The 144179-nt window shown below is 39.1% G+C and overlaps 3 protein-coding genes across 5 annotated transcripts; 1 reads left to right on the top strand and 2 right to left on the bottom strand.

The window, feature by feature from the left end:
* The first annotated feature begins 3188 nt into the window (after positions 1-3188).
* Positions 3189-10795, top strand: GATD1 (glutamine amidotransferase class 1 domain containing 1). 3 transcript variants are annotated; one of them, XM_070957388.1, is made up of 8 exons: positions 3189-3355; positions 4769-4845; positions 5430-5535; positions 6423-6530; positions 6826-6920; positions 7773-7866; positions 9593-9704; positions 10305-10795. In XM_070957388.1, the coding sequence occupies exons 1-8, from the start codon at positions 3298-3300 to the stop codon at positions 10324-10326; spliced, it is 672 nt and encodes a 223-aa protein (XP_070813489.1). In that variant the 5' UTR covers positions 3189-3297; the 3' UTR covers positions 10327-10795. The 3 variants fall into 3 exon arrangements, with proteins under 3 accessions (XP_070813489.1, XP_070813488.1, XP_070813487.1); XM_070957387.1 differs by having other exon boundaries at positions 3215-3355; positions 9948-10795; XM_070957386.1 differs by having other exon boundaries at positions 3215-3355; positions 9945-10795.
* Positions 10796-14330: 3535 nt separating this feature from the next.
* TALDO1 (transaldolase 1) lies at positions 14331-26210 on the bottom strand. The gene is made up of 8 exons (XM_070957385.1): positions 25931-26210; positions 20679-20802; positions 19844-19951; positions 18773-18904; positions 17317-17492; positions 16968-17165; positions 15508-15653; positions 14331-14677 (listed from the first exon to the last, which is right to left on the bottom strand). Exons 1-8 carry the CDS (start codon positions 26025-26027, stop codon positions 14645-14647), a joined length of 1014 nt encoding a protein of 337 aa, XP_070813486.1. The 5' UTR covers positions 26028-26210; the 3' UTR covers positions 14331-14644.
* Positions 26211-31170: 4960 nt separating this feature from the next.
* EPS8L2 (EPS8 signaling adaptor L2) lies at positions 31171-137629 on the bottom strand. Its single transcript, XM_070932698.1, has 21 exons — positions 137371-137629; positions 96604-96667; positions 94673-94728; positions 75562-75626; positions 71246-71407; positions 69094-69243; positions 67516-67595; positions 64895-65031; positions 61297-61376; positions 60793-60919; positions 56592-56680; positions 53950-54024; positions 51218-51366; positions 49992-50118; positions 48327-48436; positions 46652-46763; positions 45331-45447; positions 44296-44431; positions 42707-42890; positions 39907-40039; positions 31171-35584 (listed from the first exon to the last, which is right to left on the bottom strand). The coding sequence occupies exons 2-21, from the start codon at positions 96645-96647 to the stop codon at positions 35513-35515; spliced, it is 2205 nt and encodes a 734-aa protein (XP_070788799.1). The 5' UTR covers positions 96648-96667; positions 137371-137629; the 3' UTR covers positions 31171-35512.
* Between the last annotated feature and the right edge of the window lie 6550 nt (positions 137630-144179).

Below are 144179 nucleotides of genomic sequence, written 5' to 3'. Positions count from 1 at the left end.
GCTATATAAAGATCCATGGAGCTCCTATCTTCTATTGTTTTATTAAATGTAGTTTCAGTTACTTTGTGTGATGTTATCCACCTCGAAGATAAACATTGCACTTCATTCTTTCATTGATTAGATTTTAAAACTTCTAGTTTTAGACAATATTTTTTACCATTTGATTTTTTTTTTTTTTAATTTGATTTATATGCCGCCCTTCTCCGGAGACTCAGGGCGGCTTACAGTGCGTTAAGCAATAGCCTTCATACTTTTGTATATTTATACAAAGTCAGCTTATTGCCCCCACAAACTGGGTCCTCATTTAACCTACCTTAGAAAGGATGGAAGGCTGAGTCAACCTTGAGCCTTGGAGAGATTCGAACCAGCAGTAAATTGCAGGCAGCTGTGTTAATAACAGGGTGCTTTAAACCACTGTAGTACCAAGGCTCTTATAACATACTACAATAAATATCAATTTTTCTGGACTGTAAGAGGTTTCTTCACCAATCCAGATTACAACTCATGTCTCATGCTGGAGGATGAGATTTTAAAAAGTCCTCTTTCCAGAATATTTTAGGAATGTGATTATATTGGCCCTTATACATAAAGTACCAAATTTCAGCCAAGGCAGTTGGCTGACAGGTATGGACTGACAAATGGCATTTATTTGCCCAAGTCAAGGGGCAGAACATCCAAAGCACTTGAGATGAAAAATACCACAAGTGTGTGCCTCTCTGGGAATACAACAGAATTTAAATCAATCAATAAATGCTGCCCCTAATAATTATACCCAGATCAGTTCCCGTTATGAGTGGGATGGCGCTGTGATAAAAGCCACTTACAATACAGTTTTCAAAGACTTTCTGCTGATGAAAGACTAGAATGGAGGTACAATTCCTGTTCTTTAATCCAGTTTCAGAAAAAAATCATCAAAACCTGTTCTTAATACATAAATCTTTAAAGTGAATAAATGGGGATAGCCTCATCTTAAGAGCAGTTGTAGAAACAAAGTACAAAGCAGCCCGGACTCAAAAAATTAAAAGAGGTAATTGTTCAACTTGCTAGCGGGTGATAACTGAACCAGATTTGTTTTGATCTTGTAGAGAAATCAGATTGCATTGAATTCCATGGTTGCAATGTAGACTTTTTGATCCACAGAATAGATGGCTTCAATGGTGTGGTTAGCGTCATGGGCGAGGCTCTGAACCTAAGAGTCTAAAGCTGAAGAAACTGTTCCAGATGAACCTATGGAATATCAGCTTCTGGAAGGACAAAGCCAGAGATCTGAGCTGATCAATCACAAACCTGAGCAGCTGGATCTATCTGAGGAAGATGACCTAAGGCCTCCCAGTCCCTGCACCTGGATCATCTAGAAAGAATACTGGAACAGAGGAAATCTATTAGATTACTTGCCAGTAAACATTCTAATAAGAGACAGTTCATGTCCTTGAAATTGGCTAAAAAAAGGCATAATAAAAATATAACAGCAGCAGCAGCAGCAAAATACCACGCCAACCAAATGGCCTCATGAGGATATTAGGCCAGCCAAATTAATGTGTGGTGCCAAGCAGGCTATTATAGAGACATTTTATCTCCTTCAAGAAAAGAAAAAAAACATCCATGATAAAGTACCATTTTCTCATATCATCCTCTTATCAAATCAAAGACCCAATGGCGCCAACTAGTATTCTTCTACTTTATTTTTTTCTTAAATTATTGTAAAGTAATATGAATGATTAGGAATGGGGTTGCCTTTCAGCTCATACTTAAATATGGCATAGTAGTTTCAGGATTTTATAGAATTTTCCATTAGAGCAGAATATTCATAGTACAGAAAGATAGTGCGTGTTTTTTTCCACACAAAGAATAAATTGTGACTATATCATTATAGTTTGAATAATAAATAAATAAAAATAAATGATTTACATACCTGATCCAAGAAAACCAGAGATGCCCTTTGCAATCTCTGCCCCTTCAAGATTCTAATCTGGATAGGGCGAATGTTTTATGAACCCAAGGCTGTTACAGCTTTAATCTACAGAGATTAGAGAGTCTACTTTATATTCTGTCTTCATCTCCCAGATTCAGGTGTGCCACACCTGTCCTTTATACAGCCCGGAGCATTCCAGGAATTCCGTACATTATCAATAACATATAATTTGAGAGACTGAGATTGCCCTAGGAAAGTTGCTACAAGACTCAAATCCATTTCTTCTGCTATAAAATAACCCTTACTGTTATGGAGAGAGGAAAAGGTGTTTATTTTTTTATTTCCAAGAAACAAGAGGAGCAAGCAGCAAATGCTGAATGGAAAATAGTGGCATTCCTAGCAATGCAGAAAACGCTAAAAATTTAATGTTAAATTTTCAATGTCGATTCCCCAGTAAAAAATAAATAAACACCATTTTTTTAAAGTTATCGTTCAAAAAGAGGGCTCTGAAAATATCTACAGACCCCTCACATCCTGGACATAAATTGTTTCAACTTCTACCCTCAAAACGATGCTATAGGGCACTGCACACCAAAACAACTAGACACAAGAACAGTTTTTTCCCCATAATGCCATCACTCTGCTAAATAACTAATCCCCACAACACTGTCAAATTATATACTAAGACTGTATTACTATTATTCTTCTCATCCTTCCTAGTACCTATCTCTTCCCACTTATGGCTATATCCATGTTAGTTGTATCTTTACAATTTATATAGTTTTGTTTATTAGTTTTGTTTTGATTGCTTATTAGTAACCTATGACTATCACTAGCCATAGTGTTGTGTTGTATCTTACAATTTTTGATTAATGTATTTTATTTTTCTTTTATGTACACTGGGAGCATATGTACCAAGACAAATTCCTTGTGTGTCCAATCACCCTTGGCCAATAAAGAATTCTATTCTATTCTATTCTATTCTATTCTATTCTATTCTATTCTATTCTATTCTATTCTATTCTATTCTATTCTATTCTATTCTATTCTATTCTAATTAAGTGAGCTTTGGGGAAGGAAAAAAACAATAACACAACAGTAACAATGTGTGCATTTTATTTTAGAGGCTTTCTGGCTACAAGGCTTCAAGGCTGGCATCAGATTAGAAAAAGGGGGCCAAACCCAGCCCGCCAGAGAAAGCAGCCGCGGAAGGCGATCCGCCCCTCTCTTCCACCGGGTCCCCCTCTCAAGGGCGCTTGCGCAAGGTGAAAGCTGGGCGGGCTGGTGGGCGGAAAGCGCGGCGAGGTTCTTCCTTCCCAGCCGCGAAGCCCAGGAGGGGAGCCGCCCGCTTCCCTTTTCTCCGGGAAGCTCCCGCCGCCGCCAGCATGTCGGAGAGGCTCAGCAAGCCGACGTGCCTCATTGTGGCCAGCGCCGCTGCTGCAGGTGAGGCCTGTGGCTCTGGCCGTCCCCGCCCTCCTCTTCGGCTCTTCCGGGTGAAGATGGCTAATCTGAGCAATGAACGGAAAGGCGAAGCGGGGAGGGGTGTTGAGAGAATCGCCCCTGAAAAGGCGTATATTGTCAGGGGCAACAGCCCCTTTCCCGGTGGGGGGTGGCTCTTCCGACCTTTAATACTCCGCTATGCGCATGGCTGGTTCCCACGCAGCCGGACGTAGGAGATTGGAGAAGGCTATTCCCTGCAACTTGATCGATACAGTAATTGCAGGAGGAGTTTATCTGGCTGGGTCGGAGTGATGGGTCCTTATAAACTGCTTCAAGTGGAGTTCAGGTTCTCTTTTTACATGGGCTGATCCGTCTAATATCCCTGACAGCAGGCGCAGAAGTTATATGCAGCTCTTTTCTCCTGTCCTGGACCACATGTCTAATGTAGCCTTCAGCCCTGAGATTTCTTGGTGGTCTCCCATCCACATATCAACCTGGCCTTTTCTTTCTCTTTTTTTTAATCAGCCAACGTCAAGTCGGGCTGCATCTAGTTAAGTGTTTATTGCATTTTATGTGTGCATAATCATCATTCGATAGTTGCCCTACTGTAATTTCTATGTAGTATTAACATATTCTTACGGTCTCATAAACACCTTGGGTTTCAGCTCCCATAAGCCCCAGATAGGGTTTCTGTTTTCTGCCTGCAAGAAGATAGAAATTATAGTTCTGTTGGGCTGTTCATTGAGGCTTAGTAGTGCTCTTGGTTGAATCTTCTATTTTACATTATTTTTAAAATATACTACCCTTTAGCAATAGCAGTAGGACTTATATACCAGTTTACAGTGCTTTACAGCCCTCTCTAAGTGGTTTACAGAGTCAGCATATTGCCTCCAACAATCTGGGTCCTCATTTTACCCACCTCGGAAGGATGGAAGGCTGCGTCAACCTTGAGCCTGGTGGGATTTGAACTGCCAAATTGCAGGCAGCCAGCAGTCAGCAGAAGTAGCCTGCAGTACTGCACTCTAACCATTGCGCCAGGAGCTTACCTAGCAGCCTTGAAAGATAAAAGGTAGTCTAAAATATAAATGTCCCTATGATACTCCAACAGTTTCATCTCTTCACCACATTGCCTTTATATATATGTACATATATAAGACCAACATGAAAATTATTAAGTCTTTTTGTTTTTTTACTTTGAGGAATGTGAAGGCTATCAAGTTTGCATGTTTAGTAAGAATAATCAATAAGGCTCCCATATTTGTGTTACAAAAAGCCAGATGACTTTTTCAGTATGTCTCTGCTGCTATCTAGGTCACATCCAGATTTTATTCCCCTAGATATGCAGCCATACCAATGTTTTTTTTTCCATATAGAAGCTCCCACTACACATATAATATGTTTATATCTGTCCACCAGGTGTATCAGCTGACTCCTTCTTCCACTCTTTTACATTGGCAAGCTCTGCTTTTAATCTACAAGTTGCTACCCCAGGGGTAAGTAAATGTAAGTGTTCCATATTAGTTTTATTAAGTAGGTGATGAAATAGCTTCTTCCCCAAGCAAGATGGTTAAAAAAAGAGGAAGGAAATAGCTGTTACAGGAAATGATGGCCTTCAGTAATGGGTTTAGAATGGAATGTAATCTGAAGTTGCAGTGTTCCAAACTAGGCACCTACAGGTAACGTTGACCTGCTATTAGTGAAGTAGTGGAAACTAAATTTTATCCACCATTATTTTTTTATATTTATTTTTCTCTTTTGTTTCCATATGCAATTTCCTAGATCTCAAAATGCAGGCATCGGTAAATGCATTGTTTTATTAAAAAGCAACTAAATCCAGCTAAGCTCTTTAAGAAGAGTGCACAAGTTGTAAATGTACAATATTTTTGGAGGTCTTTGTGTGTATTGGCCAGTATTTCCATTTTGGATCATGAAAAATGATGTCTTCATTTAGTACCAATAACAGTTTTTTTACTTCATGGAAACAGGCTATGTTTTCCCCCAAAATATTTTTTGTTTCACTAAATGTTTATCTCAAAGGCTTATATGTATATGCATTAATTGGGCTTTACTGTTTTAGGGGAAGCCAATTGATTTTGTTGGGGTTAATGAAGCAAACATGCGTTGGATCCAGGATTTCCGTATGAAATCCTACGCAAATCCAGCCAAATTGGAATCAACTGATGGTGAGATATTTTTTTGACTTGTGATTTGTTTATCTCCCTTTGTTACCTACACATTAATAGTCTTTTCAATATCTGGATACATTTCTATCACATATTGCATTTTAAAATAAAGATTATTTAAATTGATAATCGAGTTGCTTTGAAGATATTATTGTTCCATTTGTATTTTTAGGAGGAAAAGATAAAGTTTGCTCTCAAAGCTTTGATTGTTTTTATAGTTCAGACCCAATAAAAGCCATGGTTTTGTTTTTCCCCTTGTCATAATTTAGGAGTTTCTTTTCACCTTTATCTAACCAAACTTACTTAATGGTTTCTTTAAATTATTATAATTGAGAGCAATTTATAATCAAACTAGTTTCAAATTCTGTTTTGTTTTCAAAACAGGTAAGTACAGATTCAAGACATTAGGCAGTAGTGATGTTGGGATGGGTATAATTATTATATTTTTAAAGGATGACTAATATTTGAGCACTGTTCCCTTTGCTTGTTTCCTCCCTGCCTTTCTCACAGATAGCTACATTTATCCCACAGGGCACTGAGCTTTTAGGGGCAAATTAGTTTGTTCTGATAGCAGAAAAGTTGGGCAGATTGAATATACCCCTGGGATACATTGATCTTGTCCTGGACTTGAACATTGTTTGGGAATACTGAATAGGTTGCAGAAATTATTAGCAGACAAACTTTTTATTTTAGTTAAATTTAATTTAAAAATGGATTTATAATTTTTTATGCAATGGGACCTTCATATATTGCTATTGAAAGTTAGTTGAGCAAATAAAGCAGCAGGAAATGCTTTAGGAGAGCACTGTCCACTAGTCTTTTAAGTCATCGCTGCCTCTCTGGTTTTGAATAATAGAACTCAGGCTTTACCTGTGTTTCCTACCTAGGTGCAAGATACCATGCTTTGTTGATCCCTGACTGTCCTGGTGCTTTGACAGATCTAGCAAACAGTGGCTACCTGGCTAGAATATTGCAGCATTTCAGTTCGGAGAACAGTAGGTAAACTTCCTTGGTGTTTTACGTGCTATTGTGTACATCGAGACATCATAGATCAGAAAGCGTGTTGCAAAAAGTGGTGATTAATGTATAAGATACACATACCATATTACCTTAATATTTCTTCTACTTTGACTCTAATCCTTAAAAAGATTTTGGACAGTATATCAGATACACAATGTGCTCAATAATTGTTAGGAATGCATGAACATTGCATTTATACAGCATGTATAAAGACCCATTTCAAAATTCATAAAACTGAAGATTTTATATAAAGGTTTATTTTTTTAATAGAGCCTATTTGTGCTGTTGGAAATGGAGTTGCTGCCTTATGTTGTGCCACGAATGAAGACAAATCCTGGGTGTTTCAAGAATACAGCTTAACTGGGGTAGGTATTGTATGCTGAAGGAACAGTGCATTTTTCACGCTAGATAGCTCTCTTGAAGTTTCAGTAGAAACCTATGTGATATAAAGTTAAGTCTCTTTGAATGAAACTTTATTTCCTATAATTTCACAGACTTACCTATATAGTATCTGTGTTTCTATTATTATTGGTTAATCTTTAGTGAGATTCACAGCCTTTGAGGCTGGTTAATAGCTCAGCAGCTCGAGTCCTAACCAAGGACCTAGGAACTGTTGTTGTTGTTGTTGTTGTTATTTGCTTTTCAATGTCCTGGTTTAACCTACAACAATGGTCTCCCATCTGGTCTAATCCTGCTACATTTTTGGAAATGGATCAAGATTGCCCAGGTACTGCTAAAAATCCAGGCAGTATGATGTAGTTTTTCAAATGTGGCTGAATTTCTCATATTACAGCCACAGATCTTCCTTAGGATTTATGTTTTTATTTTGCTGAAGCACAACTTCTTTACTTGCATTTAATTTTATGACCAGAAAAAGAGTATATTTGCTTTTTAAAAAACCTTTGAAATCTAGTTTTATATCCAAGAGATTCTCAAAGTACTTTAGTAAGCTCAAGATAATCACATGCAGAGAGTATAAATACAGTTATAGCTACAATGAAACTGAGTTAGTAATCGTTAGAGGAATCATTTGCAACGGTAATGCATTTAATTCTGTATTTCATATAAAGTGATCCTACTGTATTCTCGATTAGGAACTGCTTTGCTGAATTATGTGAAGTTCTACTTAGTTCTATAACCAAAACATAAATCTTCCTGCATAGGTTTCACTATAATACAATATAAAAATATTACTTTTATTGTTGTGTTTCTTCCAGCCTTCTGTCTATGAACTTGTAAGACTTCCTAGTTTTGCCAGCTTACCCATTATTGTTGAAGACTTTTCAAAAGATTCTGGAGCTACTTTTAGTGGTATGCCATTTTAATATTTTCTGTTGACATAGATTTTTATTAATACTTGTTAAAATCAGTATGTATTTAGAATTACTAAATTATTTTCTGAACACATTAAAGTAGAAAGTATGGTGTGGTAATAATTTATAGGAATTTAAAATATGGATGAATAGGATTTCTTTTTACATACCTTGTGATCTTAAGAATAAAGTACAGTGAGACAATTGTGGTTTTCTCAAGTCTGTAGAAACTATTTTGACCTGGTTGCCCGCTTGATTAATAGCATCAAATTTGCAGCACCATGCTCATAGCAATGAATAGTTACACCAGTCTCTCCACCTTACAATTAAAAAGCTTTAATGAATAGAATAGAATTCTTTATTGGCCAAGTGTGATTGGACACACAAGGAATTTGTCTTACACTCTCAGTGTACATAAAAGAAAAGATACATTTGTCAAGAATCATAAGGTACAAGACTTAATGATAGTCGTAGGGAAACAGTCAATATAAATCTTAAGGATACCAGCAACAAGGTTACAGTCATACAGACATAAGTGGGAGGAGATGGGTGATAGGAACGATGAGAAGATTAATAGTAATGCAGACTTAGCAACTAGTTTGACAGTGTTGAGAGAATTATTTGTTTAGCAGAGTGATGGCATTCGGGGGAAAAACTGTTCTTGTGTCTAGTTGTTCTGGTGTGCAGTGCTCTATAGCATCGTTTTGAGGATAGGAGTTGAAACAGTTTATGTCCAGGATGTGAGGGGTCTGTAAATATTTTCACAGTCCTCTTTTTGACTTGTGCATTATACAGGTCCTCAATGGAAGGCAGGTTGGTAGTAATTGTTTTTTCTGCAGTTCAGTAAAAAGCTTTATTTAAGAGATGCATTTTTACTAAATTAGGAAACTAACTTCTAGTTTAATGGGACCCACTACTTTAATGGGACCCACTTTAAACAGTGCTGTTGCTGATTAATAGCAGAGTGTTGCAATGTAATAATTTCAGAATAAAGATCACACTAGCATCAACTGGGGGCCGCTTGCTTTCCTGATGCTGGAATGTAATAGAATGGCAATGTGTTGTAGAATGGTAATCTGCAGTAAGAATTGCATAGCTACTCTTAAACTAGGCATTAGTCTTACAGTCTCCTCTCTATCAGAGGTAACGTATGGCTTCATGCCTCATTGCAGAGCCCTGTCCTGGAACAGATCTGTACTTCATTTTTTTTATTAGCCTAAAGATTATCAGGGGTGATACTCTATTCTATCAAATAGTGTGTGAGGTACAAACCACACTAAATAAAGTGGAGAGTTTCATGCACATTTTAAGCATGAAATCCTGGTTTAGATAATACTGTATATGAAATGAACTGCAACATGTGATGGTCATTCACCTTTTCCTTCTTTACTTGCAAGAAGAGATGATATCTAACCAGGAAATTGACTTTTCCTCCTTTTTCATTATATTGAGAAAGCACAAGACTTACCTTGGCACAACCTTATCCCTCTTAACCTTCTAAAGGCCTTTTAGAAGGCTGTTAAACATAAATACCTACATCTTACCAATGCAGGATTCAATTATGAATTTCACACAAAGAAATTCATTTCTTTCTTGCAAAGAAAGAAAAGTAAGCATTTCTTATTAATGTTTTAAAAATAGGTAACATTTTTCTTAGGTTTTTGAAAAATGATATATTGTTACAAGTGTAAATTAAGATGTGAATATATATATTTCCACCACAGCCAGCAAGGTAGATGCAGTTCATGTCGTGCTTGACAGACACCTTATCACTGGACAAAATGAAAATTCTACTGTTGCAGCTGTGCAAAATCTTATTTTTCTCTGCAATGGCAGGTAAGAAAAGGCAGATATCATTACTAGTAAAATACAGAATTTTTGCTTTTGTAAATGCAACTCTGCATTACTGTAACCAGCTTTAGTAATTTGTGCCAGCATTCTCCACCCCCACCCTGAAATTAGTCAATTTGAGGTTGTTGCTAGAATAAGAGATAGTATTCTCAAGCACTTTATTCCTTAAATGTATCATATGGAAATATCTCTATAGTAATTAACTCAATGTAATGGTTCTTTTAGCAGAAAATGACGGAAACATCCCTGTGACTGAGCAGAATAAATGAACATGGAAGAGTTAATTTGACTTGTGAACATTGCTAATCTTTCATTTATCAACCAATAGAAAAGAACACAGCTGATTTCTAAAGATGGTATTTTGTAGCTCATGAACAAGCAAATATTAATTCATATAGTAAGGCCTGCCTGTTATCAGATGTACCAGTATTCATAGATATTCATAGTTTGTATGAGTCTAAGAATATTTCTTCCTACCCTCCCACTTTCATAAACTAAGGATAAATTGATTTGAAAGATTTCAGTCACAATTCCATGTTTCTGAACTTCCATCAACTGTAATGTGTTTAAATCTTTTCTTCTTAGGTACATTTCCCATTATGCCTGATCTGGGCAAAACCAGCGTAAGATCTGGGCTGAGTAAGTGATCTCATAAGCCAAGGGTGAATTCTATGTTATCATTTCAGATTGCGAATTAAGTTTCAAGCTGTAGGACTAGATAGTGACTTTTTCTCTCTCATATAGGAATATATAGTATATTGTAAAGGTTACAGTGAAAGTTATTAATGGTATTACTAGTAACAGAAGTTGTGAACTTCAAGAAAAGGAATGATTTAACTGTAAAAATATTTAATTTTAAAATGGGACAGGTTAAATTTATTTCATAAGAGTTGGTTAGTATTTTCCATGTGTTCATTTGTTGTAGCATGATAATAGTGGTTCATTTATTTTGCCTACTATAGAAAGCTTTTGATTGATTAAATTTTACTTCGGGTTTTATTTGCTTAGTGATTAGCCATATTTGTGTATATAATTTTTTCATTTTATTCTTGAAATAAATCATTGTCAATATGAAAGCTTCATACTAAGCTTATTAACTATATCCAAGTTGTAGGTTGTGGATCTTATTTGTTAATCATAGAAATAGTACCCTACTTGCATAGATTATATACAGCATAATTTTGACTCAAGACTGAAGAAGTACTTAGGGTTTTCCTGCAAACTAGAGTTTGTGAATCAAGGTTTAGATTCATATAATAGACTAAATAACATGCTAGGCAACCCCTGTAGTCTAGGCAAATCTATTCCATATCTTATGATTGTATAAACTCAGACAATTTGGTTGGGTAACACAGACACAGTCATAGAGTAGTTTTACTGTAGCACAGGAACCAGAGGAAGAATACATTCCATTAGGTTTTTTTTTAAAAAAGCAGACTACCTTCTCCAGTGCATTTGCATCCAACGCCAAAAGAAAAGCAACTTTTCCAGAATTACAAAACCTAAAAACTTTCATTAGTACTTGAGCTCTGGGTTTTTTTAGATTCCAATACTCCACCAATAAGAAAAGAAGATGTAGCCGAGGTGGACTCCTTTGCTTAACAATTATGTTACTTAGGTAATGAAACATCTGCAAGCAAACAGCCACATTGAGAGTACCAAAGACTCCACTGTATAATAGCCAAGGCTTGCATTCTGTAGAAATTGCTCCATTGTTGTCAAGTAGACAGTTTATGAGGGGAAAAACAAGTTAGAAACAAATTACTGATCTATTATTCCCAGGCTGCTATCAGTAGTAGTACTTTAAAACTGCTACAGAACACCTCTTCTTGCATAAAATAATATTGTCAGTTAATAAAACAGCAGTATAAAAATATATGGGCACAATCTACACTCAGATTATGATGGAAAAATAGAAGTGCTTAATGAAATACATGAATACTTTCTTGATTCGTGCTCTCATTAGATACGGCCACTATACTTGTCCCAAATGTGCTCCCCCCCCCCCAAAAGGCAACTGGACTTTGTTTTTCCATGTAAACATTTCACTTCTCATCTAAGAAGCTGTTTCAGTTGTGACTGAATGGTGGGGAATGAAAGGATTTAGAGTCCTTGCAGTCATTTGGTCGTCATTTTGTCACCACTACCCTATTTCCCCCAAAATAAGACATTCTCTGATAATGAGCCCAATCGGGCTTTTGAGTGCATAGCAATAAGGCCAAGTGGTTATTTCAGGGCTCAAAAAACTATAAGACAGGGTCTTTCGGGGAAACACAGTATATTTTTAAATCAGAACTATGCCAAACTGGGATCTCATCCCCAGTATTGCACTTAGAATTCCTGTACTATATCTGATAGGATTCAATCCAAAGAAATAATGTAGTATTAATGGCCTTTTGAAAAGCACTTTGAAACTCACATTTAAAATTCTACAAAAATGATGTTGAGACTTTAGAAAAGGTTCAGAGAAGAGCACCTAAAATGATCAAAGGCCTGGAGACTAAAACATGTGAACGGCTGCAGGATTTGGGTTTGGTTAGTCTAAAGAAAAGAAGAATTAGGACTGACGTGATAACAGTATTCCAGTATTTGAGGGACTGCCATAAAGAAGAGGGGGTCAAATTATTCTCCAAAGCACCAGAGGGCAGGACAAGAAACTAATTGGTTGGAAACTAATCAAAGAGTTTCTATGCAACCTGGAATTAAGAAGAAACTTCCTAACAGTGAGGACAATTAACCAATGGAATAGCTTGCCTTCAGAAATCATGGACGCTCCGTGACTGGATGTTTTTAAGAAGAGAGTGGACAGTCACTTGTCTGAATTGGTATACTATAGGTTCTCCTGCTTGAGCAGGGGGAATGGACTAGATGACCTACAAGGTCCCTTCCAGCTCATTCTATTAAGACAAAATGGGGGGGAGGGACTGAAGGTGTTCAATGCAGCTGCAACAATGCCTCAGATTCTGAGAAAAGACAGTATTGGTTTAAAGTTTAGGCATGCGGGCAAACATCAGACGTATGACCTAGGCCAGTGATGGCTAACTTTTTTGCCATTGCGTGCCAGGAGAGGGGGGGCGGGGGAGGGTCGCGTGCGCACGTGCCCACGCGCATGCGTGCGCAACCCCCTCCCCCCTCGTTCCTGGCACATGATGGCCTGGTAGGCCCGTTTTTCTTTCTTACCTGGTTCCAGATCCTTTCTATGTATCTGGGAAGGGCAAAAACAGCCTTTCCCACTCCCTTGGAGGCCTTACGGAGGCTGAAAGGGCCCATTTCCCAACTCTCGGTGGGACAGGAAGTGACATTTTTTGCTGTCCCCAGCCTCCAGAACCTCTCTAGGAGTCTCTAGGAGCCTCTCTAGGAGTCTCTAGGAGCCTCTCTAGGAGTCTCTGGAGGCTGGGGACAGTCACTTCCTGTCCCACCGGGAGTGGGGAAATGGGCCCTTTCAGCCGCCGTAGGGCCTCCAAGGGAGTGGGAAAAGCTGTTTTCGCCCTTCCCAGATACACAGAGAGGATCTGGAGCCAGGAAAGAAAGAAAAACGGGCCTTCCCCACCCCGCCCCCAGGCCCTCCAGAGGCAGGAAACAGCCTGTTTCCCTACTTCTGGGGGGCCCAGAAGGCCCGAAAATCAGCTGGCCGGCACGCGCATGCGCCCCAGAGCTGAGCTGGTGTGCCCACTAATATGGCTCCGCATGCCATCTGTGGCACACGTGCCATAGGTTCGCCATCATGGACATAGGCCAAAATATCACTAAGTATTAAAATCCTAGTTGCTCTATCTTGGGGAGAGGGAGCAGTACAGAGGCAACAGCAGCTGGGGAATGAGACTGCATCAGGGGTGAAATCTACTTACCTTCCATACCCATTCAGAAGTGCGCGCTCTACGCACGTCACATGCAATTTTGGACGCTCAGTGCATGCGTAAAGCCTTCTGCACATGCGCAGAGGGTCAAAACAGGTTACTTTCTGGTTAAAACCAGGAAGTAATGACGTCCGGGAGCGTGGGCAGAGCTTCGTGCTGCTGCCGCTACCAGTTTGCCAAACCATGTGCTGCCGCCACTACCTGAACCAGTGCGAACCGGTAGTATTTCACTTCTGGACTGCATTATAATTTAGATTTACCATACTTTTCAGAATACAAGACGTATTCCAGGAGGCCATTCCAACCACCAATCAGCTGCTCATGCTGAATCAGGCTGTGATAACGTGCTGAAACTGACCAGGCTATTTGCTGTAAGGTTGCTAGCCAGGTGAATACCAATGGATGCTGGCAGGCAGAGGCAGAATTTTTTTCTTCCTTGTTTTCCTCCCCCAAAATTAAGGTGTGTCTTTATTCTCCAGAGTGTCTTATACTCTGAAAAATACAGTATATCCCATCTTTTGTTTGTATAATTCAAGCTTGTACATAATCTTTCTTCCTCCTTTTTTCCCACAACAATAACCCTGTGAGACATCATTCATTCTACAAGAACAGTAGGGAAGCTGCTCATAATTCTAAGAATGGAATGTTTATAAAACACACTTGTTCAAATCTTACAGTGATTTTGTTTGTAGAAATAGCATGTATACATCCTTCAAACGGAGGACTTGCCTCAATAGGAGTCAACAAAGCTGTATAAAATGTAGTACGTTTTATTCTTTTGGAATGCACTCATACATCAGAATGTTTTATCATTATTAGTAATAGTAGTACCTTGAAGAAAAAAGCAAGGCAATTGGTCCTTTATGCATCTGCAATATAGTGAAGAATAAAAATATTGGTAATGCAGAATTGTAATATTACAATCCTGATATATAAAAGCACAGCAGACCTGAAGAATCTTTTCTCTGCAAATTCATACAGAAATCTCTGAATACAGAAAATCTTTTCGTATGCAGCATGTAAATCTTTACATCTATAAACCGGTAACATCCATAAAATTTGCCATGTCTACTTTCCATTTGCAGTACCAAACATCCGTTCCTAAAAAAGGAGGAAAAATATATAAAAATAATAGGCACATTAGCTGCAGACATTTTAAGAAACCATTGCTATTTAATGTACAAGAAGAGATTGGCAGATAGGATTTCACCTATTTAAGGCTAATGCAGAACATGCAGTAGAACTGAAAACCAGAAAATAGCTTGCAAGTTATATATAGTTTAGCATATATCAATTTTTATACCTGCATGTTTAAATTTCAAATTAAAAGGTTATAAATAGCAGAGTTATTAATACAGGAAAAGGAGAAACCAATTTCATTTTGATTATTTTCTTTTGAGTCAAGAGAGGAGCATTTAAGATTAAAAAAAACATTCAATGTTGAAAATCCATGTGCTAGCTTTGAATGTTGCATGTGAACATCTACTGGTCCAACCTTAATATAAACGTTTGGAAAAATATCTAATTTATAAACTTCAGCTTTGTTAAGATATTTAAATTTAGGAAGTTTAACTTGTCAAAAATATTTCAGATTTATAAAAGAAAAGCACAGTAGTATAACCTAAGATCTGCCATCCAAGAATTTACAGTGATTTTTAAACTGCATTTAATTCTATGTGGAAAATAAATAAAATCCATAATAATAAATGGGATCAACATCCTAATTACAAAATAATGTACTTATAATTTAAATCTCTTTGCCATTTGTAGTCAGTTGGTTTTATACTTGAACATTAGAATCATGTATGAAAACATGCAACAAAAAATACAAATAAACAGGCTAACATTTAGATTTGCAATGCTTGTGAAATGTACCATGTGAAGGAATTTAGGAAATAATATTTAGTAAGACAAGAAACCCTTAATTTTACCTTTATCATGACTTCCAGTTTAACTGCATCAGCAGCAAACTTTCTGATTCCATCTGACAGTTTCTCCACAGCCATTTGGTCTTCATTATGAAGCCAACGGAATGTCTTTTCATCCAGATGCACCTTCTCCAAGTCAGATGCCTGGGCTGTATTGAAGATGATAGAAGCAACCAATTATGGAAACAGGCAACAGTATACTTTATTGTGATACGAATTGTACAGTTATCACAGGGAATGCTGAATCTCAACATCCTACAGAAACCACTCAGTTAACAAACTAATATAAATATGTAGCAATAGCACTTACTGTATTTTTCGGAGTATAAGACACACCTTTTTCCTTCTAAAAGGGGGTGAAATTTTAGGTGCGTCTTATACACTGAATGTAGCCCCGCCCACCCACTGGCCCCCGCCTCCCCGCAGCTTACCTCCTTGCAAGCAAACAGCAAGAAAAAATAGCTCCTTTCAGCTTCAGCACAGGCTAATTAGCACAAGTTGATTGGATCGCTTCCCGACTCAGCTGATTTGCTCTCAGCTGTTTTGCACAGGGCTCTGCTGCTTGCTGCAAAGAGGTAAATTGCTGGAGCAGATTTTTTTTTCCCTTGTGCTAATCAAGCTATGCTGAAAATGAAAGTAAAGCAGGCTGTTTGCTGCAACGAGCAGAGGCAGAGGAAGATTTCTTTTTCTTTTTAGTTTTTTTAAAAAATAGATGAGGAATAAATATGGCAAAAAGGAAATATAGAAATTGTAAATTTAATTGAAATGACTAAACACTGTTTAAATTTGTGAACCGGCCAAATACTCTGTTCAAAGAAAATACATTGTATGTTTGTATGTGTGTTTATCTAAAAAACCACAACTTTTTATAAAAAAAAACAAAAAAGGTAGGTGCGTCTTATACTCCGAAAAATACGGTAAGACTTATATATCGCTTTACAGCCCTCTCGAAGCGTTTTATAGAGTCAGCATATTGACCCCAACAATCTGGCTCCTCATTTTACTGACCTCAGAAGGACTGGAAGACTGAGTCAACCTTGAGCCTGGTGAGATTTGCAGTCAGCTGGCAGTCAGCAGAAGTAGCCTGCAGTACTGCACTCTAACCACTCTGCCATTGTGGCTCAGTTAACAAAGTAATATGAATATGTAGGTATTGATATTATCCTGTCAGTCCCATAGCAGAAATATTACATATTCCTGAACAGTAAATATATTAAAAAATGCTGATGTATCTCTTTGAGATATTAGTTATTCAAAAAGTGAACTTACCTATTGAGGACTGAAAGGATTAACCGTTACACATATACAGCCCTCTGTAGGTATTTCAGTAAAAGTACATCCTTAACATTGAGAGGATGTGCTAAGAGATCATGATTAAGGTGTTTTAATCTATTTAAACTGTATTGAACAATGTCTGTCTAAGGCTATTGGACCCCAAATGTTTAGTAAGACAGAAAACTTACCATCTTTGACGCTCAGTTTTGGTGTTAGTTTGCTATTATCTTTACTGAGCTCTCCCAGAAGTTTAGGTGAAATGGTGAGAAAGTCACAGCCAGTCAGTGCTTTGATTTGTCCAGTGTTCCGAAAAGAAGCTCCCATTACAATAGTTTTATAGCCAAACTTTTTGTAATAATGGTAGATTTTAGTGACACTCTTTACCCCTAAAAGAGAATATAAGGTAACTATTTAAAGCAATTACTGCAACTTTATTCAGGGGTAAAGAAACCCTCAGAATGGCTTATTTTCAAATACTAAACATTGCAGGTTGATTCAATTGCAAACTTAATGTCTCAGCCACACTTATTCTATTACCTGGGTCCTCTGATGGCTCATAGGTTTTTTTGTCTGTATTTGCAACATACCAATCCAGAATACGCCCAACAAAAGGAGAAATGAGGGTGACCCCTGCTTCTGCACAAGCAACTGCCTGAGCAAAGGAAAAGAGCAGGGTCATATTACAATGAATCCCATGCTGCTCTTCAAGGATCCTGTAAGATAAAACAGAGCAGAATTATTTTTCCCATCAGTATCACTTCTGTTATGTATGCAATTTTATTCAATGCTGTATATACAATTTTATTTTAAACCACGTTACTTTTTTAAAAAAAGAAATGTCTTCTCAGTGAGTCAGGACACTTTGTTTTCTTCGTGGTTAGTGGGATGTGGGCAACAGTATATTAGCTTGCAAAGTGGTCTCTGCGTTATAGAGCGCAGCTTTCACAGAACAGCGGAAGGACAATTGGAATAAAATAGAATTTCAGTTTTCCTTGTGGCATACGGAGTAAAACAGTCCATCTTGGCATGCTAAGCATTAGGAGGGAAGGCTACTTGTGACATGGATGTGACTACTCTTATTAAAAAGTGTTCTGTGAAAGCTTTGACTGGTGAAACGTGATGGGGATCAAAATATATAGTCTCATCTAATGATGATCTCAGCATATGGAAATTGCAACTCAGACTGTAATGTGATCCAGGAAGGGATAAATGAATGTGACACTGCAGGGCAAATTATTAGTCAACATGAATGGATGAGTAGGAATATAAGAGATACATGACAATTGAGTCAGCAACAAATTAGAATGATTGCTTGGTCAGTATCTACTTAGAAAAACATCTAGTTTTGAACACATTGTTTAAGCATACATCTATCCATCTGTTCAAATGGCAAAAGAAGAAATTTAAATCTGAAATGATGATTTATTTGTCAGACATAAGGATAGCTGCTTCTGTACCCACTACCACAGCTCATCACCAGTGCCAAATTGACAGGCCCCTCTATGCCTTGATACAAGGCTAGACTGCAGCTGTCAATTGGCTTGTCACACTATGTTTTTTACTTAGGAAGGTGGGGTGGGGGTTCTGTAGCTTCTGTCTAATATTGGCATGTTGCTGTCCTGTGTCTGGTCATTTCTCTCTTGTTATGTTGGATGAGGAATGGGCTGCATAAAATGATCGGGGGGGGGGGCTTAAGTTTGAGGCTTCTAATGTAGCATGTTGCAAGAAATAAATGTATCTTGAAAGAAATGAAAATGGCTGTGTTTAACAGCATGTTTTTCTGCCCACATTGTTAAATGGAAATGAAAACTGGCTATGTCAGAGGAAACCTAAAAGATGAATGTAATCAGAATGAACTATTTTAAGACGTGTGTATGGTAAAAATAGACGAGATAGGGTCAAGATAGAAATTCCTATGCAAAAAATGACAAGTGGAATATAAAATAGCTACCAAATGAGCCTTATATTGTACTACTGTTCATGGTACACTTACTTGCCAGCTTGGATGCCCTCCCATGTTGATGACAGCTTGATGAGGATACGATCTTTGCTAATTCCTATGTCTTTATAAAGATCTATGAATTGTTTGGCTCTCTTAACCATGCCTTCTTTATCAAAAGACAACCTTTAAAATAAAAAGATATATTTTATGTTTCATTATAATTTGTGTAAACTATACTCAAGTAGGCAAATATGCAAAGATATGGGATGCAACATTCATGTCTGTCTATACCACTGGCACACCTCAGTCCTCTGCTTAAGAAGTCAATGTCATTAGGCGAGAACACAATTAAAATTGGCAGCTTCGCAATATCTATTTATCATGCGCCATTTCTACTACTTCTGCATTGTCTTAAACATTACAATCTATCAAATAAAATAATCTGAATAACGTTAAAAAAAACCACAAATGCTGTTAAGAAAATTAGTATCTTAATAGTAGGACAACAAAGGGCTTATTCAAAGGCCTTTCTAAACAAGGTCTTCAGCTGGAAGCCTTAAGAGAAAACATGAATGGTAAGCTAAACAAAAGACTCCAGTACATAGATGCAAATAAGAGGATGGCCATCTCTCTAATCCATGCAAAAGAGACTAACTGGTTTAACATAACAAAAAATGCTTTGGGCTGGAGTGGTTGGAACCCCTTGTTGGGTGTGTGATTTATTGTGTTGACCAGATCCACTATCTGTTTTTGTTTTTCACTATCTTTTTATCTGAATTGTCTATCTGTTGTTTTGTTTTTATGCTGTGAGCCACTCAGAGTCATACCTCCACTGATAATCTTCACAGGCTCATATGCAACATTATGAGAGCCAATGTGGTATTGGAGTTATGAACTTAGACTAGAAATAGGGAGACCCAGATTCAAGTCCATCTTCAGGCTCAGGTGTTCTGGATCAGATAGTCACCCAAGCCTATCTCACAGTTTTTGTCTTATGGATATAAATAAGATGGGAGATGCGTGCCACTTTGATTTCCTGAAGTACAATCTGGATATAAATCAATCAATCAAACAAACAAACAAATATAAATAATATTTTTGATGAATTCAGAAAATATTCACCTTGCGTCTACTTCTGTGGACACACGGCCAGGTATCCTCTTCAGTATTTCTGCCCCAAACAGTACAAAAAGCTTATCGCAGGCATTTGTAACTTGTTCATTTTCTGACCTAGAATTGTATAATAATCAAAGTAGAAGTTCATGTACTGAGGAACAAATGTGGTGCCAATGTGACATCTACAAAAATAAATGAGTCAAATTGGAACAGTAATATAAATTCTTTGCATGATGTTCTGAACTTTATATTGTCAGTTTAATGCAGTGGTTAAGGTGCCAGACTAGAAAATAGGAGACCGTAAGTTCTAGTCCTGCCTTAAGGCATAAAGCCAGCTAAGGGACATTGAGCCAGTCACCCTCTCAGCCCTAGGAAGGAGGCAATGGCAAACCACTTCTGAAACCTTACCTAGAAAACCATAGGGACTTGTCCAGCCAGTTACTAGGAATCATCACTGACTTAAAAGTGTGCACGTGTACATATACAAATGTTCTGAGCTTTATCAACATTAATCTAAGTCTTTAACTCCTGGGACAAATGTGATTAATGCAAACTCAGAAGAGAACTCTATTTAAACCTCTGACTCATTCCCTAGTGGTGCACTTGAGCCAACTATTCCCTTCTTCCTTCTGTAATGAGAAAAAAACTGGGAGTGGCTGGCAATTTGCAGAAGGGCTTTGACTTCCTCTATTCTGTGGTTATTTAATTTTTTTGATCCCGGTTTAAACCAGTCAGTATCTTATGTGAAGGTGAAAGACAACAGAGAGTGAGGAGGACGCATATTGATAATACCAACTAAGTGTCAAAGCGGCAAAATTAGAACATTGGCAAACTTACTTACCCACCAAGTTTCTTTCCGTATGCAATAGCATCTTCTACCAGTTGCTGATAGGCTGGCATCTGAGCTGCAGCTAGTATCAGGGATGGGTTGGTAGTAGCATCTAGAGGCTTGTACTCTTCGATAGCTGTGGAAAGAAAAGCAGCAAACAAGAATAAAAAGGTTTGGGTGGGGGGCATGTTAGCCTCTCAGCTTGTAAGAATTGTTTTAAGGTTATGCGATAAGATGGAGCAATATAATTAATGTAGTTATTCCAGTGCCAGAAATTATGTTCGCATATAATATAATTTAGAAGAGACAGATATAGTTCTTAATAAAATTAGCAGCTAGGATATATTATTCAAAGACTCATTCAAAGTCATATAGGAGGTTGATAGTAGGAAGGCTGTTCTCCATAACAACTTTCTTGCTATGTCCTATATTGATTAACATAATGATTTTTACCACAGTGCAAACAAATTTCAATATGCTGTACAGATACAATCCACTAAATGAAATCAGTCTGAAAAAGAGCAATATAACAACAGAAAAAAATAACAATCGGGAAAAACATGGCATGTCTTTGGCACCAAAGTGAAAAGGCAAATTCGAGTTAGTGTCAGTGAGAATGTTACTAATGAGACATCCCTAACAAAATGACTCCAGAGGATGGTAGAGGACAGGAAGGCCTGGAGGAACATTATCCATGGGGTCGCGATGGGTCTGACACAACTTCGCAACTAACAACAACAAAATAAAAAGGCACTTCAGTAAAGGGACCTTTTCATAATTGGAAAATATGCAGTCAAACCAAAATCTATAATATTTGAATCTAACTCAGAGCGTAATAATTAAACCAATGAAAATATAGTTTAACAAAAATAGTAGAGATTTAACAAGAAAAGAAAAATCTACAAAAAAACCTAACGGGATGAAATGTATTCCTATGGAGGAAAAGTTCTGAGGCAGAGACTCAGAAACTGTTTCAGAGTTGTTTAAGAATTCTAAAGGTCTTGGCCTGCATGCATTCTCTAATTTGCTTCTTTTTACATGAGGGGACATTTTTAAAATGACATCTGCTGTATATAATATCACTTTGGGAGTTTGCAAGCTTGTTTGATAGGCTGTACTGGAAGCAGTCCATCTGGAATCAATATACAGGTTGACCTCAACTTACAATCATTCGTTGTGTGAAGTTACAATAGCATTGAAAAAAGTGATTTATGACCAGTTTTCATAATTATGGCCATTGTTAGCACCATTGTTGTCACGCTTGGCAACTGGCATGTATTTATGAGAGTTGCACTGTCCTGGGGTCTCATGTTCACCATTTGTAACCTGTCCAGCTGGCTTCCGACAAGCAAAGTCAATGGGGGAAGCCAGATTCGCTTAATGACCAAATGATTCACAACCACTGCAGCGATTCACTTAACAACTATGGCAAGAAAGCTAAAAAAAATGGGGCAAAACTTACTTAACAACAGTCTTGCTTAACAACGAAAATGTTGGATTCAATTGTGGTCATTAAGTCGAGAACTATCTATATATGGTAGTTTTAATTGTTCAGCTATAAGCAGCTAATTACCATAATTTTGAGACACCAAATTAACACTAGTTAATCACCTTTTTAAAAAACTTTTAATACAACTTTTGTTAGTAACCAGTATTCTTCAAAGCATAAAAAGCAACGTAGCTTTGTTTCAAATTTCTGAATAGCGAAAGTCATGGAATAGAATTTAATTAACAGCAAAATGATACCCAGTTATGCGAACTGTTCTTTGTGAACTTCTTCATTTATGCAGATTTAGGAAGTACTAATTACTCCATTCCCTCTTTCAACATTTCAATGTAGACAGTCTTCTGTTAATAAGTCATTGGGACCAGAATTTCTGTTACCAAGTGATGTGGTTATAAAGAACAATGTTACATGACCATATCGTTTAATGATGGCAATCCTGACAGCCCCCATTGCAGTCGTTAAACAAGGACCTCCTTGCAACTTCCTGCCAGCTTCCCATAAGCAAAATCAGTGAGGAAGCTGGCAGAAAGTTGCAAGTCTCAGATGGTTTGCAAGCTGGCCAGCAGGCAGATAAATGGCTGCTGTTGAGTGGAGGAGAACACACGTGTGTGTGAGAGGCCAGTGTAGTGTGACACAAGCAGTGAGGCTTGGGTTGGCTGCTGCTGGATGTGGGAGAATTACCTGAGCAAACTTGTAGTCTTCTTTGGCACCTTTCCCATTGACTTCACTTATGTGAAGCTGGCAAGAAAAGGTCGCAAATGGCGATCATGTGACCACAGAATGCCACAAGGGTTGTGAGCCAGTGCCAAGCACCCAGATAGCAATCACATGACCTCAGAAGTGCTGGGATGACCAGAACCAGAACCAACAAGCCGGGCTGGCCTAATATGAATTTTATAATGGGTGTTAGTTTTTAATCTGTGGGCCAAATTTTTATATATTCAATTTTAAACTGTTTTTAAATTCTGTAAATCTATATGTGTTTTAATATGGCTGTACACCGCCCTGAGTCCTTCGGGAGAAGGGCGGTATAGAAATCCAATAAACATAAACATAAACAACTTCAAGGACCGGTTGTAAGTTCCACTCATTCAGCCATCGTAACTTTGAACTTTCTCTTATAGTAAACAGATGTTTTTAATAACTTGCAGACAAGTGTTACATCTGTATCTACACTCTTAGCACATTTTTGCCTTTGAATAGAAAGCTCTGTGCAGTAAACAGTCAATAGTTGCAGTTCTAACCATATCAAGATCCAGATGTGTTTCACAGTTATCCCACATCCACTTGCAAAAAGCAACTTTTATAAGGAAAAAAAAAGATTTTGATATACTGTGCATATGCATATGACTATTACCTTTTTCATATTCAAAGGCTGACTCAAATAATTTGCAGGGAGATCTACCAAAAGTAGAATTCCTGTCTATGTAGGACAGTGCACATACACTGTAATGTAGAAACAACTATTTCTGAACTGGCATGTCTTAAGTACGCTTTTACATTCCAAAATGCTACATATCAGGCTAGAAAATTGTGCTTTTCATGGTGAAGCTCCCTGTAGGTGCTTTGAACATAGCTATGCTGGTAATCATCTCCAACTACTTAAGGAGGACATACCGTACCAAAGTTCTTTGCAAAGTTACATAAGTGGCATCACAGAAACCCACATAGCCATGTGATATTCTTAAATATATTGTGCAATATTTCCATAGAAAATTTACAAAAGTATTTTTACATCAAATATTTAACACCACCACATATAGAGGGTAATTTCCTGCTCTGCAAGTTTTATTCGAAAGTTGAAAAGATTTTTTTTTCTTGTCAAAATCTGCTAACTCATAGCCCATCAGCAAGATTCCATCACCTGTTAAGCAACAGGAAGAAGAAATGTCTTTCATAAGACCATTTACAAAATAGTTAATATTTCATATTAGGTTAGATTCTCTGAGCAATTTTTACCCTGAGAAATGACTATTATCCATGTATATTATACATTGACAATCTAAGCAATAGATCAAGAAATATTAAATTTTGCAAGCAATACTATTTTATGCAATTATGTAGTGAGTGTAGTGGTAGAATACATAGGAGCTTTGTAAACAGATCAGCTTACTTATAAAAGCCGATTTTCAATAGCATTTAAATAGAAAAGCACATTAAAAGCTGATTTTAATAGCAATTAATAGAAAAACATATAATGATTCTCTTCAGCCATTAAATCCAAGAAGAATTAGGCTAGGATTTGAAAAAATCAATAGGCACATCCTCCAGAAAAATATAAATATCAATTACTTGCAAAACTATGCAGACTAACAGGTAAGAGAGTTAAACTACGAGAGAGTTTAAAAGATTATCTGAAAGATTTTTTTAAAATATACAATGTTTTAACAATTGTCAACTCTTTTTTTTTTTTTAAAGTTGATTTATATGCCGCCCTTACAATACGCTAAGCAATAGCCTTCACTCTTGCCGATAGTTGGGCAGCAATAGCCTTCACTCTTGCCGATAGTTGGGCAGCAGGCACGTTTAATAAATTATCACTTATCCAAACTGTGAGTTACTTCTGCTTTTTGCATAAATAACATCTTCTAAGTGACTTATATCACTCCACAATAGCAGAGGTGGGACGTTTTTAATGCTGCTCCTTGCGGAAAGGAGTTAGTTAATCACACTGTGTTAGAAAGGCTACAGGTTAGTAATAGGTAAACTTTTTCAAAGCCTTGCATTTTAGAAAGAATTGAAGTCAAGTTCCTTAATCCCTAGAACTAAATTGTGGGTGACGACAACAAAATACAGCAATAGCAATGAAGACCTGATATACATGTATTTCCCCGCCAGTAGGCACAGAAGCTAGAGCGATTAATCCATGTTGCTTTCTTGGCAACAAAACAGAAGTGAAATGCCAATTCCTTCTTCTGAATTCTTCCCCCCCCCCAAACATTTTAGCTTAATCTATAGCTATGAGACTTCCTGGCGGTCTCTCCCATTCAAGGTCTGATTTATTTATTTATTTATTTATTTATTGGTTCTATTTATATGCCGCCCTTCTCCAGAGACTCAGGGCGGCTTACAATGCGTTAAGCGGCTTACAATGCGTTCAAGCTGCCTCATAAACAGGGTGCCCTTAAATTGCCCATGAAAACAACATCGGAATCCAATAAAGCCACCTTTTTAAAGTCAACTAGAGCAGGGGTCTCCAACCTTGGCAACTTTTAAGCCTGGAGGACTTCAACTCCCAGAATTCCGAATTCTGGGAGTTCGAGTCCTCCAGGCTTAAAGTTGCCAAGGTTGCAGACCCTTGAACTAGAGCAGGGGTGGGCAAATGTAGCTCTTTTACAACCTGTGGACTTCAACTCCCAGAACTCCTGAGCCAGCTTGGCTGTCTCAGGAATTCTGGGAGTTGAAGTCCACAGGTTGTAAAAGAGCCACATTTGCCCACCCCCGAACTAGAGAAAGCTTCTGAATATTCCAGCACTGCAGAGAGCTTCTAAATGTTTTCCTTCTACTGAGTGGGTAGACTTATTAGGCCTGTTTATGCGAAAACAAGCATTGCACCGGGCTACGAAAAACACGACTTCCTCATCTCTTCCCGCTCTTAACCAGCTTTCCCTGCAGGCGGGAGAGAAGAAGACGGGGAAAGAGCATTTACATCCAAGCCAGCCGGATCGGACTTAATAGGAACCCCAGAGGTCAAAGGGGCTTCCCCCGTTCTATCTATTCCTCCCGGATCCTAAAAAAAGGGATCGTCGCCCCTCACCGTGGAAATCCCCCGTGTCGGCCACCACGGTGGTGTGTTGCTTGAGCTGCTCCAGCGCCGACTCCATCTTCTGCTTTTTCACGGGGGAAACTGACATGGTCGCGCGGGGTTGCGAAGAAATAAGGAGGCGCGGTTGCGGCGCCTGAGACGTTTCCGTAGCCTCGGACGAGAAATCAAGTGGATCGGCACGCGGCTTCCGGGCTTGCGCAGCGCGAAGGTGTGTGTGTGTGCTTGTGTGTGTGTGTCGGCTTCTTCGTCGGAAGGCAGGAGGGCGGGCAGAGGGCGGCGCCTACGTCATCACAGAACCTGTTCCCCGCCTCTCTCTCTCTCTCTTTCTCTCTTCCAAAGAGCGCCGGGGTGCGCTAAGGCGGCCCTGGGCAAAGGGCACAGGCGATTGGTTGTAGCCTTTGGTTTTTCCTGCTCGGCAGCCAATCAGAATTGCTCTGGGTTGAAGGACGAGCAGGCGGTGCCATGGCCTTAACTTAAATCAGAGGTCTTCAAACTTGACAGCTGTAAGACTTGTGGACTTCAACTCCCAGAATTCTCCAGCCAGCATAGCATGGCTGGAGAATTCTGGGGGTTGAGGTCCACAAGTCTTAAAGCTGCGAAGCTTGAAGACCTCTGACTTAAATGAACTAGATCATTGGAAGGGCGGGAGAGGAAGGGCGGTCGGTGTGCCTCGTCCTTGCCTACGTTTGAGAGGCAAGGTGTAATAAGTCAGGTTGATTTGTCGTCCCCGTCCCTTCCCCCTCTCCGCCTGCAATCTTGCCTTGGCCTCCTCCGTTTTACCTAATATGCTTTTTTTAAAAAATGTATTGTTTTATCATAGAAAATAAAATACAAAACAGTAAAACAAACAAAACAGAAACATACTTTTAACCCTAAAAACAACAAAGAAAAAAAATAGTGTACAAAAAAAGAGAGGAAAAAATGGTCAATTAAATTTAACATTTAGCATGTAGGATTCACCCTGACTGGGTGCTGGGGAGAAAACCCCAATAAATTCTCCTCCCATGTATATATATGTTTAGCAAGAAAAAGCAGTCAACAGGTTGAGCTAAACATTACACTAATCTTTAAATCCCTCTGTTAACCATCTGTTATTATATTTAGCACGTAGAAAGTCTACAAACTGACACGAATATGTTTTTTTGAATACTTGGCAGCTTAAAACGGAGGAATTAATCAAGTAAAATATCACTGACCATTTGAAAGAAAGCTTCTGAGAGCCAGTTTGGGCTAGTGGCTGAGGCAACAGGCTAGAAACCAAGAGACGGTGAGTTTTAGTCCAGCCTTGGGCATGAAAGCCGGCTGGGTGAGTTTGGGCCGGTCCCTCACTCTCAGCCTATGATGTCAGGTTCGGGAGCGCAACTCATGTATTAATATTAGGTTGTGCCAGAGAAAGCAGATCATGCATTTGGGGGAAACCCTAAGAAGAAGAAAAAAGTTTCTGCAAGAGATAGTCCCACATGATTTAATTCATTTCATGCATTGTTTAACATATGGATTATATACATTTTTGTTGTTGTTGCAGGATTCAGTCTGAGTCAGTCATAGGGACCAAAGGTTTATTCTTCCAAGCTTCCAAGTTTATGGTGGAGCCCATCCTGAGGGAACTTCCATCTCTCCAGAATATGTGCACTGGCCTGTTATAAACTTGTTTAAACACTGGTTGTGGGTAGCTTTTAGTTGATAATTAGGGTGTTGATAGCTGGCTATTAAGTTGTTGATTGTTGTTCCTTTGTGCTGCCAAGTCCTCAGGTCCTAAATACATGATCAGCACTCCTGTTGACTGATAAGGGGCTAATTCCCAGGCTTCGATCATTTCTCTGGCTATTTTTGTCCCTGCTCAGCAACAATTGTAGTAGCTGCGAAATTGAATGCATGTCCTTTTTCATTGCAATGTGAGGCTACCAATGAGTCCAACAATCCTTGTTAACGGCTCTCTCATGTTCTTGCAATCTGGTGGTTAGCTTCCTCCCTATCTGTCCTATATAGTTACAAGGGCAATCCATGCAGGGAATCCGGTAAATTACATTAGAAGTTTCTCCCACCTCCAAGTTATCTTTGTAGTGCACCAATCCACCAGATTGCAAGAACACGAGAGAGCCGTTAGATGAGGAAACCTGAATTCATTGGTAGCCTCCCACTGCAATGAACAAGGACAAAATTAGTTCTGATTTCTTGTCTAGACTACCTGAAAGGGCTGACATATATGAAGCAATATAATGAATTGTTGACTTTGATTTAATAATGGATGTTTTAGTATTAGTTGTTTGATAAGTAACACAATGTTTTAGATTATTAGACTTTTAATATTCTACATGAAATATTTAATAATTATCTAGTAGTTTAGTAATCTAATTTGAAGAAGTATTTTAGTTAACTCTTGGAATTTTAATATTTGCATTTTTGTTTCATCTTTGTTAATTTGCCCCCTTTTTCCTTGAATATTCTATTTTTTATTGCATAGTTGTGCAAAATTCTGGCCAGTGAACAATAGGGAAGGAATTTAGTTTGCTAAATTGAAAATAGAGTCAGGAGTTTGTAATATCTTTAATATTTGTTGGGGAGCTGCATGGAAGAGAAGGTACATTTACCAAGCTACAGTTAGTGAGAATTTTTCCACAGTCTTTGTGCCAGTCCGGAAACAACTACACACCTGTGATTTTGTTGTTGTTGCTGCTGTTGTTTGGCTGGACTAGTATATTTACAACTCAGCTGCTTTGTGTCTAGAATTACATGAGGGGCAATATTTTCATTTCTTATGTTCAGGCTCTGCAGAACTTAAGAGTGACTGTTTTACTGTGAAGTCCTTGGTGCTCTCTCTGCACTAGCATTGATGGTTGTTGTGGTCCGCCAGCAGCCTCTGAAGCTGCGGAGTCAGACAGTGAGGAGGCTGGGGAGGAATATGGGCTAGTCCTGGAGTCTGAGGATGGCTCGGACGAGGGCTCTGCGTCAGAGGCAGAGATGGGGCCAGGGCCATCTGGGAGTTATGTGCGGACTCCAGAGCCTCCAGAGTCGGACATCAGAGAGGCAGAGTAACAGGGGGAGCCCGTTCCTAGTGTGTGCATGCGCAGAGCTGCCAGAAGGCAAGAACAGTTAAAACAAAAGGGACAATTTGGGAGTAAGGCTTGGAGATGATTGGCCCCTCCCATAAGACATAAAGGAAGAGCAAAGGCATGTGGGCCTTTGCAGGAAGCAACGTTGTGGATGGTGTTGGTTTGTACTTTGAAGCTCTGTTTTTGACTCTGTTTCTGTGTGGTCTTGCCAAGATAATTACCAATTAGGTCTTTGGCAGCGTGTCAAAAAAGATAAAGGTGGGTGTTTACCAGCCTTATCCAAAGGTCTGTGGCAGACTTCTGTTGGACTATTTATAAACTCTTGGTGATTCAGCATGTGCTGTGAAAGAAAGGAATTCATGACTTTAAAATAAAAAAAAAAGGGTTTTGGGACTAATTGTGTGCTTTTTACTATATCAGGAAGCCTAGGTCAGAACAATGGTGATACCTAGTTGGGTAATCAAGTGTCTGCAAACAATCAAGTTCAGAGAGCACCAAGGACTCTACACCTCAAGCCAGAGATGTACACTTTTTTTTTTCATGCAAAGCAGTCATTCAGACTGCAACTGTGTGTATCTTTTTTTTTACTTTAGCTTTCTTGATCTGCAAAAGTGGTAAATGCGAAGATTGGTTGCAAAGTTATTTTTTCATCACAGTCATAACTATGAATGGTTGCTCTATGAGGCAGTTGCTAACTGAGGATTACCTGTGTCTCCTCGTAAATAGGAATGGTTTTTTGGGGGGAGGGGGGAGAAATCAGGGCCAGGCAAATGCACACAGCATCAATTAAAAGTAGAGAAACTGGTGGGGCACGTTGTGCTCTTACATTAGGTGTTCTTTGTGCTCTTATATTAGAAACTGGGAATAAGAACTGATTGGTAGTTGAACACTAATAGGCAGTTGGGAAAAGTATATAATAATCCTAATTAGGTATTTCTTTTATACAATATTCAAAGCCAAAAAGAAAATCTCTAGCTATGGTAAGATACTATGATAAAGTTATGCTACTTCTGCTATGCTAAAACACCCATGCATCAGCTCATACTGTTTGTCTGATTAATTTCTTACATATTGTGGAGTACTCAGTTAAAGAATATCAGGGAAAACAGATCTTTTTTTCCCCTATAGATTGTTTTAATTTTAATTGAAACACATGTAAAAAGAGTAGAAATAAATATATATTTCTGATTTTAAAGTATGATTTAAATTATCTCTGCGAGCTACCTTTAAAATACTTAATGTGAGCCTATTTGTATTTAGCAATATCTCCAGAAAAGCTTTTTGTTTCGCTTTTGTTAAGAACTTTATCTATATAGTTATGTAGAAATAAAATTTACCTCTGCTTTTTATCTGGAAGAGGAATGCCTAACTTGAATATTCAAAATTCAGTTCAGCCCAGCAGACATGTCATTCATTCAGTTTTTTGTTGAAATTGGGCAATGTTCTGCCAACGGGATTATAACAGTCTTGTTCAGGGTATACGGTTGGCCTGAAATAATGGAACAAATTGCAGTTCTCTCTTACTTTGACCAAAATTTCAAACTGGGCAGCTACCTACTTCATATGCAATATAAAGGCCAGAATAGGAATGTGCAAAGTGTTTTGACTTTGTGCCATTCTCAAGTTGAAATGTCCCATTTTGAATTCAAAACAGTTGTTCTGAGTGCAGAGCAGCTGTTTTACATCTACAGTTGACGTTTTTGGCCAGTTCAGCAGTATTTGCAGCCTGACGTCATGTTTCTAACTCAAGACTTAAATGACCAAAACAACCTGTTTGAAATGTGAAAGAAGCGGGGTATTTTTTTTCATATTCAAACTTTTTGCACATTAGTACAGAAAATCATTTGTGAGATTTTAAGTTTGGACTTGGAATAAAAACTAGAGGTAAACTCAAAGTTGAGTGGTGAGAAAGTGTTCAACTTCTTTGTAACTATCAGTATCTACAATTGCGTAGTTTATCTCACGTATGGCATATTTCATGTTGGTGCCCTTCAGATTAAATGACTTTCAGAATTTTCAGCCGATACAGAAAGCATTTTGACATCAGTTCCTACCAATATATGATAATTAATCTTGAATGAAAATAGGGCTGGGTCTTGTCCATATATTAAGCAAATACATGCAGAAGGCTTTCCATATAGAATAACTACAATGTTAAGTTATAAGAGACAGCCCCAGTTTGAACAGTGCTGGTAGATAGTTTTAATATGCAAGAGAGGAACACATATTAAAAATCTCAAATTTCCCATTTTTGGTTGAAATCATGCAAATTGTGCGACAAATGAAGCATAGATACAGTTAAGCAAAGAATTAAAATTTCCATTCATATTTTACATAAGGATAAATTTTAAAATTAATATTAATTTTCAACCAACTTGTCATTTCGTTTCTAGTACATACAGACAATTCAGCAACACTAATGAAAGCATCTTTGGTTAGGCATATCTTCGGACATAAGTATATATATATTCAATTTGATATGCTTCAAATACTTCCAAATAAATCAAGACAGAAACTAGTCTCTCTACAGCAGTTTTCTGGGGCTTGTGATGCAATGAGGATTGTGCTTGTCCATTAATGTGATATAGGAGAGTCTTGCAACTACATCTGCCATAGAGTGTTTGGCGGTCCTCCTCCAATGGCAGAGAGGAAAGTGATTGCTCCAAGTAGGAGGGAATTCAGTCTTCCAAGCTTCCTAGTGGTTACTGCAGAAAAGTCACTGATGGAATTATTTATACTCTAATACCTTCAGATAGAGAAATGTCAAACATGCCAAGACAGGCTGTGGATTTAGATGATCCAAACCTCTTCTGTTCTGACATGTCATTGGAAAATAAGAGCCAGAGAAATGTATTTCACTTCAATTATGAGAAAAGAAGTTTACAGAGTTGTAAAAAGTCAAATGAAAGATGGGATGTCACTTCAGTCCTCCTATCATATACATAGGAGGGGAAAAAGTAGTTTTGTTACTTTGATTTCTTCCTCTCTCCTGGAATTGTTCCTTAATGGTGTTAATCATGTATCTTTAGTGAATTAAAATATACAGCTATTAATGTACATTTAAAAGTCAGAACATAGCCATTTATTTCTTATATTTATTGTTTAATCTTCATATTAGGACTTCTCAATATCTATATTACTTTGTTTGGCTTTACCGTATTATTAATATTCCATATGATAAGCAGATAGTTAATTTTGCCTGCTCTATATTTGGTCTATAAGTGCATCAGCTACTACTTATATATTTGTCAGCTTCACATATATATAATATATATTTTTCTGATTTTAAAGTATGATTTAAATTATCTCTGCGCGCTACCTTTAAAATACTTAACGTGAGCATATTTGTATTTAGCAATATCTCCACAAAGGCTTTTTGTTTCACCTTTGTCAAGAACTTTGTCTACATAGTTATGTACAGATAAACCATTCTGGCTAATGTACAAATAATAGTAGATAGAGGAACATTAAGCAACGAAGTATGCCTTCTTTAAAGGCTTGGTTTCACAAATTTCTCCAGACATGCAGAATAATACACATTTTTTTGGAATGATATATACCAGACACAGTCCATGTTTAACAATTTCTTCAAGATTTATATATTTTCAGATTCAAAATATATGTAAATGAAGATTTAGCAGCTAAAATCTTATATACTGATTTGCAGTTTGAACAGAGTTTGTGTTCACCAACATTGACTACAGCAATTTTCATAAGTCTACAGTCCTACTTCAATTGCATACTTTGATTTTGGGTAAATAGCTTCCCACTAGCAATGTAAGCAGCCAATTACATAATTTAGGCAGAAAAAGAAAAGCATCTGAGAATCATGACTGGTTGTGGATTTTGGCTTATGCCTAATTAAGCAAAGCAAAGCTTTACTTTACAAAAGATAGGAGACATAGTGGCACCTGTACCTTAGTATGATGAACCTACTAAAAACTTAGCCACCAAATGTAAGTTTTCACCCACATGTTCTGGATTTTAATAATTATAAAAGTGTAATTGATGGTCTTTTGAGTGCATAAGGTGCCATGTTCTAATTTCATATTTCACTTTCTTCCTCTCCATATGGCTCATAAACTTAGTTTTTATGAAAGTTTATATTCATTAGAGGATTTCCTGGAATCAAAATAAACTGTTTCATGAACCATACATTGGGAATCCTTCCCCAGATTAAAGCAGATTGCATAATTTGAATGCATTTGGAATGTTGAGAATCCCATCAGATTGAAATTATATGTTGGGTTCTTCTTAGTATTTTGATTAATTATCATTAATTGGGTGATACTGAAGTTTCCTATGAATCAAGAGTGCCCAAATAAAGAGCTAATTTGTCCTATCCCTAAGATAAAAAGGATAAGTAAGAAAAACATCCTAAAGCCATGCCAAACAGTAAAAGTGAATGTATTTGTTTGGCTTTCATTTCAGTCTACCTTTACTTTGAAGATTTTTGCCATATGTTACTGAGAATAGTTATAGCCCTTCGTTCTAAAGCTTGGTCTGAATACAGTTTAGTGATAATGGATTAAAACAAAGAAACCAGGGGTGAAATGCTACTGGTTCGGATCGATTCGGCTAAACCAGTAGCGGTACATGGTTCGGAGAACCGGTAGCGGCGGCAGCGCAAGGCTCTATCTACCCACCCAGGTATCGTTACCTGTTTTTGATGTGATGCGTGTGCAGAGCACACACTTCCAAACTAGTAGGGAACCAGTAAGTAGATTTCACCCCTGAAAGAAATGCACATTCATTTCTAGATTGTATTTCTTTGGATTTCTCCCTTGGAAGAGTATTTGGGAGACTTCTTCAATTTCCCTCTGGAGTGAAGAGATCTACCTTGAATATTCTTTGCCAACCTCTGTAAAAATGTTAAAAAATTGCTAGTTAGCACCTGAAGTCCAACGTTGGGGGTAATGGAAGCAGGGAATATCCTGAAAACATATAGGTAGCCTTTTGGGGGCGCCTGACATGCCCTAAACCCATAATGGCAAACCTATGGCATGCGTGCCCGAAGTGGCATGTCGCCTGGCACGCGCGTCACCTGTTCCTCTTCTGGATTTCTGGCGCACATGCGCGCACAATGATCAGCTGACCTTTTTGTATGCGGCAGTGCCAGAAACTAGAAGAGCTGGTCTTCCATTTTCCTGCATGAGCATGCAGACCGGTGCCGAAAAGGTTTGCCATCACTGCCCTAAATTTAATCTTAATCTACACCAATTTTGCAGATGGTGGAGAACAACTTCCTTCTGTTGGTTTAAAAGAGAATAGGCACAAAAGAAAACGGGAAAAGAAAAAGAAAAGGTCTGGGGGGGAAAAACCAAATGAAATGCTGTTTTCTTTTCTATCTTGCTGCAGTCTGAGGATTCTTCCCATGAGGCTCTGGTTCTAAACACATGAATATATATGTACAGACTTGGACTGTAGAACTCCAGATATCTCCTTATACTAATAAATAAGAAATAGAAGTTTTTATATACCTGGCTATGGGCCAGTTCAATTATGCACTCTTTTATATGCCTTGACATTCCTTTTCATAAGACAATTTGAATACTGTGACTATTTAGATTTGCTGTTGAAATTATCAGGGATGCCTCACATGTTCACTTCAGGATCAGAAGAGAGGTATGTGGGGTCAAGTCTGGGCAAGTGCAAAGCATTCAAGTTGATTCAAGTCTTGGGTGTGTGGTATGTGTGTGTGTATGTGTGTGCAAAGCCTATAGAAAAACATATGCAAAGAAAGGAGAGATGCGTTCTTGCAAGCAAAGAATGCTATCACTTTCAATATGAATGAAGCAGTGAATCATTAAACTGCCATTGGGTGAATCTGACTTACTACAGTGCAAAGTATTTTCCCCAAGACCCTTTTTGATTGTGTGTTAATTTTTTTTAAGCAGCCTGGGGGTGGGGGGGTGGGGGGATAATTCTAGGAAAAAAAGCAGGCCAACTTAAAGATCTTGCCTGCTAATGTTAAGCTTTTATATGTAACAAAGGTGATGCAGAAGATTCCCCACTGCATGCTAGATACAGGTTGCACTGAGTTTTGTACCAAATTAGCAGAAGATTTGGAAGCATGCAGGCTTCAAAGCACATGGATTTGCTGACTAATAACAAAGGGTATTTTCAGCTGGTTCTGGATGCATTGATAGGCCACAGAGAAAACATACTGCGTAGATTGATTGGGTTGTTTTGCTTCAATTCAACCTTTGCTTAGAGCAGAAATCTGGTCATCCTCATGCTCTGAAATCATAGACGTAACATCATGTATAAAATATATAGCAATATAAAAATATAATACTTCATTCAATACTACAGCTTCTTTCCCAATGCATTGTCAAATTAATAAGGGAGTTTAGTGTTCTCTTTGTCAACTGCTGAAGGAACAGTTGGTCTGAATGACAATGTACATTGATAGTCCCAACAGTCTCACTTGAAGAGGTACTCCTTTATATTTTTCCTCTTTTCCCTTTTTTCTGCAAGTAAATATATGTGACTACAAGTTGAAATAAACCAAAATAACTTAAATAGAAGAATCAATTCTCTCTTGGCGTCGCTGCATGATTTCCTCAAGTTCTGATTTCTCTCTATTTTTCTGTTAAGAAAAAAAAGATAATGAATTTTATTTAAAAAAAACCCATTACCTATGTAAGGCAAATCACTTTAGTAATTTAGCATTTTCAAGAGTGAGTTCACTACTATGGTTTCTTCTCTCTGATTTCTCAGAAGCAATTTGAGATGACCTGCAATTGTCTTCTCTTCCAGCAATCTCAAATTTTAAACAAAGAATTATTGTCATGCTCTGACTTGCCAGAGATTCAAAGCTATGTCCTGAGCTGCTGCAGTTCCTGCAGAAAAAACACTCTCCTTACTCCTCTTCCTGCAAAAATGAAATAAACATTGCAGCCAACCACTGCAAAACCTTGATTCAAGGTGAGCGTTTGTCCAGAAGTATACACATATATAATATCCTAGTGGATCCCATTAAAGCGAGCTAAAAAAGGTGCAAGCCACATTATTACTTTAAAGTTAAATCTGCCGTTTTACTATAGAAAAAATCTTTTTTTTTTTTTACTGATTTTACAATACATGACAAAAACATATGAACTATAAGAGATGCACATATAGAAAGTTAACAATTCAGATTTAAAATAGACATAAAATGCAAATATCCTTGGAGAGAAAATAAATTATCAGGCTCACTAGACAATGAAATAGCTAGCAGAAATAACTACTGCAATAAATTTAGCAGCCCATCTGGACAAATTTTGTAATCTATGAGCTAAAATGAGGAAAATAATTTCCCCCTTTGATTAGGCATGTTTGTAGTTAAGAGAGGTGCTTTTAATTCAGCACTATGTCATATAAAAGGGAATTGCAAGGAGATATATGGTATAAAATTGTTTAGAATAGAATAGAATAACAGAGTTGGAAGGGACCTTGGAGGTCTTCTAGTCCAACCCCCTGCCTAGGCAGGATACCCTACACCACTTCAGACAAATGATTATCCAACATCTTCTTAAAAACTTCCAGTGTTGGAGAATTCGTAACTTCTGGAGGCAAGTTGTTCCACTGATTAATTGTTGTGTCAGGAAATTTCTCCTTAGTTCTAAGTTGCTTCTTTCCTTGATTAGTTTCCACCCATTGCTTCCTGTTCTACCCTCAGGTGCTTTGGAGAATAGCTTGATTCTCTCTTCTTTGTGGCAACCCCTGAGATATCGGAACACTGCTATCATGTCTCCCCTAGTCCTTCTCTTCATTAAACTAGACATACCCAGTTCCTGCAACCGTTCTTTATAATTATCCTTGAATCCCCTAATCATCTTTGTTGCTCTTCACTGCACTCTTTCTAGAGTCTCCACATCATTTTTACATCGTGGCGACCAAAACTGAATGCAGTATTCCAAGTCTGGCCTTACCAAGGCATTATAAAGTGGTATTAACACTTCATGTGATCTTGATTCTATCCCTCTGTTCAGTGGTGAAATCTGAACCGGTTTGCTACCAGTTTGCTGGCTGTGCATGCGTGCTGTGCGCCAAGCGTGTGTTGCACACGCACATGTACATCAAACATGCACTGTGTGCGCATGTGCAGTGTGCACCAAATGTGTGCAGCATGCGCATGCGCAGTGTGCACCAAACGCACGCTGCATGCACAAAGCAGGATTTCCTGCTTTCTAGCAAAGCTAAACTGTGTGGCACAGCTGATCCCCCCTCGCTGTTCTACTTACCTTCCCAAGCCTCCTTTTAGTGTGTACTGCGTATGCGCATGTGCAATACACGCCAAAAGGAGGCTTGGGAAGGTAAGTAGAACAGCGAGGGTGGGATCAACTGTGCCGCGAGATTTAGCTTCTCTAGAAAACAGGATTTTCTGCTTGCTAGCAAAGCTAAACCGTATGGCACAGATAAACATCGGAAATACCGGTTCGGAGGAACCAACAGCTTTTTTTAACTACTGGTTCGACCGAACCGTTAACTTTTATCACTACTGGTTCGCCCGAACTGGAGCGAATCGGTAACATTTCACTCCTGCCTTTATTTATGCAGCCTAGAACTGTATTGGCTTTTTTGGCAGCTGCTGCACATTGCTGGCTCATATTTAAATGGTTGTCCACTAGGACTCCAAGATCCCTCTCACAGTTACTTGAACTTGGACAAAGTTGTTTTTGCAGGAAAGTGGCAATTTTAGGCAGCGGTAAGGGATCTTTTGTGGGCCAGGCAATCGTTTTAGTGTAAGAGGACAGAAACTGATACAAGCCTGCATTATACATTGTTGGAAGATTGGTTTAATCCTGTAAATTAAAATGACACTGTTCAGGCTGTTTCAATTCCAACCAAGTGATCTGTCCCCGTACCCACACACACACCCACACAGCCAGTCGAGGGTTAAGGAAACACTTTGGAACGCACCCAGGTCTTATCTCCGACTTGGCAGCGATAGACACACCGTCTGCCAAGGGTCTTTATTTTCACAAACAGACAGATAAGATACGAACGTTCAAGAAAGTCCAAACAGAAATAATATTCCTCCCAGCAGTTCCGGACGAGGCTTTAGTGACTCCAAGGTTTTGCTTTGTTCGTCACAAGGATCCTTTGACCACTACCCTCTATTATATAGTCTCTGGGGTGTGGTCCAGTGACTCAGTTCTAATCCCTAGCACGCCTCCCAAGCTGCTGCAAACGTTTATCACGCCTTCGGAGGCGTGCGTCCAGGAATGATGTTTCATTATCACTTTGACTCGAATCAGCTGTTTCCTCTCCCTCAGCCGGCACTTGAAACAATGCCAGAGGGGAGGGGCCTGGAGAGGGAGGCCTGGCTGACTCCTCTTCCTCATGCTCGGAGCTTTCTTCCTCCGATGGGACAGGCTCAGAGGGCGGGGCCACAACACCAAGATCCAACCAAACAAAGTCAATAAAGAGCTGATAGACTGCAATTCCTGCCTTTCATGTAAACATGCAATTATCCTGAAAAATCAGAAAGACGGGGGTACTATCAAAGAATGTAAATGGGTCTAAAACTTCAACCAATGATTTCATTTGGTCTCCAAAGAAATTACCTCAAATTCCAGTCTCAACAGAGAGTAAGATAAAACAATGAGTTACTTGAAGCAAAGCCCTTAGAAATTTGAATTCGATTATCTTAATAGAGCTGGTACAAAATAGTAACATCCATGCATCATATAACTGAAACTTTTAACGGCACTAAACATGCATATTATCTTTATAATTGGCAAAATGGAGGATGGTATTTGAAAACTTTTGGGGCTGGGGGCAGGTTAACCCTTATTTGTTCCAGATTATCAAGGCTTGGAAGGAGACACTTAGATATCAAAATACTCTCATCTGATTCATGTTAAAGCAATTAATTTCCCAGGAATAGTGGTGTGTAACGATTAATTTGAAGAAAATGACTGTGATTTTAAGCATCTGAGCTGGAAATAATTGGCTTTGCTATTGGACATTGTTAAGATCATAGGATCACAAAGGTCCAGAGCAGCTTTCAAAGTGGCATAGACAAAAGGCCTAAAGTTAAAAAAAAGAGGGGGGGGACCGGAATAAAATGTAGGGATTATTGTTAAATTACTTTTATTAACCCTATAAAAATGCATTTTATTTGGAAGATACATTCAGCTCTTAAATGTTATAAGTTAAATTCTGTTGTAGCTGAAAGTAGATGAATCATAAAGTACCTCAATGATTCTCAACTTTTTATTTACCACAGACCCACTTTAAATATCTTTGGTGGCCATGGACCCCGAAGACTTAACTCAAGTTTTAAATCATAGCATTTCTTCAAGCCTTCTCAGATCCCCTGTGACAACATCGTGAATCCACAAGTTGAGAACTACTGAACTACCTTATTAGCACAACAATAAAGTCTGCTTTAAAGGGGGATGCGGTGGCTCAGTGGCTAAGATGCTGAGATTGTCGATCGAAAGGTCGGCAGTTCAGCGGTTCAAATCCCTAGTGCTGCGTAACGGGGTGAGCTCCCGTTACTTGTCCCAGCTTCTGCCAACCTAGCAGTTCGAAAGCACGTAAAAAATGCAAGTAGAAAAATAGGGACGATCTTTGGTGGGAAGGTAACAGCGTTCCATGTGCCTTTGGCGTTTAGTCATGCCAGCCACATGACCACGGAGACATCTTCGGATAGCACTGGCTCTTCGGCTTTGAAACGGAGATGAGCACCACCCCCTAGAGTCGAGAACGACTAGCACATATGTGCGAGGGGAACTTTTACTTTTAAAGTCTGCTAGTTTATCTGTAATGCTTTAAAGCATCAACATCTTCCCAGGATTTTGAGATTGCCCTCAAAGTATTAACAGTCTTAAAAGATTGTGGACTGAGTTAACAATGTCACTACCCATCCTTTAAATTATGGATGTGATCATCAAAGGGTTGCTATTTTAGGAACCTTACCTCTAGAATAGATCTTTGCACTGTGATTTTGCTAAATACCCGGGCGCCTTCTTCTCCGCATACTTTTTTCAATTCTTCTTTGTTCAAGGAGAAAAGCTGTGCTCCTGTCAGTATGCCAAGATGGTCCACGGTTCTAAAAAAAACATGTTAAGGGAAAAAAAGCATTATTGAAAGATGTACAAGGCCCCAGACATTCAACACTTTTCATAGGCCAAATAGTTTGTCCTAAATTTATGGAAGATTTATAATTAATTCTGTATCCTTGACATCTGTTCCAAAGGTTTCTGAAACCATGCTATGATCTCTTCTCTGAGAAAGGTCTGCATTCAGTCTTCATGAAGTATAAGAAATTTGAAAAGTGGACCAGTTTCTTAAAAATGAACTGAACTAAAGTAAACTAAAACTAAACTATGGTAATACATTTTTTTAAACCTCTTTCAGACCAAGCTGTTTTTGCCTCTTCTCCTGTGCCATTCTGAGCAAATAAAAAGATCCTTTACTGACATACATAAGTAGTGGGCAAACTACTCAAAGTCCTAGTCATCACTGTCATAGTTATGTAAACTGTAATCTAGAAGCCTTGGTAGTACAGTGGTCTAAGGCACCCTGTTATTAAGCTGGTTATTAAGACCAGCTGCCTGCAATTACTGCAGGTTCGAATCTCGCCAAGGCTCAAGGTTGACTCAGCCTTCCATCCTTTCTAAGGTAGGTAAATTGAGGACCCAGTTGTGGGGGCAATAAGCTGACTTTGTATAAAATATACAAAAGGATGAAGGCTATTGCTTAACGCATTGTAAGCCGCCCTGAGTCTCCGGAGAAGGGCGGCATATAAATCAAATTTAAAAAAAAAAAAAAGCAGTTATGGGGATAACAAAACATCCTGATATACAAAGGCAGTGCCTCTCCTTTTTAGCTAGAATAGAACTAAGCATAATAAAACTATCCCTTAGTGATCTGCGGATAGTTTTTACATTATGATTTGCTGGAAATCCTGCACTAATCAGTAGAACATCCAAATGTAAGTAGAGATTATTTTGGCTGTTCTAAATCGAAAGTATATTTATATAATACCCTTCACAGAAGAAAGTTCCCTTGAAACTGAAGAAGATGGTAATGCATGTGTTCAGCAGCAGTAACAGTTTATTTTTAGAAAAAACTTGATTTGCATCTGCAGATGTCTCTCTACAATTATTCCTTAACATCTTTCTGAGGAGGGTAATCTTTAAACACTGATTAATGTATGTATATGTGCTAGTTCCTTTGAGGGTAAGCAATATTATGCAGAGCACAGAAAAGGAGTAAGAACTAGCAAGCACCTCAGAAAAAGTCATGAGATTAAAAAAAAAAAAAAAAAGGAAAGGAAATACAACTAAAATTACACTAACACCCTTCACCCTACCTCTCTTTATCATCCAGTCCTTACAAACCTACTACAGGCTTCCTACACTGCTTTTCGTTTTTTTAAAATTTCTCACCTCTTTCAGGATCACATCAACTTTCTCAGCCTTCCTCTTCCTCTCAATCCAATTACTCTTCCTTCATATACTGTATTGGCATCGTAATTTGAACCTAGATTATACTATCTAGATCAAATCACCATGTACTTACTTCATGCCAGTCATTAATTTTGTATTCCATCCACATTCATTAAATTCCATATAATCTTCAGCCCATCACTTGTTTTAACACACACATTCCATCTCACCACATTCAACTTATTTTTATATTTCTTGTGACATATCCAAACTTCACTGTCATACAAAAAAGCAGAAACACACACTTCGCACAGCTATTGTCACTTTTTTTTCACAAGCATTCTTTTTAATAGGACACATACCACCCATCCATTTCCTCATCTTTGAGAAACATTCAACTATGGTAGCTGCCAAATACAACAATTTCATCTTCAATATGGTAATTTTCAGATCTATATCACTGTTGCATCAAGACACATGTTAAAAGATCTGTGGGTAGCTCTGCGCTGCATTAAGTGCAACTTTTGCCTAGTGTGTACAAATGAAATGTGCTTCCTCTGAATTAGAAACAAAGGCAGCCAAGCTGCTCCATGAGAAGAACAGATCCAAAATCCAGTTCTGCAATATCATTATTAGCACCAACTACTAAGTAAAAGGTCAGATCAGCATGTGTGCAAACTTTTCTATTTTCTGGAGATAACAGGCTAAAAGGGGATAAAGTAGGGAAAGGCTTCATTTCTGTACTGTTTCAATCCAAGTACATTTCTGTGTCACCTGAAGGCAAGATCTTACTGACAGCTGAGATTTATTGGGGACTCAATCAGAGTTTCATCATCCCAGGATGATGCTAAGTGTAATCTTGTACCTTGTGTACCTTGTGGCAAACCATCATGATTTGGGGGATTTTTTCCCCCCTTCTCCTTCCCCACCTCTTGATTTTAAAGAATCTGAGAGGATGCTGGCTCATTGCTATGGCGTTTTACTGACCCTGTTAAAAATGTAGATGATATTTAAATTTTGATCTTTTAAATTCAAAAGTTATCAAAGATTTGAGGGACGTATAGTATGGAATGCAAAGATGTTCTTGTGCATTTTCTCCTGTTCCCTATTCTGCAAGAAACCTAATTGTTAAGAAACCTTTTTTTAAAATCCTGCTATCCCAATCACTTCACATTATCAGAAACAAAAATGAATCTGTTGCCCTATAGATGCATTAGACTTACTGCCATTATCCTTAGCAGTTGTAGGGAAGGGAAGGGAGAATTGCAAGAAATAAAAAAAGAAAAGATCTGGGGAGGCACAGAAACAGGAGAAGAGCCACTTACCCTTTGCTGAATGAATTTGCTTCCAGCCAAACTCTGACTTCCCCAGCATTGGATTCAAAGGTTAAGGGCACGTGAACCTGCTGGGTCTTCTCTACTCTAAAATTCCTTTGAGGTTGCTGGATTTTGATATTTGTGATCTTTTTCAGCAATTCATCATTGACCTCGTCCATATGATGGATCAATTCTAAAAAAAGAAATCAAAGAAAAATTATCCAAGTTCAGAAGAGACATCAGGCCTATCAATCTTTTAAAGCATGTTTTGTTGCAGAAAGTCTCTTCCTCATTTATTTGATTATATTTAAGCTGCATATAAAAGCACGTTTAAAGATGTCTGTTTCCAGGTACAAGTAGTCTTCGATTTACAACCATTCATTTAGTAACTATTTACAGTTACAATGGCACTGAAAAAAGTGACTTATGTTTTTCAGTCTTATGAGCTGCGGTGGCGCAGTGGTTAGAATGCAGTACTGCAGGCTACTTCTGCTAGCTGCTGGCTGCCTGCAATTTGGCAGTTCGAATCTTACCAGGCTCAAGGTTGACTCAGCCTTCCATTCTTCCGATGTCGGTAAAATGAGGACCCAGATTTCTGGGGTCAATATGCTGACTCTCTAAACCGCTTACAGAGGGCAGTAAAGCACTGTGAAGTGGTATATAAGTCTAAGTGCTATTGCTTTTGCTATTTTGACCATTGTAGCATTGCCAGGGTCATTTGATCAAAACTCAGACTCCTGGCAACTTGCATTTATTTATGTCAGTTTCACTGTCCTGGGGGCCCATGATCACCTTTTGCGACTTTCTAGTCAGCAAAGTGAATGGGGAGCCAAATTCATTTAACAACCATGTTACTGCCTTAACAGCTGCAGTGATTCACTTAAGAACTGTGGCACCATAAAATGGTGAAAACTCTCAGTTAGCAACAATGAATTTTGGGCTCAGCTGTGGTCGTAATTTGAGAGCACAGCCCAAAATTTTCTTTCAAAGAGAAGTGTGCTCTTAAGTCTCTTCCATGCAAGTTGCATTTGCCCTGAAGCCTTTAAAATTAATTCTCAACCACTGAATCTAAAATCAGTACATTGAATTGTATTCCACATGCGTTAAATTTGCACACCTACTATTGAGAACATTAAAATACGGGAGACAAACAGATGAACTGCCCTTCTTACCTTGGGGACAAGCAGCTATTGTCAACTTCAAAATGGTTCAGGCCTGTTACAGCCATCTTTCCATTTCTCAAATTGCGGGGGGGAGTCTGGAATGTCAGACCAGACAACAGACCATCCTGTAGGATGGTCATCTCAACAGTTGCTGGCCAGAGACTGAGGGGAGTTGCCAAGGAGATGCTAATCAGTGGAACAAGTTGCCTCCAGAAGTTGTGAATGCTCCAGCACTGGAAGTTTTTAAGGAGAGATTGGACAACCATTTGTCTGAAATGGTATAGGGTTTCCTGCCTAAGCAGGGTTTTGGACTTGAAGACCTCCAAGTCAACTCACTGATCTGAGTTGAAAGATCAGAATATTTTGGCCAGTATTAATAATGTAAATTTCTTTTAAAATATGAAATATATTGGTTCAGATTACATGGGTACTTACGTCCTTTGGCTTCTGAAGAACTGTGGGCTGCCATTTCACTTCCCCATTTGTCGCCAGCATAGCTAGGAGGTAATTTATGGGAAGGACTGGAAGATCCAGATGCTCGTGGACTCAAGTCTCGGTATTTCTGATTACTCTACAAAATGTCCAATGATTGTTTTCAAGTTATTCAATCATATTTCTATTATCTTTCATTCCTTATTGCTTGATAAGAAAGTATAATCATTTAACTGATGTAAATCCTTGGTTTATTGTTTTGTCCAGTTATAAAATTCCAACCATTGATCTGACATTATTAAGAGATAATTTCAACCTTTAGCTGCTTAGGACATCTGCTTTTACTGGCATTTGAGATACTGACATGCTGGAACATTATGATGGACATTAATATATATCTATATAGACAGATATTTCTATGAATAACAGAACAGAGATTTTGATTCTCTATGGAAATGTATTATTAAAGCCGTCCACAGAAATGAATACTTCTTTCAGTATTTGTGAGATGGGTGGCTATATAAATATGATTCATTTATTTAATGAATTAATAGTTTGCATCATTATTACAGAAAACTCATGATTTTTGTGCCCAGGTTGCACCCTAATTCTTTAGAAAAATTTTTATCCTTTTAAACTACTTTTGTAAAAAAATATAGAAGTGATTGTTCATACGTTCACCAGGAATTGAATCTGGCATATGGTTAGAAGTCAATTTAGGGTCAATGAGTATTTTGTCTATTGTACCTCACAGAATTGCTTTGAGGAGAAAGGAGGAAGATACATATCTATGTCATTTCCACTGTTGTTTTAATAAAGAGAATTATTAAAGAGAATTTTAAAGCTCTGTATGTGTGTGTGTGTGTGTGTGTGTGTGTGTGTGTGTGTGTGTGTGTGTGAGACTAAAATATGATTTCCTTATAGTTAAGAAAAATTAATAGCCAGAATCATTTAGGGAAGCATATCTATCAAAGTAACCTATGCGATTTTGTGTTTAATTTAAAGAATTACGATATTAATTTAAGAACTAAATCAGACCTGCTCCATTGCGGCAAAATCCTCCGAAGTCACCAGATCTAAAATATTATATGGAACATAACCAGCCTGTCCACTTCGGTTTTTCAGCTTCCACCATTGTTTGTTATCTTCCAACACCTGTGAATAAAAAAACAATTTATCTGCTAGAAAAGGTTACGTTCTATGATTTGTTTAAACATCTTCCTCTGGAATCTTTACTTTCCAGGTAGTCCTTGATTTAACAACCATTCATTAGTGACTGTTTGAAGTTACAATAGCACTGAAAAAAGTGTTTTAGGACTACGTCCTTACACTTATAGCCATTGTAGGATCCCCAGTCACAAACCTGGCAATCAGCATGCATTTATGATGTTTTCAGCATCATGTGATCATCATTTGTGACCTTCCCAGCTGGCTTCTGACAAACAGAATCAATAGGGAAGGCTGGATTTGCTTAACAACCGTATGATTCACTTAACTGCAGTTACGCACTTAACAATCATAGCAAAAAAAGACTATAAAATCAAGCACAATTCACTTAGCACCCCCTTTACTTACCAATGGAAATTCTGGGTGTAATTCAAAAACTACCTGTATATTCCTTGCACAATTAAACTGATGTCACTCTTTACATTCTTGAGCACATAGTTATTTCTATTCTGTAAATACCCTGGAATGTTTTTCCCCCCCTGAGAATATATTATCACTTTCAAATAATTTACAGAAAAATCTTACTAGTAAATAAGTGAATTTCCATCCTATCTGCTTTTTAATCTTCTTTCCCTAATGTCCAGTGCCCTCCTGCCCATTCAGCTTTAAGAATGACTAGTGAGTTCGAAAGCTTAATAGTGGAATGGGCCAATTTGCCGCGGCCAATTCACCACGGCCAACTCGCTGCAGGACAACTCGCAGCGGGACAATTTAATAATTCTATTTAATTATTTAAAATAAGTAAAAAATATTTTAATTTTTGCCATTCACATTTCATTCTGTCCCTCCCTTTTGCATCCTTTCTTTAATGATTCTATTCCACTATTTCTTTGATATTAGTGTAACTCTTGTCCCACAGTGAGTTCACCATGACAAGTTGGCCGTGATGAGTTGGCCATGGAGAATTGTCATAGACCCTCCCATAGATAAGTGCCTTCTCCATGGGAGAAAGTTAGTGCTGCAGAGTATTAAAGTGCAGATTTCCTTCTCTCTCCCACCTGCCCTGAAAAAAATCTCACATGGAATATTGTGTGTGGTGGATTGAAGGATCCATTCAAAGCTCGTGTGATCATGCCCGCCTCCCACTTCCCTTTTCCAGTTATTTGCAAGGATCTTGGATTCATCCTTTTACCTCCAGAATTTCATCTTTCAGCACTGACAGTTCAGTTGCATTTCGAGCAGTAAAATCATAAAGAATTTTGGCATATCTCTTTGACGGAGCCATACCCTGTGCCTCAAAATTCCTGCAAGAAAGATAATGTAGGGGGAGAGCCAGATTAGTCTATTATGGCAAAAAAACATTGGTAGCATGTTTGTCAATTAACAAATCTCTAGTTAGAATTTAATTCAAATTTTTATCAAAATTGGCTAGTTGAAGACGATTCTAATGCCTTCTGATTTTTTTTTCAAAAAAGATATAATAGCATTATCACAGGCCTCCATGACTAGTCAGAATAACTTATGGCCTAATTTAAAACATGTTAAATGATACACCAGTACATTTTTCCAGTTTTTTTAAGCTCATATGCTACAGTTCCTGAAAAAATTCTGCCTGTAAAAGTAATTAAAACAATAACTCTTCAGAATATAGTTTTAGTTCATATTACAAAATACTTTTCTTAAGGTAAGCAAGCCAGACCTTCAACATCATAACTGCAACCCCAATTCTCCCAAGAGTTGGAATGAAATTTGGCAGCATACAAATATGTGAAATAACAGAGTTAACAATTAGAAGACAGCAGCTGGATTCCCTGTTTGCCTGTTTGTATTACATTGGAATAGAACAAAAGAGAAAATATTAGCTTTGATGGGCTGATGTTTGAAACCAAGGCAGGCAACATCATCTTACCAGGAGAAAAGGTAATCTTTTCCAGAAATGGCTCCCAATAAGAGAAACATAAAGACGCCCAAACAGGAAAAGGAGAATGATATTTAAGTTGGTGTAAACAGAATGAGTCACTGGAAAGAACGGTGGAGACTAGGAGAATGCTTTAATTGGATAAGTGACATTGAAATCTGTTCAAAAATAGTCTGAATTACTCTGAATCACTTGTGAACCCTACTGTGAAGGACGCTGATCATCATATATTCATTTATACTAACAAGATTATTCTTAATATTTTTCTTCATCCACAGAAATGTCCATTTAAATATAGTGCTAATCATTGATATTTAAGCCTATTTAAGATTTTTAAGATCACACATATGTTGGTATTTTTTCTCCTTCCTTCCTTCCTTCCTTCCTTCCTTCCTTCCTTCCTTCCTTATTATCTATCTCTTTCTTTCTATTGTTATTCTTCTTCGGGTTCTTTGCTAGTTTCAAAAACTCTGTAATCCTTTTTGTCTTGTTTTATGTCTTCAGTTAAAAAGATAAAGGAAAAAAAACCACTTGAGGGCAATTATTTCATCCTTCCACAGTTACATAGTTAAGCCCCACAATATGTCCACTAAGGCTGGGGAGTACAATCTGAGGTCCCAGGGTGGCTGCAATCACTCAAAATGTTAGCCACAGACTTCATAGAGTCCCAACCTGATTACCATTGAATGATTTAACATGACAGAAAGAGAAAATATTCAATACACAAAGAGTATGGTAATTACATTAAATTCATTTATATCAAATACTAAATCAAGTTGTGTGTACAGTAGTTTTTGCCCTGGCGTCATCCAATTGCAAGAATGCAGCTCCCAGCTTGGCCTCTCAACCTAAAGTTGTATTATTTCTGAAAAGACAGATCCCAAGAATGTTATGACATCAGCTACTCACATTTTTTCATCCCACAAATGAAACAATGAAAGGAAAATACCTATTTACATGTTGAGTAACATGCTGAGCAAAGGCATCCATCCCTTGCTTTTGGTCCGAAGTCTGGACTGGCTTCAAGTGGCGATTGGGACACCCATTGGATGATGACAGCTTCCAAGGAGAGGAAGAAGAGGAAGAGACCAGAACATTATTAATTTTGTGCACATCCCAAAGGAAGTTCCGCATTTTTATCAATCAAAATCATAATATGAAAGGAGTCCCAAAGGTGCTTTTTCAGGAGGCAATTGGACTTTCTTGTTTTTTCTTTGAAGATGTTTCGCTTCTCATCCAAGAAGCTTCTTCAGCTCTGACTGGATAGTGGGGAATGGAAGGATTTATATTATCCTGTCAGAGCTGAAGAAGCTTCTTGGATGAGAAGCGAAACATCTTCAAAGAAAAAACAAGAAAGTCCAGTTGCCTCCTGAAAAAGCACCTTTGGGACAATCACAACCTGGATGACTGACAATCTCTACAGACGAATATGAAAGGTGGTATTTTCACTAATATCTGTTTCCAAGAGGTCATACACAAGTATATAAGAGTATTTGTAAGAGGGCAAGCCTGCCTGACTGCCAAACTATCATTCCTATTGTATGAATAATCTCATGAAGTGGTATGAAATCCAGTTATAAATTTGCAACTAGCTGGGTCCTCTGAAGTTTCTAACCATGATTTTAGGCTTCAGTATTGACTAAAAAGGGGAGAGGAAGAGGTAGGTTCTAAGAACTACCTATGGACAGACACAAAATGAGGGAGGAAGTTCAGGGGCAACTAAAATCTCCCTCCCTCCCCCATTTCACACATTTTAAAAAATCAGTATCTCCCACTCCCCCCAACTATGTCAAAGATCTGTGTGTCAAAAATTCCCAAGCAGATTGATTTACATCCCGGTTAGTTCAAAGAGGGAGGGGGGAAACTGAAAGAGCTCTTGTTAATTTCATCCTGGTATCTTGCTTTGGCTGCTATGCTCTTGGAACTGTTGCATAGGTCTGCAGAATCAAAACAATGCAAATCAACACTTCCTTTTAAAGTGGTATGTTGAGCAAGGTAACTTGCATTTGGTCATATACAGAAATATCTAAGTGATTATTAAAAAGAGGGTTAGTTATCTTTCCCTTTTATGGGTGGGAAAATAGAATGCTATGTTAGCTCAGCCATTGGGAGGTGAAATGAGGCAAGATTTCCACCAGCAGGAAAACAGAGACTTATAAAGTTTTGAGAATTTCACTGCTGGAAATAAAAAGAGGTGGGTTTTTTTCTGGTTTGTTTGGCGAGTCACAAACAAATCAGCTCAGCTGCTATACACAACAATGACATGAGAACACAAAGATGCAGATTGATTCTGGAACAGTGCAAATAAATCACATGGGCGAGACTAGGAAGTGCTTAGCTAGATTGCTGAAAGTTAGCTAAGTATCAAAAATGTTCAAGATGCCTTGAATGATTAATTCACCTCCCTAATTTTTTTTAAAAAAATAATACAAATTCATAGATTTGTTTATCTACTTTAACAACAGTAGTGTATTTGGCTCACAATTTGAATAAAAAGCTAAATGGAAGGGAGGAGAAAGGAAGGAAAGGAAAGGAAAGGAAAGGAAAGGAAAGGAAAGGAAAGGAAAGGAAAGGAAAGGAAAGGAAAGGAAAGGAAAGGGGATCCACAAAGTACCTCTTCTTGCAAATGGCCAATATCGATTTCCCATGGAGCCCCACGAAAGATTTCCAGGGGTGGCTCCCATCCGTTATGAAACTTTGGAACATATCTTGGGATGTTGGCATCTCTTGGCCATTCGGCTCTTGAAACACATATTAAAAATAAGTTTATTTTCTAGGGAGCAATAACATACACAACCCTTTCCCATTTCAGATTACTAGTTTTCAAAGCTGAGCATCTTTTTGGAAGACCAGCATCCTGATTGCTTAGCTCACATACAAATGCTACTAATGACCTTACAAAGCTAGATACAAAACAACCATTGCTCACAACGTGGATAGCCATCCCACTTCCTGGCTGTGGTCCACAAGTGCTTTTGGGGTCTCTATGGTTTTAAATTGCGCTAGCAAGGAAGAAATGTTAATGTGTGCTTCATTGCTAAAGGCCTCATTTTTTAAATCAGGGAAATTCTTGCCTTCAGTCTACATTATTTCTGTTCAGATAGCATTTTCACCATCTTCAGCCAAGGAAGGCATTGTGATAAAAAAACAAGAATAGAGAAACATATAGACATTCAAATGGAACTGATAAATAAAATGGACAAATATTCCCTAAAGGAGATATACAACTTTTGAACCAGGAAATGGACTTCGATTTTTTTTTTATTACTACATATACAAAAGAACTCTAATAAGGTCTTGTAAGACTCTATTGGAGGGGACAAACGAAAGGATGAATGTTATTTACTGGTTACACAAAAGAAATCTGTTAAAGTTCTGAAAGAATTGCGGCTCCAACATGAATAAAAAACTAGCTCTTTGAAGGGACTAAAAATGAGATTCTTAAAAACTCAGGGAAGGTTTACAAAATTAGCTTATTCAATCAGAGCTAAAAGAGAAAAAATAGTTGTATCTGGTTTCCCTTACTGGACTTTTGCTAACAAAGAACAATTGACAAAGTATTTGGATTTTGATGTTTACTTACAAGATGTGCTATGGCGTGAAGTGAAATTATGTATTTAGAGATAGAGATGAACTATTAAAATTGCCTTTAGTTGCTGGGATGAAGGGTGAAGTTAATCTTTGTTTTCATTTTTTCACACTTATTTTTCTTTTTCTATTTTACTGTTCGTATTTTTAATAGTTTGTATTTGGTGTTGCTTTTATTGTTTTCTATTATAAAATTAGTCTGGAAGAATCCTTCTTTGGGTTCCTCTTCCGCTTTTTGCTTTATTTACATACCTTGACCTTGTCCAAGTCTCTCCTAAGGATTCCCACAATACCATTTCCTTTGGTGTTAGATGCCCTTTCAGAAAATCTGTAGTATCCTTTGAAAGAAGTGGACTGATGACAGACCTTGCAAATTCAGGGCCTCCACTACTGTTAACAATCTGGATTACAAACAAGAAATCACAAATGAGAATTTCCAATAATCTTTTATGGTTAAAGCGTTTGGAAGTATCAATCTTTAGGCCTTTTCAGGTACTTATGACAATTGAGACCAAAATTTCCATTGGTACGTGAGACAATTGTTAAGTGAATTTTGCCCCATTTGATTACCGCAGATGTTAAGTGAATCACTGCAGTTGTTAAATTAGTAACACGGTTGTTAAGTGAATCTGGCTTCCCCATTGACTTTGCTTGTTGGAAGGTTGCAAAAGGGAATCATGTAATTCTGGGAAACTGCAACTGTCATAAATAAATGCCAATGGCCAAGCATTCAAATTTTGATCCTGTGACCATAATGCTGCAGTAGTCATAAGAGTGAAAAACAGTCATAAGACAATTTTTTCAGTAGCACTGTAACTTTGAACGGTCACAAAATAAATGGCTGTAAATCGAGGACTACCTGTATTTAAACTGCTAGATTAGGAAAATATCTGAAATCAAAGCTTAGCCATGGACTTTTACTTCCAGGTTGGTGCCATGCCAAGATATTGTTTTAAATAGCATTTGGGTGATAAATAGGAGTTAATGTACTGTTTACTGGATGCTCACGGCATGTTTACTTTTCTAAAGTCCATATTTGCAGTACAGACACAATTGAGTGCAAAATGCACTACGCTACTCAAGTGAATGGGTTGGTGCCATCTAAATCCTCCAGAGAATGTGTTATGTTAAGAATGTTGCCATTGACGGCAATGGCTGAGATTCAGCTGAGGGAGATGCAGTTTTTAAGTAAAGTTGTAAGTCAATACATAATAAACACATTTCAGGTGCAGTTCCAATTTTACTCAGTTTTATCATTCAAAAGTATGGTCATTTAATTTTCTATACACCTCTATACCAGGCAAGAGCCCAAGATCAAAAGTTTCAATTACGGAATGACTAATGTTAGGCTTATCAATGTTTGAAAAATTAACCGCAAAGAACGTTAAATGCTATTGTTGTTGCATAAGGTTTTGATGAAGCAGGTTCATGTGTGTCTGCAAAGGAGAAGAGTGGGGAGCAAGTATCCAAAGGTGTATTCTGCCATCAAAACTCAAACCCTATTGCTTATATACTTGGGGCACAATTAAAGAAGGCATTGTATTGTCACATGGTCCTATTGTGGAATCATATCTGTGAGAGATTATGGGAAGGCTGGAAAGGGTGCATAAAGAAGGTGCATGAAGAGCCTTGGTACTACAGTGGTTTAAAGCACCCTGTTATTAACACAGCTGCCTGCAATTTACTGCTGGTTCGAATCTCTCCAAGGCTCAAGGTTGACTCAGCCTTCCATCCTTTCTAAGGTAGGTTAAATGAGGACCCAGTTTGTGGGGGCAATAAGCTGACTTTGTATAAAATATACAAAAGTATGAAGGCTATTGCTGAGCACATTGTAAGCCGCCCTGAGTCTCCGGAGAAGGGCGGCATATAAATCAAATTAAAAAAAAAAAAAAAAAAAAGAGATAGAGGGGGAGTCAGTTGATATTTTATCCCATAAATGGCAGCTTACGCTTAGGTGGAGAGAAATCTGAGCCATTCAAAGCCATTTTTCAGCCATTCAAAGGGACACTGCTTTAAAAGAACTCACTATAAAGGAGGCTGGGAAATTCCATGTACTGTATAGTTATCAAGATTTTGTATTTACCCCAGACTACCTTCCTATTACAGGGCTTGACAACCATGTCTTGTTATTTTTTCCATCATTGTAGTTAGTAATGAATGGCTATGAATGGAATGTTTTGCAACAATGCATGTTATACTTTAAGATAGCAACAGCATTTAGACTTAGGACTTAGACTTATATACCACTTCACAGTGCTTACCAGCCCTCTCTAAGCAGTTTACAGAGTCAGCATATTACTCCTAACAATTTGGGTCTTCATTTTACTGACCTCAGAAGAATGAAAGGCTGAATCAACCTTGAACCAGTGAAGATTGAACTGTTGGCAGTCGTCAAGAGTTAGCCTGCAATACTGCATTCTGACCACTGGGCCACCACAATTCTTGTAAGAGTCTTGTATTGTATTGTAAGAGTCCTATTTTTGCTGGAAAAGGCTAATACAGCTACCGTTTAAAAATTGTAAAAATCTCTGTAACGACAGATTTTTCTTTTAAGAAAGAATGTTCTGTTTTCTCTGCCTTTTTATGGTACACAAAATAGTCACGTGCCTCTCCAGAGAAATAAATACACAAATTGACTCATTAGATATGATAGCCTTGCTATTTCCATTCTCAGATATTATGGGGAAACTGAAGTCAATCCTCTCAACTTGTCATGAGCCTTTCAACCTCCTAGGTTACTATTTTGGAATACTGTAAATCAATCCCTAATCTGGAACAGATGAATCTTTAAACAGGCTAGAAAAATGTAATATGTGTCAAAAACATGCCTATTACTGGTTGAGTTACCATTCTCAAACCTACTCCCAAAAACTACATGCAACGGTTAGAATTCAGGGAATCAGAAGTCAACATATCTGGATGCCATTAGATGAGGAATGCTGGATTAAAATTTATTACTGAATAAGGGAGAAAGTAATTTATACCAGTTCCAGTGGTCCAAACAGGAAATGGACTAATTCTGAAGCACTTGGGTTCTGAATATGTTTTTTCAGTTTGACCTGAGAAGAGAAGAAAAACAAGTTAAATCTAAATCTATTTTATATTCAACTATGTTATAAAACTGTTCAAAAATAAATAAATAAAAAATTAAGCAACTCCAAGAAATGGAGAACTCCAAGAAGATATCTACCGTATTTCAACCCAGATGGTGTAAACTATTTCTCTCTAAAGTAACATAAATCATATAGTCAGGTTCTTGTACAAAGCCAAATTAGGTACTGTATTATGACTCTACCTTATTCCCATGATCAAGTAGGCAGTTGGCCTGTTGGCATTAGATCAACTATTACAGGAATTACTAAGATTAACTTGATCCCACTTAATCTAGAAGAGTTCTTTTGAGGTTTCCAAGGAACATACAGTTGTATTGTTAGTCAAACATTGTTTAATTAGCAAGAGCTTGTTTAAATTGTATAATGGGTTTGCTTTACTGCAGCTGCATTGATTGTAGTTCACTGGGCAGCCAAAGCTTCTGCAATGTAGCACCTGAAAGAGCTAAACTGCAAAGGAAACCCTATGAGCTACTTTGTTCATTGGTATTGATATGGGACTTGGACAGATCTATTCGTTATACTGGAAAGAATGTGCTACCTATTTTCATAAGACTCAGTAGATAGATAGAAGCAGTCTGACAACTGCTTGTGTAGCCTTGACACTTCTCCCATTCTGCAAGCAGCAGTCTCGCAACTGCTTGCATAGCTTTGACACGTCTGCTATTCGGCAACAACCAACATAACACTGTAGTAAATCAAGTAATTTACTGTGAGATGGGCGGCCATATACAAGTAGTTCTCGACTTACAACCATTTGTCGAATGACCGTTAGAAGTTACAATAGCACTGAAAAAGGTGACTTATGACCATTTTTCACACTTACAACCATTGCAGCATCCACATAGCCTTGTGATCAAAATTCAGATGCTTGGCAATTAGCAACAATATTTATGAAGGTTGCAGTGTCCCAGGATGATGTGATCACCCGCTGATAAGTAAAGTCAATGGGGAAGCCAGATTCACTTAACAAGCCTGTTACTAATTTAACAACTGTAGAGATTCAGTTAACATCTGTGGCAAGAAAGGTCATGAAATAGGGCAAAACTCATTTAGCAACTGTTTTGTTTAGCAACAGAAATGTTGAGCTCAATTGTGGTTGTAAATCAAGGACTTCCTATACGTTTGATTAATAAACAAATAACACAACATAGTAAAAATCAGATGTTGTATCCATTCATCCATTTGTCTACCTACCCATCTACTTGGGATTATTTCCTCCAAGACTGCAAGACGCTTTACAAGGCACTCCTCCACCCACCTTCTTTTCCCACATAGCATTCTTATCAGGGAGGGCTTGCTAAGAAAGAAGGAATTTCCAGGACTGAAGGTAAATTTGAACCTGCCTTGCCAAGTTCCGTAACAATGCCTGAACCACCATATCCCACTACCTCTTATATGACACACATGGTAAGGTTGCCTTAAGATTTGCACAGGTACTGAACTAGCATATTAACCATGTGATTTGCCATTAGTGCAACATTTGCCAAAAGGGTAATGATCTTGCATACGGCACACGTATTATTCGGTTTTGTACAGTTTCTACTTCTCTAAGTACATTTTTAGTCAAATGCTGTGGAGGGGAAACCTATTCTGTTTTTTTCTCTCTCAAGTACAAGAATATCATACTGTCAGAAGATTCTTAAAAAGAATTGATGTGTTTTTTCCTTCTGTATGACAGTCAAGTGTCTCTACTAAGCAGGATAGTTAAGTACTTTGTCCTCCCTGCTTTGGCTTGATTTTAACAATGAACATGCAGAATGAACAGTTTTCGAACAAGTAGTCAATAGACAGCACTTGGCTGGGGATGATGTGAATTGTAATCCAACACATCTAAGAGCTCAGGGTTTGGCAAGGCTGGGGTAGGGACCTGCTGAGAATAATCAGTTTGAGGATAACCATTTTTGACTTGAGCAAAACTAGGTCTTGCCAAAACCTCAGGTTTTTTTAGAAAGGTTTTAGGGGTCACATTTAAGAATTTGACTGGATGATTGGTGGGAACAAGTTTAAATTTTTCTTTGCAAACAATTGTTGCATTCAAAATTTTTGTTTCTCCCTTTTCATGGACCAATAGAAGCAGAAATGAGACTTCATTATGTGACATGACAAGTTAATCTATCAGTGCAAAAGAGTATTTGTCCTATATGCTGATATTTTGTGACTGGATATTTTGGGGGATCTTCCTTTAATATTGCCTTTGACTGGTTGTCACAGCCTCCAGCTCCCATGTATATATAGTGTCTCTCTGAGGGTAATTCTCAATGCATTTTATGAAATGGATCAAATGACACAAAAACTAACGCTCAACTTTGTGACTTTTTAAAGTGTCAGCTGCAACCTTGTGCTTTATTTTGGCAACTTTGTAAAGTTGTTTACTACTTTCTACTGAGATTCTCAACTCTTTGACTATATAAGCATAATATTTGGTTGATTTCCAATAACAGCATGAAGCAAGCAACTATACCATTATCTATCTAGTTGAGACAACATTATACCCAACGCCCTTTGCTTCTTACCAGGAGATTTAGTGCCAGCTTGATTTTCTGAAAGCAGTCCAGAAACTCGGTTTCATGTGGAGGTCTTGCACGCAGAGTCAGAACTCCCTCTTTAGACCAAAAGATAATAAACACATTTTTTTAAAAAAAATTGACACTCCCGTGCATAAAGAAACATTAATGTGACGTGCTGACCATAATAATCTACATTCCTTGAGGGCACTAAGTGTTTGAAATATCAATCTCGCCCAACTGGATGCCCTTCAGTGCAATGGCTTATAACTTCCATCATTCCACAGCCAGCACAACCAGTGGGGATGGCCACTAGCTCTGCTATCTGTTAATGGCAGGATCTGTAGTCCTATATATTTAGAGTCTCCATTTGAGAAAAGGCTGAAACAGTCTACAAAGAAACAGCCACCTAACCCTATCAAGTATAGTTAAAAGCTATCTCTATAAACACCGATGGTCAAAATAACAGTATATTTTTCCTTCATGTTCTAGGACAGTGGTGGCAAACCTTTTACTCACCGAGTACCAAACAGGTACGCGCTTCATGCGCTTGCGTGCCATCCACGCTAACACGTGGCTTCACCCCATGCGCTGTGTGCACAACTTCACCATCTGTGCATGCACACAGCTTTCATGCACCCCCGTGCGCTGCACATGCAACCACACCATCTGCGCGTGTGTGTGACTTTTGCGAGGCTCTCCTGTGCTCTGCATGTGCAATTGCACCATCTGCGCATGCATGCAGGTTTCACGCGGCTCCCCATGCACTGCGCGCAAAATTGCACCATCTGCGCATGTATGTGGTTTTTGTGTGCGCAATGCAGGCGCATGAAGACCATCTGCCCTTGCACTATGCATAAGTACAAACACACGTGCATGTGCAGGAGAGCTCCAAAGAGCAGCTGGGTCCCCTGAATTGTGCACATGCGCACCAGAGGCCCGAACATCAGCTGGGATGTGCGTGCATGCGCAGCTGCAGGTGAGTTGGGCAACAGCTCGCATGCCTGGAAAGATGGTTCTGCGTGCCATCTCGGGCACACGTGCCAAAGGTTTGCCATCAGGGTTCTAGGCTGATCAGAAACAGAGCTATGTAGGTTGGGAGTTGCTTGGTTCTCAAAGGCCTTATAAGGCAAATTTAAATATTGACCCAATCCCTTGGGACACACTGAGAGATGGGTTTTTCTCATTGGAGACACTGGAGGTTTTTAACTATGCCTTTTATTACATGTCTATGTGCTTTTGATTATTGTTTACTAATTAAAAGAGCATCACTGTTTACTCTACAGGAAGAAATGAATCATTGAACTTGGACCCAAATCACAATGGTGAAAAAAAAAAAAAGGCCCCATCCTGACAGGGAATGGCCAGTGTTCCTACCCTCTAAGATGACAAGACTAAGAAAGCTAGAAATTCATCTTGATCCAGTGGCTTTATTTTTGAACAGGAGGAGAGAAACGGAGCAAGGAAAGAGGTGAGTGGGATTTAGAACTGGCCTAGAAGTTAGTATTTGAACTGGATCCTTCAAACCTGATGGGATAGGGTGTACAGTGCATTCAGAAAGTATTCAGACCCCCTTCACTTTTGTCAATTTTGCTATGCTGCAGCCTGATTCTACAGTTGTTGAAATTCATTCTTTTCTCATTAATTTCCACTCAGTATCCCATAATGACAAAGTGAAAACAGAATTTTAGAAATGTCTATAGATTTATTAAAAAGAAACGAAATATCACATTGGTATAAATATTCAGACCCTTCACTTAGTACTGTGTTGAAGAACCTTTGGCAGCAATTACAGCCTTGAGTCTTTTTTGGGGTGTGACGTGACAAACTTTGCACACCTGGATTGGGGGATTTTCTGCCATTCTTCCTTGCAAATCCTCTCAAGCTCAGTCAGGTTGGATGGTGACCATCGGTGGACAGCCATTTTCATGTCCCTCCAGAGATACTCAATAGAGTTCAAGTCAGGGCTCTGACTGGGGCGCTCTAGAACATTTACAGAGTTATCCCTAAGGCATTCCTGTGTTATCTAGGCTGTGTGCTTAGGATTGTTGTCATGTTGGAAAGTGAACCTTCGACCCAGTCTGAGTTCCTGAGCACTGTAGAACAGGTTTTTATTGAGGATATCCCTGTACTTTGCTCCATTCAACTTTCCCTCAACCCTGACCAGTTTCCTAGTCCCTGCTGCTGAAAAACACCCCACAGCATGATGCTGCCACTACCATGCTTCACTGCTGGGTTGATATTCGGCAGGTGATGAGCAGTGCTTGGTTTCCTCCAGACACAATGTTTAGAATTGAGGCCAAACAATTCGATTTTGGTTTCATCAGACCAGAGAATTGTTCATCACAGTCTGAAAGTTCTTCAGGTGTTTTTTTGTAAACTCCAAGGCTTTCATGTGTTTTGCACTGAGAAGAGTCTTCTGTCTGGTCATTCTGCCATAAAGTCAGGATCGGTGGAGGGCTGCAGTGATGGTTGTCCTTTTCAAACTCTGCCCCATCTCCACACAGTATCTCTGGAGGTCAGTCAGAGTGACCATTGGGTTCTTGGTCACCTCTCTTACTAAGGCCCTTCTTCCCCAATTGCTCAATTTGATCGGGTGACCAGATCTTGGAAGTGTGTCAAATTTCTTCCATTTGAGAATTATGGAGGCCACTGAGCTCTTAGGAACCTTCAGCGAAGCATAAATTTTATTATAGCCTTCCCCAGATCTGTGCCTTGCAATTATCCTGTCCCTGAGCTCTGCAGGCAGTTCCTTTGTCCTCATGGCTTTTGCTCTGCTACAGTATGCCTTGTCAGTTGTGAGGCCTTCTGTAGAGAGCTGTGTGCTTTTATAAATCATGTCCAATCAATTTAATTTACCACAGATCAACTCCAATCAAGGTATAGAAACATGCCAACAACGATCAAGAGAAATGAGAGGCCATCAGAGCTAAACTTCATGTGTTGTTGCAAAGGGTCTGAATAGTTATGCCAATGTGATATTTCAGTTTTTCTTTTTAATAAATTTACAGCCATTTTTAAACTTCTGTTTTCACTTTGTCATTATGGGGTACTGAGTGTAGATTAATGAGGAAAAAATGAATTTCAACAACTGTAAAATCAGACTGCAGCATAACAAAACTGACAAAAGAGAAGGGGGTCTGAATACTTTCTGAATGCACTATATATGAAAGTAGGCATCACTTAACGGAACTGGCTTAATAATTATAAACTACATCATGTGGTGAGGTGGGGTCATCATTAAAAAACACAAATGTGGCTCTTGAGTCCTTGAGACTGATATTTGTTGCTTCTTTCACTTTCATGATGTGCATGTAATGATATACAAAACGAACACGAAATCTCATTTTTCATTCAACTGAAATTTTCAGGACAAAAACCATATTTGTCTTTATTTTGATAAAAAGTTGCAAGGGTCACCAAGACAAAAGAGAATTACTTGAGGGTTGGCTGGGTGCTTCTAACCCCTGGACTGCGTGCTAATTTGCTTATTTGTAAAATAATTTATTGTCCAGATCCACAAGAAAAATTTACAAAGAATAACAAATCCACAAAGCCAATAAAATGACATCTACCCTAGTATTGACATCTGTTATGGGTCCTCTCTCTTAAGGAGATGCATCTAGTGGGGCCAAGAAGAGAAGCCTTCTCAGTAGTGGCTCCCTCCTTGTGGAACATTATCCCTGCAAAGATAAATTTGGCCCCAATTTTGATATTTTTTTTTGTAAGGCCCTGAAGATACGTTCTACCAATATGCTTGGGGACCCCAGAGTGATTTGGAACCCTTTAAGTGGCTGGTCTGATTTTTGTCATCAGGGGAATGAGTGTTTATTGGGGTTTGTGCTAGGGTTTTATCTTTGTAAGTCACCAGAGTCACCACGAGAATTGGGCAGTCATATAATTATTCAAACAAACAAAGGCAGCCCTTATACCATTATCACCCCTAAGCAGAACAAAAACATGTTTAAGTCCTTCTGGAAAATGAGGAAAAAACTGCCTAGGGTGGGCTAAGTTAAAATAGAAAGGCTGTCCTATATGCCATTATCCCTTTATCTCATGTACATTTTTCCAAACCTCACCCCATTTTAGACACAAACTAAGGATGCTCTCTTTTTCCCTTTTGAAGGAGAAAATCCCCTGAATCTAATACTATACACCCTCTAAAGGGCCTTATATTTGCTCCTACAGCCAATAATTTAACTGTTGATACCTGCTGGCCCTTTCTTCTTGTTCTTCTTTCCCTTCTTCCTTTGGTTCAGTTGCCTGAATGCTTCTGCTGCTTTTTGAAGCTTGGCCACGAACAGCTCAATGTCATCGAGGGTGCAATTCAGTACTTGCTGCAAACACACAAACGAGAGAACTTCAGACAAAGCCAACAGCCAGAAGCCATCCATGCTCACACGAACTTACTCTGCATCTCCCTGATTAAGAGTCAAAATGTTCACTGCAGCTTTAATCATGAGCAGTCAATGTGATCGGCAGGTACATTATGTTTTAAATAATCACCACTAGGAAATTGTGGGCCGCCTCCAGACCAGGTGGAGAGAAATGCTTGGACAAGGGCATCTTTCCCCGCTATGTTCTTATTTGCATCTCAAAAAAAAAAAACCCATTTCTTTTGGTAACACATGAACAATCAACAAATAGATTATACCATCAAGTGGTTACCTCATCTTCTCCCATATAACTTAAAAAAAAAATTACTATCACTAACCGTTTCTTTTTCAATCTTCTGTGCTAAAGCTGCACGAGACTCCTCATATTCCTGGGAGCTACTACTTCGTCGATCAGTCTCTGGCAAAATACAAAAAGCAAAGTACAATTAATCCTCAATTTACAACAGTTCCTTTAGTGACTGTTCAAACAATGGCACTGAAAAAAGTGAATTATGACTGTTTTACACACTTACAACCTTTGTAGCATCCTCATGATCATATGATCAAAATTCAGATGCTTGGCAACTGGTTCATATCTATGACCATTGCTGTGTCCCAAGGTCATGTGATCACCTTTTGCGACCTTCTGACAAGCAAAATCAATGGGGAAGCCAGATTCACTTAACAACCAGGTTACTAACTTATCAGCTGCAGTGATTCACTTAACAACTGAGGCATGAAAGGTCGTAAAATGGGGCAAAATTCATGTAACAAATGTCTCACTTAACAACAAAAATTTTGGGCTCAAACAAAAAGTTTGGGTCATAAATTGAGGACTACCTGTATTGTCAATGGAAAAAAAACAAAACAGAAGTGGAATTAAATTATTTGTTTAAAAACATTCCCTGTATCAAGCTACCCTATGAAGCTTTCTTTGACATGAATATTATGAATATACAGTAGATATATGGATTCTGTCAAAGGAAACAGAAGTAGTCGTTTGGGAACTAAATGTATTCATTAAAAACTTATAAGGTGGAAGCATCACATAGTTATTTATTTTATTGCTCTGGATATAATAATAATAATACATCTAAGAAAATTTGGCAGAGCTTTATCAGTTTGGCTGGTTCCAGACTCTGTTTTGCAGAAAGAGCTTTGCGGGCCTCATTGCCAAGGATTTGTCAGCTAAGAGCTGCAATGAAATTGTTCTTGCGCACAACTCTCCTAAACCTTTAAAATGTGTCCTTTTTTAGCCACCCCTGCAGCAAAACTGAATTTGACTTGTTTTCAAACAGACTTTTTCGAAAGAAAAGAATCAGAGTAACCAGATTTTGAAAGTAAATCCTGTGTGGGGCTAGCTATGTCTAGCACAGTCAGAATCCAGGTATTCTCATCTAACAAGCTCATCTGACACGCAGCAAGATCCATGAAATAATTACAAAGTATATCTTTAGAAACATTATGTTTTAAATCAACTTGCAACATACTAATATACATTGAGGTGTGAAGCTGGCTGATAGTCATAATTTTGGGATATATCTTTTGATAAACATGGATGATTAGTTATAATGCAAATGCATAACTTGCTATAAAAAGCATACACAAAGGCCATCTCTCTTTATCACTGGACATTATTCCTCTTTTGCAAAATTAAATTTTAAAATAGGATTCTAGTTCTCGGGATCAAACTATTGCTCTGTTAAGAAGTCCAAACAAAACGGTTTTCTATCCAGTAAGTTTAAAACAACTTAAACCTTCAATTAAACAAAATTTTCAGTGTCAAACTGACACAGTGGCTGGGGATGGCGGGTTATAGTTTCTTATGCTTGAGGGCATCAAGTCAGAAAAAGCTGCCATATATAAGAAAGGTTCCCTTCAAAGAAAAACTCTGTGTCAAGATTGAACAGCTTTGCTTCTTTCAAACCTAATACTTTTCAACTTGCCAATGAACTGGGGGGGAGGGAAGGGGGAAATAGAATGTTGAGAATGTGTGCGTGGATCGTGAGAGCCTAGCAAGGTCACTACCGCAGGTGCTTGAGAAAGACATGGGCCGTTCCCATAACAAAAGGATGTCTCATAATTGGACAGGGGTGGGGAGAAAGGGAAAATATTGTTTAACTAAGCAAGCATTTGTGCGGGAGCATCAGAGTTGGTTTTGATTCTTTAGTACCAAAATGGTGTAGCCAATAAAATTGTACTTTGGGGAATTCAAAGCTCCTGAGAGTGTTTCTTTGTTTTGGATTCACTAAAACTCTCAAATTTTGTACATTTTGCCTCTCGGAAGAAAATCAGCAGGTGAAGCTTTCCTCTGCATTCTATCACCAGATTGGCTAAAAGTTTATCTCTTAGTGTGCTATCCATCATGCAATTATAAAGTTGCATCAAGCTCCTATTAATTAAAAAAGGCAGTGGCTCTGTTCTGGTCCTTCTGGTTTCTTCAGTAGGAAATCTGCATGTCCACCCATTTTGCATAAATTGCTGTAAAGTAGCAGACAGGTTAACATCCCTTATTTCTTCTTGCAATGCTTGTGCTCTTGATGGAGCTACAGCACCCTTTTTCCTTTGGGTTGCTGCTAATTCACATGGCAAAAATCTCTGCTATCCTTTGAAAAAACCCCAGCAAATGCAGGGAGGGGTTCTTTTGCTGTAATCAGTCCCATTATCCACTGCTTCCTCACTGGGGCAAATAGGTTCTTGTGCTGTTCCCCAGAAGGAGGCAATGGATTAGAGGAGAAAAAGAAACTTAGGACTTTGTGATTGCTGGAAGAACTAATGACCAGAGAGGGGGAGTCCCTGGACAAACACCAGGAAATGTTAGAAAACTAGTATCAGTTAATCAGTAGCTAGTACCAGCTGGAAGTGCGCACAAGGTTTGTGAGAGGGAAAATAGACTCTATATCGAGTGGGTAGCTCTAGATTCAGCAATAGATTTCTGGTTGATTTGTAACAGTCTGGCAAGAATCTCTAATTCTTTATTGTTTAACAGCAACAGCACCAAAGACTCCTACCTCACCTCTGTTATGACCAGCAAGAATCAGATCAATTATGATGGCCTTTCTATCTTTGTACATATACAGTTTTGCATGAGGTTCTAATAAAGACCAAGGATTCTACTAAAAAACAAAAATGTCACGAAGTTGAAGGCTGCCTTCCCCATCTATTGACGCAAAAACCACCTGCCATCACCTTCTTTAATCTGTTATTCTCTGGGACTACTGCTCCCAGAACTGAAGAGATTCTGAAGAGGTTGAAGGAGGAAGCTCTAGTACAGCAAAAACACCTAGGCATAATTCTGGCTGTTCAAAGGCTGAGGAGAATGGGATTTAAGCATGCTGTGTTTTAATTAAGGCCGATCGATTTAATTTATTTTAGTTATTTTAACTTTTATATTATATATATCTTAATTCCGGCTGTTCACTGCCCTGAGTCCTTCGGGAGAAGGGCAGTATATAAATTTAAATAAATAAATACATAGATAAATAAAATAAATAATTATCACATGGAAATATTCATGAATGCCTTGTTTTCTTGGGCCTTTAAGACATGCACATGAGTGACAAGGATGAGATGGCCTTGATTTTCCATTGATCATGTTAGTGTGGCAATGAAGGCTCCTGCAAATGCTGGCAGAACTGGGCCTTCAAGTGCAGGTGCTGACATATTCACGGATGTGGTGGAATGTAGTCTAGATTCCCAGGAGGGAGGGGCTGCATCCTAGAGGGAAATAAGACAGCCAAGCATGGAAAGTTTCCTTGGAAGAAAAAGAGTTAAGAAGATTCCTCCCTAGCACTTCTCATAGTGATGCAAACATTGCTTTATTTTGACAAGATTTCTGTCTATAGCTGAGGAACAATAAAGGAAACTACAGAGAAATAATTCTACTTGTCTTTTTTTGTTCTTGGGGCCTGATAAGAGTACTGACAATTCCTATACCTGGCTGGGACGGAGGGACCACACGATTCTGGTTGTTTTTTCGGAAGCCTCTGTTTTCATCCTGGAAAGGGATGGGCGCAGGCCCTTGAGGTGGGGGAAGGATGGATTGCCTCTGTTTGATCTTCTCTTGGTTCACCCTGCAGAAGGAAAATAGGAATGGTTTTGATAACTAAAAGATGTACTGTTCACTCAAATAGCAGACACAGAGCAAATGAATTTAAACCCGTGTTGATTAATTTGGAATTTATTGGACTAAGAGCAATATTTAATTATGGAGGGGAGGAGTACAAAACATTTCATATAGACTTCAATTATGGGTGATCTAACAATGCAAAGCCTTTCATTTACATCCGTTGTACAGATTAAGCTGATCTGCATATGTTGGTCACTGTAGAAATCCTACTAAATTCAGCTAGATTTAATGCTAAATAAACAAGTGTGCATAAAATCACCATTCTATTTTGCTTCTCTCAGCAAGCAAGGAGTCAGTAGAGGTATCAGACCAGACCCACAACTGACTGTTGAACATTTTCTTCAGACACCTTTTTGATTTCTAAAATTCTATGGGCACATCAACATACTTGCTCCATTGCCAGAGTGGACATTTTTATCCTCCCTCTATCCAGGGCTAGTACTTTTGTTTTTATGTTGTATTTATTATTGTGACTTTTATATTTTTATCTGTTTTTGTTGGCTGTTTTGTTTATTGTAGTACATCCTCCCTTTGGGACGATATGAAGAGCTACATAAATTTGATAAATAAATACGTTAATGATTATCTCTGATTTATGTGCAATTTGTAAACCTGATCAGTTCTTTCACAACTTGTGCTTTTTTTTTTTCTGCTTGCAAAGCGTCATGAAATGTACATAGCAACTCTATGGATAATAGAGACTGATGTGGATAAATGAATGTTTCTTTAATGACCAAGCCTTCCGGGTGCTGGGAAAAAGCAAACCAGTGGGCATCATAAGGCCTAAGTCCAATTGATGAGAACTTTCAGGTAAAATTTTCATAGAAACGGGACACAAGGGTTTTGTACAAATTCAAAATCAGTTCCAGATTTATCTTATTGATTTTTATCCCACCTTTATTATTTCTATAAATAACTCAAGGCAGCAAACATTCCTAATATTCCTTCCTTCTCTATTTCCCCCACAACAATAACTCTGTGGGGTGGGTGGTGCTGAGAGAGAGTGTGACTGGCCTAAGGTCACTCAGCTGGCTTTCAGGCCTGAGGTTGAACTAAAACCCACAGACTCTGGTTTCTAGTCTGGTGCCTTAACCACCAGACCAAACTGGTTCACAACTCTGTCTGATCTGATAGCATCAGCTGGTTTGGGGAGCTGAGTCAATTTATTTCTAGCTCCGTGGTAGTTTACTTGAAGCCAGAGCATAGGTGATTTGTTTCCCCCTGAACTTGTGGCTCTGCAGAGTTTGTGGCTGATTTCATTTTCACTGATGAAAAGAAATGCATCATCTTGTCTTCTGGAACCAAAATGGCCACTGTTCTTTCCCATCAATTCACCTACCATACCGTTTACCTTCCTAATACTTGCCTTGTTCGCAATAATTGTCTACAAGCATTGCACTGCAGTTAATATGTAATCAAGATTACAAGTAGGAGGATAAAATGCCTGATTATAAAGTTGCTGACATATTAGCATTTCACCATCATGTTAAAAAAAGCAAGGGCCTTTTAAATGTGCAAAAGATGTCAGCTGTGGAACCAGTTAAGTATCTCCTGAAAGCAGCTGCTTTCACATGTCTATTAAAAAGGCTGAATAAATGGACATATCAGGTACTGAAAAGGTAGTACTGATTTCTTTTATTTCCCTTTTATATGAAGTGGGGAAGAGGGGATTCAGTTACCCCAGTGCAACAACTGTTCCAGACAAGGCTCCGGCTGGATAGTGTCCTTTGGTCAATTGGAAGGGAGATGGATGAACATGGAAGGACTCATATTATTGGTAAAGAATCCCCAAATTTTGAGGTTCAAATTATTTTCATGGGAATTGAAGGTAGTATGCAACTATCTCTAATCCTATCGACTTTATAATATTTTTTTTCATTAACAAATGCATTAAGCAGGGCTCCATCTCTGCCCTATTAAGTTCCAGCAAGATATATTTAGGCACTTGCACAAAGCCACTGCTTTCAATTCCCAGTCCTAGAAACTGATTCACAATGACCTGCAATTATTCTCCAGCTGATGAAAAAAAATCCTAAATAATGAAATTTAGTTGGAATGATTTCTGAACAATTGTGCTGAAATGTGATAGCATTAAGAGGTGAATTTTCACTTGTGTTTTAGGCTATTTCCTCTGTTACTGAAACCTGTCTGAAACACTCTCATCCAATTCTTTATTCATTAGATTTGGGTTTCAGAATGTCTTCCTGAGAGAAAGAGCAACTCTGCTGCCAGAGATAATTCTTTCCTCCATCTTCATGGAATACGGGTAAAATTCCTCAAAGTTTTGCTACTCCAAGTGAGCTTCCACCGCCCATTTTCAAATGGCAACAACTCAAACTTGGAAAGGAAACTTCCAACCCCTGTAGTCCAAGAAATGCATTTTCCTGGGCTCCCTGCTACAGTTTGTCCATATACAGAAGCCACTTACTTGAGGGTCTGAGGTCGTATCTTCCTTCCAAACTTATGGTCAGCAAGTGCACTTTCTATGTCCTCATGAACCATCTCTGCCTAAAACACAGAATCAGAAATAGATTGGGGAAGGAAAGATGCAATGGAAAAATGCACGCAGCCTGTCTGATAGACAGCATTAATTGACTGCCCTAAATCTACATTTTATTGATGATGTATGCCTTCGCTTTAAAAACAAAATGTGTAAAAGGGAAACATACAGGCACAGGGCATCAAGGAAATATTTCATGGGGCTATGAGGATTGCTAGCAGCAGAATTTAAACAGAGAGGTTATTCAGATTTGAAGCAAAGGTTCCCTTCAATCCTCAAGTAAAGCTAATTTCTAGAAAGCTTTAAACTTTCAAAATGCAGCCAACAAATATATTGCTATATGAATCATGGAGGGTGTTTTCCTGCTCTGTAAACACATCCTCTTTTAAGGGAGCTCTGCAAAACCCACCTATTTCTGAAAACAGTCTCTTGTTTGCATTTGTTTTGGCAGAGGTGGGCTTCAGTGTGGAGCTTCTGCTGACATGGAACTCTTGGTAGGGCTTTATCCTCCCTTCTCCAAGCCATGAGATAATTTGGAAACTTTAAATATTCGTGCCACAGGATTGCCCCTCTCTAGGTCCCTTCTCTGAAATCTTGCCATCTAGTTGGACCAGGGATGTGTGCTTTTTCCATAGCTGTCCCTATCTTGTGGGATGGCCTTCCCGCAGCAATCTGAAAGGCTCCATCCTTTTAGTCTTCTGGATGGTCATCCAGACCTGGCTTTTTATGCAGGTACTGGGCTAGTGTGAAACTGTTTCTTGGTACTTGTTTTGGGTGGGTTGTTGGGGCATCCCAAGGGAATGACCAAGGCACCATGTTAAGGTGTGTTTTATGGTTTTTATAGATCAGGATTTAATTACTGTTGTGAGCTGCCCAGGGTTGTGTTTTAAGATGGACAGCCATATAAATCTTAAAAAATAATAAAATAAAATAAAATAAAAATAATAAAATAAAATTTAAAAATGAGGGCTCTTCTCTATAACTCTAAAATGTAGGCCAACCTTGCACTTGGGGGATTGGTTGGGACTGTAACTCTAGTACAGGGGTCCTCAAACTACAGCCTGTGGGCCGGATATGGCCTGCTGCAGCCATTAATCCAGCCCACGCGCGACCATGAGCCTGCCCTGTCTACATCACCCTACCTACCTGGCGGCCCCCACCTGTCTTCTAGAGGCCAAGGAGGCCAAAAACGGGCCTGTTTTTTGCCTCCCCAGCCTCCAGTGAGAGAGAGGGAGCGATGGAGGTAGGGAGACACACACACAAGCAGAAGTCCCTCAACCCCCAAGGCAGCTACATCCCTTCACTAACCTGCTTTCCATCCCCAGGAGCATAACAAATTGAAGTTTAAATTGTGGTATTGTTTAATGGTCCGGCCCCCCAACAGTCCGAGGGACTGTGAATTGGCCCTCTGTTTAAAAAGTTTGAGGACCCCTGCTCTAGTGAGTCCAAGTTCTCATAACCTCATTTGGCTCCCTCTTCAATAAGGACTGAAGAACTGCCGTTTACCTCCACTTCATCACAATTAAAGAAGTGAATGTCAGGTTTGTGTTGTTCAGAGTCTTGACACACCAACAGAAGGATGGAGGGATATCGCATCTGATTCAGCACAGTCTGGCAGTGCTGGACTGTTGGCAGAAGGAAGTCTTCGAGCTCTTCCTGAAAAGCAAACACCAAAGAGAATGTGGTTCAAATATACTGGTACATAAAGGGATGTTCAGCTAGAGGCTGCATTTGCACATTGAAATGTCTGTTTGCAAAAGGAGACCATGAACATAGGAGCATTTGAGTTGCCCTTAGGAGTTTAAATCCATTAGCAGCCACATTCTCAACATCAGAGTGGCAACACTATTAACTGACGCACATTATTCAGCAGGGACTGAAAGAAAGAGAGCATAACTCTTGGTACTTGCGATAAATTGGGACATGCTGAAAAAAAACCTGATGAACTGATAACTTTTTTGTAATGATCTGTTTATATCTTGCCTTAATAATGGATTCTCTCAGATGCCAACCGGAAAAATTATCCATAACGCCTCAAAAGTGTAGTTCTTTCAGTTTATATATTTAACTAAGAGCTGATTGTGAGCATTATTTATTCAAATAAAATCGTTCCGGGCTTTCTAAAAGGTGGGCATGGCTCTTTGTATTTAGTTTAACTTGATAGAAGTTCGGTATTTTATTCTGAGCATTACCTTAGAGCAGTGTTTCTCAACCTTGGCCGCTGGACGATGTGTGGACTTCAACTCTCAGAATTCTGGAAGTTGAAGTCCACACATCGTCCAGCGGCCAAGGTTGAGAAACACTGCGTTAGAGTTTCTTTATTTCTTATTTGGAAAATAAAGTTAAAGACCACTTTTTATTGTGGAAATTAGCTTCATTCACACATCATATCAAGTACCATACAGGTAGCCCTCGACTTACAACAGTTCATTTAGTGACCGTTCGAAGTTACAGCCCTGAAAATAGTGGCTTACAACCATTTTTCACACTTATGACCATTGCAGTATCCCAAGGGTCATGTGATTTACATTCAGATGCTTGATAATTGACTCATATTTATGACGGTTGCAAAGTTCAGGAGTCATTTTGCGACCGTCTGACAAGCAAAGTCAATGGGAAAGCCAGATTCACTTAACAATCATATTACTAAATTAACCACTGCGGTGATTCACTTAACCAATGTGGCAAGAAAAGTCGTAAAATGGGGCAAAACTCACTTAACAAATTTCTCACTTAGCAACACAAATTCTGAGCTCAGTTTTGGTGGTAAGTCGAGGACTACCTCGACTTTACCAAAGCTAGATTAGTTTGTAGCAAGATAATCATGTTTTTTTTTAATCTGCTCCAAGCTTCTTTTCCTGTCATTTTAGTTAGGGTTAGAAGCATGACCAGAATACAAAAACGAATCGTGGTGATCCAGCAGATCACAAATAAACCATGCTTCCTCACTCATATATCATGTAAACCACAACCACAATTGACAAGATAGTTATTTATTATCCCCCAAGAAAAGATGGTTTATTTACCTGTCTTGCTTGCACATAATGCTAACCCAGGAACAAATCAATAACTCTGTGGCTCATTGCAATGAGGGAGCCCAGACTTTTATCATTTTGATGCCCTCCAAATACATTATCTCATTAGATCCATCCATTATATGGGAATTGTGGTCCAACCAATTTGGAGGGTGCTAGATCAGGGGAGGCTGCCTTGTGTTATTAGGTTTCTAACATTTACCAGCACAGCTCCTGACCTAATCTATCAAGACCATTTATTCTAATTGAAATGTAAACAACCTCTCTTGTCCATCACCCAATGCTTTGGCAGAACAGAAAGCATTTCCGTTAATATGCAATTCATCCCTCTGCTCAGTCATCTTGATTAGATCAGTCATATCCCTGCTGGAATACAGGCACACAGACAACAAGGTGCTTGCTATGCACGTAGGCGGAAGAAATCGGGCAGACTTTTGACTTTTTGTTGTGGTTGGTCTGAGCATGAATTCCATCCAGTTTAATATTCTTAGAAAAGCCTGCGGCAATTCATCAACCCATTGAGAAATAATATGCAATACCTTTATGTAAATCTTAATCTTTCTAATGTATGTTTAGCAACTTGCCTCACCATCACCCTCCAAAAAGAGGTTTTTGCTGCTCACCTGAGTTCCACAATCCAACAGTCGAATCGATTTGTCATTCACCTGCAGCAGCATTTCTTGGGCCCAGATCTTCTCTTTGGAGCTCAGCTGTTTGAGCTTCCTGATGGCATCTTCCACTGTTACGATGGCCTCGCTTTTATCCATGATGAAGGTAGCCAGGTGCTGGAAAGTGGGGGGGGGAGGGAGGGAAACGCCGCAAAAGGTCAAACAGGGATGATTAACAATTTAACTCCAGAGTTTGATTGTATTCATTGAGTACACACGTGTTCATAGAGACAACTAACTCTAGTTTCTACTAGAAACTTTGTCAATTATTTTATTTATTAGGGTTTTTTTTTTTATCCCATCTTTCTTACTTTAGAGATAAGTCAAAATGGCGAACATGCCTAATACTCCTTCCTCCTCCTATTTTCCTGACAAGAACAACCCTGTGAGGGGGTTTGGGCCAGAAGAGAGCGATTGGCCCAAGGTCATCCAACTGGCTTTCATGCCTTAGACAAGGTTTTAGACCAGGTGTCTTTTTTTTTTAATTTTAAAAACAAACTTTATTAAGTTTAAAAATATTAAAAAACAAAAATATACAAATTTTTCTCAATCATAAAATTACATATACAATACACAACACCACAAACAAACTAAATATATGTAATTATATGTACACACATATATAAACAGTGACTTATTACCTATTCTATCTACCTGACGGTGTTTATTTATTACATTTGATTTTTCCTGAATTTTGTCTTTACCCTTTTTTCTTTTGATTTATCCACTTGTACCATCTATTCCATACTTTAAAATATTTTGAGTCTTCCTTGTCTTTTATTTCTAAGGTTAGTTTATCCATTTCTGCACATGCATAAATTTTTTGAATTACCTCCTGATCCGTTGGCAAACAATCTGTTTTTCTATCCTGGTGCCTTAACACTAAACCAAACTGGCTCTCTGATTTTGGCTTTCCCCCAATTCTATGGTGCAAATACTGCCAGTGTATAAAAGAAACCACTGCTATAGATTTGATGGTTTTGTTTATCAGCAGTCTCTCAAATCTTACTTTATAGAAGATAATTTGCAAAAGAGCTATGTGAACTAACAAGGACCTGCAGCCAAATTCTAGGTCTTGTTTTGAAGAACTGTTAAGTCCTATCAGGGGTGAAATGCTCCCGGTTCGGACCAGATCGCCCAATCCGGTAGTGGGTGGTTCGGAGAACCGGTAGCAAAAATCCCTGTGCCCCTCCCACATGACCAGTTGAGCCGCGCGATCATCAGAGGCTGTTTTTTTAACTTTTAAAAGCATTTTTTCTACAACCTCTTCAGCCGAAAAAAATGCTTTTAAAAGTAAAAAAAAAAAGCCTCTGATGATCGTGCGGCTCAGCTGGGATCATCAGAGGCTTTTAAAAGCATTTTTTCTACAACCTCTTCGGCCAAAGAGGCTGTAGGGAAAAAAATGCCTTTAAAAGCCTCTGGCAATCCCAGCTGAGTTGCCTGATCATCAGAGACTTTTAAAAGAATTTTTTTCTGCAACCTCTTCGGCCGAAGAGGTTGTAGAAAAAAATGCTTTTAAAAGTTAAAAAAAAAAAAAGGTGGCCACACCCACCCAGTCACATTACCGCCCCCCCCCCACCAAGCCATGCCCACAGAACCGGTAGTAACAAATTTTAGATTTCACCCCTGAGTCCTATGAATTTAAACACACGTGGCAGCCCTTAGTTAGTTCTTTCTCTTTACTGCAGAGTCATTTATACTGAGACCACAGTAAGGCATTCAGCTTTCTGCAAGCAATTAAAAAATAAAAACAAAACCGAACAAACAGCCAGGCATGATTGGACTTGTAATAATTCCACCTCAGCTCAAAACTTGTTGCCCTAGTTTGAAAGGGGAAAAGCCCTCCTTGGCTCCACACACTCCAACAGTTTGCTTTCTAGATGTGAGGATTTGCATACATGAGCTATTTTTGTGCAGGCCCTACTGATGATAATGCCAGGAGCAAGAACATTGTTATCAAACAGTGCAACAAAACACACAGGAAAGGGGGCCTTTTGTTAATCTCCATCTGCCTGCTGTTGTTGGCTGATGAAAAGAAGCTGTTCTTCCTTGGCTCAGGAAACATCAACACAATGCTACCACTATGGCTTTATCATCCAGCAGAGGGAAGTGTAAAAGACCCTTCAAAATTACATTAATCCGTTCTCCTAGGAAACTCAATTAAGACCACAGTGCTCCCTGTGAAAAGGCCAGCTTCTTGGATTAGAGGTTTGCCCATTGTGGACCTTCTTACGCTGGTTCTGCACTTGACCTCCTTCTCCTCATAATCCAGCAAGCAAAACACACATTCGCTTAATTTTGCACTATGCTGACTCGACAAAGTTCCGGATAAAGTTATTTATCCTGCAACTGCTCTGCTCTGAGGAGGGAATTTGATAGCAAGTCCTGACTATTTGCATCCCAGCTGTGTTCCCCACTTTTCTAAAAAGGAGACCATCTCTTAAGGAAAAACAAAAGAGCTGCAGAAAATCTTACAGAGAAAAAAGTATAACAGCGCTACTTTTAGGGGCTCCGTCACTGGAGGTTTTTAAGAAGAGACTGGACAGGCACTTGTCTGATATGCTTGAGGAGGAGGCTGAACTAGAAGACCTCCAAGATCCTGATCCTGATCCTGATCCTTATGCTATGCTATGCTATGCTATGCTATGCTATGCTATGCTATGCTATGCTATGCTATGCTATGCTATGCTATGCTATCCTATCCTATCCTATCCTATCCTATCCTATCCTATCCTATCCTATCCTATCTTTGGACAATACTTTCTACTGCCAGGGTAGTTGAAATCCTCATTCATACTTGCTGAATTCTGTCCCTCTGAAAAGGAACTATAAGATTTTTCCTGGGAGGTTGAAAACCTTTTTAGTTTCCTCAATCTCTTTCTAAAGCAAAGCCAAGAAACCAAGTTGGTTAATAAGTTTGAGCCATGTTTGCAACTGGAGAAGTGATAAAAGACATAGCAGCATTTTCCCCTTTAATTCCTTCATTGCTGCAAAGAATCTATTCCCACTGAGGCTTTGCAACAGAGAAAATGCTAGAATGGCACTTCAACTGGTAGAGCATCAGAGAGAGCTGGACCTTTACTCTGGTAATAACATGGGCATTTTGGTAGCCCTTGGACGAATGATTTGCAAGCATCAAAATTACTGCTAGGCTTCCAGGCAGGAAATGTTCTAGTACAGTGCTTCTCAAATTTGGCAACCTTAAATTCTGTGGACTTCAACTCCCAGCATTCCCCAGCCAGCACGCAACAATTTTTTTTGCTAAGAACAAAAAAGACCTTGGTTTAGAATTCTAGAAATAATATCTGTATTGATAGGTATGAAGCCATACTAATCAAGAGAAATCTACTTATGAGAACTTGGTGTACTGGCAATCATATTTTATTTGATTAGCGTTCAGGATGAAAGCTCACTTCGTGCCTGAACAAACATGATAAGGAGAGACATATTTTGGTTACTGAAAGAGCAAAGGCATCACTCCTGTGGAAATGCTTACAATCATCTTATTGCTTATTTTCAAAAGGAATCACCAGAATTTAAGTCATATATACAGTTTCAACTCCAGCCTTCTGAGAGCTCAAATACATTAAATATGCCACAAATGAAGGTTTGCTTATTTTAGACAATGGTGCATTTGAATATATAATCCCAGCCTTTTATAGGAAGCCCAGAGCAAGCATGCAGTCAGAACAAACATGCAACGGGGAAGCAGGATTCCTCATACTGTCCCTCCATTCTTCCATCCACTGAATGAACCAAGGCTACACCAGCAGCAGGGAATCTGGCTTCTGGCCTGTTGGGACCAGCAGAGCTTGTACCTCCAGCCCAATACTTTCCTTTGTCTCCCCATTAGGAGCAATTCTCTTTTACAAAGGCACCAACAGAAGTTTTTTTTAAATTTAATTTTAAAAAGCCTCACTGGTACACTGGGAACATAGGTGGCATGGGAAAAACCTAGCTTTTCCCTTTTTAAAGAACTGATTTCAACCAGGTAACTATCCCCCCACCCCACCCCCAGTAATCTTGGAAAAAAAGAGGGGAAAATTAAGCAAATGGAAGGATTTCCCAATTCTGTTGCTTGCTCACAGTGAACCTGCTAAACTGCTCGGGCTACATTATTAGTGTTAACTTTGAAGAAATTGTTTATTTTATTAGATTTATTAGCTGACTATTTCCCTCCTGTGACTTATTTCTGTTGTATTGGTAGTTGTGCAAAGAGATTGCACATTGACTCAGTTCCCTTACCTATTGCTAAATAATTTCCGACTCACCTGGACATGGTATTGAGATGTTTCGTGCATTATGACGTTTGAGTTGGAGTATTTCTTCCTTTGTTCTGTGGGAGGAAAAAATGTAGTGTAAGAAAATAGATATACTGAAATACTAGAATTAGTAGAAACTTGTTATTTGTTTCCTGCAACATATATATGTATGATATATGATGTCTTTGTATACCTGCATGCTGTAAATATTTGTTTCCTGGAACACATACATATATTATGCCTTTGAAGCTGTATCACAAATATGCCACACTGACTAACTTCCTGGAACAAACATATACTGTTATTGCGGTCTATAAAGTATCTGGCATTTGTCAAAACATATGTTCCACCTTTTGATCAGAGCCTTATCTCTGTATCTGTATCTTGAGTGCCCTTCACCCCAGGGGGCTAAATAGCCAAGTGTGAACACAAAGAAGATGATCAGGAAAAGATAACGCTAATGGTGCTAATCTAGAGGCTCTACCCTGTTCCAGGGGGATACACAAATCAAAGATGCCAGAATTGGAGGTTTATGACCTTCCTAAACAATATAAAAGGGATTCACATTCCCTCTCGTTTATAGTTCTTCCCTGCATGTATCTTGTATGTGTTTGGAACAGCTAAGATTAAAGATTAAATGCTATGTTATTCAAGCCTCTGTTTAAGTTTCTTGTTTGACATTTATGAGCTTAAAGGTATTATTATTGGACCTTACAGTAGGATAACAATCGCTCTAACACTTGGCTAGCTTTTTCTTCCAAAAATGTATTCCTTTTTTTCCCTTTCAGGATAGCTTATTTATTATTGATAGTTTTATTTAATTGGTTTATAGAAGGTTTTACACACCATTCTATTGGAATAACAGCAACGTTCTAGCATGCATGGGTATTATTTAGTTAAGTAAGTCCCAAAGTAGATATTTTCTTGGCAAACACACAGTCCGACTTCTTCATTATTCAGAGAGAAAGTGAGGCCATAATTCAGTGTCAGTCTTTCCTCCTGATACAGTTTCCCCATACTTAGTGCTCATAGATATGGTTAGATGTAACTCCCACATCGCTTCTGTTGAAGGTTATCCTTCAACAGATAACCATCACACTTTGACAGCAGACATTCAGTACGGGAATATTGGTTGGGGAATTCTAAGAATTGAAGTTCAAAGATCAGACACCAATGAACTTTAAAAATTTCTATATGAGGTTTTTGGAGATGAAATGAGAGGGCAGGGCAGGGCAGGGCAGGGCAGGGCAGGGCAGAGGAGAGGAGAGGAGAGGAGAGGAGAGGAGAGGAGAGGAGAGGAGAGGAACATACATATCTGGAAGGCAAATTGAGCTTTGATTTCAAGTCAAAAAGATTCTACTGGCCAATGCTGCATATAAAAAAAAAAGATCAACCATCCACAACTGTTCATTTATTTATTATTTAAAAACTGCCATTGAACCATAAGAAACCCCAGAACATTACAGATAATGCAAATACCATTTGAATATTATATAACAATAAAATTACAAATTATATAGCATTAAACACATTTTCCATCTATTAATCAACCAACCAATTAATTTTTTTTAAAAAAATGTTTTTTTAAATACCTGGAGAAAAAGAAACATTGTCATTTGGTGTCATATAAAAGCAAAGTCGTTGCTCACCCCATCTTCTTAGAAAGGGCATTTAAAAGTTGTGGCAGCATCACAAAGATGTATTATGGAATTGCATTATATAAGTACTTGTCAGAGATGCTTTTGGGAATAGGGCTTTCTTTGAAAAAACTAATAAACAAGTGGGATTATACAACAAGAGGTTTTTCTAATATTTCAGCTCCAGTCCATTTTAGGACTTTACAGGTTGAATTAGAAAGATTCTGTTAATGTAGCTTTATATTAACAGTAGAATTAGTTCATCTGATCAAGTTTCTGGTCTGGTCTACTTGGGAAGGCTGATATCAATCCTGCCATCTCTTTTACACCCAGAGAAGTTAAGGAGGTTCCTTTCAGAGTCTCTTTCTTTACTCATTATGCAACTGTGTGCTATGCCCTCTCTTATCTGATTGTTCCCTAGGCAGCATCTCTCTCCTACACACACACACACACACACACACACAGAGAGAGAGAGAGAGAGAGAGAGAGAGAGAGAGAGAGAGACTACACTACACCCAAAGTCATTCCCACATATCATTAAAATTCTTCATTTCCAGTGATATGAAAATTATACTTCTATTGATGCAGCCTAAAAGGCAATCACTTTTTTTTTGTAGTCACATTTTTAAAAAAGAGAATGGACAACTATTTCTGTGAAAGGGTTTTCAAATCTCCTGGTTGGGCAGGTGATTGGACTAAAAGACCTCCAAGGTCGCTTCCAACTCTGTTATTCTGTTACTCTTCTGACTCATTCTCAGTTTTTAATCACTACTATTCCAAAATCTTTTTTCATTATTACAATTAGCATCTCAGATGTATAACTCTGTGATTTATATTTGTTTTGTAAACAAAGAACTTCGCATTTGCCTCTGTTAGGTGTCATTCCATTATTTTTGCAGAAAAGACACTAGATGTGAAAAAGTTTGCTTAAGAAATAACTCGCAGCTTCCTGCTAAAAAATAATCAGGTTAACTGCCTCCCTTGGGTCATTTCCACACTGTTTTTATTTTTTAGTTTCAAAAGGAGCCTGACCAAATGTCGCTTTCACTGCTCTTGATTTGAATATTGATGCCCAGTAATATTTTCTTCTAACTGATCAATACCAGAGTGCAAAAACCTGGCATTGAAGCATTCCCTGTCTCTATTTGAAGTTCATGTGTCAATTTTTCTGCTCAATAATTTGTTCTATCTCTTGTATATATTATATATGCATAAATAGAAGATAGAAGATAGAATATTTTATTGGCCAAATGTGATTAGATCCACAAGGAATTTGTCTCCTGACTGAGAGCAGAAGCTCTCAGTGTACATGCAAAACAGCGAAATAATCAGAATCATAATAACAAATTAATAATAATCATAATAATGGTATCAATAAGAGAAGGTGGTGGAACAGATGAGAAAAAAAAATAATATAGCCATACTACATGAGTAAATATACCTATACATAAGATAATACTGTGGGAATTAGATGTTCAGCAGAGTGAAGGCACTCTGTGTCTAGTAGGCATGCAATGCCCTGTAGCGGCTTCCCGGGGAAAGGGTTCAAACAGTTTATGTCCAGGATACGAGGGATCTATAGCAATTTTAATATAGGTAATAGAAAGATTTGTGAAGTACAATGATTGGGCCATAACAGAAGGAAAACAAGAGCAGGGGATATTCTCATTCTTTCTTAGGATTTCTATTTTCTAACACAGATGAGAAAAAAATAAGGAATAGCAAATGTTTCTCTTATTGTTCTGAAGAGCTTTCTGCTTTAGCAATAGCAATAGACTTAGACTTATATACTGCTTTACAGTGCTTTATAGCCCTCTCTAAACGGTTTACAGACTCAGCATATTGCCCCCAACCATTTGGGTCCTCATTTTACCCTCCTGGAAGGATGGAAGGCTGAGTCAACTTTGAGCCTGGTGAAATTTGAACTGCCAGATTGCAGGCAGGCAGACAGGCAGAAGTAGCCTGCAGTACTGCACTCTAACCATTGCGCCACCGCAGTTTATGCTTTCTTGCTTTCTCCAAAATACATCATAAATAGAAACTCTGGGGGAAAAATAAACATGTTCCTAGGCATCCTACTTGCCAGATGGCCTGGGATACCCTTGTCCTGACAAACTTGAAGAGATTCATAGATGTCTGCGTTAGAAATCTACTTGGCAATGATTATACAAATTTGCAAATAAGATGTTGTTTAGTCGTCTGTGTTGAATAATAGACAGCCAGATGACCAGACTGGAGATATTTACAACATTCTTTTCTTCTCCAGCTACATCTGGCTGATTTAGTCATCAGTAAGCTAGAAATAATTTACAATAATTTAATAATAGTATGTATGAATTAATTTGATGGGTTATCATCTCAAGTTAGAAAACAACATTTTAATATGTATTTTTAAAGTCTAAAAACATCCTGTGATCTGTACAACCGAAACACAAAATTCAACTTAAAAAAAAAAGATGAAAAGCACAAGCAAGAATAAATGATTGCTAAGAGACCAAAGACAAACATACTATAAAAGAACCTCAGGGAAAGAATGTTACTGACATAAATAGGAAAGTTATGTACTTCATAACATGATAGCCATAGTGTCAAGGGAGTAAAAACCTGGGATATTAGCAGAACAGAAGACAAATAAAAAGAATATTTATACTCAGCAATTCCTTCTGGAGGGAATGATGTTTAAAAGAAACATTCTGGTTTTATAGAATAACCAGATGGTGTGATGAAAGAGTTAAAGTCAGGGTGGCTGGATTTAGCCAATTTAGTTGTTAAACCCAAATCTTGACCAAGCCAGCCAGGTGAAGATCCAAATAACTATATACTAGCTAACTATAAACTAGCAAGACCTGAGCTAATATTCTGAATGTAAGTATAGGATTAAGAAATGAAAATATTTTTTAAAATATTATGCGGCATAAGATCCCTCAGGTCATTTATAAAGAAGTATTTGAATTCCAAACCGTTAATTTAAGTTTAATATTCATTCAAGGAATCTGATATTGAAATGTTTCTTTTTCAATATTTATTGTTGAAAAAAATAAAAATGAAGACATAATTCACACAAAATGACAAACTGGAGAAATCCGAACTTCAGAGTAAAACTAAAAGTATAAGGAAGTGAACAGAGATTCCTTTATCTTTAAAGAGCACAAAAGACCAATGGAATAACAAAAATGGGAGAGGAGGTTTTGGGGGTCAAGGGGTGGGAGAGAGGCTATAATTCATCCAAGACAGTTCTTCATCTAGTTTTTTGTTTCCATTGGTTATACCTGAATAATGTGGCATGGAACTAGAGACATGGGAAGGAAACAACAAATTCTCCCCTCTTTGTTACATATCACTGAAATAGTAGCAAGTCACATTATGGTAGTTAGACACAAGAGGCCTATGTTTCTAGATCAAAGGTAAATCTATACAGAAAGGTTAGTTAGAAAATAACTTCAGAACAGGACAAAGATTTGTTGTCCATGTCCTGTACTGAAAAAGGCTGTATAAACCCTACACTTGTGAAGAAGGGGATGGAGCAAGTTCTCCCCACAAAAGATAAGCCAGGCCCCAAGGAAAGCTTCCATTACAGTGATATTCTTTGTTTACTTCATTAACTGCAGGTCAATCTTCTTTTCCTGAGCTATTGCAGGACAAAATTTTTGGTATAATCAATCTATTCTGTCACACTGTGTGTTACTCAGCATAAAGGATGAAGCCCCACCTTTCTATCTATTTGACAATCAAGGCAGTTTACAACAGAAAAATGTAAACAAAGAACCATTCATACAATTCAAAGCTAAATAAGATCTAAGCACTCAAGTACATTCATTGGGAATAAAAAGCTTGGAAGCAGGGATGTGTTTTTAACAATATATGAAAAATGTACAATATATGGAAAATGGGAGCCAAATGCTCTCTCTAGGGCAGGAATGGGCAACTATGCTGGCTCAGAAATTCTGGGAGTTGAAGTCCACAGGTTGTAAAGGTGGCATAATTGCCCACCCCTGCTCTGGGAAGTGCATCCCACCTCCTGGGAGCTATACTTCCTTTCCCAAGTACCAGAGAGTTGAAGCTGGCAGGTGGGGGTATCTTCAGAAGGGACTTCTCTGCTGATCAAGGGGGATTAATCAAGCAACTTTAGGAGATTCCACAGATAGTCAGAATTTAAGCCATTCAGGGGCAAAGCAAATAAATCTTTATTGTTCTGGTCCAAGACCAGTTTTCATACAGGTCTAAAGACTGAACTAAGACTGCAATAGGACAAGACCAGCACAGAGTGCACTAGAAGCAGAACGACTAAAAGTACAGGAAAAGTACAGAACAATTAAAAATAGTTAAGAGCTTAAAATCCTGAGCCATGAAATAGCTAAAATTAGCCCTGAATCCAGGGAAGGGTGGTCACTAATAAATACAAAGAGAAGTCTAATTTAAAAATAGAGATTAACATTTAGAGGTTAAAAATTGGAGTTAAAAATTTGGGGGTTAAGAAGAACTGTTTCAAATCATCTGGTTGCATCATTCCAGACCTCAGCTTCTGATATGTCCCTTTGACAATTCAGAGATCAGTGTAGAATCCAAGTAATGACATGGAGGTATCATAGGCTGGGTTTTGGCCATAGCAGATGAAACCCCATTTTTACTCCAACAAAATAGAATTCTAGTTCAAGAAACTTGGACTACTGAGCTTATTACATTTGATGTTTACCTGGTAGGCCACCAGCAACTGGAGACAAGCCTTACATGCCCCACTGAAATATGCCCCAGCATTGATCTCGCAAGAAGGCTAGCTATTCAGTCTTATGAACCACATTCATTGAAAGGAAAAAAAAAAGGGAATTGCCTTACAGAATCTCGGAAACGGATGTGCACACTTTAGCACGCAATTTCTCAATAAATTCATTAGAGTGCGGATTCTTGCCAACTGCTTCCTGAAACTAATATCCTCAATATAGAAGGAATACACAGCTTTTCTAGCCCTATAAATTTCACAAATTTCTGCCACCTTCTTTGCCAACTGAGAAGTCCATTACAAACAAACCAGGGTAAGTTTACACATGCTTTAGTGCAAAATATCACAGAAAATAGCCTCTAGCAGTTGTGACCCATCCAAGTCTCCCATGCCAGACAGGGTCAGACATTCAATGAATCAACATTCAGTCTGACTGAAGGATGCTTTCTTTAGCATGTAAAGAGCACTCTTTAATATAAAAAGAGCACTCAACTCCCTGCTTTTCTGCTGGAGAGAAAAAGGGTTTTGTTCATTTAACTCCAAGCCACAATTTGGGTACAGAAGCTTGGGGGGAAGGAACATTTCTCTTCTAAAACTCAGAATTATCCTTCTTATTTACCCTAGTCTGAAAAAAATCCAGAAAGAGAAGCAGGAACAGTTTGCTGCAATGACCCTTTGTCTCTAAAGCACCTCTAAACATTTAGCAATGAATTAGGGATTACATCTTTTGATTCACTTTGAAATGTGCACAGTACTTAAAATCATTATTGTCTCTACATTTTTCTTTGTTTCTAATGTTTATTTTATATGCATGCTCAAGACTTTTCTATCTAATGTAGGCTTTCCTCTAAATTAGAAGCATATCAATATTATCTACCCAGAACCTTTTTTTATTATAAATAATTATATTCCCTTATCTTTTTCTTTTGAAGTTCCTACACTGCCTGTAGTTTTGAGTAGCCCTATATTTTACTATTTTGCTGCAGAAAGTTTTATATATGACTACTTAAAGTTTAAGTAGTCTTCTTATATTCTCTTCTTTCTTCTTTTTAACTTGAAATTAATTTAAATTTAAGTCTGACAGAAATGGTGAGATAAAAACAACATCTGTTTCAAATAATTAATATGTGGGCACTATGGTATGAATAGTAAGAACTCAGTTTACAATGGCTACTTAGAAAAAAGCCTGACTAAATTCATTGTTACCTATTTTAAGATAAATGATGATAGGACTGGAGAGTAAAGGATACTTCAGTCTCAGTAATAGCACTTTAAAATTGCATTTGTATATTATTTGGGTCAATTATGTTTTGAGCGCATTAATGTTTGCTAAGATTCCTTGTCTTTAAGAGAGTGCCAGTCTGCATTAGATTAGCAGAATTTTCCATATCTGCTTCCTCAACATTTCTATCATAGTATTAGAGAGCTATCTAAATCCATCAGCTAAGGATGTGAAGACACCTAAATGTGGATCTCATTCAATTCCACTCAGAATTTGACCTCCTTCTCAAATATAAGAGGCTTTTTAGATACTAGCAAAATAACTTAAAAGGCAGCTTTTCTTTTCTTTTAATATTTCTGTGGTCTTTTTCCTCCAGACATTCAAAGCAGTAAGATTTAACAGAATCTCAGAAAACCAATTTCTCTCCTGTCAGCCCATTAAGCAAGTGATTGGAATTTACAGTGTATAGTACAATAAAGGATTTAACCAATAGTTTGGTAAACATGGCCTTCAGCAAACATTCAACAAATATCTAGGACTAACGTTGGAATTAAAATAAATATGTACCATGGTTTTTTTTAGCTTTACTTAAATGATGGGTCAATGGCGAACATGAAGCTTGGCACATATGAAGAAAGAGTAATGTCTTTTTACAAAGAAAATAAAGAAAGGAGGGGAATTCATTCCCCCGTGCACTTCTCCCATAATTTCTCTGCATGTCCCAAAGGTGTTTTTTCAAAAGGCAACTGGACTTTGTTTTTCCTTGAAGATGTTTAGCTTCTACTCCAAGAACTGAAGAAGCTTCTTGGATGAGAAGCATAATGTCTTCAAGAAAAAACTAAGTCCAGTTGCCTGTTGAAAAAGCACCTTTGGGACAACTAAGACCTGGATGACTAAGAATATCCATAGACAATTTCTCTGCAAGAAAAAAAAGGAGAAATGTTCCCACCCTTCTTTGGAAAGAGAAAAGCATTCAATGAAAAGGATGTGTACAGTATATCATTCACCAACCAAGAAAAACAGTGGTGCCTTTAAGTTCCTTTTATCTACAATGGAATGGCCGACTTTTGGTTGCCTGGATGCTGTATTACACTTCCCAGCAATCCCAGCCAACACGGTCAGTGATGAGGGATGCTGGGAGATGTTGTTCAGCTACCGTACCAATACTGTTGTATTGTTGTATTATTAAGGTATCCAGGAAATCAATCAATCTAAACTGTAGCCCAGCTATGCTGTAACTTTCTGATTTAATTCCTAATTTAGATAGATAGATAGATAGATAGATAGATAGATAGATAGGTAGATAGAGATAGAGATAGAGATAGAGATAGAGATAGAGATAGAGATAGAGATAGAGATAGAGATCAGGAAAGCTTTTTAGGTTTTATCTGTTTCCCTAAATTGGTGCCAGTGCCCTTTCCTCAAATTGGCTGGAACTCTATCATCATCATCTTTCCAAACTAGGATTTTTTTAAAAAATAGTTTGAGATTTGCAAAAGTGCCACAAATGTTGGAATCCAAATCCATACAACAATACAAAGAATTTTAAAAATTAATATTCCATTGAAACCAGAACTCTTCTTGTTGAGAGTAATAATAGACAATTAGAAAAGAGTTAGATTATTTTTATATCTGATAACTGCTAAAAATGTTATGCAGAAAAATGGACAGTCTCGGAAAAACCCACAATGGAAGAATGGCTGGTTAGGGTGACAGAATTAGCAGAGATGGCAAAATGATTTTTTTTTTTTTTGTTAGACTAGAGAAAGGACAATAACTACTTTTATTAATGATTGGAAACCCACTCATAAGACTTTGCTGAAAAAAGACAAAAATGAACTTGTGATTTATGGGGTTGATAATTAGAAAAAGTAAACTATGGAAAGAAGAAAATTATATTATGAGAGAGAGAGAGAGAGGGTAAAATATAAATGTATTTATGACTGCTATTAAAATTGAAAGCCACATACCAGTATTTATATTTTTTCTTTTCTATGTCTTGCTTTGCATTTTTTTCACTTATTATTTTTCTTTAGTTTTCTTTTTCAATATTTGTGTTGTTTTTATTCTTTTAAAAATATTTAATAAAAATTATACACAAGTATAGTGCATAATTATATACAGTGTATAATTATATATAGTTATATACATCAACTTACAACCATTTGAAGTTACAATGGCACTGAAAAAAAGTGACTTATGACACTTTTCACACTCATTTTTCACACTTAAGACATTGCAGCATCACCATAGTCATGTGATCAAAATTCGGACACTTGGCAACTGGGAGTTGAAGTCCACAAGTCATAAAGCGACCATAGTTCCCCACCCCTGGTCTAAATGAATCAAGGTCTTTCTCATGTACAGTATAAACCTTTGGAGAAAGAATACAAATTTGTAAGATGCACGACTGCCCAGATGTACCCAAGACACTGCTTGCTAACAAAAATATGCTTCTCACATGTTTGGTGATAGCAAATCAATTTCAGTCTGGCTACAAATCGTTGTCACTTTTCTGTTACGGATCCTGTTACAGAACACCCTGGATCAAATGTTCTTAATTATGCCATCGTACTGTTTTATTAGCACAAGTTCAGGGAGAAGGAGGGGAAATTAGGACACCAGAGAAAGCTATATTTAATTAATCTTACAATGCAGGTACCCAAGCTAATTGTGATTACACACCTTTTCCTTAAAGCTTTGTTAATGTTACATAAGTGAGGCAAGTGGAATGATGCAAAAACAAAGAAGAGCAAATATCTATTAGTCATTAAACTTTAAGGATGAAGTATTGAGGAAATATTATTATACAAATATCTCTTACACTTCTACTGTGTTTCCCTGAAAATAAGACCCTGTCTTACATTTTTTTGAACCCTGAAATAAGCGCTTGACCTTATTGCCATGCACTCAAAAGCCCAATTGGGCTTATTATCAGGGGATGTCTTATTTTAGGGGAAACAGGGTAGTTTCAGACTAGGCTTACTTCTAATCATGCTCTTGCTCTATGAAAAAGTCAAAATTTATTCTTGAATTATATTTAGGCCCACAATATTTGGGCTATAACAATTCAGACATCCACCATCAAAACTCATAGAATGGATTCAGATTATCTATGACACATAGATAATATCTGGAAAACAAGGAATAGCTCGAGAAAATTTAGCACAAAATTTTACATATATAACCTGAGAAGCAAATTTATTTCAGAAGTAATTCCTTTCTTCAATGCTTGATAATAGATATAAAACTATGCCAAAATGTGTTTGATCTGGAGTAGCACGTTCTATCAAGTTAATCATAGTAGTTTGGAAGCTCTGTTTAATAACCTAGCGTTGACTGTGAATCTAGGTGACATGACTTATTCAAGAAGAAGCAAATCTTACATCAGGATAAGTTTCAGGTAAGAGAAATACAACTTGTGGAAAGAATACAGTTCTTACACACTTGAAGCCATCTGAAGCATCTCACTTGGTATGCCACTATTAAGATCATAGTGATGAGGACATGGTGAACACCTGCTCTGTGATTTCAGTGAGAATTGTCTTATATTCTGTAAATGTCTATGGAGCTTCTCAGTCATCCAGGACATGGTTGTCCCAAAGGTAGTTTTTCAAGAGGCAACTGGACTTTTTGGTTTTTATTTGAAGACATTTCGCTTCTCACCCAAGAAACTTCTGCAGCTCTGACTGCATGGTGGGGAATGGAAGGAAATAAAAGAAGACCCTACAGGAGCTCTTCCATAACAAATAATGAAGAAAACAATAAACGAAGCAACGTTGTCATTCCGTATGTTGCAGGCATATCGAAAAAGCTCAGGAGGATCTTCAGCCAACATAACATATGTGCACACTTCAAACCCAAGAATACACTAAGGTAGAAGCTTGTCTACCCCAAAGATAAAACACTCAGACAAAAACTGAGCAATGTGATAGATGCAATACAATGCAGCGAGATCTGTACATTGGGGAAACAAAACAACCACTTCATAAGTGCATAGCACAACATAGGAGAACAAACGCATCAGGACTAGATTCATCAGTCCACCTCCATTTAAAAGACACAGGTCACTCTTTTGAAGACAGCAAAGTCCACATTTTGGACAGAGAGGACAGCTGGTTTGAAAGAGGGGTCAAAGAGGCCATTTGTGTCAAAATTGAACAGCCTTCTTTTAACAGAGGGGGAGGGATATGACATCATCTATCTCCAATCTACAACACAATCCTTTCAACAGTTCCAAGAAGGCTCCACACCCATTTGCACCACTCAGGTGACCCTGATGACACAGATCAACTTCTGGGTGACAATGACTTGCTAAAAGAATGCAAATGACCAGCTGTCTGCAAGGAGTATAAATCCTTCCATTTCCCATCATCCAGTCAGAGATGAAGAAGCTTCTTGGATGAGAACCGAAACGTCTTTGAAGGAAAAACCAGGAAGTCCAGTTGCCTCTTGAAAAAGCACCTTTGGGACTTATATTCTGTAATGACTACAGAGATAGCAATCCACTGCTTTCTTGATACTGGGTTGGCAGGCCTTTAGAGGAATCTCTCAGCTAAATTCCTTTCTATCATGTCTAATGTTTACCTTGAAATTACTGTAAAGTGCTTGCATTCCTTTGTCTATTAGCTAATGTGATAAAGCCAGCAAAGAAAGCAAACACTGATGCAGCCAACGCTTCCTCCTTCTTGGGAGAAGGCTCCATGTGGTGAAAACACCAGAGCAATGATTGCCTGTCAAAACATACAGCTTTAACTGCAAACGTTTGTACAGCGTTTTCAAGATTCAAAATGTTTTATAAGCATTATCCTTGTTAACTAGACTGTTGGGTAAATCAGCATTATTTCTCATATTGCAGACAGGAAAACTGAAAAGAGCGCATGGTGGCAGAGATATGATTTCACTTGGGAACTTCCCCTCCTAGTCTAAGTCTTCCTGGAATCCTGAAATTCCAAATATTGCAAGTTTCCTTGTTTTCCCCCCAATAACACAGAAACATTAGTTTTGCTTTTCCTGCAGTGCAAATTGTAAAGCTAGTATGGAAACACAACAGATGTCCAACTGTGAAGTTCTTAGTACTAAGCTTGGATGTGTATTTCAGACATTGTCTCACTTGCTAATGAAACATTTGCAAGTAAACAACCAAACTCAGAGAGCAGCAAGAGTTTGACAGTTCAACAGATATTGAACTACAGCTTCTCTTCTATTGGAACATGTCCATCTGTAATAATCATTATCCTATGAGGTCTCTATTGTACAAGAGTAGCATAGATTAACACCATGATTGTAAGCAAGTATGGAACAGTAGAGTGTTGCTAAAAGCTGTGATTTGGCTACTTTTTTGTGAGCAAATAGCATGACAGATTTATGACTTGGGCAGATCTCTGGACAGCTACACCTATCACTAATTGCAAGTACATAGCTACTTTGAAAATCAACTTTTAGAATTTAGGACTGCAGCTGGCCAAATAAAACTCACCAAAAACAGCATGCTACTATACTGTAACTATACTGTAAGATTATGCAAAGTGCCACATTCTTAGGTAAGACTTCATTTCTATAAAACGGGAGACATAACTCTTCATACCTTATACAAAGGCACCAAAACCTCTGAAATGGAGCTCTTGCTGCTCTTTGAGCTTGGTTATTTGTTTGCAAATGTTTCATTACCCAACTAGGAGCACGATGGATCACGAGGTTAGGATGCTGGGCTGATTATCAACAGGCTCTCATTCAAGTCCCAGTTGCTGCCATGGGAGGGGTGAGCTCCAGTCACATGCTCTAGCTCCTGCCAAACCAGCAGTTTGAAAGCAGGTGACCACAAGTAAATAAATGGGTACCATTTCAGTGCGCAACTAAATGGGGATGTGAAAGGAGCCCTCAGCTGGGCATTCTCCCAGGCAATGATATTGTCATCGTTCAATCCTTCCAGCCTGGAAGGGCTTCGGAGCTCCCAATATGACTGTAGTAGTAGTAATAGTAGTATCCAACTAGGTGAAGTTTCTTAGTTGAGTAATAAAGTATCTGCAAGCACCCAACCAAGCTTAGCACCAAGAACTTCACAGTTGGACATCTGTTGTGATTCCATATTAGATTTACAATTTGCTCTGCAGGAAAAGCAAAAATGAGGTTTCAGTGTTATTGGGGAAAAACAAGGAAATTTGCAATATTTAGAATATAATAATTCAAATACTTGCAACCTGAAGAAGGCATGACATAATAGTAATTGTATTAGTTCACAATTACAGATGTCAGAGGAGTATAAAAGCAAAAATGTGGATTTGTCCAAGGGAATAAATGCCTAATCACCGAGAATGAGAACAATTTGAAGGGAGGATTATGTTTCTAAAATTCACATCCAGGCCTATTTGCAATGGGCTATTTCACTAAGTGATATATTAAAAAATGATAAACAAGCAGCAACATTCCTTTTATGCTTTCAGATAATTAGTTTACCTCTTTGCATTCATTTTCAACCAAATACAAAATTAGGAAAAATAAATCTGGGATTTAAATTATTCTTTTGCGAAAATGATATGGAAAAAATAACAACATTAAAAAAAGATTAGGGAGCCAAATTCTGTATCAGAAGAGAGTTGAGACTCTCTTGGTAATACTGCATTGAAATAAACAGTGGAGTTTGTTTATTTGATTATTTATATCCAGCCTTTATTATTTTTATAAATAACCCAAGATGATGATCATAATCAATACACCTTCCTCCTCCTATTATCCTCACAACAGCAACCCTGGAAGTAAGGTTGGGCTGAGTGGGTGACTGGCCCAAGGTCACCCAGCTGGCTTTTGTAGCTAAGGTGGGACTTGAACTTACAGTCTCTTACTTTGTAGCCTGGTACCTTAACTACTAGACCCGTGATAGCTAACCTATGGCACGCGTGTCACAGGTAGAACGCATAGCCATATCAGTGGGTGCGCAAGCTCAGTTCAGGACCCACCGGAAATTGTCAAATGGGGCGTTTTCAGCCTCCGGAGGACCTCCGGGGGGGGCTGTTTTCACCCTCCCCAGAGAGGCCCTGGAGCCAGGTAAGAAAGAAAAATGGACCGACCGGGCCATCGCGTACCAGGAGTGGGGGCGGGAGGGGAGGTCGTGCACACATGCACGGGGCGGGACCCATAGAATTATGGGTATGGGCGTGCAAACAACACCCCCCATGCCCCCTCTCCTAGCACGCGATGGCAAAAAGGTTAGCCATCACTGCACTAGACTAAACTGGCTCAGTTTAGACTTGTTCAAGGAAAGGGAGAAAGAGATTTAATTTTACTCTAAGTCTTCTCAAAGAACACACACACAAAGAGAAGAACAAGAGAATCCTGTAATACCTTAAAGACTACCAGTGAACAAACACAGCTTTTTGTGGTCTAAGATCTCATTTTTCTTCCCTATGCTACAGCATTTTCATTGCAACCACAGGAGTTCATCTGCTTATGTTCATCTGTTCCTTTTCATTTATCTTAAAAGATAAATATGGCACCAAGTTCTAACAATTAACAGAGATTACTAAACGAGCATCTTCACAAGCATCTTCAACAAGCTACTAGAAACCAGATATTTCCGAGTTCACCTAACTCAAAGAGTTGTTTGCTGTTGCTTCAGAAAAAGAAAAAAAATTGACTTATCTATTCTCAGTAGCCATAGCCATCCATGCCTCCAATATTTTGTAGCTATCTGTGGTCACGTGGTTTCATTTATGGAAATAAAGCCTATGGAGATGTTAAACAAATCTTGATTTTAAATGCTAAGGTTATAAAAATGTCTGACTGACTGGTAAACAAATTCCTCTGCTATGTGCTTGAGAGATGGACTAGATAACGTTCCATGACTTGGGGGCCTCCACAGATTCACAGGAAACTACTCAGAATTCTCAAGAAGTTACTAAAATCAACAGTCAGGTTTGCTGGGCCTTCTAGGACTTACATTGATCACTACTGGAGAAGACACACTTTCATCTGTATTGCTGGAAATAAGTTCATTATTTCAAAGCATGGAAAAAGTATGAGCATTCAGAAAAGGTCTGTTGTAATCATGACTAGATATATGGACAATAACTCCCTGCTTCATACTAACCTATCAGTGTACTGTTTCTGTATTTAACTTGTTCTTGAATTATATATAGTTTCTTATATCAAGTGACTTACCTTGAATATCCCATCATCAGTTGGCAACTATAGGAACATTATATGAACATTCTTTGAGGACTGGCATCCAACTTATGCTGGATATTTTCAGTTTTATGAGCAGAAAGACAACTGGTAGCACCTCAGCATTATTCCTTATGCCACATTTCTGTAACCTTAAACCTTTCAGTTGCATTGCATGGTTACTGCCATGGTCAGTATGTGTGCTCTCAGTATGAGAGTTGCAAGCCAATGTAACCAAAGGGCAGAGTTGTGAAGAAGACTCTAGTTTGCTAAAAGGTATCACCATTTCACCTTTCTGTCCATAAACAAAGGAAAATGTATGCCTAATACTTTTTAAAAATTTTACGTGGTAATATGTTAACGAATAGCTAATGGGGAACGGATCCATTTTCAGACTTCTATCCAGACAGTGAATTCTTTGAATTAAAGCATCTCAAAGAGAATGATATCACAACTTCTTTCTATTAATTTTTTTTTTATCTTGGAGGGCTGATTGGTATTTTTAAGGCAGATTTCATAACTCTAATTTCGTGTGATATAACATCCCATTTTATGACTTCTGCAACAATTCGGACATACTGAGCATGTTTCAGTTTTTTCTTTGTGTGATTTCTTGCTGGAAAAGTCAAAAGGGGAAAGAAGGGAGAAGGACTAGCAAACAGCTTTCTCTTTGGCATCACTAAACATGAGGACCGTTGTGTAAAGTTAATTGATTATGTGCTACTATGTCATTTTGATTCTCAGCAACCAGATAGATAGATTTCCTCCATCATAATTAATCCCTAATCTGGTCTTCCAGGTATTCGAAAGTTGCCACTGTAATTGAGCCCATCCACCTTGTTGCTGGTTGGTCTTCTCTTTCTTTCTACCTTTCCCAGCATTACAGATGTCTCAAGAGAGCTGGTTTTCACATAATGCGTCCAAAAGTAGTATAATTTGAACCTGGTTGTTTGTGCCTCCAGTGAGAATTTTGGATTGTATTGTTTGAGTATGAGCAACAGAGCCTAATGCCATAGCAAACGCATCATCTGATAAGGCTCTGAGAGCCACTTTGACCATGAGGATTGATCATATCTCCAAATGGAACCTCCAGAATGGAATGGATTGTTTACATATAAAAATAAATCCAAAGATCTGGACTTATTCCCCTTCTAGAAGAATTCAAAAGGCAAGACGATCAGGAGGTACAATACTACTACTTTAGCCTTGCTAACAATTTACTGTAAGTTCAGGAAAGGTGTGTGTGTCTTGCTAATATGACAGTAAAAGCAGCAATGGGCTTTTCATACAAACCTCTAATTATTCTGAAATACTCCCCCTCCATCCCTCAGATTTGCCAAGAATATAATGGATTTCCCTTCAATGCCCTTTCTTTTTGGTTCAAAACAGAAGCCAGTAAGCAGAGAAGTCACTTTATTTATTCATGGTCTACATTAACATTTATTCAGCTGGCAGCTGTGTACTGAATGAAGCAGAAACCTGAGATCTACCTGCTGGATCTGTAAGCCTACAGATCTTTCAGCAAGTATGTGGCGAATCTTTTAGAATATGGGCTTAACATATGAGAAGCTTAGGTGTTTGTTGCCAAAGGCAAAGAGCATTCAGTACCCTAATGACCTCAAGGGAAGACAAGGAACATTTGTGGCCGGCAAAGGACAATTCATTCATTCGTGCAAGTAGGAAGAAGGGTCATTCATCAGCTCCTGTTACTACTATGGGAGCAACTACTGAAGAGGTGTGTTATTATATTTCTGCATCCTGAAGTGAAGTTCAATAAATATCCATGAAGCTTCTAAGACCACTCTTAATTAGCAAGTTCAATGCAGTAGAGATGAATTTTGCATCAGGGGGATTCCTGGTTCACAACTGAGTCTCTCAGGGCTCATCTAGAGAGCAACAGCTATGTGTTTTCCTCCCATCCTTGAGGCGAGAGGACAATATGCCAACAGAAAAACTTCTCTCTCCACAGCCTATCTTTTATTGCACCTTAGCAAGGAGCTGGCAGTGCCTACGTATAGTTCAGTGCAAGGTAATTTTAGGATAATTGGTATGTTTCCCATCAAACATGTGTTGTATCACTAGCAGAGAAGACACCACCACATTAGAGGATGCGAAAAGAGGGCAGATTAAGGTTGTGCATTACACATGCTAGAAGTGAAATAAAAGCTACCAACACATGCAGAGTCCACCAAACTCTTGCAACACGTGTATTTGGGGAGAGTGGGGGAAATGAGTTGAAAGTGCCAAATTTCAGGCATTAAAAGACAGACCAACTGGGCTGATAGAAACAGGGATACAAATTGTCTATGGAGATTCTCAGTCATTCCAGGTCATGGTTATCCCAAAGGTGCTTTTTCAAGAGGCAACTGGACTTTCTGGTTAACCAGAAAGTCCAGTTGCTTCTTGAAAAAGCACCTTTGGGACAGAGATACAAATTGCTGTGATGAAAAAGGCTGGAAACATTGGCCTAGTTGCCCCGGCAAAGGACATGCTCCTGCAGAAGCAAAAGGAAGGACTCTACTTATAAAGCCTGGTGAGGCCAACTATCTAGAAGAAGTTCAGTCTAACAGATTATACCAGAAGAAGTCTGGCCATACTAACTCTCGACACAAGATCTGCTTAGAAAACCAACAATGGTAACTGAAGAATTCATGGCACACTTTGTCTAAGAACCCCAGAAGGCTAACACTTGCAAACTAATAGTTTTTTACATATTTAAAAGGAGATTCTTGATTAATCTAATCTTCTGGCAACTCTTTCTTATAATTCTTGTCCTTGTATATGACAAGACTAAATTAATCTTCTGCTACATGGTGCTGTTTTCCAGGTATCCAACAGGTAGCCAACAGAATTCCTAGCAAGCCCAGACGTTGCACCAAATAAATCACAGATAGTGACTTTAACTGCTTGCAGTAGCAGGAGGAGCCAAGTGGGAGTGACTGAACTGCACTACATTCTGGAGAGCAGTACAAACTGTTCATTAACCTAGTGTACACATGGCAATATCAATATGTTTAATATAAGAATTACATTATATTATATTATTACTTAAATTCTCTTGAGTTTCAGTAGTAATCATTGATGAGAACTGTTTTTAGAGATGATTGGTCTTACTAGCCTGTGGTCCTGTGGTTTAGCGGTTAATTGGCTGAAATCACCCCCATTGTCAATTTTCCTTTCCATTTTCCATAGTGAAAATGGAAAGGCAAATTTCTTCAAACAGTCCAGTGTATGTTATATTAGCAATCAATAATTTTCTTTAAATTGCCAACAAATAAACATTTTTCATCGTTTTGTAAGTTAACTCTTGCTTTGTTAGATACAAAATTGGATCTAACCTTCCATGTTTGGACAAGCTTTATTAAGCATGAAATGTGGACTTACCATATAAATCTTTTGCACTCATTTTGCCAGCACCATCTCCTTTACCCATGCTGCCACTGGAAAAAGAGAAAGCAGTAAGATGAAACAAGAGCACTTTAATTTGCCTTTGAGAGAATTCACCATTTGTTTCCGTAGTGCTGATGACAGGAGTTTTAACATCCTGCGTGGGAAAACAGGACATAGAATCCTAAGCAAGGTTTGGCTGCAAGGTCCTCCATGTTTTCCATATCATGGGATTAAAAAGCAGCATTTTCAAATTTTCTTTCCCAATTCTCACTCCTCAAACAGATAATGCAAGTGAAGAATGTAGAAATTTCTCTTAGAGATTGGACAATAAGCTTATCAATTCTCCTCACTTGACACTGACTTCTTATGCCTCTTGTAATTTGCAGATTTCAAATAGGTCAAAAACTTTGCAACAGCTCTGGCTCTTTACTTACTTACTTACTTACTTACTATGTGCTCATAGTTACCAACTTTTTTTATAATCTTATTCTAATGAATTTTCTATTTTTGCTTCCTTTTATTGTACACTGTCTAGAGTGACAGCTTGGAATTAGGCGGTGCCTAAATTGAATACATTAAATTAAATCCCCTGCTGATGTCATAGGAAAAGAATAAAAGGGAACAAATTGCCATTGTTCTTTAGGAGCTGTAATCCCTAAATTGACATAAATAAGCAGCAGTCTGGTTTCAGGCTATAGGACTTGCTGTGTCTTTCACTAGAACCGCCATCCTGAACCTGAAGCAAAAGAGGTCAAGATATGTCTTCTGCAATTTAAGAAATCAGGACATGAAATAATACATTTAAGTTACAGGAAAGCAGATTGAACATTATAAAAAAAAAATCCTGAACAGAGTAGTTAACCCTGGAATCAATTACCCAGAGAAACGCTGTATTCCCTTTTAGTAGATGAGTCTAAACAGAGACTAAGCTGTCCTATGTTGTGGATGTTTTAATCTGGATTCCTCCATTGAATGGGGTGGGTGGGGGTTGTTGACTATTATTTATTTTTTTGCTGCCCATCTCGCAGTCAAGGCTACTAAATGGCTCCTTCCAAATCTATGATTCTACATATAAGCACTATGGAGGGCTTTGTGTGTCAGAAGTGAATTCCACACAGATACCAATGCTCCTCCCTCTCACACAAATGCTTAGATTTAGAATAACTTTATTGTCACTTTGAATGTACACCAATTGACATACATTAAAATGAAATTTGATTGCATACAGCTCTCAAAGGGTCACCCCCACTTCATGTCAGGAGAATGAAACATGTGCCATAAAATCATGATGCAAATATCATGACTTGCGTAAGTATTTGTGTCAGTTGTCAGAAGCAGGATTTGTGTCATAAATAATAATCATTTTGATAGACATTTTGTTTTCTACAGGTCCCATATTTAATTGTAAAGTTTTAGAGCAGGGGTCCCCAACCCCCAAGCAATGGACCGGGACCGGTCCACAGCCCATTGGGAACCAGTCCATGCAAGCAGCAGGTGAATGCACAAAGCTTTATTTGTGCATGTACGGGATTAGGTCGTGCATGCACCACCATCCCTTCCCCCCCCAACCACTCACTGCCACTGCTGCCAGTCGGTGGGCCCAAAAAAGTTGGGGACCGCTGTTTTAGGGGACAGAAAAACAATTGAGTTGTTCCCATCATTACACAATGGGAATCAGAAATGTAAACTGTACATGACTCAGAGACCCACCAGGGGGATTTCATGTCCACCCAATCTAGCCAGAAATAAGAAAGTAGAATTACTATTTCCATAGGATACAATTCTACTTTTCAGCATCTGCAAAGTTGCTCTCTACATATCCTCAGCATACTTCCTGTGACAATCCAGACTGTAGAACTGTGAACCTCTCCAGATGCTTTCTCCCTTCACCCACACTTTGTTCATTTAGACATTAGATTCCTTACTTTAAAGAGCCAGAGTGGCTGCCTGTGGATCCTTTTTGGCTCATACTGCTTCCAGGATATTCACCTGCAAGAGAGCAACATGGATTACATGAGAGGCTACCATGCTTACATTGTAATAATTGATCTGCTTATCTATATAACTTTTATCTCACAAATTACCACAGTGTCCTCGACTTACAACAGTTCATTTAGTGACCGTTCAAAGTTACAATGACACTGAAAAAAGGGACTTATGACCATTTTTCACACTTACGACCTTTGTAACAGTTGTATGATCATGTGATCAAAATTCAGATGCTTGGCCACTGGTTCACACTTATGACCGCTGCTGTGCCCCAAGGTCATGTGATCATCTTTTGCAATTTTTTGATAAGCAATATCAATGGGGGAAAAATATGGCATACTTCATTTAATCTCCAAAGAAAGATTGAAGGCAAATGAGGTCCAGGAAGAAGAACATCACGGCTTCAAAATCTAAGGGACTGGTTTGGACAAAACTTTCAGCAGCACTTTTTTGTGCAGCTCTTGATAAAAATAGGATCGCCAACATCCGATGGCGGATATGGCACCAGAAGAAGATGATCAATGGGGAAGCCAGATTCACTTAAGAACGGGGTTACTAACTTATCCACTGCAGTGATTCGCTTAACAACCATAGCAAGAAAGGTCCTAAAATGACCTTTCAAATGTTAAGTGACACTTACCATTTGTAAAAATGACACTTAACAAATGTCTCACTTAACAACAGGCATTTTGGGCTTAATTGTGGTCATAAATCGAGGACTACCTGTAATTGCAGTGGTTGGCAATGGGAGAAGGCTGGTGCTCAGTCTGGACTATGGTCACCATAAAACCTTCTGTCTTATGGTACCGTACCACTGTAGTCCTGTTGATGCAAAAGGGAACCAAGGGATTTAAAAGTAGAATGGAAGATGAATTTCTAGGTTCCCTGAGAGCAGTTTACTGATTTAACAGGCCATCATCTATTCCTGTATTCAGAAAAGATTGAGGGGTTAGGGTTAACAATGGGCCAAGAAGAAAGTGTGGATATTCCTGCAGACTTCCCTCCACGCTCTAAGGTGTTCCTCCACAACAGCCTTCGGATCCTCTTGGGGATGCCGTACATCTTTGATTAACCTCCTTGCTGAGTGAAAAAGACCGATTGATTTCTGCTTTTAAGGGTCTTCAAAATGTGTCTCTTTGGGCAGTTTTTTAAAAAATTGCTGATCATTTTAGTTCATTTTTAGTATCCTTGGTTTTAACTAAATACATTTTTATCCTGACCTGCCAAGAGATTGAATAGCCAGTAATTATCAAATTACCAACCAACCAATATACATTTAAATTAAATACATAACTGAATAACCAATCTGGAAGACATTTGGTTGCAGATGAAATGTCAGCTAAAATTAATTTCCTTATTGTACTACATTAAAACCCTCCTAACTTTCATAGTGTAAAAAAAAAAAAATCAAAGCTATATTCTAATCTATACCTAATTTATGCCAAAGCCAGATGTTAAACTACCTTCACCTGCAAAGTACAATTTATGCTATTTTTAAAAGCTTATTAATAAATTCAGATTTGAGAAAAAAAGATTTTACTTTATATTGGATTCAGTTGATTTTTTATCTTTATCTTTTTTTATCTATGAATCTATTTTTATGAACTATGTCATAGTTATTGTGAGTCTCCATGTTCAGACTGTTTGTAGCTCTACAGCTTTTCCGTCCCTCCTTTCCTTCGTTTTTAATTCTCTCTATTCTCAACGAAGGAGAATATTTGCAGTTTAGGGTTGAAATGAAGGATCCTTGGTGCTCTCTGAACATGATCCTTTTCTTGTAGACATTTCATTACCCAAACTGTAACATCATCAGTGCTATTAGTTTGGGTAATGAAGCATCTGCAAGAAAACAACCAAGCTCAGAGATCACCAAGGACCCCTCTCTATTCTTCCCATCAATTTTTATTTTTAAAAATCCTCTTGTTTTCCTTCTGATACTTATCTCATTCTGTCATTTCCTGGAGTGAATTAGGTCCTCTTCATTGTTTGAATAGGTCTGAGATTGTGTGCTTACTGATCACTGCATATGATACTTTCTTTTATCGGAATGCATAAAAGATAAGTTAAATAACTTATCTCAAACATTTTTATTAATGGTTGGGGAGGAAGCACATAATAAATAATTCCCAGAAGAGGTTAATCTTGCCCATCAACCATGTCAAAAAACCTGCCTGACTAGAATAACTACTATTCATAGAACAAGAGACTCTTCAATTTTTTAAAGCAGCTTTTGAAATTTTTTGTTCTTAATTGGAATAGGATTCTCTCTGCACTGGTTCGTGACATCTTCTGTACAGGCTCTTTGATGGACTATTTGCAAATGGCTACTGATCATTCTTTAGCCCTCATATCTCTGCCTCAAAAGAAATACACGGGGGATATTTCAAAACTTCACTGTAGTGAAACTTTTTAAATTATCTGGCTGAAATTTTGCAGGGTAACATATCACTGTTTTTCCCCCCTTTCCCATTCTACCAAAATTGAAACAGACATCATACTATTCCATACTAAAATTTATAATCTTTTACCAAAACTCAATTCTCAAAATAATACACATGGAATACTGTTAGAATCAGAATTTTAAAATCCAAACCAAATCCGACATATAAATCAAATCTTGTCTAGTTCTCATAATCCAATTTATTCATATTTTACATTTTTCTCCTTGGTGTATCTATACACCCAAAGTAATATCATAGTAATAAATGACAATAAAAAAATTGAATCAGTTCAAGGTTTTATTTATTTTTCTTGGTTTACTCAAAGAGTGTCGTGACACTGAACCTGAAATTAAATTAGATTATCATTTGGTAGCACTGCAATGATTAGCATAGAGACGATCTGAAAAAAGATCACTCTTAATACCAAATATGGAATAGTTAAAGGTATTTTTCCCATTAATTACATATATTTGTGAAAGTTGGACAATAAAAAAGCAGATAAAAGAAAACTCCTTCAAGTTATGACCTTGGAAATAGATACTATGCATAGCTTGGAGAACAAAAATAAATAACCAAGCATATTTTAATCTGCATCAATCCAGAAATATAACTAGAATATAAGGCTGCCTTATTTTCGTCATATTAGGTAATCAAATTCTTCAAAGAAACTAATCATGTTTGGAATGGTTGGAGATGCTAAAAAACAAGGGTAGCAAAGAATATTTTGGATTGATGCCATCAAGCAAGATACAGGTTTAAACTTGGAAATATTAAAAGAAGTTGTAAAACAAGAAAGAATGAAGGCAGCCAATACATAAAGTCTCTGAAAGTTGGATGTGAGTGAACAGTTGGAAGACCAGCAAAAACACTGAATAAATAACAAATGCTTGCTCCCCATACAAATCTTATTGTACTATATTAACAGGATTTGGTTTAGATAGCATTACTGCATCATATTTGGATTCCTTTTTACTTTTCTCTCACAGATCTGTCAATTTGATGTATGGGACACAGTTTTCTCTTTTACTTTTACAACTGAATTACTTTTCCTACAATATTTTTCTTCAAAGCCATCAATTTGCAAACATCTCAGTTGGCCATACTGTGGGGCATCCTTTGCAATGAGGGACGCATAGTAAACGAACAAACATGATTGCATCATGCTTGGGGTTTCTTTATTCACACACAATGAATTTCCAATTTTTGAGTCTCTTCCTATTGGGAATTGGACATTGACTTACCTGAATGTCCTTTTTCGGAACGCTGCGTATACACTCCAGCATTGGGAAAATCCTCTTATCTGACAGCAACTGAGAGAACTTTTTTTACTTATCTACCCACTCTGTGCTCTCTCCACGCCCCCTTTTGCACCCGAATCCCCAGTCTTGAACGAAGACACCATAGGTGAACTACAACAAAATTTATTAACACAAAACCACCACAAACCAACATACAAAGAAAGGGAGGGAAATGGAGTGTATACGCAGCGTTCCGAAAAAGGACATTCAGGTAAGTCAATGTCCATTTTCCAGAACGCTGCTACTACACTCCAGCATTGGGACATACCCAAGCCTAACTTCCAGGGTCGGGCAAAACACTATCCAACTCAGAGGACCCAGCCACCACTGCTTGCAAAACTCGTCGCCCAAAAGACGCCTCAGCCGAAGCGTAGGCATCAATACGGTAATGTCTTATGAAAGGCGACAAGGAAGTCCAAGTAGCCGCCCTACAGATGTCCAACACAGAAGCCTGGGTAGCCCAGGCTGCAGAAGTAGCCGCACTCCGCGTAGTATGAGGCAGAATGTTCCCAGGAACAGGACGACGCTGATTCTCATAAGCAGCAGCAATACAGGCCTTAATCCAACGACCAATCGTGGTCGACGACACTTTCTGACCCATGGATGCAGGATGGAACGAAACAAATAGGGCTTCCGTCTTCCGAAACTCGGCCGTCCTACGCATGTAACGTCTCAACGCCCTGCGCACATCCAGAGTGTGCCAGAGAACCTCCCGGTGATGTCTCGGCGACGGGCAGAAATCCGGAAGCACTAATTCCTGCGCCCGGTGAAACCACGAGTTAACCTTGGGCAAAAAAACAGGATCCATCCTCAGGACCACAGTGTTAGCATGAAAAATGCACAAATCTTTCCTGACGGATAAGGCAGCGAGCTCAGAAATGCGTCTAGCCGACGTGATCGCCAGGAGAAATGCAACTTTGAACGACAGAAACTTAAGTGAAGTGGAACCCAGCGGCTCAAACGGAGACAAAGTGAGAGCCTGCAAAACCAAAGATAAATCCCAAGTGGGATAACGATGAACCGTAGGCGGTCTCAGGTTCGTAGCTCCATGAAGGAACCCCTTCACCCACGGATGATGAGCCAAGGAAGTGTACGGTGGACAGGATAACACAGTGGCCAGGGCCGCCACCTGGCGCCTGAGAGTGGCAGGAGACAAACCCCGTTCCAAACCCGCCTGTAGAAAAATGAGGACATCCTGAACCGTTGCAGACGTAGGATCCACATGAGCAGTCGCACACCAACGGCAAAAGGCTCTCCACGTGGCTTCGTAGATCCTCGTCGTGGATGGTCGACGGGCCGACTGAATTGTACCAATCACCGTATCCGGCAAACGGCCTTTCTTCAAGAGGACGCGCTCAAATGCCAGACGGCCAACTGCAGCCATTGGGGCTCGGGATGACGAATGGCCCCCTGACACAGCACGATCCGATGTGGAGGAATCACCCACGGGTCTGTCACCGAAAACTCCACAAGATCTGCGAACCATGGCCTGCGGGGCCAATGTGGAGCCACCAGTAATATCTCCGCCCTCTCCACTATCATCTTGCGAACCACCTGCTGAATCAGAGTGACGGGTGGGAAGGCATATAGTAGACCCGCTGGCCAACGACACCGCAGAGCGTTTGTGTCCTCTGCCGCTGGAGTCGGATACCGAGTGATGAACCGGGAAAGTTGGGCGTTGGTCGGACTGGCGAACAAGTCTACCAGAGGCCGTCCGAAGCGAAGAGAAATCTCCTGAAATAGACTGGGAAGCAGCTGCCACTCGGCCTGGTCTATCACTTCCCTGCTGAGCCAATCCGCTCGTGTGTTGGCTTCCCCGGAAATGTGGTCTGCGAGGATGGACTCCAGATTCCTCTCCGCCCAGTTGAACAGACGTGTCGACTCGAGCATCAGCGTCTGTGACTTCGTCCCCCCTTCCCGGTTTATGTGCGCTTTGGCAGATGTATTGTCCGTGAGAATCAGGACATGACGACCCCAAACCAGCGACCGGAAATGCAGAAGGGCGAGATGAATGGCTCGAAGTTCCAATAGGTTGATGCTCTGTGCACGTTCCTCTGGAGACCATTGCCCTTGACCCACCTGGGCGCCCAGGTGGGCTCCCCAGCCATGGAGGCTGGCATCGGTGGTGATCACGACCCGGTCTAGTTCCAGAAAACTGCAACCTTGCAGGATGGCCGACGACTTCCACCAACACAGTGACATTCTGACTCGCGGAGGCACGAACACCGTCCTTGTGGAGTTGGAACTGCCTGTTCTCTGGAATGGAAGCAGAAGCCATTGCAGTGGACGAGAATGTCTGCGTGCCCACGGAACAACACGGAAACACGAGACCATCTTCCCCAACAAACGTGACAGCGTCAATAGAGGAGCCTTCCTCCGGGTCAGCACTTGGCCCACAAGCGATTTGATGTTTTTCGCCCTCTCTGAAGACAGGAAAACCTGACCCTTCTCGGAGTCTATCAGGGTCCCGAGGTGTAGAATCGCGGTCGTGGGAACGAGCTGGCTCTTGTCCAAGTTGATGGAGAATCCGTGCTCTCGGAACGCTGAAAGCACCGTGTCTCTGTCTTGCGCCGCTTGTGCCCTGGACGAGGACAGGATCAGAATGTCGTCCAGGTAACATAACACCCTCACCGGAACGGTACTGAGATACGCGGCCACTACCGCCACCAGTTTGGTGAAAGTCCTGGGAGCCGAGGAAAGACCGAACGGCATTGCACAATACTGGTAATGCCTGCCCGCATACTCGAATCGCAGAAACTGTCGATGCGAAGGAAGCACTGGAACATGCAGGTAAGCCTCTCGCAAATCCACCGACTGCATCAGGTCCCCTTGGCGAATAGAAGCCAGAATGGACCGAAGAGAATGCATCTTGAAACGACGGTAACGTACCGCCCGATTCAACTCCTTGAGGTTGAGAATGCCTCTGACCCCTCCCGAACTTTTGGGAACCAAAAATAGTATCGAATAGAAGCCGGTCCCCTGCTGGTCCAACGGAACCGGTTCTATCGCGCGGATCTCCAGCAGGTGTGCTATCTCTTCCACCATCAGGCTGCGAGAGTCTGTGGACAGGGAAACTGGACACCGGATGAACCGTCGTGGGGGCCGATCCGTGAATTCGATTGCGAGGCCCTCCGAAATAGTACGACGCACCCACTCGTCCGGAGTGGACCGGGCCCACCGATGACAAAAGGCCCGGAGACGTCCTCCCACTGGTCCCGGAGTCGGTGAGTCATTTGCCCCTTCTGAAGGGCCTAGAAGTGGATCCGCGATAGGGGCGCTTGGAGGAGGACTGTGATCTGCCACGCTCTCTGAAACGTTGTCTGTCGGAGAAGCGGTCTGGAGCCTGGAACGACTGCCGGTAAGTCGAGGGGCCTCCCTGCCCCGAGTAGGAACGAAATGGCTGACGTTGCGTGTAAGGGGTGTAACGCCTGTCTTGTCTGCGAAGGGACGAGGGCATAATTTTGCGTTTGTCTTTGTCCTCCACAAGAATCGGCTCCAATGCCGTGCCAAACAAGTTCGGAGCTTTATACGGGGCCGCCGCCAACTTCCACTTGGTTTTCACATCGGCTTTCCACGGCCGTAGCCAGAAAAGGCGTCGCGATGTGACAGAAGTCGCTAACGCCCGCGATGCAAACTTGACAGAGTTCAACGAAGCATCCGCCGAATACTCTGTGGCTGCAATAATCTTGTTAATATCGTGGCGCAAGCGGGTATCCTCTGGAGGGAGGCGTTCCTGAAGTTGGCGTAACCAGATCAAAGAGGCCCTATTGAAGAACGAAGTAGCCGTGGCAGTTCTAACAGTCCAGGCCACGGCTTGATGAGACCTACGAAAGGCCAATTCGGTGCGCCTGTCCTCCGATTTGAGCCCCTCCAGCGGATCGGATGAGACCATCGAATGCGAAGTGAGAGACGCCACCGGTGTATCCACAGTGGGCACGTCCAACATGGCTTCAAGCTCGGGCGCCGCACAGAACAGCTTCTTATCTAAATTGCTTGGTGCAGTGGACGACCCTGGTTGGGCCCAAGGCGCTTGCAAAACATCCGCGAACAGTTGAGGGCACGGAATAAAGTCCTTCTCCTGCTTGACTTGCTTAAACAGGGCATCATGAGGACCGGTCTCAGACGGGGTAGTCGGGGGTTGTGCTCCCACCGAACCCAGATTAGTAGTCAAACGAGCCTTGTGAAGGAGGGACTTAAATAGTGAGGGACGAAACAAGCCCGTGAAGGCTGGAGTGTCAGGTACCAGACCTTCATCCTCAGAGAATTCGAGGTCATCGGGGCCCTCCTCGTCATGGCCCGAGCCCTCAGACGAAACAGACTCACGAGGCGAGGGGGAACGAGCCCTGCGAGAGCTTGAAGAGGCCAACGTGCCCGAAGTCCCCGCCGCCGATGTCTGGGCCGCTGTCTGCGCTCCGGCCGCCATAATAGAAGCCAACGCTGTTGACAACATCGTCTGGAAGTCAAACTGAGACGGAGGCGGAGGATTGTCCACTTCTCGGAGTCCCGCTGCTGTAGGCGTGAAAGTGGCCGAAGGTTGGCGCCGAGGGGGCGGAAAGGCCTCTAAACCCGCTGAGGAAACATCAGGCATCGACTGGGACACGCCCTTCTGCCAAGCCAAGGAACCGGATTGGACCGTTCTCCGCTCCGAAAGGTCAGGAACAGGAACAGCCTGGTGGGCGGATCCCGTATCACCACGGACCAAAGAAGCTGACGCCTGCTTGGCCTTCTCACATCTCTTTTCCAAAGCCTTATGACGCCTGAGAGCATCCTTCTCAGCGGCAGAGGAGGTCTTAGAGTGGCGGGACTTGTGACCGCCAGACTCAGAGCGTTTGCCCGATTGTTTCTTGCGGGACTTAGATCTGACAGGGCTGACCTCCTGATCACTGTCTGAGGAGAACGAACAGTCCGCCATGGTGAGAGTGCCCCAAGCTGAATAGTAATTATTAATCAATTGATAGACAGATGGATTTGTAAAAATAATAAATAATGAATCAATAATTGATTGATTGATTGACAGATGATTAATTGATAAATTGATTGGATGAATACTTGTTTGGTTAATTAATTGGTTGATTGAATGACTGGTTGCTTTGATTACTTAATCAATAAATATCAGCTTGATTGATTAATTATTTGAATGATTGGATTAATTGATTGATGAGTTAAAAGTCTGGTTACCGCTCTGGGCAAACACTATGCCCCAACAAGCTGTGTTGGCACTCCTGCCACGCCAAGAACCAGGGCACCCCTGTCTCTGTCCAGGTGTGTGGGAAAGCCTTGCACAAAGGCTGCAAATGGGGTGAGCTATAAACGCTCCCCCCCCCTTTTTCCTCCTCCGAGTCAATGCCCAGGGCGGGGCAGAGACTCAGCCAGTCAGACCTCAGAGAAAAGGCTGCGGCCCTCTAATTAGGGTCCGCGCTGCCACGAGGTGATTCCCAAAATGGCGGCCGCCCTAATGGCTCAAAATGGCGGCCGCAAGTTGGTGGCGCAGTTATAAAATGGCGGGCCGCCCGAGCTTTGAAGGATGGCGGAGCGCTTTCCCCCTGGCGCCGCTCACACGCGGACGCCAATCAGGGATGGAGACTGGAGCGGCTTTGTACGGCGGGAGGGTAGCGAGCTCCGACAGCCACGCCACACCCCCCCCTCAGCAATCGCTTACGGCCGAAGCTCCGAGGCCGAAAACACCGCCAGTCACAGCGCCGCCCGCAGAAGCCTGACGGGACGGCCGCTGGATGAGTCACGCCACTACACACAGCGAGCCGGTAGCCGCTCCTGCAAATACCTCCGTTCCGGCTCGCTGTTTCACACGGGAGTCGGGGAGCGATCCAGTCAGCCCCGACCTCCCCGGCAATAGAATAACCTTACCGGATCCGCCCCTCAGGGACAGAAGCCGGCAGCAGCAGGCGCAGAAGCGCGAAAGTCGGCACGACCCAGCTCCCTGGGCACGAAACCGACGAGCAGCTGATAGACTCACAGGAACTCAGAGAAACCTAAACTCAACCGAAAAAAGGGAGAAATAAAAAAGGGGGCTAATCAAAAATAACCAAAAGGCCTAACGCAACACTCAGAGCACAGAGAAAATCCTCCCAGTGTGTCAGCAACTGAGAGAAAGACTGGGGATTCGGGTGCAAAAGGGGGCGTGGAGAGAGCACAGAGTGGGTAGATAAGTAAAAAAAGTTCTCTCAGTTGCTGTCAGATAAGAGGATTTTCCCAATGCTGGAGTGTAGTAGCAGCGTTCTGGAAAATGTATACAACAATTCCCAACAACACAATATATGTGTTGAAAGTCATAACAAAAAAAAAATTGTGCAGATGATTGGCTGTAGCTGCCCAATAAATAAACTTGCACATGATATTAAAATCCACACACTGAATGGGAAATGGTAACCCACATGGAGACTTTCTTTTTCAAAAGCGACTGGCTATTACAATGTTAGAGGAAAGTTTAATTGATCTATTGTATGAGATTCAAATATATTTGGTTATACAACAGTTCTTGTACTTTGTTTTTAACATACACACATGCCTTGTAGCTAGCATATGTTTTGAAAAAAATGTTCCCTTCTATCTGTGGAAGATGGGAGGAACCTCTAAAATATTAGCTGATGCTGGAAAAGAGTCTTTTTATCAGAAAAACAGTTACTGAAGAGGGTGTGTTCCATATCTCCCATACATCCTGTCTGTTGCCACCATGGTAATCTGATCCTTAGAAAGCACCACATTTATTTACTGAAAACAGTGGTCTTTCACTGGCTTTTGTTGGTTACACAGACACTTAATTTAGCAATTCATACAAAATTCACCATTCAGGGAAAGATTTTTGTGACCTTAGAGCAACAAAAAGGAACTTGCATTTCATTCAAAGAAAGAGGGTGGGTCTTGTTAGAAACCCAAAACCAGTAAACCTTGTTCTTGATCAAGAATAGTTCACATTGCTGACATTTAGCAGAAATTAAATATAATGGAATTCACAAAATTAAACTAAGCTAAACTGTGAGATATGATGGGTGTGCTACAAAAAAAACTAAGCATGGTGGAAGACATCATACTGGCAATAGGGAAATTATAATAAACAACTTTATTAAAGGCACTTCCTGGTATTTTTAATTCTTCTCAAAACCTTTGCCATCTGGCAGCTACGTTGGCTGGAAAATATGAGATTGGTAATGGAATGCAACTGAGAGTACACCAAATTTGGAAAAGGTGCAGTAACCATAAATAAGCAAATAAGAATTCCTCAACAGGATCTCTTCAAGCACTTCTCCTTGCAGCAATAGCCAATTATAAGTTCCCGGGAAACTGATGTTGGAAGAAATGTCCATCTAGGTTCAGTTCCAAGTGGGGAAACAGACACTGGAAATATGGAGACTGCTTGGAAAGATGGTTTAATGGTGGACAGGATCACATGGTTTGAGTTCCTGAACAGAAAAGGGCTGAGATGATGTGAGGCCCAGGGTTTTATGCCCTCTCTGGGTTTTGAACTTCCTGGGGCACAGGAAGAGTATCCTGATTGGTTGTCAGACTCCCAGGGGGTGGGGGTCTTAACTAGCCTTACTGGCTGATGTAATCTTCCCAGGTGCCATGTGATGAGTTTCTGTTGCTAGATGGGTCCTATTGTGTTGCAGAAGATCGTCGATTGACAAAGGGGGGAGGGAATTGGGTTTCTGCCTCTGGCCCATTGACAAAGGAGGGAGAGGCAGGAAGGTGGGAGCTGCTTTGTCTTTAAAACATGTTTCTCCATTTTTCATCCAGGGAAATATATTCTGCCTTTTTTAATATTTCCTAAAATATTTCATTCTTCTAGGAGAGGGGTGGGTGCTAACTTCCTACACTGAAAAGTAAAATGTCATAGAAATGTTCTTGTTTAATATTCGTCCCCAGCTAGTAGTACCTGGAATATATTCCCTGCAGTTCTGGATTTGCCAGGGAGCGTAATGGTATATAGAATGACCTTAGGATGTTGGGTGAAGAGATGCTTCCTAGGAAACGGTCCAATATAACTCACAGTTGCATAGTGGGCAGAGCAAGCAGCTCAGGAGGGACCCTCCCTTAGTCATTGGACTGTAAGGGTGACACTGGGAGAATTGTACTTTCAGACTTGCAAGAGTCTATTAACCTGGCTTTACAATAATAAAGTAAAATTATCTTATTGGGCTTTGTTACTTGTGCTCTGACTGGTAAGGCTGAGATCAATCAGCTGTAAGGAATTATATGGATGCTAATCCTGTTGGTTGTTTGTTTCTTTGTTTTCCCAAGAGTGGAATGCTATAAGGTTATTTGCTAATTAGTTCAGAAAGCTGTGCCTCAATGATATATTTAAAACACATCCAATATCTTTAATATCGTTAATAGATTAGTTAATAGACTTATTCTATCAGGCAAACTTCAAAGGACAAGTATAAATTGGGCTTCCCCTGTTTCTCTGACAGTATGCTCAGTCATAAAGCGTTCCTGAATGGATACAGCATGTTCTTCACAATTGAACAGAGAAATCCAGCAAGATCTCTTCCATATGGCCACAGTTTCTCTTTGCAAAAGAGTTGATAGCTGATCCGCAATTCAGCAGCTGACGTTGACACATGGCAGGAACCAATTAAGTGACCAGCAGGAGAACACACTAACCGGCATCAGACAGCTTCCTTATCCATGTCCAAGGGTGATGATTCGATGTTGCAAGGAACATGATATTTAGTGGTTCTAAAGAACCTAAGCAATTGCTATGAAGAACAGTTGCCAAACAAAAGGTATTTTTGCTGTACTGAATTTTGGACCATGTCCAGCTGCAGGATTAAAGCTGTGGGGAGGAGAGAGAGCCAATGAGGTAAGACATAAGGTGAGGTGAAAATTCCCACCAAAGGGGAAAACAGACTGCCTCACAGCTTGATACAGCATTAGTTTTTCTGGCTGCAAAGTAGCTCCAGGATATTTCTTTTGCACTGCAGTTGACGAGGAAGTAAACAGACTCATCTGCCAGCAGAAACACCAATGTGGGATGATCACAAGACAGAAGAAATTCTGTGCATAGAGTTGCCCTGAGTTGGTGTTTAGCAGGGTGGATAAAAATCAATGATTTAAAAAAAAAAATCGGATTTTTTTGATTTAAATCAGATTTTTTTGATTTTTATCGAATTTATTTTAATAAAAAACTTTTGCGGTAAAAATCTATCGTAAGATAGTTTTCTATTTAAGATACATAAATAATTTAGTTTATTCAGCATGAAATGGAACTTAGTTATGTAGCATGAGGCTGTATATTCTGCAACACTGGGACTATCAGTGAGTCAACAGTGGGTCAAAGGAGTAGCAGAGTTGACAGTTGCTCTTTAAAAATTATGATTTAAATCAAGTTGATTTAAATCAAGCCTTTTTACTAGTGATTTAAATCATGATTTAAATTGTGATTTAAATCAACTCGATTTAAATCAAATCCACCCTGGTGTTTAGTAGAGCAAAAAGTAAACTCATATATTCCAGCAAGCCAAACAAACAAAAGCTGAAATTGCTTCTTTTCAAACATTTAATTTAAAAAGGATGCACCTTTGACAGCACACCCCTATACACCCACCTATTTAATAGTATGGCTTTGCATTTTAATAATGTCTACTTACAAGTAAGTGGTTATAAAAAAAATAGATACTGAATTTGGTAGAAGGCAATTACTTTTGCAATGTAGTCACATACTACAAGATGCATTTTAGTTCAATCAGACTTATACCAAATGAGTACAGGACTGTAGCCCATGAGCGAAACTCAGTAATAACTCCATTCAAGTTCCACAAGCTACCTGAATCCCTCTTCCTCAAAACTTGAATTTAGCTAATCTCTTATATCGCAGGATCCAATCTGGGTCGGTCACCAGGACCAGAGGTTTTGTCTTCTGAGATTTCAGACTAGTTCTGGAGCCCATTCCAGCACAAGTCTGAAAGCTCGGAAGACAAAACCTCTGGTCCTGATGACCGACCCAGATTGGATCTTGCAACAGTATCCTGGGACACGTATACTCACCTTCATTCGTGAATCTCTCATATCAGTCCTTCCACAAACAAAAAGAGTCATTCATTGAAAGGAATCGCTTTTCAAGAATTGACTACAAAGTACTTTTTGAGTACTGCAAGCAAGGCTTAGTTGCCAAGGAGGAAAATAGAGAGTAGTACTTTCTCATGAGTTTGGTAATTCAGCACTATAAAGGACAGCAGTCCAAAAAAGGAGGTACATTATATTGGCAGATTTGGGGAAGGGGGAGGGGGAAGAAGGCTATCGTAGAAAAAATACACAAACATCTTCGTATAAAAGCTCACTGTAACTCTCTGGGATGAAAAGGTTTTATTGAAGAAATACCTAGTGATGATTGTCTTACAGCATGCGTTATTGCTTTTGGCTTGGGAAACAAACCCCGTTTTTCAGCCTGACTGAAAATAAAGCAAAGAGAATTTGGAAAATAATTTTGTATTTTTTTATCATACTCCATTTAATATGGATTTGAATATTGGACTTTATTTAAGAATTACAAATGAAGGAAAGATATAGAGTTAAAAAGTAAAAAAGAAAACAAAATCTTTCTCCAGTTGATCTAAAAACACAAAACACATTTGGCTTCTCCTTGATAGATTACCGCAACGTTAATCATACATTATTGCTGCTACTTCAAAAAAATTCTAGGTTTGTTCAGTGAATCCTATTTTCACCCCATAGTCATTGGGTTTGCACACACCATCAAATTTAAATTCAGAATTCCTTGGGGAATTCCTAACCCTATGAATTTGAAATTTGTTGCTGTAGGTGAATAATTTTAATACCAGGAAGTATGCCAATTAAATCGGTATGCAGAGAGAGATTCCTGGCATAACAACTTTTAAGTATTTATTCAGAAATGTCCTATACTGCAATGGCGCTCAACCTTTTGGGAACCCGGGACTGGTTCCGTGGAGAAAGTTTTTTTCCCACAGACTGTGAAGGGGGCGTGGTTTTGGGTGCTGCCTGCATCCCACAGATGGGTCTTCGCTTGTTTGCGCAGATTGGTTTTTGGCATGCTGCAGACCGGTGCCTGTCTACAGACCGGGGGTTGGGGATCCCGATCTACTGTACTGTCTGAGTCCTGGCCACTGAATTTAAGCTCAACCAGGCATTTGTAATTTCAGAATCGTTTTGTAAGAGCTTGCCCCACTGCTGAGTTAAAGTGTTATCTATCCATCTTGGTAGAAAGTAGCTAGTCTCTGTTTTGCATTTATAGTCTCTATTTTGGCTTCCTGCCAACACCTTGTGTTCCAATTTCGCATACAAGGGGCAGATAAGCAAAGCAATTTGGGAAATCCTCTGGCTTTGGTGTCTTCTCACTTTCTGAATAACATAGCCAGAAGGAAATGATCTGCCAGTCAGGACAATGATGGAGGAGGGGGTAAGTTTCAACAGGTGTCTGACTGGCCTCTCCTTTGACCCTGGCTGGGTGAAAGCAGGAAAGCATATCTGTCAAAACCTGGAAAGCTGCATCATCAATTGAAGCAGCCAGTTCCCTCAATCAGCTATCTGGAGGGCTGGTCTTGATAGCAGGTTTAGCCTTCCCCCAGAAGAGTTTTAAGCCTATATAAAAGCAAGTTTGCTGCTAGCTTTGGAGGGAACCACTCTTCTGCCTCAGTTTCTTTTTTCTTAGTCACTCAATTATCTGGTGGATTGAGGGATGCTGCTAAAAACTGATACAGCAGGCAGCTATGCCCAGCTCTTTCCATCCAGAGGGGAAAAATAAAAAAGAACAGCAGCAAGCAAAAAGGCCCAGGATCCAAGGAGAAGGATGGTGCCATCACTCCATCACATCAACCTAAAGTGTCAATAGCACCAATCTGCTCTGCCCTTCATGGGCCATCCGATTGGGCCATCATTGGAACAGTGGGTGAAACGTTTTGGATTTTAAGCACTGCTATGCTCTGCTGTCGGTCTAAGAGGAAATATCACTATAAACCTCAAATACTAAAGTTGACTTAAGCTTGTCTCACTCATGGGATGAGAATGAGGTGAAACCAGCATCATGGACTCACCCTAAAATAAAAAAAGTTGCCAAAAAGATGTTCTTACTACAATTAGATGCAAGGGTGGGGAGGCTCTTAATTTTTTTTTTCATCTTTATTCTCAAATTGTGACCCATGAACTTTATCCAAATGGTCTACAGAAAGATTAGAATTTATCATACCAGGCTAAAAATATTACATATTAGGTCTAATAATATTTGTCTCAACAATTACATTTGAAATGTATGATTATTGTTGAACATCTAACTCCCTCGGTATTTCGCATAGTAGGTAGATATTTTGAAAAACGTATGAGAACTAAAACTTAGCTTATAAAAAGAAAGACAATCAAATACTAGGGAACAGCGCAGAATTTATTATGCCTGACTGTAAAATGGGTAAATAAAATTGTTTTTATATGTGAATATGGTTTATATGTAAATATTCAACTTTATGTCTACACATTGCAAAATTAAATGTACTTCTGAGGGAAGAGTTAAAAGAAACTTAGAGGGGAAAAAGCTGCCATGAAGCTGCAAAGAATGGAAAGAATCTGAACAATCTACAGTCCTTCACCTAGAAGAAAAGTCCTCAAATGCCTTTTATCAACAGGATATATTTGAACTGGTAAAAACAGCAAAGCAATTTAAATATATAGAATTTAGTTCCTTCATAATATCACTAGGCCCATCCCTCTTTCCATATTTGTGTAACTAGAAAATGAAGTTCTCTGGGGAGTGACTGTGATGCATTCCATGTTGCTAATTCTGAAGTTCGATTAACTCTCATCCAACCACACCTCAGTCTAAACCAGTGTTTCTCATGCTGGGCTGGGAAATTCTGGAAATTGAAGTCCACACATTGTAGCATAGCTAAGGTTGATAGACCCTGTTTAAGTGACACACCTTGGATTCCAAGACAAATTCTATAGTAATCAGTAAACAATTAGGCTCCATAATACTCACACTAAGACAGAAACTCCACACACAAAAGCACTCAAAACATTTACTTAGACAAAACAAACAAGTGACTCTCTCCATAACAACAATGAAGGTATCCAAAATGAAATCTCACAATTGATGCTGGGGGAGAGGGGAAAGTGGCAGGGGTAACACAAGCAAAGAAAGATAAGCTTACTGTACTGCAGATGCAAACTTCAATTAAAAGGGAAATTAATGCAGAAGAATATTCTTGAGTTATGACCATCTTGCTGAGTACTCAAGCAATGTACTACAGTCAGCAAATTCCTGGTCTCCTAGTTTTCATGAATTGATTTTAAGCTATTCAAGCTTTATATTTACATAAAATAATTTGAGGATCTATCCTTGCTGTACAATATTATATTATCCGAGATATTGCAGGTACTTTAGCTAATTTGTTTAAAAAATAATCCTGGTGGCTTCGTGAATGAAATATTACCTTTAGTGGTAGCTTTATCTGTATACTTGCTAAGTTTATAAGCATTAATGAAAAGTTTTATGTTTCCTTATAATCATATAAGTGTTCATTTCTTTTGATTGTAAACACTAATTTGTTATCCAGTTTCCAAATTGCATGTCAAACTTCTATCAGAAGACTGTAGTTACTCTACAACAGGGGTGTCAAACTCAAGGCACACGGGCCAGATCTGCTTAGACCTGGCCCACAGGGCTGCTCTGGAAACAGAGGCAGAGGGACTGGCCCGCGGTGCTTCTGCCAGCAAAAATGGAGGTCAGGAGGGCTGTGTGCGGCACTTCCAAGCTGTTTTGGCCTGCAACAGCCTACTGCAGCCCTCTGCCAACAAAAACAGAGCTTGGGGAGGCCGTGTGTGGCCTGCCCGGGCTCCATTTTCAGCCGCGACAGCCTCCTGCAGCCCTCTGCCAATGAAAATGGAGCTTGGGGAGGTCGCACGTGGCACCCTGGGCTCCGTTTTAGTTGGCAGAGGGCTGCAGGAGGCTGTCATGGCCAAAAACGGAGCCTCAATGAGTGATGTTGAGCTGGCGATGTTCCCCCCCCCCCCGGCCATGCCCACCCCATGAGGTCAAACACTACCCTGATGCAGTCTTCAATCAAATCAAGTATGACACCCCTGCTCTACAAGATAAACATATTTCAGTTTATGTCTCATGGTAAAACACAACTCAGGAGCGCTTTCAAAACTTGTTTGTGGTCCTCCGAACATTTAACAAAGAAAATTCACTACAATAGTTTATTTCAAGGTAAAGCATGTGAAACTGAAAAGTGTTTTTTCTTCAAGGAAAATATTTCATTTCTAGGACCAGGGAATGTATTCTGTATACTGTGCACTGTATACTGTAATGGGAAAGCTGCAACCCCCTTTCCATTGACATTTTCTGACAGATTTTTAATGATGATCTAGCAAAAAGTCACCATAGTTTGCTGTTTGAAATATAATTATATTTTGACAAACAGTATTTTCAGAGGAAATAACAACAAAATAATAAAGTCTATTTTGCTTTAACAAACATAGCATTTTCAGGAAAACAATAACATAAAAGCCCTTGGAACCTTTTTTTTCCCTTGGGCTTTGTTCTCTAGTTTAGAGATTGTAAAATTGTGATTGATCATTTGCAAAACCACAAAAACAATTTTGTGTGCCTGGACCTGGGTTCTGAGTTAGGGCAAAAAAGGGAAGGGTAAGAAGATTTGTCCTGTGTCCAGAGCAAAAGATACCATTCTGCTTTTATTCTGGTCACACATTCTCTTTCATCACTAGCCAATTTCTCTTTTCTTAGCTTTGTTCCACATGCACAAATCTATGGAGGGGAGGGGGTTCAGCTGGAACATTATTTCCCAAGCTGATATCTTCCAAATGATTTAGTTTAGACTAAAGTACCCAACGTCTCTGGGTAACATAGATATGCTGACTGAGGGTGATAGGAATTGTTGTATAGATCCTAGTTGAAGATTGGTCAGCACAATTCATAATGCAATACAGGTAGTCCTCCACTTACAACAGTTCATTTAGTGACTGTTCAAAGTTACAACAGCATTGAAAAAAAATGACTTATGACCAGTGGTGAAATGTAAAATTTGTTACTACCGGTTCTGTGGCGTGGCTTGATGTGGGGGAGGGTAATGTGACTGGATGGGCGTGGCCAACTTTTTTTTTTTTTTTTAACTTTTAAAAGCATTTTTTTTTTCGGCTGAAGTGGTTGTAAAAAAATGCTTTTAAAAGCCTCTGACGATCAGGCAACTCAGCTGGAATTGCCAGAGGCTTTTAAAAGCATTTTTTTCTACAACCTCTTCGGCCAAAGAGGTTGTAGAAAAAATGCTTTTAAAAGACTCTGATGATCCCAGCTGAGCCGCGCGATCATCAGAGGCTTTTTTTTCACTTTTAAAAGCATTTTTTCGGCCGAAGAGATTGTAGAAAAAATGCTTTTAAAAGTAAAAAAAAAAAAAAAGCCTTTGATGATCGCGTGGCTCAGCTGGGCATGGGGGGTGGGGGATGCAGGGACTTTTGCTACCGGTTCTCCGAACCAACCGCTGCCATCACTACCAGATCAGGCGATCCGGTCCCAACCGGGAGCATTTCACCCCTGCTTATGGCCATTTTTCACACTTACAAGCATTGCAGTATCTCTATGGTCACGTGAGCAAAATTCAGATGCTTGGCAACTGGTTCATCTTTATGACAGTTGCAGGGTCCTGAGTCACATGTTCCCCTTTTGCGACCGTCTGACAAGCAAAGCCAATGGGGAAGCCAGATTTACTTAACAACCAGGTTACTAACTTAAAAATTGCCAAGAAAAATCATAACATTGGGCAAAGCTCACTTAACAAATGTCTCGCTTAGCAGCAGAAACGTTGGGCTCAGTTGTGGTTGTAAGTCAAGGACTAACTGTATCAGATTTTTGTCATAATGGCTGAAACCATAACAGCAAATCCTACTTTTAAAAAAAATGTATAAGATTGCTCGGTAGTCTCTTTCAGGTTTGTTGAAGAAACTCCAACAATGCTTGGAGTCACCAGACCTTTTTCACTGTGTTATCAAGCTTTTCCTTTTCTCTCCACCCTCTTATCCTACAGTAGGCAACCAGACTATTTTTGAAATTGCAGTCAGTCTCTCCTAAAGCTAGCATGTATGCAAATAAAGTTCAATTTCCAAAATGCTAAAAAATTATTTTAGTCTGTAAGTGGGTGCCATAGTCTAATGGTCTATTGTGAACCAATTCCCCGGTGAGCTTTGTAGAACTTTTGGGTAAGAGATGTTCTGGGAAATCCAAAATACATTGAAAAAGGCTAGATTTCCCAACATATGGTCTACTTTTTCAAAAGCTTGCAGAAGACAGTTTTTCACCAGGATGAATTTCACTGTAAATAGACATTGAAATCTTTTAGGTTATAGTTGACAAGACTCATTTTAAAGTACACCTTTCTTTTTTTTAAAAAAATGGCTTAATTACATTAATTAGGACAACTGACACCACAGTGGCATAACATTAGAGAAGCAGGCTTCTCAATGGAAAAGCTTTTATTGCTGAAAATCCGCTATAAAGTTGAATTTGCTGATCATTTTTTTAAAAGATCAAAAACTATTAAATAGAACATGCTGCAAATGCTCTTGTCCTGAAACTAGACATTTATTTTAGGTATTGGACACAAAATGATCCCCTGGTCTTTCTAGCAAAAAAAAAAAAAAAGCTCTGTTTATCACAAGTCTTCATTTCCACAGTAGAAATTACTGCAAACATCTATCAGCCTTAAGAGTACCTTATATGTCATGCTAACAGCTGTACTCCAAAAATGATAACCTTCTTACCATACAGCTTAAAACATTATTCATGGCACAGCGTGATGCATGGACCTTGCCAACTATGCTTTATTCAACAAACTACAATTATAAATAATTATTTATTGGAACATGCAAACCAGGTTAGCAACAGCAATGGAAAAAAATATTTGACATACAGTTCAGTACATCTAAAATTCATAAGATATAAGTTTATGAGACAATGCTTTTTTCCTTCCTTTTTTTTAAATAAAATAACCAGAAAAAGGAAATTTAATCAAAATGTAAAAAGGAGAGGATTTCAAGTGCAATAGAAAATATTTTAATGTACACCTTTTTGGAAAAAAATGTATCTTCAAAGTATATTTAAAGAGAGGCATATTATATGGTAAGGCAACCGGCAAAATGAAATTTTTCATAATAATAATAATAATAATAATAATAATAATAATAATAATAATAATAATAATAATAATAAAAATTATTATTATTATTATTATTTATTGGTTAATCTTTAGTGAGATTCACAGCCTTTGAGGCTGGTTAATATTATTATTATTATTATTATTATTATTATTATTATTATTATTATTATTATATATACTAAATGTACACTCAGTGGCAAACTAGGTTAAGTATAGCTTTAACCATTCTTTCCTAATGTGTGGAAAGTATGTCTACAATTCTTTGCAGAAGCCACAGTGATGGGAAATTCCAGGAAGTGGAATCTACATCTTTGAGGGTATCTATGTTAGGGAAAACTACATCCCACACTCTTAGTCTGGTCATTTGAGGGTAGTCAGCTCCTGAAGAAGGATTTTTCAAAATCAGGCCGAGCTTTTTAAATCCTTTGCCCCCAGAGGTTTTCCTCTTTTTCATGCATTTTAATGGATACCCTTTTAAAAAAGGAAGCACAAAACATTCATGTATCATTTGCCAAAGCAAAACGGAAGTATGATAACCCTTGTTCTAAGCCACAACCAGAGAAAAACCTAGGAGTTCATGCAAAGCAAGAGTGAAGCCTGGAAAGGCTATTTTTAATATATGAAACGTGCAGTCAGGCTGGAATAACCCACTCAGAGCAGTCACTGAAACATTTAATGACTATAAAAAATGTTTTTTGTTTTTTTTAAAAAAAGGGTGTAGTTGTACCCAGGCTCACTTCCTTGCTTCCCCACCCACAGCCTTTGGTGGTACTGTGTAGCTCCTGGAAAAGAGAAAAATGGCATGGTGTGTAAATTTCCTGCCTTTCAAAGTGAAGGGACAGTGATTGCATTTGAAACAATGAATTTATGTGTGTGTAGCCTAAATATAAATAAACACTGCCAAGTTTTCAAGAGTTGAAAAAGTAGAAAATCAAAACTTGAAAAGAGGCTTTTTTTAAATCTAAAAACAAAACCATCTATCCCTCAGAAATGTAGGATTGACCTGCAGAACCCTGTCGAAGTTGTTAAAATTATATAAATTTTAATCTGTCAGCAAAGTACTAAATAAACGACTCAAGTGTAATTATATTAGTTGCATCTCATTTTCATTTAATGTAAATCGAATCAAGTTTCATTTATGAGATACAGTCCACAGCGTACCACTCAAAGGTCAAGCGTCTAGAAAAAGGATGCATTCCTGTCAGTAAATTGAATCATTTTTTTTTTTTAGTCCAGAAACAGAAGCAACTTGTATTCCTGTAAGGGCTTTTTCATCCACAAGGGGATCTTTCTTGTTTGATAAAGCAAGCCAAACTTTTTGGGTTGATAAGAACATTCAGTATTATGAGAATTTCTGGATGGTCTCACTGAATAGTTGCCAGGGGGATCAGGAATTCTCTATCATGGGCCAATTATGAGATACTCATTTTCCATAGATAAACTGGTAACGCTGAAACAAGAAAAAAACCCTACTCAAAATCAGGGTGGATTTGATTTAAATCGAGTTGATTTAAATCACAATTTAAATCATGATTTAAATCACTAGTAAAAAGGCTTGATTTAAATCAACTCGATTTAAAACATAATTTTTAAAGAGCAACTGTCATCTCTGCTACTCCTTTGACCCACTGTTGACTCACCGATAGTCCCAGTGTTGCAGAATATACAGCCTCATGCTACATAACTAAGCTCCATTTCATGCTGAATAAACTAAATTATTTATGTATCTTAAATAGAAAACTATCTTACGATAGATTTTTACCCCAAAAGTTTTTTATTAAAATAAACTCGATAAAAATAAAAAAAAACTGATTTAAATAAAAAAAAATCTGATTTTTTTTATTTTTTTAAAAAAATCATTGATTTTTATCCACCCTGCTCAAAATTAAGTACAGGCGGGGGAGAGGTCTGAGATGCAAAACATAGGAACATCTTCTGAATCTGCAATATTCTACTCATTCCAAAGAAGACAAACTGGAAAACTCAGAGACAAGGGATGGCAGTCTAAGCCTCAAAACTTCACTTCATCTCCGATAAATTATGCTGATGATGCTCAAAGAACCATATAAACTCAGGAGAAACAACTTATCCATAGCAAGCAAGCAAAAATCCACAGCCATACCTTTACCAGACCTTCTTTTTCCCGGTATCCAGTACCTATCAAATTAAAATAAAAGGCACTAACAGACATATCCTCAAAGGCAAGTGCAAATATTCTCAAAGACATGCTTGTTACTGCAGTTTACGCCTCGTAAAATAATATTCTCTTCCGCTTCTCCTCCTCCACCCTCGCTCCTTGCTTCTTAGGCCTCCAGCTTATGTTTATTTTTTCCTTTTTCCATCAGGCTGAATAGTTTTTAACGTGAAGCCCTGCAGCCAGTCATAAATTTTATTTTCTGTAAACTCGTCTGCTGTTTATGTAGGGCATACAGAGATTCTAGGAAACTAAAATCAGTTTGAAAGTTGTACGTTTCCTTCTACACTACTGGCCTCCCTCTTTCAAAAGAAAGCCATTGCACATTACATAATCTGGCAAAGCCTAATTTTATTATACTAAAGGTCCAAGTATGTAAGCACTTGTTAATACTATATTTCCCCCAAAATAAGACATGTCTGGATAATAAGCACAATTGGGCTTTTCAGTGCATGTGATAATATAAGCCCCCCACCAACTACTTACACACATACGCACCTGGTCCCGCCATTTCCTCCGGTTGCTTGCCACCCAACCAAAATGAGTTGAGGAGGTGAGGCCGGAGGAGGGAAGGGGGGGACATGCCCTCCCCTCCCTGTTCTTCACGCCAGCTGAGCGGCCCAACACGTCCTACCCCACCCCAATGGCAACAGCAGCCTGGCTGCTTCCTTTCCCCACTGTCTCTTTATCGAGAAGGGTGGCAGGTGGGGCAGGGGAGAAGCAAGATGCATGGAGCGAGACATGGCTCCTTTGCCATCTCTTCTCACCAGGCATGGCAGAGCTCCGGCCCCCTTTAGGGATGCAATTTGGGGGTGGCAAGTAGGGAGGGTGAGAAGCGGGACATGCATTTTACCTTTCCAGCTCCATCACGTTCCTCGCCGTTGTATCCACAGGGAAACACACTGTAAAAGAAAACCTTCTCGCAAGTTCAATCAAACTTCTTGAACTCGTGATAAGGTTTTCTTTTACAGCGTGTTTTCCTGGACACAACGGCGAAGAACGTGACGGAGCTGGAAAAGTAAGACGCATGTCCCACTTCTCATCCGCCCTACCTGCCATCCCCAAACTGCATCCCTAAAGGGGGTAGGTGGCTAAGCAAGGGGCAGGAGCCCTGTCATGCCCGGTGAGGAGGGGAGAAGAGATGATAAGGGGAGCCACATCTCGCTCCACGCGTCTTGCTTCTATTCCGCCCCACCTGCTACCCCTCTCGATAAAAAAGACGGCAGGGAAAGGAAGCAGCTGTTGCCATTGCGGAGGGGTGAGACGTGTTGGGCCGCTTGGCCAGTGCGAAGAACAGGAAGGGGAGGTGATGGCAGCAACAGAACATCCAGTCCCATGCTCACCGCCTCCTGCATCCCAAAATAATAAGACCCCCGATAATAAGGCCAAGACCTTATTGGGGGGAGGGTCAAAAGAAAATAAGGCCCTGTCTTATTTTTGGGAAAACATGGTAGAACAGAATAACAGACCTGGAAGGGACATTGGAGTTGGGTTCTAGTCCTACCCCTGCTCATGCAGGAAACCCTGTACCATTTCAGACAAATGACTGTCCAATCTCTTCTTAAAACTTTCCAGTGTTGGAGAACCCACAACTTCTGAAGGCAAGTCATTCCACTGATTAATTTTTATAACTGTTACAGAAAAAAAGAAATAATGGAGGATTGGGGGGAAAAATCAAAATAATTATTTAAAAATAATTTAGATAAAGTTACTGTTTTAAAAATAGCTTTGGATGTAAGCAAAGCTTTTATCAGAGGTTATTAATACAATTCAAAATGGTTAAAAAAGAAGAGACAACAGAAAAAAGCAAACTTTTTTCAGATAAGATAAAGAATAAAGAATAATTAAAGAAATTTTCAGGCCAGGTAAGTTTTTCTCAGCAAATTAAGCTTATACAATGACAGCTGTCTATCTATTTATACTTATTTACTTATACTTACATACTTATAAGCTATTTATACTTATACTAATGGCTGCGTATTTAGTATCCAATTAACAATTATAATATTAATGTCCCTTCCATAGACAGCCTCATTCTGTTCATGGAGGATTTTTAAGCCACTGGTGGAAAGAGAAAGGCAGTGTCATTAATTATTCTTTTGTTTGCAATTTCCTCCCCACAGATTCTAAATTTAAGAGCATTTTTCCCCCTGGAACTAAAGCATCTGCAAAGAGAGAAAACATTATCAAATGTTACGTGGTTCCTCCTTGGAGATTCAGCAAAAGGAATTGTATTTATTGGACATTCTCACTAGAAAAGAAAGATGGCGAGCCATTGCACTCTCTCTCAGAGGTGAAATGCTCCCAGTTCGGACCGGATCACCTGATTCGGTAGGGATGGCAGCGGGTGGTTCAGAGAACTGGTAGCAAAAATCCCTGTGCGCCCTCCCCCATGCCCAGCTTAGCTGCGTGATCATCAGAGGCTGTTTTTTTTACTTTTAAAAGTATTTTTTTCTACAACCTCTTCGGCCGAAAAAATGCTTTTAAAAGTAAAAATAAAAAGCCTCTGATGATCATGCAGCTCAGCTGGGATGATCAGAGTCTTTTAAAAGCACTTTTTCTACAACCTCTTTGGCCGAAGAGGTTGTAGAAAAAAAATGCTTTTAAAAGCCTCTGACGATCCCACTGCCTGATCGTCAGTCTTTTAAAAAACATTTTTTTGTACAACCTCTTCAGCTGAAGAGGTTGTAGAAAAAATACTTATATTTTTTTTCAAAAAAAGAAGTTTGCCACGCCCACCCAGTCACATTACCCCCCCACCAAGCCACGCCCACAGAACTGGTAGTAACAAATTTTACATTTCACCACTGCTCTCTCTAGACCAGAGGTGGGGAACTATGGCCCTTTTATGACTTGTGGACTTCAACTCCCAGAATTCTTGAGCCAGCCATACTGACTCAGGAATTCTGGGAGTTGGTCCACAAGTCATAAAGGGGCCATAATTCCTCATCCCTGTTCTAGACCATACTTTTGCCTTATCAGGGAACTCAACTGCAGCAGGTGCTCTATGCCACAGTTCTTTGCAGAGGATCTCAGATTTAATCTCTGACCTCTTCAGGTAATATTGGCAAAACATTTCCCTGAATAGCCGCTGCCAATCCATACCAGCAGTACTGAACTAGTTGATCCAATGCTCTTGGCTTGGTATATAAAAGATGAAGTCCCTTTCTAAGTTAACTCCTGGTGGCTATACAGACACACCCATTGGAGTCAGGTGCAGGAAACCAGGAGCTAGGAAAGAGTTCAGAAAGCATTGAGAATTTATTCCATGTAACCTATACACACAAATCTGATCTACTAATGGTCAAGGCAAATTAGTGCCAGGTAAAAGTCAATGGACTTCAAGCAGGGCTGGACTTAGGCTCTTTTGTGGGTGTAGGGACTCAAGACTGGTGATGCATTTGACCCCTCCCTCAGGTTCAGCCTTGTAGTCCTCTCCTACAATCGGTTTTCTATTATGTAGCAGCTGAAGATCTGAATTTCAGAAACATTAAACAGTTTGGGTTTAATGCCAAAATAAACAAGTTAGTCTTCCCAAAGACAGTGGCTTCTTTTTTGGGGGTTGGGGTGATGAGATGTGAGGATACAATTTAAGAAAAACATTCAATTACTTATATTTAAAAATCCTAAAAGTTACATATTCTACAGCCATGATGGTGAACATATGGCACGCATGCCAGACGTGGCACGCAGAGCCCTCTCTCTGGGCACCTGCGCAGTCACCCCAGCCCAGCTCCAATTGCGTTTCTCCGTCGCGTTTCACTCAATCAATTCCAACTTCTCATGAAAAGAAAAAGATCTCCCAAAGTTGGAATTGATTGAGTGAACTTTTTCACTGGTGAGCTTCACAATGGGGGAGGGAAAGAGAGAGAGAGAAAGAGCGAGGGGGGAGGGAAAGAGAGAGGGAAAGAGAGGGGAGAAAGAGAGAGGGGGAGGGAAAGAGAAATGATATTACAAAAGTTTTTCTTTTTTATTGTTGCTAAACGTAATATTTCAAAAGCAGAAAAAAAATGAAGGGGCATAGAAGTGCATTATCATGTTTTTCTTAGAACAATTAGCTGAACTTTGCGTTTATCCTTATTTTAGGTAGTAAAACCTCATTACTTGGGTTAAATTGCCGTGTTGGCACTTTGCAATAAATAAGTGGGTTTTGGGTTGCAGTTTGGGCACTCAGTCTCTAAAAGGTTCACCATCACTGTTCTAGAGGTTATCAAAATATTTTACTTATTATATTTACAATAACAATTAAATTGGAATGTAAGACATCTAATGTTAAGCAGCAATACTTACAAATTCTATCCTTTAGTCAAACAAATATTTAATTGTCCTGAATTTCAACTGGTGGGAATTCAAATTCACTGTAGTTCATAATGATAACCAGATGTCCTAGCCAAGTAAAGACAATCCATGGGTGGAGACTTGGATTACCCAGGAGAATCAGCTCTGGGCTACCACAAGTTAGAACATCAGAAAGCGGAAGCCTTTAGGCAGCTCGTTTGGATTTTATTTAATTATATAATATGAGCCAACAAAACTACTGCTCAATAAGAGCAAGGACTATTACGATCTGCCCTACAATTCATGTCATTACAATTCTGAATGGGAACACCACTGTGCAAACGAGATTGTGAAGCCAAAGGTACGCATCGTTAGAGCCTTGCAGAACTTGCAGATGCCTTTCTCAACTATTCTCTTTATGATGTCACTTCAACAATTATTTTCATCACATTTAATTTCTTCAAGACCTGCTTCAGTTGGAAAACTGGAATCTTGTGGAATTATGGATTTCAACGGATCCAGTGAGCACAGCCTATGGAGAGGTATCCTGAGAACTTAAACTCAACGTCATCTGGGTCTGTACTGGCAGATGATAGCTTTCCTATCCTTGAACTAAAGTTTTTTTATTAAGATGCAAATGTGACTCAGTCTCCCTCTTGTGATGTTGAGAACATGCAGTGAAAAAAAACTGTACTCCCAGGGCAATTACAGTTAGAATTCTATTCATAGGACAATTGCAATCCCCACTAGGGGAATATACAGGTATCACTGAGCATGACCATCATTCTTCAGAGCACTGTTATAGGACCCAGCTGTGTTATTGGACTGCTTGTTTTTGAACAGCACACAGAATCACATGGAAAATCTAAATGGAAGTCATTCACACAACAAATTGTCGCATCAAATGAATATACGGATCACCCTCCTGAATACACAGATCACTCTCTGTGCCTCATCACAATAAAATAATTATCCTTCATGTTAAACTTGACTTCTGAAGCCTTCACCAATACATCCATGTAATCTTTTTTTAATAGAAATATGGATGTGGTTTGTCACTTTCAGGATGTATTTTTGACTTCCAAACTAGTCTAATTAATATTTTCAGGGATAGATACAGCTCTGGCATTTTCTGATGAGCTGTACCGGAAATACTAGGTCTGAGTCTGCTTGGCCTTTTGAGAAAAATTCTGACAGCTAGCATCCTCAAATATTTAGAGAGTACTAAATTGGAGAACAATGAACTAGTTACCATGCTTCTTAGTTTCTACAGATTATTGAGTTTGGCACCAAGAGCAAGAGAAAAATGCTATTGATTGTTAGCCAGTTACGTTATGTGATTTCTACTTAGCAGTTGGTGAAAGGTGCCTTCATCTCCAAACTGAACACTAGATCTTATTCCATAGACAATTTAAAAAATAATATTCTGATTTGATTTCACAGGTAAGCATTGGATAAATCTAGAAGGCTGAACCCTGAAGATCTGTTTGCTTTACTGAATTTTCATAAATAAATTAATAAATTTCCATAAATGCTCCTAAAATTAATATTGCCTAATTACTGCAGAGAACCGGCAAGATTTGATTTTTCAGTATTTACATATTTTTGCATAGCAAGCCTCAATTTGGCTAATGCCACCCAAACTGATTATCACAAACACCCTAATCCTTTGTTTTTGTTATAAGGATCAGTGTGGCCATTAATTATTTAATCATTAATCATCATTAAGATGATGAGCAAGAAGGAAAGTATGTCTGGTACACCCCATTCTCACTCTCTCTGCCTGTGATGTTTAATCCCTTACAAAGGCCACATTCTCATGGGCTTCATTAAATTCTGATTGCAATCCTTTTTTCCAATCTCTACCTACCTGGGAAAGGCCTACAGCATTGTAGTCAATTATATATATGAAGTACTGTTTCCCCAAGGGAACCCAAGGGATAAAAATCACTTCAGATCTGAAATACATGCAAGGCATTGGTTGGGGAAAGAGAGCTATTCTCTCCTAAATATATTAGTCAAAGCATGCATGTAAAAACAAATGATTCAGTATTATTATATAAAAGGCCATATTTTATAATGAACTCTATACAGAAAATGTCTTCATAGTAATGGATACCAGAAGGATTATGATGAATTCTGTAGACATGTACAGCAGAGGTGGGTTTCAGCAGGTTCTGACCATTCTGGAGAACTGGTAGCAGAAATTTTGAGTAATTCGGAGAACCAGTAGTAAAAATTCTGACTGGCCCCACCTCATCTATTCTCTGCCTCCCAAGTCCCAGCTGATTGGGAGGAAATGGGGATTTTGCAGTAACCTTCCCCTGGAGTGGGGTGGGAATGGAGATTTTACAGTATCATTCCCCTGTCACGCCCACCAAGCCACAGCCACAGCCACAGAACCGATAGTAAAAAAATTTGAAATTTGGAGCCTACCACTGATGTACAGTGATGGGCTCCAAATTTTTTAACAACCGGTTCTCTTCCCTAATGACTGGCTGGGTGGGCGTGACTAGGGGGGGTTTCATGTGACTGAGTGGGCGTGGCCAACTCTACATCACTTGTGTGGGTGGTACCTGTATGGGAGAGGCAGGGTTGGGGAGGGAATCTAGGGGTCTCGGGGGGGGGGGAGCGAGAGGAAAGAAAGATCCAACCTCTGTGTGTGTGTGAGAGCGAGAGAGAGGGGGGGAGAGAGAGAGGCTGCGTTAAGCTCGACTGGCTGCGAGAGGAAAAGAAGTGGGGTAAGGTGGACCCAGAAGTTTCCCGAGTCCCCTCATCCCAGAACAGCAACCTTACACTCTCCCCTCTCAGCCAGCTTTTTTGAGCTGTTTTCAGGCTGATTTTGGCTGGAAAAATGGCCTGAAAACGGCCTAAAAAACAGGCGGGGCCAGCCGGTGCTCTGATTTGCCGGTTCTCTGAATCATGCAGAATCGGAACAACCGGTTCAGATGAACCAGTCTGAACCGGCAGCAGCCCAGCTCTGGACATGTAGAATTTTGCACTTCAAAAACAAAAACTTCTGAATTGCTGTCCTTGAGGTCCGTCTAGCCCAGATTCCACTTAAAACATAAAAAACAAGTCCCAAGATCTGCAAAATAAAACCCAGCTTTTTTCCAAAACTGGTGCCCTCTAAATGTGCTGGACTGGAGAGCACCAAAGGAGTGGTTAATTTCACATCTGCAGGAGTCTGGGTGGGAAGGTGGACTTGGGCAATCTTGAACAGTTATACAGTTTGTCTCAGAGACTTTTAATTATTCTTGTCCTCCTTTTCTTTCATACTCTGCTACTTTGATACATTTGAAACAGCATGTGTTTGAAATAGAAGTTTAACAAATGGAATTTAACCAATTCCAAAGTGGAATGGTTAAAAGTGAATGTTTAATGGAATTTTAACAAATGAGATATTTGTTTCTAGACAGATCAGTTCAGCTTCTGTGTAAGCAGTGATAACAGTACATTTAGTGATAACACAAACACACTTAGAGATTGTGAGAAATAAAGATTCCAGTCATTTAGTTTTCTGGAACGGAACTGATCATTGTACACGTTTACTAGCTGCTTTACCTCTTCGATCCTGACCTGCTCAAGGTTGACTCAGCCTTCCATCCTTCTGAGGCCAGTAAAATGAGAGCCTCATTTTATATATGCACTGCCCACTCTTGCTAAGACAAAATCTGCCGTAACTCCAGTGTTCCACTTTTGAGGAAAACCATGGAAGAAATTATTGGACTTGATTTTAACTTCCCAGAGTTCTAGCTAGTATTTGCATCAGCTCATAGGAAACCTTCACAGCTGCCTGAGCCAAAGCAACATAAGAACAATTCTGAGACTGGGCATACATAATTACAGGATGGGTGGAGTGACCAAGGCAGACTCCAAAAAATGCAAGAAAACAGTCATTTGGAAGGATGTGTGACATACATCATTAATTTTGGTGGCAGCACAGTAGGGCAGAGAACAGATAATATGCATCATTCAGTTTTCTAAATTTTCTAAATTGATCCAAATTTATATAACCCAGTCTGATGTGAACAACTTGAAGTGTACAGGTTTCCTTTGCTGATTTTCTCAACAGCAGAGGGTCATCGTATTGACTCTGGCAGGTGTGTCTTCAAGAAAAATCCAAAAAGATTGACAAAGTCATCATTTCATGTTTAAATCCAGCTTAAATCAGGGTTTTCGATAGATATAGTTTGTGGCATATGCCACTTGTCTGGGCTCACATATTTGCCTAACTATAAAACAGAGCTAAACAACACTGAACTCAGTGACTAGGTATAAATATTATATCATGTTTCAATATGTTTATTTAGTTCTGATTTATTGGCAGGTTGTAGAACTCCAGACACAATGACTTAAATATTAAATTTATGCCTTACCATATTATACTATCTATAGACTATGGTTTATTCAGTAATACTTAACACATGACTTTAATGCAATATATGACTCCAATAAATGGAATTTCTTCAAATAGAGGAGTGCACTATAAACATCTGTTTGTGAACAAAACATTTGGGATGTTCTATCTTCTCTGTTTGAATAATATATTTATTTTATTTATTTATTTATTTTATTAAATTTCTATAACGCCCTTCTCCCGAAGGACTCAGGGCGGTGCACAGCCAGAAGATAAAACACAGAAATACAAAACTTTAAAATAGATTAAAAACGAATTAAATAATTTGGCTGAATTTAAAATACCCCATAATTTAAACAGATTAAGATTTGTATTTAAAATTTATATTTAAAAGGGGAGAAGATTTAGGCCAGGCCAGCTTGATGAAATAAAAAAGTTTTAAGCGCATGACAGAAGGTGCGCAGATCCGGGATCCTCCGTATCTCCGGGGGGAGCTCATTCCAGATCGTAGGTGCCCCCACAGAGAAGGCTCTCCCCCTAGGGGCCGCCAGTTGACATTGTTTGGCCAACGGCACCCGGAGGAGCCCCTCTCTATGGGAGCGTACTGGCCGGTGGGAGGCTATTGGTGGTAGCAGGCGGTCCCGTAGATAACCAGGTCCTAAGCCATGGAGCGCTTTAAAGGTGATAACCAGAACCTTGAAGCGCACCTGTGTGGCCGCACTCTGCGCCAGTTGGAGCCTCCGAGTGCACCTCAAGGGGAGCCCCATGTAGAGAGTGTTACAATAGTCCAGACGAGAGGTGACGAGGGCATGAGTGACTGCGTGTAGGGGAGTCCCCATCTAGAAAGGGACACAACTGGCAGATCAGGCGGACCTGATGAAAAATCCTCCTGGTCACGGCCACCAAGTGCTCTTCTAAAGACAGCCGTGAATCCAGGAGGACGTCCAAGTTGCGAGCCCTATGTAGATCCCTATGCATAATTAGAGGTAAATTTCACAACTTTTCTGATCCAAAAGGCTTCCCTTGTGATAATTATGCTACATAGAAAGCTGCCAGGAAATTACATAATTCAGAATTGTAGTAATATGATTCATTATCATTAATTTATATTAGTGCAAATGAGCCCACTCATTTTGGGCACAGAGCCCTTGGCATGACACAAGCACTACAGTCTGTGTCCACAAGACAATAGATCCCCAAGGCACAATAATCCATTAAATCAATGAGTGATACTCTTGATCATTTCTTTTTTGCTAGCTTCAACCAGAGATTTGATACACAATGCCAATAAGCTTTTGTTTACATAAAGGGCAATGGAAGTAACAATTAATCTCAGTAAACCAACAAAACAGAGATTGCAAGAATTACAGTACTTCCTTGCTTAAAACTTCCGTCTGACATAAAGCAAGATATGCTTGCATTACAAAACCAACAAGTTCCAATTTCTGCATGACAACTCCTGTTCTTAATAAAACATCTTCAAAATATCCTTCAGTCATCACTGTGATTCATTCTTCACATAGGACAAGGACTTAGTGCAGACAACCAGCTTTTCCTGTTCTGCTGATTGATCTTTGTATAGACTGTGTGTCACATGCCATAAAAATTTAGGAGGCTGGCCTTCTCTTGTTGCCCCGACAACTGACCTCAGCTATCAAGAACTCTCCAATTATGCCAATAGGTGGCCTTTGATCTCATAATCTTTTCCAAGTCAGGTTGTTATCTTGCCACCCAGCACAGAACTTGAGTAAATGTGAATATGAGCTCAAGAGGCAGCATTTCCCAAGTTGGTACCCCTCCAGTTGATTTAACTACAACTCCTATCGCCTCTGACTAGGCATTTTACAGCCCCTGGGTCACATCCAGCTCTTTGGCTCTCCCTATCTGGCCCGTGTGGGATCAATCAGAAATTAGAAACCAATGTAAATAAGATGTAACATATATTCTTACCAGTAGCAGCTAATCAAAACCATACAATTAACTGCTTTTTATAATGTGATAAAATTAATACTGAGTAGAATTAAGTTCAGCCAATTGGTCCAATCCTCCAGAACAGTCCTAGTTTCTCATATGGCCCCCTGGAAAAAATAATTGCCTACCCCTGCCATAGCCCAACCCTCCTCACTCTGATGGGAATGTTCATTTTTTAATATTTGTCTACAACAGTTTCATACAGTAAGAAACTTAAAAGCCTGCAACAGGTTTTTTATTGCCTGTGTCATATTGTACAATAAAAGAGCTTGGGATCATAGTTTTTTTTGAACAAGTCAGACTGACTTGCCTCGCATAAAACAATAAGGAGTAAACCATGGTTTACATGTCACAGTTACATGTTTCTCACAGTTACTAAGGCCACCAAATAAAGTGCACTATGGTTAGAACTTGATCATGCTTGAGAAGTTCCAGACATTAAAAATATTTCAAACTGAGTTACTGTAGCTTTCTGTTTGTTCAATTTCAAGTATAAGATTCGATGCTATTCTAATATGATTAGGAGTTGTATGATCAACACCAAACCCATAATAATTGCTCTCCCAGTCTTTGAAGAATGTATTATTCTTTGCAAGCTTATTGCCTTAAAAATTGGATCAGAACTTAGTTTTGACAGGTGCTCTGATGTCCCTGCAGCATGGGAACATCTAATGATCCAGCCAAGAAAGAAGGGAGACGCGGTGGTCAGCAGTTCAATGGTTCGAATCCCTAGTGCCACGTAACAGAGTGAGCTCCTATTACTTGTCCCAGCTTCTGCCAACCTAGCACTTTGAAAGCACGTAAAAAATGCAAGTAGTAAAATTGGAACCACTTTGATGGGAAGATAACAGCGCCCCATGCGCCTTCAGTATCGAGTCATGCCAGCCACATGACCCTGGAGACGTCTTCGGACAGTGCTGGCTCTTCAGCTTAGAAACGGAGATGAGCACCGCCCCTAGAGCTGGAAGTACGCATGTATGAGAGAACCTTTACCTTATCTGATGTCCCTGCATCATGGGAACCTCTAATGATTCAGCCAAGAAAGAAGTACATTTACTCTACTTTCTCAACAGCTATTAATCAACTGACTTGCATGGAGCCTATCATTCACAATGCACCTTGCATCACCTCTTTTTAACTAGACGAATTGTTAGACCAGAGAAGGTTGACTTGGGCAGTCTGTCTCTCATTCACTGGCCTGCCTTATCTTCTTCCTAAACTATGAATGTTAATGATCAGGCTTGGCCAATCCATCACTTTTATTTACCTGGCAAAGATGAATTCCACCCCTGAGCCCTGAATATTGCTTTACCTAATCAATAGACTGAATAAGCCAGATAAATTTGCCAACTGACATGTCTTCTCCTTGACAAGCCAATAATGGAGATCTAATATATAGAAAGCTATTATCGAAACTTTCATGACACGGAGCTCAACATTGATATCTGCTAAGTGCTGCACAGCAATAGGTTAAAGTTCAAGTCCAAAGATAGGAATTCCTGGAAATACATGATCTTTGTTTACTTCTTCCATTTGCAGCTTCCCATTGTGGACTATGTAAAATCCCCATGCAATCTTTTAGAACCAGATTCATGTTTGGCAGAATCATCAAAACCTAGTTTGTCCCGGATACAATTCTGAGAGCACTAAGGACTCCACCGTTCAACTCTGAGCTACAAATACTATCTTCCTTTGGGAGAAATTTAGCTTCTTAACTTCTATGTGAGAACTAGTTTGGTGCAGTGGCTTAAGACAACAGGGTAGAAATCAGGAGACCATGAGTTCTAGTCCTGCTTTAGGCATGAAGCCAGTTGAGTGGCATTGGGCCTGTCACTCACTCTCAGCCCAGGAAGGAGGCAATGGTAAACCACTTCCAAAAACACCTTGTCAAGAAAACTGTAGGGGCTAGTTGTCTCCGGGTGAATAAAAAGAATGGATTGGTCAAGACTGAGCATTAACATTCATAGTTTAGGAAGAAGACAAGGAAGACCAGTTGCTAGGAGTTAAAAACTAACTGGAAGACAGAGACACAGCCCAAAAATCTTTCTCTATAATTCCAGACCAGGAAATTCAGCAAATGATGGTTATATTATCAAAACACAGAAATGGACGAGCTCACTGCAATCGAAAAGTTTGGCTTCATTGCTTGTGTGGCTGTGAGACTGAACAGAATTAGAAGCTGCAAGTTCAAAGAGGGTGCTTCCCTTCCTATCTTTTCTTTTCACAAAGCTATTCCTCATGTACCTCAATCGTCCCCCCCCTTTGGTTTCTTGAATTATCAACAATTTAACTGGAGCAATTTTACTCTTTGTAAAAGCCACTAGGCTTAGTTTAATTGAACCAGATCAGACTGAGTTCACAAATTACACTAATCCAAAATATGATTTGCTTGACTTGGGTTTGATTTGCATAAACTCAACTACTATGGATTGTAAACCAGGATTGTGCTTTAGCACATGTGAGGCCAGCCAACTGTGGCTTACGCTGCAAACCAAAGTATATATCAGACCTGGTATAGTTAAGAAATTTATCAAAGTTGGACAGAAGATATTGACAACCCCAATAGCTCAGTAGAACTGTCTTCCTCTGTTTGGGCTCTGACAAGTTTCTCTGGTTTAGCAAATATTCTCCAGAAGAGAAGCTGCTAGAGGGCCTGGAAGCATGTTATGGCTTGTGGTAATAAGAAAGCTGTTCATAACATGAATCTACTTCTACCATTCCTGAGATTAATCACCTGTATTTGTTACTGTTGTGGGAACAACATTCCTTTCAACCTTCAGGAATAATAACTCATAAAGTCTGAAGCCCTGATACATTTCAAATAAAGACTGCAAGCCCAGTGATAAGATAGCACCAGTTGCTATTAGTTCTGTAGCTTTGCCACAATTGTGCTTATTGTGCTTGTCTTTGAGCAAATATCCCAGGACACCAACATATCAGCCGGCATTGCCGATACCCAAACAAGTTTTACAACTGTAAACATAAATTCTATATGCTAGAAAGGGAGCAGAGAGGAGGGCTAGCAAATTATCCCTCTTCCTATTACATCATTTCCGGTCCATTTAATTTTAGTTTCAAGCCTGCAATCACTATCTTGCTCTGTGCTGGTTATTATTTGCACACTATCTGGAAAGGAGTCCAAAGGGATGCTTAGTATATTACAATAACTTCCAGGAACTAGACATAATATATATGCAGATTTTAGTTAATGCTAGTGTTGTTTTTTTTTATCACTTGTTCTGCCTTTCTTCTTCTTACAGAATATCCACCAAAAAAAAGGGGGGGGAATGATTTATTTTATTGTGGATTTTTTGAGTAAGCCATTGTTGGCAAGATTCACACAGCTCTCCAAAATAAAGAAGGCAGAATTATGGCTTGGTGCTAAGGACGAATCCGTCCAATCTCTTTGTAGGTATGGATAAAAATATGTGTAGTTTGTCCCTGGGAAAGTAGCATTTTCCATCTTTTCATCAATGCTACCTACTATTTATATCTCAGGGTCAGAAAAAATGAAACCATCAAGTTCTTTTACTTGACTTGGTTGTAGATCAGACATGCTCAGGTCAATCTAAGAGTATTTGTAGTGATTCTTAACCCTGTTTGAAAATAAATTTAGCTTTAGGCCTCTGGCTTCATGTTGTGATCAGAGCTACAGATACGTAGTATCAGAAAAATGGATGGATTGACCACTGAAGAGGAAGAAAGATAAAGTGAAGGAAACAATATTGCCCACATAGTTTTTTCTGCTCAGTTGCTAGAACAGGGTGAGACACCCTGAGAAGCACTATCTGCAAAGTAGTTTGATCCCCGATAATTTACTGTAAATTCACTGCTAGTTTGCAAGCTTGCACTGCTCTGAATGATAGACTATGAGCCTTCTGTTGGGAGTATTGTAAGAGTACCAAGCCATAGCAAGACAAGATAATCCCACTTCTACAGCAAGATGGAGACTTACTGAAACATGCAAATATCACAGAACAGATTGGCAGGTATATAACAAACAGGCAGTGGCATTACTCATTCCATATGAATTCACTTAAATTCCATTCTCCAGAAATACTTTTAACATGTTGCTGTCATAAACCAGAAATGTACTTGAAGTTTTCTTAAAGCTGCAACCCAGTCATAGCACTGAAGAAATGTCATTTCAAAAAAATGATAGATATCAAAGCTATAAAACAAAGAATAAGCATCTTGATAAAGATGCCCGAATAATTATTTGAAACATTAATAAGTATTTGTGATTTATTAGTAGTTATTGCTTTTTTAAAAAAAGGTTTGTTATTTTGTCAGGCTAAGAACAAATGTCTGTGTTTATTGTCTGCCTGCCTGCCGAAATATTTATTTCTTATAGAAGGTACTGCCTGTGGAGAATTTTGTACAATTTCTATCTCTGTTGGACTTTAACAGGCCAGGTTTCTGCTACATGGATGTATTTTTTTGTAATTTTAGGCACTGTATTATCAAATGTTATATAACTTCAGATATTATCACATCCTGTAAAACATGTCTTCACATTTTTGTAATTTTAGACACAATCTCTTTTATAGCCTAGATGTCGAGTGTTCCTTTTGGATTTTACTCTGTGGTTCTATAGTAGCCAGGTTGTATTATAGATGTATTTTAATTTTATCTCAAGTTTAATTTATTGGTTTCTTGAGATAGATTTATAAGTGTTCAGAGATCACTCATGGACATACTTGTTCTGGTCTAACAGTGCAATCAACTGACTGACTGAATTCTTACTTCACTTTGCCTCTTTTCAGAAATCCTGGAAAGGCATTGACACACTTATTTTATAGAGGAAATCCTAATGTTAGGTAGTTGCAATTTCTAGAAATCCTTCAAGACTGAACAAGGGTTTGAACACAAGTGTAAACAGGTTTCCTCCCCTCTTTCAACTGGGCTGCTCTGGCTGTCTGATCATATTTTAATCTGATGCTGGATCTGAAACTTAAACAATCCTCATAACCTGGTGGTTCATGCTGATATCAGGGTGGAGACTTGCTATGAGGCTCAGTTGATAAACATTGTTCCAGAAACTTACAGTATTTATCACTGACTGGAATCCTACTGAGTATGACTGCATCTTTTCTTTTCAATATAAAAAGTATTTTAAAAAATAGACATACAAGGCCTACCGAATCTTGAACCCTTTCAATCCTGACATAAAATTTGAAAGACAAGCAGTAAATTTCCATATTGCATTTATAACTACATGAAGCCCATTATTTAAAATCATCTCGTGAAGTGGAATGAAAGGCTGCATTATGCTTTTGCATCCATCAGGTGCCAAAGGACTGTAAGTGACCTTAAAGTACCATGAAAAATGTTTTCCTTGAATGTTTGTGGTATTATATTGTAATATATTTCATGTATACCAGTATATTGTAATTACAATTGGAACCAGGACCAATCAAGGATGTGGACCTCTTTTACCAATTGTGCTAAAATAAGCTGCAGTTTTTGTACCCCATCATATAATTCTGGCCTTACAACTTTAGCAAAACATCGTACAAAGAAGTCATAGAAAAACAGTTCTGCTATATTACAGCATTAGAAAATGAATCAGCCCCGAGTTTGTTTTCATTTTGCTTAGTACACAGACCATCTTGAACCTTTTCTTATATTTTTCCACAGCAATGCTAATATATTCCAACCGCTTGTTTTATAACAGATCCTTTTAACCAAAAATAGCAATCAAATGGGACTTCTAAATGGGGCCATTCTTTTCTCTAGACAATTAAATCAGGTTATGCAGTAAAACATTTTGGAAAACTTAAAAATTCTGATATGCTTAATGTTTGTTTACTTGGCAGCATACTCACATAAAAATATAAGGCGATATTTAGAAAATTCAGATACTCGGAATGCTTAGACATTTCATATCAGAAGTTTTGAAATTTAGCTATGTTCTTTAATATAGAGATACAGAGTGGTTTGATTGTTTATGGTTTGATAAAAGTCAGGCAATGTTTTACTTCTCCTTTTTGTGCCCGGCCAGAAATATTCATATCCATATGATTTGTTAACAGCTTGGTATGACTTCATTAAAGTGCCTAATGAGCAGCCTGTCAAGGCTAAGATAATAATTTATAAAAATATCCTGTTCTTTCATGTGATATTTGTATCTAATTCCAAGGTCCAAAAGGTGTAATCATACTATGCCCTCACTGTAAGCTTGTAATTTGTGGGTGAGAAAGGAAAACTCTTGTGTTTATGCTTCCAGGCAGTTAAATATTCAATATGGATGAGAGATCCTGCTATTAAACCTTATATCAAATTATCCTAATTAAAGTCAAGCAACAATTATGGTCAACTGTTCTATTTGTCTAATGATATAGTGATTAATTCCCTGGATTCCATATCAGAAAACACTTAAGAAAACTTTCTTCTACTGGAGAGAAGAAATGGGGGGGGGGGAGAGAAGGAGGGAGAGAGAAGGGAAGAAATGGGAAGGGGGGACGGGGTGGGAGGGAGAGAGAGAGAGAGAGAGAGAGAGAGAGAAATGTATCTTGCAATATTTGCTATTGAAATTAATGTACCACCGCCGCCACGCAGGCAAAGGATAACTGCGAAGTTCAGAAAAACGGGTTCCATACAACTCAGCTTCTCCTCTCGTTAGGAACCGGCTATTAGAAGGTCATTGGACAAAAACTCCGACCAGACTGGTAGAAAGAAATCCCAACCGATCCATATTCGGCAAAGTTGTGTAAACCGAAAATAAAATACCGAGGCAGAGCGTTCCCACGCTCAGGAAACTTGCTGTCCTGGATCTGTAGCATTAAGGCAGGGATGGGTTTATTATGGCACACCGACGAGGCTGAGAAAATGCTGCCCTTTCCCCCCAGTTTTCTGTACTGAACTTCCTCCAAGGCTGAGTTTCGGCTGCAGCGCTCCCTTTTCCAGGTAAGAAGGGTGCAAAAAAATAAAAATAAAAATAAAAAAATGGTCTTCCGAGAGTTTCCCCCCGTTTCTTGTGGGGGACGCAACTACAGTACTCACCTCCGTTGGATCAGGCAGGCGGACCCTCCTGCTTCGCCGCCGGTCCTTGTCACACTTCTCCCGCTCGCGATTCCCTCGTCCTCTTCAGTCGGCCCAGAGTCCTGCCATGCCTCGGCCCTCGTTCCCGAAAACAAACCAACAAACAAAAAAAAAGCAGGGTTGTCGTCGTCCCGCGTCGTTCTCTTTCCTCAGGCGCCGCGGGCTTCTCCTCTTTTCTCCGCGTCCGGACGATCGATCGTCGCCGTGAGCAGGTGGAAGGAGGCGGCTTTCTTCGCCTAGCTAGGAAAAGAGGCGGGGTGGTGGAGGAGGACGAGGAGGAGGAGTCGCTGGGGCTGTAGCCACAGGTTACTCCCTTTCCCTGCCAGACCGGCCTGGGATCTCTGGTGACCCCTGGCGCGACGCTGCTGAGTGCCGGGCTGGCCTCCGCTTTGGAGCCCCGTTTTATTTCCCCGAGATTTCGGGGCGGGGAGGGGAGCCATTACTTCTCTGCAACCCTCCCACCACACTTTCTTGCCCTTCTTGTTAGACTTTTTTCACGCGGGAGGAAAAGTGAACTACACAACATACACGCGCGCAAACAACACAGACACACGAGCGCGCAAACACACACCGCTAGCCGCGGCTGGAAAACGTTGCCACACGAGCGCCAGGCGGCTGCCGTGAAAGGCGGCTCCCGGGCTAGAAGGCTGCGTGCCAAGGCTGCTCCCGAGGGGCATCGTTTTCCAGCTTTGCGCGCGGATCCTAGGCTCCTCCGGGGCTCATTGCACCGCTCAGACCTGGCCTGTGGAGCCTCTCTGCCTAGCAAGGGCCTGACATGAGGAGCAGACGGAGGGAGGGAGGGAGGAGTGGGTGCTCCTGCCCAGCCCGGTGCGGTTCTGATGGAAGTGGGGTTGACAAGGCTGCCTTTCAACACAGCGGGCCTTGGCCTGGACCGGAGTTGGAGGCGGGAGAGAAAGTTAACAGCTCAAGTCTAGGCATGTTTTCTGAGAAGGAGGCCGGCTAAAGTTGACGCCGTTAATTCCTCAGTAGAAGCGGCCTTGCTTTTGGTACTTTAATACTGTATGTATGTGTAAGTAGCTGGTTTCCTAGAAGCGGATGCACTGCAGAGTCAGCCTAGTTACGGTAGTGTTTAGATGGGAGATGTGTAGGGATACCAGGGTGTACATTAAATTCTCCTGGGAAGTCAGAGAAAGGTCAGTATTGGTGTCAAGAAAACACAAAATCGCCAGGACTTAAACTAAACAACCTAGAAATAAGGAGAAATGTTCTGACAGTGAGAGCAATCCACCAACGGAACAGCTTGCCTTCAGAAGTTGTGGGAGCTTCATCACTGGAAGCTTTCAAGAAGAGACTGGACTGCCATCTGTCAGAAATAGTGTAGGGTCTCCTGCTTGGGGGGGGGGTCTGGACTAGATGATCTACAAGGTCCCTTCCAACTCTTATTCTGTTCTGTTTTAACTCAGACTCTGAGTGACTTCATTTTTAAATAGCCTGCCAGCTGTTGATCATCTTCTACCACAAGGAAGAGGTGAGCTGGATGGCTCCCTTTGCATTTCTTTACCATTATCCATGATGCATGTTTATCATTGATTGGAAACCCCATACGGACCTTTTGTGTAAAACAGAAAAAAATCAATTTATAATTTAGATTAGACAGGACAGACTACAGAAAGTTCAATTGTAACTGTAAACCGTCTGTTTAGTCTTTCAAACAAATTGGGATTTTTATAAATTTACCTCTCGTTCTACGGTTGCAATTGAACTTTCTGTAGTCTGTCCTGTCTAATCTAAATTATAAAGACTAAACAGACCAACAGAAGATGGCACATTCCACATTTGTTTAGTTCCTGCCACTGACAGGAGGTGGTAAACAACAATGGATAAACACCAATACACTACTTATTTATGATTAAGCACCTTAATCTGTAGAGGAGTTTGCATCAAGCTTGGGGGGGCCCTGCTGCTCCGTTTTGTTTATTCTGATTTGCAATGCTTCTCCAAAGTCAGGGATGGAAAAAAAGAAAGTTTTCTCCAGTTTGTCACTTATAAAAGTGCTGTGGCTTGAAATTGAAATCTTGTACGTGTATCTTTTTAGTGACAGTGGTGCTGCTTTTCCTGGATGATGGGGGCATTGGAAAACTGCCATAAGGCTTACACAGAGCCTGACTCTGCTAGGAATGACATGTGGCCTTCTTCACTAAGCAGCACATTTGCTCTTGCAAATTAGAAACCAATTTGATTTTCATTATAAAGGCAAACTGATGTTCTCAGACTAATAAATTACAGTATACTGTTCCAGGAAAGAAAGAAGGGAGGAAGTTAATTGAATGACTTCAAAGATTGTGATATCCAGATGCACCTGAAAGTGCCTTACCATGGCTTCTTGATATCAATAGCAGTATGAATTGTTCCCAGATTCCCCCCAGAGTCTTTTTAATTTGCAAGGGGAGAGGGAATGTGCTCAGAACATGTTAAATTGACAGATTTCTCAAGGGTACAATGGTAGATGTAGACATACAAGAGACCCACATGATTTCAGTGCATGAAGGAATTTGAAGAGTGTGGGAAAGGAGATGCCTATTCGACATCCTGTCCAGAATACACTTTGGAGGTTTACACTCCAATCCAAGCTGTGGACAGTGAAAGAAAGAACTGAGATCTTTTAATTCTAGGCATATGCTTACTCTCCCAGAATCAGATTAGTGGATAGAACAGATTTATTTACATTAATATATAATAATGTCATAGATGAATCAATTTGCAATATCCTACTCATTTTTAAATGCTTATAATAAGAGCTGGAAGAGTTATAGTTGGCGGATTCCTAATTCCAGAATAAGCTTGTGTTTATTGCATTATCTATGACTTGAACACAGAAATTGTATCTGTGTAGGCTGATTTCTGTTTGGTCTGATTCTCTTATTTTCTGCACATTAAGACTTTTCAAAGCCCAGAGAACGTATTATTGAGGTGAAGAGAGCCCTTAAGTTGCCTTTAGCGCACATAACTTATTATGTTGTGGACAGAAATTTGCTTACTGCATCTTATGAAATCTAGTACTTTGCTTTGTTTTAATTTCCCTTCATTTTGTTTGGTTTGGAAATAGAAAAATAATGCAAAACAACAAAGCCTTATCTCTATAGGACATCTTGTTTTTTTTCTTCTTTTAAAGCAAAATTTTAAATTAAGCTAATGATAGTAAAACTAAATTGTGTGTAGAATAAGTTTTTTTCCTTGAAGCAACCACCACCCAAAGCAAGATTTTGACATCTAAAAAGCATATGCTTCTTTATTTTTAATGCATCTTTAATTTAAACTTGCTTATCCTGTTCTAGAAGGGCTAGGCTTTTTAATTAGACACTTAAAAATGTTAGTGTGTTTAGCAATTATTGTGACTTCACCGTGACAGTTCATGTTCATATATACAAATACCAGATGAAGCATAGTATAGAAATATTTGGGAAATCTACTCCATGGTTCAGTTAAAATTATTTAAGGTTACAGTATTTCACTTTGATACAGGAAAGCACTTCTAATATGCTTAGTAATCAATGTAAACCATTTTTTCCAATCTGATACTCACTACAGTTTTCACATTTGGCTGGGAATTGCAGTCACAAAATACCCGAGGGGTACTAGATTGCTTTAAAACATTTATTAGATGTTGTGTATGCATATTTGAAAATATTATATATGCCCTTTAGATTAGTTTCTGAGCTATTAAGATACTGCTTTGTTTTATACAGATAGATTACATAAAAAGAATGGACAGTTTAGCAGTATCCATCTGTAAAACATTTAGTGCATCAGTATGAATATTATTAATGCTATATATTAGATAAAAAACATATGCACATATAAACAACAGTTCTGTTTTTTAGCTAAAGTTGGCTGTCAAATGCATCAAGTTCTTCCCACGAACCTAGCTGCCTAGCATGTCATAATGTATTTGTGTGTATATATTGGAATCCAAAGTGTGTTTTTTTGCAATTAATGATCATTTTGTCAACGCACAGATTTTCTAAGTGTTGTCCAAGATTTTTTGGTAACGTACACCCAGTTTGCCAATAACCACAGGCACCAACATAACCAAGTTTATGCCATAATATTTCAACTTTGATTTTCAGATCTTGATACTTTGTGATCTTCAATTCTTTTGTCTTCTGTCTTACTATCCCGATATTGCCACATCAATTATCCATACTTTCTTCTTTAACTACAGTTAAATCTGATGTGTTATGAAGCAAAACTATCACTTTGTCTTTGCAAATCCCACATTTTAACCTGCTCACCTTCAAATATTTTTCGACTCTATGTTGCCACCTATTTTTCATTACTGGCACATTATAATTTTTACATAGTTCCAGTGAATCATTTTGGTGTCTGTGTTATAGCATTGTTTATAATCAGTTTGTGCAATCTTCCTACCAAAAAAAAAAAAAAAGTGGGGAGATTTTGGATCCACCTATTCCGGGAATGTTTTGAGAATTGCAATCTAAATGTTTCCATGGTAGTAAATGCTATTGATGATAATGAAAAATATTTATGTAAACATGCACTTGAACATATGCCAAAATTCACTGAGAGTTACAAATCACAATTGTTGGGTTGGTAAGTGTAATTATAAAATTATATGTCATTCTTCTTGTTTCCAAAGTTTGGCTCATTCTGATTTAATCAGCACTCATTCTAATTAATTGAACATTCCTGCTGCATTGTTCTGAAATGTCAGAAATAATTATATGTTAGGCATTCTTATTATAATCTTCCCAAAATCTTGAACTTTCCTCTATCTCTGGTCCTAATACATCGATACAAGGCACTTCCAGAGAGTCAGCCCTACAAAAATGATAAATGTCTGCAATCAGATTTGAAATAATTCCAGGCTTTTACAGCTATAGGACTCACTAAACCCTAAACTTGATATTTCTCTTTCCTAGATTAATCACAGCTATGCCTTTTGTGCAATGCTCCATTATCTATAAGAACTCCATAATATTTAGCACAGACAAGATAGACTTACATTCTACATTCAACTATCATTGTTATCAGAAGAACAATAAGAGACACGCATTAAATATACAATCTATGAAATATTTATTTATTAAAAAGAGATATAAAAATATAAATACAGTAGTTTTGGGAGAAAAAAGTCATATCAGATCTATATATCTATTTTTGTTAAAAAACACAAAACAAGTATTTATAAAAGAAAACTGGAATGTTGCAAATTAACATACATAGAGAAAGATAAAAGGTAAAATTCATATTATACATAGTTTCTAGAAAATTCATTTATATCTTACTTTTCCTTAGGATTACAAGAAACACGAATGGATGATAAAATCATCAGAAATGCTCTTAACTATACTCAAAACAAATAACAATTTGAGATATTCTGAAGGGGGAAAACATGTTGAAAAAGAATTATTCTAGGTATTCTATAAGACTTATAAAGTGAAATAATTCTCAATCTAATATTCTTGAAATGAAACTTTGAAATGTGTTATTATGCAAACAAGAATGCTAACAGGTTTTAGAAAGATTATACATAGGTCAGAAGAGCACACTACATCTTTTAAAAACTGTAATGTACTGAATGAGTCTACTAGCAGGATTTACATACTAACCTACATTATAAACCGTGGCCTTTAAATGTATCTCACATTCTACTAAGCAAAAAGCAAAGGAACCACTTTTTATTTTAGTATAATGTGTAACTTCTGTCTATGATATGGCAGATTCTGATGTAATATTTAATATTTTCTCTTTCTGCTGCACCTTGCAAATCAGAATTAGAAAATATCATAATTCTAATTGTAGGCTAATTGATGATCTGTTGGCCTGATGCAGATATAACAAGAAAAAATATACTTGCCACAAATATTTTGAGCCTGAGGCTAGCTAATTTTAAGATATTAACTCTGAATAAATGTGCATACACTGTATTTTTCGGACTATAAGACGCACCAAGAAAAAAGCTGGTTGGGGGTGGATCGGCTTCCCGGAATACCCCCAATCAGCTATTCCCAGAGTTGAACTTTAGCAACAGGTTCATTGGTTGTGAGCTCTGCGCCTTGCTTTTTTTTCAGCCACTGAAATCTCCGTTTCAGAGGCTTTTTTTTCAGCCTCTCAAAGGGAGGTTTCAGAGGCTGGGTGGGACTACATTCGGACTATAAGATGCACCCAGATTTTCACCCTCTTTTGGGGGGTAAAAAGGTGCGTCTTATATTCTGAAAAATATGATAATTTTGGATTCCCGCAATACGCTTTACATGGGGCTACCCTTGAAGAATATTTGGAAGCTACAATTGGTACAGAATGCAGTAAAACGATCTGTTCTGACCACACCAGGAGGTCACACATAATACTGTGTTGTGTGACCTCCACTGATTGCCAGTTTGCTTCCAGGATCAATTAAGATGTTGGTCATCACCTTTAAAGCCCTTCATGGAATAGGATCAGGTTAGCTGAGGAACCATCTCATCCCAATGGGATTGGCCTGCCCCACTCACTCTGTCAGAAGCAGCATGCTCTGCATCCTATAGGTCAGAGTTTCAGCTGACAGGGATAGTTTGAGGTCCTGATGGGGATCCTTCATGTTGGAGGAGGCTGGTGGACTAATAGGGAAGATGCCACCTCTGTGCTGTCCTTGTCATCAGTTTTTTTAGTTTGTATACATTGTTGATATTTTAATACTTTAATATCTACGATTTAAACTGTAAGCTGTATACTGTATACTGCACGAGACAAAAAGAGGGCTGTGAAAATATTTATGGACCCCTCACATCCTGGACATAAACTGTTTC

Source organism: Pituophis catenifer, unplaced genomic scaffold, assembly GCF_029215685.1.
Source record: "Pituophis catenifer annectens isolate HBS135680 unplaced genomic scaffold, rPitCat1.0.hap2 SCAF_1, whole genome shotgun sequence".
In the NCBI taxonomy this organism is placed as follows: Eukaryota; Metazoa; Chordata; class Lepidosauria; order Squamata; family Colubridae; genus Pituophis; species Pituophis catenifer.
Note: the sequence above shows the minus strand (reverse complement) of the source record. Positions and strands in the feature narration are given on the sequence as shown.

What these genes read in the sequence shown, in the direction of transcription:
- GATD1 (XM_070957388.1), top strand. Translation starts at nt 3,298, where the DNA reads ATGTCGGAGAGGCTCAGCAAGCCGACGTGCCTCATTGTGGCCAGCGCC. An exon ending in AAGAATACAGCTTAACTGGG is followed by an intron (nt 6,921 to 7,772) that starts GTAGGTATTGTA and finishes TGTTTCTTCCAG; the next exon opens with CCTTCTGTCTATGAACTTGT. An exon ending in TTCTGGAGCTACTTTTAGTG is followed by an intron (nt 7,867 to 9,592) that starts GTATGCCATTTT and finishes TTTCCACCACAG; the next exon opens with CCAGCAAGGTAGATGCAGTT.
- TALDO1 (XM_070957385.1), bottom strand. Translation starts at nt 26,027, where the DNA reads ATGTCAGTTTCCCCCGTGAAAAAGCAGAAGATGGAGTCGGCGCTGGAG. An exon ending in TACGGAAAGAAACTTGGTGG is followed by an intron (nt 19,952 to 20,678) that starts GTAAGTAAGTTT and finishes ATACAATTCTAG; the next exon opens with GTCAGAAAATGAACAAGTTA. An exon ending in TCCACAGAAGTAGACGCAAG is followed by an intron (nt 18,905 to 19,843) that starts GTGAATATTTTC and finishes TTTATTTTAAAG; the next exon opens with GTTGTCTTTTGATAAAGAAG.
- EPS8L2 (XM_070932698.1), bottom strand. Translation starts at nt 96,647, where the DNA reads ATGAGCCAAAAAGGATCCACAGGCAGCCACTCTGGCTCTTTAAA. An exon ending in TTCTTCAGAAGCCAAAGGAC is followed by an intron (nt 42,891 to 44,295) that starts GTAAGTACCCAT and finishes TTCTTTTTTTAG; the next exon opens with AATTGATCCATCATATGGAC. An exon ending in TGCAAAGATCTATTCTAGAG is followed by an intron (nt 35,585 to 39,906) that starts GTAAGGTTCCTA and finishes TTTTCTTAACAG; the next exon opens with AAAAATAGAGAGAAATCAGA.